The sequence below is a fragment of the Capricornis sumatraensis genome, chromosome 6, assembly GCF_032405125.1.
Source record: "Capricornis sumatraensis isolate serow.1 chromosome 6, serow.2, whole genome shotgun sequence".
Lineage (NCBI taxonomy): Eukaryota > Metazoa > Chordata > Mammalia > Artiodactyla > Bovidae > Capricornis > Capricornis sumatraensis.
Window position 1 is genome coordinate 95,982,849 of NC_091074.1, and position 144,179 is coordinate 96,127,027.

General features: G+C 44.4%; 1 protein-coding gene and 1 non-coding gene across 3 annotated transcripts; one reads left to right on the forward strand and one right to left on the reverse strand.

The window, feature by feature from the left end:
- Window positions 1-19,879: 19,879 nt before the first annotated feature.
- TRNAG-CCC (transfer RNA glycine (anticodon CCC)) lies at window positions 19,880-19,952 on the forward strand. The gene has a single exon. It is a non-coding gene; the product is annotated as a tRNA-Gly (tRNA).
- Window positions 19,953-39,593: 19,641 nt separating this feature from the next.
- SYK (spleen associated tyrosine kinase) lies at window positions 39,594-96,183 on the reverse strand. Of its 2 annotated transcripts, XM_068973948.1 has the most exons (13): window positions 95,782-96,183; window positions 93,319-93,479; window positions 77,509-77,644; window positions 74,203-74,284; window positions 73,790-73,833; window positions 72,054-72,122; window positions 62,942-63,029; window positions 61,196-61,373; window positions 57,506-57,715; window positions 56,476-56,665; window positions 46,851-46,991; window positions 45,595-45,707; window positions 39,594-42,117 (listed from the first exon to the last, which is right to left on the reverse strand). In XM_068973948.1, exons 1-13 carry the CDS (start codon window positions 96,181-96,183, stop codon window positions 42,045-42,047), a joined length of 1,887 nt encoding a protein of 628 aa, XP_068830049.1. In that variant the 3' UTR covers window positions 39,594-42,044. The 2 variants fall into 2 exon arrangements, with proteins under 2 accessions (XP_068830049.1, XP_068830050.1); XM_068973949.1 differs by lacking the exon at window positions 72,054-72,122.
- Window positions 96,184-144,179: the final 47,996 nt, after the last annotated feature.

Here is a 144,179-nt window from a genome sequence, read left to right on the forward strand (position 1 = left end):
TGGAGATGATGGAAACCCCAACAGCACTCATATGATTGAACTCAGGCAACCACTCATGCCTGACTAGAGGTCTGGCCCTTTCTGAGTGTGGCTTTGGGGGCTGGCTGAGCTTCCTGAGGTGTTGACTGACTCATCCTTTTGTCCTCTAGCTACTCTGGGCCCTCCCCAAGCATGATGGACTCTCCATCTTGGGAGCATGAGGTTCAGATGTAATTCTGGTTCAGAGGAGCCTTAACACAAATGGAGAGACATAGGCTGTAGCTTTGCTTTATTTGGAGTTGGGGGCAGACCTGGGTTGAACTGGTTCTTTGAGACTCTAGCTGACTGGACCAAGAAAAGTCATCATGTACATGCCTTCCAACCCAGAAATCAGTTTGGTCTCTATTCTATGCCGTTTGGTTAAGTCCACACACCCCAGGAGTGACCGGGTGACCTGGAGGTTAATAAGTCGCAGACACCTGTCTGCCACATCCCAAGACCTTCTTCAGAGACTGGTATTTGAGGGTGCAGAAGAGGGCCCAGCAAATGTTTCCTGTTAAGAGACAGAGAGTAAATAATTTAGTCCTTGAAGGCTGCATGGTCTACATTCCAACTATTCAACTCTGCTGAGTAGCATGAAAATGGCCATTGACAGATTACGAATGAGTGGGTGGGGCTGTCCACCCACAAAACTTAATTAACAGACAGGCAGCTTTAGATTTGGCCCACAGGCTATAGTTTACCAACTTCTGATTTAAATCAATAATGCTATTTTTCATGGATAAAAGAATTATGTAAAATTGTTTTCAACTGTCCTTTCATCTTAACTTGCTATTTGATTTAAACACTTGTTAATGACATTGTTAATTGCCATTCCATTTTAATGGCTTCATAATTGGCCAACAAAGGGGAAAGGCAGCCTGGAATCTTCCTTCTTACCATATAAGGCATCTGGTCTTTTGAGACTGATTTGCTGCCTAAGTAACTGCACTGGAAATTTCTAATGGAGTTACACAGTGGATGAGTCAGACTCTCACAGTTCTTTCTGTTCCTATTTGTACGATCTCTGGAGAGTGTGGACTTTCCTGTTTGTCACCCACTATCTTCATATCCACCTGGCCTTGCAGTTTTCACTGTCTCTGAGAGCCTGAACGCCCACACAGTTCTTAATGTACCACAGATGCCAAACAAGTGTCACCAAAGAAGAGCGCTTGTACCATCTGTGATGGAGAATTATGTTTGAGCCAGAAGCACAATACTGCTCATGTAACATCAATAGTTAATCGCAGCCAGGTGTTTTTACTCAACAAGAGACACTATCTTCCCCTCTGGCTTATGATCAATCCACATGTGAATGGATCCATAATCACAGCAGTCAGCCTGGGTTAGGAGGTACAGGGAAATATACTTGTTGATCAGCTGCTTGATAAAGAAAGAAAAGAGGAGAAGCATTTATGAGAACTTCCAGTGTGCTTAGAACCCAGAATTGAGCAGTGAGTTTGGGAGCAGAAAACCCACATTCAGCTCTCTGAGCCACTTGACCTCAGATAAATTATTGAATTTTCTCTGAGCCTCTCTTTTCTGTAAAAAAGGGACTATGGTGGATTGATGGCCCAAAAATGGCACTAATTCCACTGGCTCCCTTGTATCTGTATGCTTTCTGCTGTACCTTTTTCGGCCTTCCCATTGTTAGAATCCAATTACCCATGCCCCAACTGGGTTGCCTTTGGACTTGCTCAAGTACAAGATGCAGGGCTGGACAGGGAGCTACCTGGAGGCTAGTGCACTGCCCTGGCTCTTGCCCTTTTGCTTTTGCCTGGAAAAACCCTGGGCTGGCTTTCTGGGAGGAAAGACAGTAAGTTGAGAACCAAAGTGTCCCCATGAGCTGAGAACCAGGTGAACCAAGCTGACAGCTCCCTGGACCCCATGAGCACACCCAATGCCTAGAGACCCACAGTTTTCCAGGGAATGACCTGAGGAAGCATGGCCCAAATGCCATAATTCCCTAGCTGTTCCAGCCTTTGCTGCTAACTGAGTCATGAATTAAAGAAATGCTTGCTGTTTGAGGCTAGTGAAGTTTGGGGTGGCTTACTATGAGATAATAGCTGATTGCTGTTGCCCCAACTCACAGAGTATTGTGAAGTTCAAATGAGGCTGTGCTCATTAGAGTGCTCTGAATCATAAATAGCACACAAAAATAAGCTGGGTTTCCCAAGTTTTAATGAGTATTGAGACTAAACAGAAGATGGAAACTGATGTAAACTGTGCATTCACTCCTATCTCAGCCCATCACCACCCAACCCACCCACTCCCACTCTCTTCCTTGACACAGAAACAGGCTTGAGCTGGTTGTTATTCCTAATATCTCAGTCTGCTTTGGTCTCCCTAGGTTCACACACCAAACTCATGCACTTAACTGGCGCTTATTGGTCACCTACTATTTTCCAGGCACTGTTTTTGGCACAGAGGAGGCTGGGATGGCAGGAAAGGGAGGCAAACACCATCATCCTTCAGTGTCTGTTGGGGATTAGTTCCAGGAACCCCACAGATACTGCAATCCATGAATGCTCCAGTTCCTCATGTAACATGACATAGTATCCACAAGTTCTACATCCATGGATGTGGAGACCAACAGTAAACTCGTGAATAAGGCAAAGGAAAGTATCAGAAGTGAAAAGGCTGTACAGAAGATAAGTACAGAAAGAAGTGATGGGGTGATTGGGTGGCTACTTCACACTGGGTGATTTGGAAAGGAGGTAACAATTAAATGAGAGCCAATGAAGGGAAGAAGCCAACTGAAGATCCAGGGGAAGAATGAATTGAATGAACGTTCCAGAAAGGAAAGGTGATCATGCAAAGACCTTGAGGCCATAGCGGCAGGACCTGAGCTAGGGGAGAAGCAGGGTCAGGAGGGGTCAGCGGGGGATTCTATGTTCCATGTACTTACTCTTACAGGGAGTAAGTCCTAGGACTGGGTCTACATTAAAAACCCTCAGCTGCTGTGTAGAGAACTGCCTTTGGGAGACTGAAAGATGAAGCCTGGGTACTGTTTAGGGGTCCTCTGAGGATGTTGGAAGACTTTATTTATTTTTCCAAAATCACAGGAGATGGTGATTGCAGCCATGAAATTAAAAGACATTTACTCCTTGGAAGAAAAGTTATGACCAACCTAGGCAGCATATTCAAAAGCAGAGACATTACTTTGCCAACAAAGGTCCGTCTAGTAAAGGCTATGGTTTTTCCAGTAGTCATGTATAGAAGTGAGAGTTGGACTATAAAGAAAGCGAGGTGCCAAAGAATTGATGCTTTTGAACTGTGGTATTGGAAAAGACCCTTGAGAGTCCCTTGGACTGCAAGGAGATCCAACCAGTCGATCCTAAAGGAAATCAGTCCTGAATATTCATTGGAAGGACTGACGCTGAACCTGAAACTCCAATACTTTGGCCACCTGATGCGAAGAACTGACTCTTTTGAAAAGACCCTGATGCTGGGAAAGATTGAAGGCAGGAGGAGAAGGGGACGACAGAGGATGAGATGGTTGGATGGCATCACTGATGTGATGGACATGAATTTGAGCAGGCTCCGGGAGTTGGTGATGGACAGGGAAGCCTGGCATGCTGCAGTCTATGGGGTCGCAAAGAGTCAGACACAATTGAGCAACTGAACTGAGGATGTTTACATGAGCAGTGTGGGTGATTTTGCTGAACTGGCATCTGACCACCACATAATAATGGTATCTGTCATTTAAAAATTAATGCCCAGTCTAGAGAGAGCATCTCTTTCAGTTCATCATTTGTCAGCCCACACAATCTATTTGCTGTACTATCTGAGCAGGGCCTGCCCTGTGCACTGAAGAGCCATCTGGGCAGGAGCATGTGATGACATCTCATGACCTGTGGGCAGCAACCCTACAACGCACTGGGGATTCCGATCCTCATGGTGATGCACAGGGTTGTAGGGTCAAGGCCATTGGTTTTTGTCAAGTTTTCACAGGTTTTCACATCAGATGTCAGTTATATAACTTGGTTTAAATTATTTTAATTTTTCTGAAGATCAGCATGTGTTTCAGAAGCTGGGAGCCACTGATGCTCTTGGTCTTAGGTATTTTACAAATTGTTGGGCAGCATAGGATCACACAGTCAGTTGTTACTTCCTTGTATCAGGTGGTCACTGGATACATTTATTTATAGCAATGTCTTCACAGAACTCCTCATACAAGGGGTTACTTTTCACACTCTTTGGTTTGGCCTTTGGGGGTGGCATGGGGGAAAATGCATTCTCTTCCTCCAGTTGACAACACCAAAATGGGTCAGTTTCAATGAAATAGAACTCTTGAGCGGACAAAAAGTCACCCAGTCTTACAGGAAGTCAGCTGTTCTCTGTCTCCCCCTTCCCCACAGGCCCCTGCAACTCTCATCCTAACTGCAGCTTAGGACAGAAAAGGTCTGACAGGTGCTCGAGATTCCACAGTGAATTGGTTGTAGTAGACACGGCTTCAGACAGAAACACTCTAAAACCATCTTTATCAGGACTGAACACTCATGTAAAATATATTCATGAGTTTAAAGATAAGTATCTGATCCAGTGGACGTGCCTTTTTAATTTATTTAATTATGGAGTTGAACTCATCAAATCAGGTCCAATTATGTGAAAGTTGTCATGGAGTGATTCATGTTGCTCATGGATTGGGCAATAAGTGGACTCATGCTGTGTGGAACTAACATCTCATTGCAATGAGCAGGTGCCCTCATCTTACAAAGTAGTCAGTAACATGATGCTCCCTCTTTTCCTTAAAAATTGTTTAACTCAGAAGCTACCTCTTGATAGCCAGAGTATTTTGGACATGGGGCTTCAACGTTTTGTGACATGTAGATGTTCAGTCTGTGTAGCAGTTTGCTAGGAATGCTATGACAAAGCACCACACACCAAGTGGCTTAAACCACAGGAGCATATTCTTGCACAGTTCTGGAAACTGGAAGTTTAATATTGAGGTACTGGCAGAGTTAGTTTCCTCTAAGGGTTAATCCGTTCCAGGCCTCACTCCCTGGCTTGTAAATGGTCATCTTCTCCTTGTATCTTCACAAGCTAGTTCTTATCCACATTTTCTCTTCTTATAAGGACACCATCATGTTGGATTAAGGCCCATCCTAATGACCTCATTTTCATTTAATGACTTCTTTAAATACCCTATCTCCAAATACTATTACACTCTGAAGTCCTGGGAATTAGGACTTTTGAGGTAGGATTTTTGAGGTAGGGACACAATTCAGCCCTTAATACTCTGGTTAATGCAGCCCAACACCATTTTGATAACCATGGAGAATGACTTTCAGGATATATTATTTTAAGAAATAGTAAGATTATTCTCCCCACATGATTTGGTTTCTGATGGGTGCTATGATTGTTTTATCCTCAGGGTAGGTAGAGAAGGACTGCTTAGACCTGAGATAGGAATGCTCCTGGGAGAAATAGGGCAATCCTGTAGGTCATTGCTTGTCAAACACTAGCCATTCTAAGAATCACCAAAAAACTTGTAAAAGCAGAGAGTCCTGGGCTCACCTCAGAGCTTCTGAGTCAACAGATCTGGAAGGGCTCTAGAATTTTTATTTCTTGCAAGTTCTCAGGTCCTGCTGGTGCTTTAGTTTGAGCAATACTTGGATATCACCCCTGCCCATAGTCCTAACAATACCCAGCAGAGTAGCCGCAGTGAGGAGGGACTTAGCCAGTGGACAGCAAATATTCTTTCTTCTCCTTGGGGCATTGGGTTTATCATTAAAAGCCACATCATTAGACAGAGAAGACAAAAAAAAAAAAAAATGTGTCCTAAAAGATACATATCACTGAGTGATTTTTAGGCATTGGCCTAAAATGGAAATTGTGATTGGCCTGGACCATAAATTACTTATAAGGTGGAACTTAATTCAGCCCTGGCTGATAGTAAGCTTCATTTTCACTTCTCCAGTGTCTGTGACCTGAGCTGGGAGATTTGTGGTTTCCATACCCCACAATGGAAGGAACACAGAGTGAATCCTATTCAATGCTTTCCCTTGGATGTCTACTCAGTTCCACATTTGCTTAAGATAAGATTTTTTGGGGAATTCTCACCTCTACTGATTTATCTCCAGTAGCAGCAAATGTCACTCACAAAATTATTCAGAATATTCTATTGCTTACTAGCCCTGGAGGGGCTTAGTCAGAAGTGGTTAATGCCTTTTCTGTCTAATTTGACTAGAAGGTTGTTAAGCTGTAAATTAAAACAATATATGCTGCTCCTGCCAGTGGTGAAGCTGGTGGTGTCTGTGTAAATGTCATCACCATTGAGCATCAGGGGTTGGGGTTGCTCTTTTCTTTGTAGGGTCTTTGCTAATGCACTGAGCTGGACTTTGAAACAAGTCAAATGAACTCACTGCATTTATACTGTCCTTTCTGACAAGCTGACTTCCTGGGGTGTTAGGGAGTATCAGACATGCAGCGGACTCTGGAGGGACCCAGGACGACAGGCCCTTATGTAGAGCTAAGGAAAGAGAGTCATGCCAACGCTCCACAAGTCAGAGGTGACCCAGGCCTCCTGCCTCTCCCGAGCATGGAGAGGCCCCTGCCGCTGCCTCTACTATGACTTGTGGGTTGTGGCGGGAGGAGGACACCAAGGCCATGTCTGATTAGAGCAGAGCCATTCCCTCACCCCAAGTATTGTCACCAGGGAAAGGAGCTGACCCAGGGAGGTGGGACCTTCCTGCCTGTGACTGGGCAGTGAGGCTGCAGGGCTCCCGGCCAGCTCCTTCTCTCTTCACCTTCCCCAGGTGCACCTCAGGGAGCCTGCTGCCTGAAGTAAACCTGAAGTCACTCGGTCGTGTCCAACTCTGCGACTCCATGGACCAGGCTCTTCCATCCATGGAATTTTCCAGGCAAGAGTACTGGAGTGGGTTGCCATTTCCTTCTCCAGGGGATCTTCCCATCCCAGGGAAGGCCCAGCTTGTAGAAGTGCCCCCAGGCCACTTGACCCAGGATGACCTGGACTCTAGGGGGTAGAACCCCTGAGCTAGACACTTCTGTCCATCTAGCCCCATTTTCTGGGGTTGGGGGTGGACGTGAGTTCCAGCAGGTGTGGGAAGTTATTTCCTCAGAGACAAATGCCGTGGCCTAGTCTCAGGGCCTGGGTCCTCCTGCGGCATGTCGGTGAGGGAGCTCTGGTCAGGCTGTCTGCAGAGCCACGTGTTCCTTCATGCGTCTGTCCTTCACAACTAGGCTGCCCGGGCCTTGGCAAGCACTAGAATCCAAGAGGGTGGGGGGCTTATGAGAGCCCCCACTCCAGAGTTCCTGAGTCAGCTGGTCTAGAGGGAGGCCTGAAACCTCATTTTTAGCCAGCTTTCCGGGGATGCCGATGCTGTGGTTGAGATCACACCTGGAGAACCGCTGGATGACAAATCCCTCAGGTTGCTGCCCTTTCCTTGCCCCCCAGTTGGAGTGGTACCAGAAGCCTCTCCATTCTGTCAGTGGGTTCTGGTTTGTCTCAGGTTCCTCCCACTCCTGAACACAGATCCTTCTACACTCCCAGCTTGGGGCTGGTGGCCAAGCAAGCTCTGGCTGTCACCCTCCTGACTGGTGCCCCAGAAAATCCCACAGGGCAGCAAAATAGCTCCAGGCTAGTGTTGGTGGGCTTTTGTGTCCTCCTATAAAACAATGCAGGTGGGTTTGAGGGTCTGTGATGGTCTCTCCCACCCCATGCTGTAGCAAACACTGTTTCATATCCTCTTCATATCCCCTCAGCCCGTGTCTATTTATCCACTGCTACCAACAAGTTCCTCCAAAACAGCAGTTTGTTATTATTATATCTCTCGATTCTGTGGGTCAGAAATGTAGATGTGGTGGAGCTGGGCTGGCTCATTTCTGGTCCACATGTCTGGGATATCAGCTGGGAGAATCCAGACTGGGCACCTCTCTCTCTCTGTTATCACATACTTTTCTAATTGCTAATCTTGGGCTTCTTATAGCATGGCAGACCCAGGTTAGTCAAACTTCTCCATCACCACTCAAGGCTCCAGGAGTGGGTATGCCAAGAGGCCCGGGTGGGAGTGGTAAACCTGCATAGGAAGTTTCTGAAGTCCCCAAACATCACTTCTATCATATTCAATGGGTCAAGGAACTCAGGAAGGTAGGTACCCAGATTCTGTGTATCAGTGAAGAAGTAGAAAAAAATGTGTGGTCTGATTTAATCTACCATAATCTACCTGAGATAACAGGGAGTCAAGACAGATGGTAGTCCCTTATCCTACAACATCCCACTTGGAAGCCTGCTCTGCCCCAGTGTCCGAGGGCCTTCCCTGGTGCCCCAGGGGCTTGCTCAGGGCAGTGTAGGGCAACCAGAGTGCTGGCTATTTAACTTTCCAAGGAATTAACCCTAGCCAACAGGAGAAGGAGTAAGTATATGGCCCCCATGTCCCCATTCCATGGTAGAATGATTCAGAAGCATGGTCAAGGTTGTGACCTGGGGGGCCCTTGGGGCACTGAACCCAGTTGCCAAGCAGTGTCTGCTCATTGGTGCACCCTCAATGGCTTTCTTTCCACCTCCATCACATTCTGTCTCCCTCAGGGGGCCTTTTAGAACACTTCCAAGATAAACGGCCAGCTCTCTAGTCCCTGTCTCAGCATCTGCTTGCAGGGGCAACTGAACTAAGACAGACTCTTGGTGGGGTCTTGAAAAGGCACACAGCGAACATTCAGCTCATGTCAGCTTATTGTTATTGTATCCTTGCCTTCTAGAAATGCCTTATGTCACTGAATCATAGTAGGGTTAGTTTCCTAATTCAGAGTTAAAAAAAAAATCCATAGAAATGTAATGACCTGATTTATGGGCTGATTTCATGGTTAAATTATGTGTGTACCTGTCTAATCCTCAGCCTTTCAAGATCAGAGAAACCTTGCTCTGCTTGTATGAACCATCTGGGTCATGAGTCACTTCACCAGGCCTGTGTCAATGCAGGGGCAGCATGGCAACTGCACACCCCAGGCATGCTCAGCAGCAAGGCCTTGGACATGGGACCACGAGGAGGGGTCTCCATTAGCTGCCTCTATGGTTTTGTTCCCAGCACAAAGACATGGAGATGTCTTGGGTCTTGGAGTTACAGGGCTAGCAGTTCCTGAGCATGTTCCTTCAGGAGGGTTACTTTATTTCACTCTTACACCTCCTACCTTTCCGGTGCAATTATGGTCCCCGTTTAATAAAAGAGGAATCAAGGTCTCCAGATGTTATTGAATTCACATTTCCAATAACGGCTCCTCCTTCTGACCCCATCTTCACAGTCTTGGTTCTCCAGTGACACCTAACATGCGCGCGCACACACAGCACACACCCCTCACTAGACACTGGGAAAGAAGTTTTGGGTTTACAATGGTATGATTCTGAATCATTTCAGCTTTCATTCCTGAGACATGTTGCTCTGTTTTGGAGAGGTCAGGTCCACGTTTAGTGAAACTTTGGGGCAAAAACTTGTAAGGTTGATGGAAAGGGCCAGGCTGTTTTGGCATTCTATGTGGGAAGAAGCATCGTGGCAGCAGTGTACCAAGGGCATGGTGTGTGCAGGGGATGATTACCCTGCTGCTGACTTTGAGAGGTGGTCATTGACTGCAGAGACTCAAAACAATTTACTACATATTTTTATGGTCACCATGCACTAGGAATTCTAAACAAGGTCAGTGATGACACACCCTTTCCCCCCAAAATCTGTTGTCAGTGCAGGTCTGGAAACATTGCTGCAGTTCCCGGAGCCTTGGTGATGTGATGTCAGCTGCAGATGAGCATGTGGTCATTTCTGACCCTTTAATACATGGTCAGAGGACCCTGGGCAGCTCTTGGTCCTGGACACTCAGATACAGCTACCCTCTGGCTGTGAGAGCATGCTCTGACCATTCAAACTCACTTCAGGCATATTTGGGGTCTCCAGTTCTGGAGAGTTCCTGCATCAAAACAGCTGATGAAATGCACCATGACTGCTCAGTAATGGAAGAAATGATGAAGAAATAGAACTGAGTTCCTCAAAGTAAGTTAGAACTGAGTGCAGTGTTTTTGTTTGGTAAGTTCAAATTTTGGTTCCTATGTGGATGACATTTTGTTTCATGAGTATCATGGGCCATAGTTTCATCTTACTAAGAAATGAGTGTTAACAATGATCTGTCTTGGATGTAAATGTACCAGGCTTGTTCCACTGGACCTTGACTGGGGTGGACATCCAAGCCCTTTTTGATTTTTCTGCATGTGGTTGGCCTAAACCTGAAATATGTATGCTATATTACACAAACTGCTGCTTTTTCTATTGTTAAGTTGCAACGGTCACTGTGTTATTGAACTCTCACACTGCATGTCTTTATTTGCAAGCCCAGATCCTGGTTAACATCCACACAAACATTGCCAGTTGGCACTATTGGAATTTTCTGCCCCTGCGTTTCTAGACTTCTAGGAGAATTACTGCTCAAGGACCTCCAGTCACTGCCTATCAAGAACTCTGGCTGTTCCCACCAGTGCTAGAACCTGTGGCTCCACGTGGACCCCCACACAGACCCCCACACTGCTGCAGGACTCTGGCTGAAGCCACCTCAGTACAGCCTCAGCCAGGAGGAGCTGTCCCCATGAGAGACAGCCGTGCCCTGAGGTTGCTCCCATGCTCTTGGGGATCCCTGAAGCCCAGCTCCATTTCCTCCACTGGGGCAAGACTGAAGGGCCAGGATGATGCCCTTCCTTGGTGCTGCCTCCAGAGTCAAAATTCTCCCTCTGTCTGGTCCTGCTTCCTTACCCCCACAGGTACTGATCCTGAGGATGTTCCCCAAAGTACTGCCTCTGTACAAAGCAGGGTGTTTGGGGACCTCTGTTGTGTGTATGACACCACTCACCTCTCCAGACCCCCATCTTGCACTGGTCAGCACTCTGGCCTGTGCTCTCTTCCCCACATTCATGCATGGGCCCTCTTAGCCCCAGTAGCAATTAGTACCATGCACCAAATACTCTAGTCATTCAGCCTTCCGGGTTTACTTTCTTGGCCCTTTTTTTTCTTATAGGGGTCTCTGGGCCCCTTTGATAGCTTCTGGATGGGACTCCAGAGTGAAGGCTTAAGCTTGGCTATCCTGACCCTTGTCCCTTGAGTCTCTTGACTTAAGGACATCCACCCAGTCAATCCTAAAGGAAACCAACCTTGAATAGAAGGACTGTTGAAGCTGAAGCTCCAATCCTTTAGCCACCTCAACTCACTGGAAAAGACCCTGATATTGGGAAAGAGTGAAGGCAGGAGGAGAAAGGGGCGGCAGAGAATGAGATGGTTGGATAGCATTACCGATTCAATGAACATGAGTTTGAGCAAATACAAGAAGACAGTGAAGGACAGGGAATCCTGGTAGGCTGCAGTTCATGGGGTCACAAAAATTTGGACAGCACTTAGCAATTAAACAACAACAATAACCTTGACCTCAAAGAACTTAACCCCCCATGACAATGAGCTTAGTATTATTCCTTTGCTACAATTCCTTTCTGCACCTTCTCTCCAGGGGAGCAACAGGATGGAGGAATGGGGAGAGACGAGAAAACTGATTGTTCTCTTCAAAGAGGCAGTTAAATAATATCTTCTTTTTTCATTCAGCAGACAAACAATAGAGGCTCTGTTTGTCAGGGTTCTCCAGAGGAGAAAAACCAATAGGAGGAGATAGATAGATATTCATATAAAGGAATTTCTTATGAGGATTTGGTCCATATAATAATGGAGATTGAGAAGTCATACTCTCTACTTTCTGAAAGGGTTGAGAGTTGATAGAATAGTACAGTCTAAGTCTAAAAGCCTGAGAACCAGGGATGCTGAAGGCCACATACCAAGGGCAGAATAAGACTATGTCACAACTTCAAGACAGGCACATGTAGCAAATTCTCCCTTCCTCCACTTTTTTTTTGGCTCTATGCAGACCATCAACTGATTGGGTGAGGCCCACCACATTGAAGAGGGCAATCTGCTTCATTCAGTCCTCCAATTCAGATGCTAATTTCATCCAGAATTATACTCACAGACACAATGAGAATCACATTTAAGCTGATGCCTGGGCACCCCATGGCCCAGCCAAAGTGACACATAAAATTAACCTTTCTGTGCATAGTTATGATGTCTGGGTGCCTTGGGACTCACCATTGTTTTTTGGGGGGGACCTCAAGCATCTGGGATACATGGAATTATTGAGAAAAACTGAGACTTGTCCTTAGGCAAGCTTGAGAGTCACTCTTGTGGGACAGCCAACCTGAGGGGTACAGCTGAGGGGTGTAATGCTGGTCAACAGCCAGGAGGCTGCTAATGTCAGCCCTCTCCATGGAATACGTGCTCCAGGCTCACTGGACCAGAGGGAGGTTGGCAGGCATGAGCTCCTCTCCCTACCTCGGTTACTCTCAACCTTGTCCTTTCATGTCTCCCAGGGGCAATGGCCTCCTCCCTCTGATGCTGTGACCACAACCCTGGGTGATCCTCTTTCCTTCCACCTTTCCCCAGCCTTGGATAGGCCAGTTACATATTCAATCTATTATTCATGGATAACATGACGCCCTGCCCACCAGTCTTTGGTTTTATAAATCCTTTTAAATAATTAGTTTTTGTGTATCAAAATACTTTTCTCTTGCAGATTGAAAAGTTTGCCTTTTGATACTATTGTCTCAATAGAGACAGCCTCTGTTAGAGGCTAAATGTTGGATGTGGGGCTCTTTCTTTGATAAATTCCTCCCATAACATTCACCCTCCTTGAGAACACATCTAACAGGCAGAGGAAAGGAAAAGGAGGGGCTCTCAGATGTGCAGTCAGTCCTCTGCTTCCTCTTTCCCCTTATTTATTTTGTCTCCTTAATAAGTTCAAATCCTGGGGACAGTTAGAAGTTGTTGCTGTTGTTCAGTTGCCAAGTCGTGTCTGACTCTTTGCGACTCTACTTTGTTCTTAGTGTAACAATATATAAAGTGGTCGTGTTTTCCACAAAACCTGCAAGACTGAAGACCTTTGGAGTCCAGCATACAGTTGTTTCTAAAAAAAAGTTCCCTTTGAAAGAGGTCACCTGGTCCTCCTTTTTTTTGGCTCCTACCCACTCATCTTTCCTTCTCTGATGAGATCTTCCAGTGAATGAAGGGTGGGATTGGTGAGCAGCTTCCCAGGTTTCACCAGCTATCTAAGATCTTTATAAGCTTAGTCAACACTGCCTGTCCCAGAGAATGCAGGAAAGAGGCAGTGATCCAGGGGTCTAGAAGTAACTTCTCCCACCCCTCCCCCCGACACTTATGTACAGATAGAATTGTACATTTAGTGGGACTTGGATTGGTTTATTTCTCAATTCTTTAGACAATAGTGGCTGTTTCTACCTGAAAATACTCTTGAAAGTGCTGGCCCCTCATCCAAGCAAATGGGAGTAAGTGCTCAAGTGCCCATCAGCAAAGAAATGCATGAATGCATCACCTGACACCCCACTCTTCCCAGAGAGGGAATGCCACTGGAACTGGGACACAGTGACCTACAAGCTCACGAGACAACCCAGGGGAGGAGCTGGCAAGTGTAACATGAGCCAAAGAAGCTGAACAGGAAAGTACAAACTGCGATTCCATTTGTGCTGTTTGGTATTCAGTCACTAAGTCGTGTCTGACTCTTTGTGACCCTCATGGACTGCATCACACCAAGCTTCCCTGTCCTTCACTATCTCCCTGAGTTTGCTCAAAGTCATGTCCATTGAGTTAGTGATGCTATCTAATCATCTCATTCTCTGCTGCCCTGTTCTCCTTTTGCCTTCAATCTTTCCCAGCATCAGGGTCTTTTCCAATGAGGTGACTCTTCACATCAGTCAGTTCAGTCACTCAGTCATGTCCGACACTTTGCGACCCCATGGACTGCAGCATGCCAGGCTTCCTTGTCCATCACTAATTCCCAGAGCCTACTCAAACTCATGTCTATCACATCAGTGATGCCATCCAACCATCTCATTCTCTGCCGCCCTCTTCTCCTTTAGCCTTCAATCTTTCCCAGCATCAGGGTCTTTTCCAAGAAGTCAGTTCTTCATATCAAGTGGACAAAGTATTGGGGTTTCAGCTTCAAAATCAGTCCTTCCAATGAATATTCAGGACTGATTTCCTTTAGGATGGAGTGGTTAGATCTCCTCACAGCCCAAGGGACTCTCAAGAGTCTTCTGCAATACCACAGTTCAAAAGCATCAATTCTTCAGTGCTCAGCTTTCTTTATAGTCCAACTCTCACATCCAAACATGACTATTGGGAAAACCATAGCTTTGACTAGACAGACCCAATGTCTCTGATTTTTACTATGCTGTCTAAGTTGGTCATAGCTTTTCTTTCAAGGAGCAAGTGCCTTTTAATTTCATGGCTACAGTCACCATCCGCAGTGAATTTGGAGCCCCCCAAAATAAAATCTGTCACTGTTTTCAATGCTTCCCCATCTATTTGCCATGAAGTGATGGAACCAGATGCCATGATCCTTGTTTTTTAAATATTGAGTTTTAAGCCAATTTTTTCACTCTCCTCTTTCACTTTCATCAAGAGGCTCTTCAGTTCTTCACTTTCTGCCATGAGGGTGGTGTCATCTGTGTATCTGAGGTTACTGACATTCCTCCTGGCAATCTTGATTCCAGCTAATCCTTCATCCAGCCCGGCATTTCACATGATGTACTCTGCATATGTTAAATAAGCAGGGTGATAATATACAGCCTTGGCGTTCACATCAGGTGGCCAAAATATTGGAGTTTCAGTTTCAGTGTCAGTCCCTCTCATGAATTTTTAGGGTTGATTTTCTTTAGGATTGACTGGTGTGATCTCCTTGCAATCCAAGGGACTCTCAAGAATATTCTCCAGCACCACAATTTCCAAGTATCAATTCTTTGGCCCTCAGCTTTCTTTAAGGTCCAACTCTCATATCTATACATGACTACTGAAAAAATCATAGCTTTGACTAAACAGAGCTTTGTTGACAAAGTGATGTCTTTGCTTTTTAATATGTTGCCTAGGTTGGTCATAGCTTTTCTTCTAAAGGGCGAGCATCTTTTAATTTCATGGCTGTAGTCACTGTCCTCAGTCATTTTGGGGCACAAGTGAATAAAATCTGACACTGCTTCTACTTTTTCCTCATATAGATGTCATGAAGTGATAGGACCAGATTCCATGATCTTAGATATTTCAATGAGTTTCAAGCCAGATTTTTCACTCTCTTCTTTCATCAAGAGGCTCTTTAGTTCCTCTTTGCTTTCTGCCATTAGAGTGGTATCATCTGCATATCTGAGGTTGTTGCTATTTCTTCTGGCAATATTGCCTTCAGCTTGTGATTCATCCAGCCTGACATTTCACATGATGTACTCTGTATAGAAATTAAATAAACAGAGTAATACAGCTTTGTCATACTCCTTTCCCTATTTTGAACCAGTCTGTTATTCCATGTCTTATTCTAACTGTTGCTTCTTGATCCGCATAGAGGTTTTTCAGGAGACAGGTAAGATGGTCTGGTATTCCCATCTAATCAAGGAAACTAAGCTCTGCTGATGGAAGTCAGGGTAACAGTGGCCCTGGTCCCGCTCTAACCAGGTGATCCTTCCTTGGGGCTGCTGACATCTGCTCTTTTTCTGGGACTGGACATGTGGGTTTAGCAGTTAATGAGACTTCAATAAATCATGCACTTATGAAATGTGCTCTGTGTGTGTGTGTGTGTGTGTGTGTGTGTGTGTGTGTGTGTGTGTGTGTGTGTATCTCACATTTAAAAGTAAAAAAACTCAAGGGTCACATCTGTGTGGAGTGAGGACTTCGGAAGATCCATGTGGGTCTTTGGGAAGGAGAGGCCCACAGACACCACTTTCCTTGTCCATGGCACTTCCCTCCTGCTTGATGTTCTGGTCTATGTTTTCTCTCTGTGGGCTTTAAGTGACAAGCTGGGGTTATAGTAGGGGATGGCCAGTACAGACTGAAGTGGGATCCCCCAATGTCACCCACTGTGTGATCATGGCTTTGAGGTGGCTGACAAAAGGGAAAATAAATAAATATATGAATCATTATTGTTGCTTTTAACATTAAGACTCCAGATTATCCAGAACAGTGAAAACACTAAAGAGTGTTTTGATAATTGAAGTTGAAGATCCAGGTTTCTTCCAGAATGTTTGCAGAAGGACAAACAGATGAAAGTACAAGAAGAAACAAAGCTGTGAGGGGCAGCTCTTGGTCCTAGAGCTCTAGGAGGAGAAGCCTGGGAGAGGATGAGAGCTGAAAACCTCCCAGAGCCAAGGAAATGGGTTTCCAGTGGCAAACTTCTTTTGTGAATATAATCCAGAATTCATTATTATTGTTGTTGCTGTTATTTGTTTGATTCATGTAAAACTGACCTCTTAAGAGGAATAAATTCAGTTTTCCTCTTAGAAACCCTTAAAAACAGAACCATCCTCTTTGAGATAAAAGAGGACAAACCAATTTAAAACTTTCACTTCCTCATTTCTTTTGTTGAATCTCAAGGGAACTTAAGGAAAAAACAAAACACTGAGATACACAGGTCTATTTTAAGAACAGCAGGTATTTCCACATTGGTGCTTTGACTTATTTCTAGACCAGAAAACTGGATTGCAGGTCCTTTCACAGAGCCCTGTCCCACCTGGCATTTGCTCTTCATGGGGCATGGGAAAGAGCAGCATGGGGTCAAGCCAGAAAGGCAGTTTTGTCTTTTTCATGATCGATGCAAGAATGCACTGCTTTTAGCATCTACTCTGATATGACACACAGAGGTTGGGATTGGAGCTTAGTCTTTTCTGGAAATGATTCCTTTGAGTCAGGAGGACCACTTAAAGAAAAGAAACAGAATTGTGTGTTCCCTGGTAACTCACGTCACTGCTGCTATGTGCAGCTTTCCTTGTCAAGACTTTATCTGGAAGCTTCTCGTGGGAGGTTTGTTCCCATCTGAAGTGTGGTGGTATTCGAGTCACTGCAAGTGTACCTGCCGGAGGAGTTGCTTCTATTTCTAGAGCCCTGCCTGAATGAATATGTAGGAAGGGATTTCACAGATTTCAAGTATGAGTGTTTTCCATAAGGAATCCCACAACATTTGAATGCAGACTAGTACAGCCACTACGAAGAACAGTGTGGCAATTCCTTAAAAAACTGGAAACAGAACTGCCATATGACCCAGAAATCCCACTGCTGGGCATGCACACCGAGGAAACCAGAATTGAAAGAGACACGTGTACCCCAATGTTCATCACAGCACTGTTTATAATAGCCAGGACATGGAAGCAACCTAGACGTCCATTAGCAGATGACTGGAAAAGAAAGCTGTGGTACATGTACACAATGGAATATTACTCAGCCATTAAAAAGAATACATTTGAATCAGTTCTAAAGAGATGGATGAAATTGGAGCCGATTATACAGAGTGAAGTAACCCAGAAAGAAAAACACCAATACAGTATACTAACACATATATATGGAATTTAGAAAAATGGTAACAGTGACCCTATACGTGAGACAGCAAAAGAGACACAGATATATAGAACATCTTTTGGACTCTGTGGGAGAGGGAGAGGGTGGGATGATTTGAGAGAATAGTATTGAAACATGTATATTATTATATGTGAAACAGCTCGCCAGTCCAGGTTCGATGCATGAGACAGGGTGCTCAGGACTGGTGCACTGGGTTGACCCTGATGGATGGCATGGGGAGGGAGGTGGGAGGGGGGTTCAGGATGGGGAACACATGTATGCCCATGGCTGATTCATGCCAATGTATGGCAAAAACCACTACAATATTGTAAAGCAATCAGTCTCCAATCAAAATAAATAAATTTTTAAAAAGTTAAAATACAAAATAAAATGTATCAAGGAAAAGATGAAGTACTTAGAATGTCAATTTTTAAAATAAAGTCATTTTTACATGAAGTTTGAAAATTGTATGGAGAGTGTAGACATTGGGAAAGCCACCTTCTCATTTGTAATTTCTGTGGTAGGCAACTTCTGAAATGCGTCCCAATGGTCCTCACCCACTGATATTTATACTGTTCTGTACTACCCTCCATTTGAATCTAAGCAGGGACTAGTGACTTGTTTCTAATAAATATATAGTGGGAAAAGTTTTGAGATGGTATTTCCAATATTAAGTTGCAAAAGACTGTGATTTCCATCTTGCTCCCTTTTGCCTTCTCATTTGCTCAGTCTCATGAATCTAGTGGCCCTGTGTGAGTCTTCTAGGAAGATGCCCACATAGTGAGGAGTAAAAGGGAGAAGTATGGCCAATAGTGTGCAAAGAACTGAATCCTCCAGACATGAGTGAGCTTGGGAGTACTCTTTTACTAGTAGTCTTCAGACAATGCTGGTTCAGCTGGCACCTGGAAGGCAGCCTTGTGAGCGACCAGAGTCAGAAGACCCAGCTTAGCAGTGACTTAGATTCCTGACCCACCAAAAGTGAGATAATAAATATTGCTGTGAGCCACAAAAAAAAAAAAGGAATCCCACAACATTTGAGTTTGAAATGACCATCTGGATCATCAGGTCCAGGAGTCTCATGAAAGCCTTTCTTGAGGTGGGGCTGCCAGAGGGAGTTCCAAGTCGATGCCTCCACGCTTGCCACCTGCTGTGAGTATTGCCACACCATCTCCATTTATGCACTGTGCTTTCTCACAAACAAGATTTCATCCGACAACACTTACCAAAGTTAAAGAGTTGAAAACCACTCAGTTACTTGAGGCCTTTATTCCACAAACAGGAGAACCAGGCACAGAGAAGCATGCTGATCAAGGATTCCCAAACAGAAAGATCAGCAGATCACTGAGAACTCTCAAACATCAGAGAAAATGGAACATTATGAAAAGGCAACAATTCAACAAATGGAAGGAGCCCATTTGGCAAAGTCTTAAAGGTAATCACAATATAGTCAAGGAGATTAGAGAACATAAACTATTCATAAAACAAGAAGAGTTTGTTATGAAAAAGAACTAGGAAAGTTGGAAATTTTTTAAAAAAATGACTGCTAAAAAAAAACCCCTCAATAAGTAGGTTCAGTAGCAAATGACATGATTGAAGAATGATTTAGTGAACTAAAAGACCAGTCATTTCCTGCAGAATATTCCTGAGGACAAGAAAATCAGAATAGGAGAGAATAGTGAACACATAAAGGGGAGAGTCAGAAGCCTCATCACTTATTTTCCTAGAGTTAGAGGAGAACAGACAGAATCCAGGGAGGAAAATAGAAGAATCTCTATCAGATATTTTCAGTTCCAAGCAGGACTAGCCTTACCACTGTGTGGCCTTTGCAGTCTATGGGGCCCTATGCTTGAAAGGCTGTCGACTTAACTTAATACCTTGCTGTCACTGACTTGAAATTGTTAATAATTTAAGCTTTGCATTTATGTTTTGTAAGTGAGTCTGATGGGGATAATGGAGCATACATGTGACAGGGGAGACATTGTGCAGAACTGGCGTCTGCTGGTGTCCTGTTGCCTGATTAAAATCCACAGTGCCTCATAAAGAGAGTAATTGTGCACAGGATGCATGGAGTCCATTCAGCAAGACTCAGAGTGAGTACAGTAAGTGTGTAGCTTTATAGCCAAGGGAAGGGTTGGTGACAGCTCTGCAAAGCCACTCTTTACTTGAACCAGAACTTGCTTCAAATGCACAGGGAAGGCAGTGGCCATCTCAGCAACATGAAGCACCAAGGCACCCTGGCCTAGCCTCCCTTACCCATTTACATTTCTGTTTCAGCCAACCGCTACTCTAAAGTGCTAACACAGCAGGAGAGGGAAGCACATCCTTATTTAGTTCTTCCTTTCTCCTCGTCAGGCCAAAGTGTCAATAAGTGAACTAAAAATGCTTGAGTTAGTTTTGTGCAGTATTTCCACTGTTCAGGTAAGACTGAAATACACCTGCATGGGACTTCCCTAGTGGTCCAGTGGTTAAGATTCTGTACTCCCGATGCAGGGGACCCAGGTTCAATTCCTGATCAGGGAACTAGTTTTCTGATATGGCAACAAAGATCCTGTATGCTGCAATTAAGACCCAGCACAGCCAAATAATTTTTCTCTTTAAAGAAAGAAATACACCTGCATGAATTACACAAATAAACTATGCAATTTCAATGGTTCTTCACGGGGCTCAGATATTCTTGCATTTACATTTAAAGTGACATTGCACAGTATGAAGGTGAATGCTAAAATGTATGCTAATAATGAAAATTTTTAACTTTGATTTATTCAGAACAACATTAAAAACACCATGCACAGTGGAATATTAGTCAGCCATTTAAAAGAATGAAATAATGCCATTTTCAGCAACATGGATGGACCTAGAGATGGTCATACTGAGTGAAACAAGTCAGACAGAGAAGGAGAAATGTCATATGACATCCCTTTTATGTGAAATCTAAACCAAAATGGTATAAATGAACTTACAAAGCAGAAACAAACTCACAGCCTTAGAGAACAAACTTATGGTTGCTAGAAGGAAGGATGGGGGAAAGACAGATAGGCAGTTTGGGATGGACATGTACACACTGCTATATTTAAAAAGGATAACCAACAAGTATCTACTGTATAGCACATGGAACTCTGCTCTATATATATGGCAGCCTGAATGGGAAGGGAGTTTGGGGGAGAAGATACATGTATATATAGGGCTGGGTCCCTTCACTGTTCACCTGAAACTATCACAACATTGTTTGTTAATCAACTGTACTCTGATACAAAATAAAACGTTTAAAAAGCATAATGAAATGGAAATACTGGCACAAGTATGGGAAAATATCAGAATATTCTTAAGGGAAACATATAAATGAATTTTTACATCCAAAAAATAAACGAAAACCAAAACACCATTCAAGTCAAGAGAGTCTGTGACGGAAAGGAAAGCTTTATACTATGGTGTCTATAAGTATGCTGTCTTACAGGGCCCCGCATTAAAATTTTTCATGGGGTACTGCAAATGAGGTAACAGGCCCTCTTTAAAAGGCCTGATAGATTCACAGCAGAATATATTTTAAACATGTTTCTTTTGGAAATTCAAAGGTAAAGGGGAATTTTTTGAGCTTTTCAGAGACAGAAAGAGAGTTCAATGACAAGAAATGAGAGTGACCAGGACAAGCGATGTCTGAGCTGGGTAAGGATTTCATTGCTGATCAAGACTGTGCCACTTTGAATGTGAGCACTGTGGGGTGCCCCTCCAGGGCTCCCTACTCGGTGAGGCCATGTGGGCAAGGCCCACAGCCTCTCAACAATTGGGTGGCCCAGGCGGGACCTTGTCTTCATCTGGTCTAGAAAGCAAAGGAGGTGGTGAAGCCAGCGTCCCAGGGCAGTAAGGTGGCTGGTTGTGAAATCCCCAGGGCCGTCTTCTCGCAGAACCGGCAGGGCTGGCTCTGGATCTGGGCCAGGTTCCCGGACGTGCAGAGACGCAACCTACTGGGCTGTCCCCGCGGGGCTGTAGGCAGGTCTGTGGTTCAAGGACAGGTTGGAACAAAGCGCCCACTTCTCTGGCACTTGGACACTGAGGCCCAGCAGAAAGCCCAGGAGGCTGGTGTGGGTGGGGGAGGCTGCGACAGATGCAGCCGGGACTGAAGGACACTTGAGCCGCCTGAGAGACTGCTGTTACCCATGTCAGGATGGCCAGGACTAACTCTGAGTTCATGCCCTAAGTTCATGCACTTATAGACACATGCACACACAACTGCAAACAGACACAGGTAAAACATCTGCAGACAGACATACAGAGACACACACATTTACAGACATATACACACACACACCTAGACACACACACAACACACATATATTAAAATACACTCCACAGATATATATATAGACACACACACAAACTCATGGACACATGCAGACATATACTTAAGAATACACACAGACATGCACATATGCAGACACACATAGACATCTACACACACACACACATACACACACACACAGACGGTGAAAATTTCTCTTTTGGCTCTTTAAATACAGAAACCAGGGAAGGAAATATACAAACAATTCACTTTGGCCAAGCAAACTCCTGGGTAATTCTAGGAGCTGGTGAACTATACAGGGAGTCGGGGTTCTCTTTCATCCCTTCCCCTTCAACCCTTGGTAGAGGCACTAATGAACAAATGCAGCCAAGCCATCTAGGAGGAGTGATACAGGGCAAAAAAGTCCAGTCGGCTGGAGTGTTGGAAAAGCCCTAGGTGAGCACTCATTCTCATCCTTGCTGGGCTGGTCCAGGCTCAGAGAGGAATGAAATACAACTCCTGCTTCCAAGGACTTATAGCTGGACCTCCATAAAACACACCTCTCAGGTTGGATGGTACATTGTGTTACAGGGACCATGAGAGTGAGGGAATGCAAGGGAGTGGGTGCTTAGCAGTGGAAGAGGGGAAAGATTTATGGGGAAAGAGGCATGGGCTAAACTCTTTGGTTGGAAGGGCTCAGGACAGAGAGTGAGGCCAGGGCAGACATACAGGCACTCTCACTGGGCTAGTGTGAAGGGAAACTTCTGGCCAAGGACCCCAAGGACATATGGAATCATGTTAACAGGTTCTTATGCTGAGGAGTTCTATGCATTTTCTAAAAATTTATTTTATATTGGAAGATAATTGCTTTACAAAGTTGTGTTGGTTTCTGCCATACACCAACATGAATTAGCCATGGGTATACACATGTCCCCTCCCTCTTGAACCTCCTTCCCACTTGCTACCCCATCTCACCCCTTTAAGTCATCACAGGGCACCAGGCTGAGCTCACTGTGTTATACAGCAACTTTTCACTGGCTATGTATTTTACATATGGTAATGTATATATTTCAAGGCTATTCTCTCAATTCTCTCCTTCCTGTGCTGTGTCCACAGTCTGTTCTCTATGTCTGAGTCCCTATTCCTGCCCTGCAAATAGGTTCATCAGTACCACTTTTCTATATTCCATATATATATGGAATATATGATACTAGTTTAATATAAGAACATATATCGTTAATATACGATACTTGTTTTTCTCTTTCTGACTTACTTCACTCTGTATAACATGCTTTAGGTTCATCCACTTAGTTCTATGCATTTTAAATGTGCTGCCTGGATCTCTGAAAGGGGGCTATTATCTACACAGGTTTCTATAAGAATTCAACCACAGACTCTATTCTGCTCAGCAGGATGCAGCCTGTAAATCCTGATATGAGCAGATGGTGGAGGCTGTGGCGGTTATGAGGAGGTGACAGGTTGTAGCTGGAAGATAGGACAAGTGGGTCCTGACTCTAATGCACAGCGGAGTTAATCCAGTCTGCTAGATCAACAGCATGTGGAGCTGGAAAGTCGCTGTTGGCTAAAAAGGTCTGACCCTGGGTTGAGGGGCTGAATAAGAGGTGAGGGGATGGATCTTAGTTGATCGTTCTCTCTGTGGTTGGAAAGAGAAGGTGCACAGAGAAATCTCCAGGTCCAGTCATTTATAAACAGAGACAAGTCTATATTGATAATGGGGATTCTGGTGGGAGTGGGTGATGCAGGTCTGGTAGCAGCTACACTGTAGAAGCAGGCTCTGCGCTGGGGCTGAGGCCTGGAGACTCACTCTGGACCATCCAAGGGTGCCAAGTCCAAGTCTGGCCCTGGGTTTTAGCAGTCCCAGGCACAAAGAACTCTCCAGCCTTGGGGTCCACATGTGAACAGAGAGGCCTTTGGCCCTTGATCCTGGAAAGTCTGGACAAATGAAGACCATGCAGTGGCTGCCCTTGCTCTTATGAGTCCACTTTTGGCATCTGGTCCCAGAGTTGCTGCTTGGGTGCTGAGGATCTCTTGGACTCCTTGTGTAAGGCCAAGCTCTGTAGATGCCTGGGAGGCAAAGTTTAGGGAGATTTCCCCCCACTGCTGCCAAAGAATTCATGCTTTAGAACTTGGTGCTAGAGAAGACCCTTGAGAGCCTCTGGGACAGCAAGGAGATCAAACTAGTCTATCCTAAAGAGATCAACTCTGAATATTCATTAGAAGGATTGATGCTGAAGCTGAAGCTCTAATACTTTACCCACCTGATGTGAAAAGCCAACTCATTAGAAAAGACCCTGATTCTGGGAAAGACTAAAGGCAAGAGGAGAAGAGGATGAGATGGTTGGATGTCATCATCGACTCAATGGACATGAGTGTGAGCAAACTGTGAGATAATGAAGGACAGGAAGGCCTGGAGTGCTGCAGTCCATGGGGGCACAAAAAGTTGAACATGACTTAGTGCCTGAACAACAACAACTCCCCACTGCCCTCAAAGCCTGCCCTTCTTTCTCTAATCCATTCCTCATCCAGCACATAAGTTCCAACTCTAGCCTCACCCTCTCATGCTGCAGAAAGATATGATAAGGCGTGATGCACAGGTTGGAGCTTATTTCTCGAGCTGAATCTCCCCATGTGGGGACCAGGACTTTGCCTGGAGGTGCTGTGGTGGGAGGGCTGGGACTCAGCTCCCAAGTGGGTCACTTGAAATTCTTCATGGTGGTGTGCCCAAGTGCAGGGGAAACTGGACCACAAAGCACATTTGTTTAGGGTCTAAATCCCTGCCCTCTGTGTGAATGTTATCCGCAGATTAGGAGTCAGTGAACTAGAAGGAAGTAAGAGAAAATGTAGAAACACCAACCTAGAAGGGTGATCTGTCACTCTTGACATTTCTCAGATATTTGGGGGTGTGTCAAGGAGGCAGCTCATCCTTGGCTTTGCTCCATGTCTGGGAATCAGGAAACGACACTTCAGCCCTGCAGTGGGATTTCCTCCACTTGCTGACGATTGGTGACCTGGGTGGAATAGAAAGAGCTCCGAGTAAGTATTTATGAATTCCACAGGCTCTAACCACACCCATCTTAGGGACTTAGTTGCTCCCCTTGTAAAACAGGGTGGGTTAGACCTGGGACCCTTTGTGTTACCCCCTTAGAACCTGCATCCAAACCATGCTGACTACATAGCAAATGCATTGTTTATAGATTTCTTTTAATCAAAGGCTTGGACTATACAAGCCTGAATTAAGCAATCTGAGTATTTCTGAAGTCTGAGTGGCCTTCTCCAGGAATATGTGGTGAGTCCTTTAGTTCCCAAAATTCTAGACTGGGGAAGAACAGGCTTGAATGAGGGACCCTTCCACCTCAACCATTCAGCTTCCCACCTCAAAATGAGCTCATCTCAAGGTCAGGCCAGCAGGAATGAATGCGTGCCAGGCAGATCTTTACAAGAGGACTTAAAGAAGCCTTTCAAATTCCCTCTACTGGTCAGTATCTAACGGCAGATTAGAAATTGCTTCCCTGAATAGAGTGGCCAGCTGCTAACCACTTACATTTGAAGTAAATCACTCACTGCATCTTTTTACCAGCCAAAATGTGATTTCCAATACTGCAACCTGTTGCTGACTTTCAGGCTTTTGTGGAAATACTGCTGCTAAGTCATTTCAGTCCTGTCCGACTCTGTGCGACCCCATAGACGGCAGCCCACCAGGCTCCGCCGTCCCTGGGATTCTCCAGGCAAAAACACTGGAGTGGGTTGCCATTTCCTTCCCCAATGCATGAAAGTGAAAAGTGAAAGTGAAGTCGCTCAGTCGTGCCCGACTCTTAGCGACCCCATGGACTGCAGCCCACCAGGCTCCTCCGTCCATGGGATTTTCCAGGCAAGAGTACTGGAGTGGGGTGCCATTGCCTTCTCAGTTGTGGAAATAGGCGGAACCTAAATCACTGCCTCCGGGGCTTCCCAGGTGGCGCTAGTGGTAAAGAACCCAGTAGGCCTAAGAGAGACGGGTTCGATCCCTAGGTCAGGCAGATCCCCTGGTGGAGGGCACGGCAACCCACTCCATTATTCTTGCCTGGAGAATTCCATGGACAAAGGAGCCTGGCAGGTTGCAGTCCACAGCGTCGCAAAGAGTCAAGAGAGGACTGGAGTCACTTCGCCAGCAGGCTTGCCAATTGCTGCCTCCAGGACTGGTGAACTCTCTCCCAGGTGTTGCGCTGCCACCTAGTGGCCGCTGGGGGAGCGGCCCCGCTGGGTGTCCTGCAGCCAAGGGCTCCCCTGTCAGCCATGCTTCTGGGAGGGAGCCAGGGAGCCTGCTGCCTTTCTGCCGTGGTCTAGTCAGACTGCCTATGTTGACTCGATGGGAGGGTCATCCCGCCCATCTTTGTCTTTCCCTTCTTTTCCTCACCTCCCATCTCTTCAAAGGGGTTCAATCCAATGAAATAACCCCCCACAGCCTCCCGCCCCACCCCCTGCAGCACATGGCAAGGTTTTTGCTTGGAGAGGAGGCTTCTAAGTCTCAGAAATTACCCTGGATTTGGCCCTGGCACAGGTTGACTGAGCCCCACCAGGTTAGGACTACACCATTAGATTCAGGAGGACCAGACCCCTAATGTTCAGTTTCAGGTTTATGGCTTACTTGGGGATCTTTGTTCTGCCCTGGCACCCCTAGTTCACTAGGTCATTATAATAGGGTGCCTAGCAGCCCAGAACGACCTCACCAGGTTGTCACTTGGTGGCTTCAGAGCAGCTAACACTTGTGGGATGTGGGTGCTTCCCTGAACATGAACTGCACAGAGATGCTACCCCATTCCTGGGTGGCCCCGGGGCTGGCGCCTGTGGGCTTCTCAGACGGCTTGAGAAACAGGCCACAGACAGGCTTGTGGACCAAGGGGTGGTGGACTCTGGGTGGGGGGAACCCCGGGTCCCACACCCGGTTCCCTTCCTGCTTCCTGCCCTGATCAGAATTCCCATCACCTCCTCCCCAAGAAGCCCTCTGTACAGGTAGGATGATTATCACTGATTTAGCAGCTAAAGCAGCACCAGGGAGGAGGTGGCTTTCTCCAGGCATCTGTGAGAGAGGCAGAGGGAACTGGGGCCCGGTCCAATTTCACAATTTCCTTGAGCTCTTTCACTTGGGAGGGGGCTGGAGAGCAGAGGGGCTCCACCCTGAGGCCCTACAGTTCCGGGTTAGAATGATGACCTTGGGGTTGTGATGACCAAGGCTCTGTGGGGTCATAGGGCAAAGCCAGAACACAGTGGCTGGACTGGGCACAATCCCTCCTCAGATCTGGCTGAAGAAACCCACACAGAGAGGCCCTGATGAGAGCCAGGAAGCCACAGCTTGTGGGGGCATGGCCCTGGGCAGACCTGCCTGTCTACCCTGTCACTGTGCCCTTGTCCAGGTGGGTGAGGGTCTTGGGAAACCCCTTTCTGTGCCTTTACCTGCCTGCTGCCCACCTGGGCAGCCCATGCCCAGCACCAGGTAAACACAGCAGCTGTTTGACACCAACTATCAATACCTGGGCACTTTCTCCAGGTGAGCCTGACCTCCCCCAGCTCCCAGTAATTCTGTGTCTCCCTGTGGCTGGCTCTGTCTGTGAAAAGCTTTTGGGACCGTATGGGATGGGCTAGACATAGGGAAGCAGGGGGCAAGGAATTCTGGATTCTAGCAGAGCCCCCTTTTGTCCAGATGACTTCTGACATCTGTCTCCCCACCACCACCACTGCCATGCCCACTGTCTGGCCAGAATTGGGGTGAATGCTGGGGGCAGATAAAGGATCTGTGGCCATGAACATGGGCAGGGTCTCTAGGCTGTTAAACACAGCTGTTCAGAGATCATAGTGGGGTACCTCAGATGGTTCCCATTTCTCTGCCTGACCTGGAAGCAGGGGGGCCTAGGTTGGGGGTAGCAGTGCCCAGCCAGGCTATTGGAAGCATGGGCCCATGGTAAAAGTATTTCTTTATGCAAATATAATCATGTCTGAAACAAAGTGTTAGTTGTTCAGTTGTGCCCAACTCTTTGCTACCCCCATGGGCTCTGGCCTGCCAGGCTCCTTTGTCCATGGGATTCTCCAGGCAAGAATACTGGAGTGGGGTGCTGTGCCCTCCTCCAAGGGATCTTCCTGACCCTGGGATCAAACCTGGGTCTCCCACATTGCAGGCAGATTCTTTACTATCTGAGCCACGAGTCAGCTGAATCACAGATTCTCTGAGTGAGAATATTCCTCTAAGGTCAGCATTTCTGAGCCCATGGGCCTTGAAGGGACACAGAAGCAGACACACGGGAACACAGCGATGGCACCTGGCTTCTCAAAGGACTCTCAGGACCCTGCACTTTTGCTGGGCTGACATGGCCAGACCTGGTCTGTTTCAGGTGGGCAAGCCCATGTTACAGAAAGAGAGAGAGCCTCAGGGCAGGGATAACCATCCTGGTCAGCTACCTGCCCACAGATGTCCTCAGCTACACAGCACTGTGTTCTGACCCTGTGCTGGTCTGGGTGCTGGGACCCAGGGTGAGCAGGACCCGGTGGATTGGTACTGCCCTCCTGCCTGTGACCCTGACCCCAACCCCTGCAGACTTGTGGACTCTGTGGGGACAGAGTCCGGTCTCCTCTGGCTCAGGGATCAGGAATCTGCCTAGTGCTGCAGGGAGCAGGAGGGGTCAGGCCAAGCACCCTCACTGAGAAAATGGTGGAGTCCTGGAGACAGTTGGGCCACAGCTGTCAGCATCTGAAGTGCAGTGCCCTCTGACCCCCAGCAGTTCACATGCCCACAGCTCCCGGGGGCACTGGGTTATTTGGAAAGAGCCTGGAAGCAGGTGATCCTCTGAGAAGCTGACTCTAAGGAAACATCAGGGCAAGCATTTATCAGCTAGAGCGTGGGTTCCACATGAGGAGTGGAGAGAGGCAGGGCCACAGCCGCCTTCCCATGGGGCTCATGTGGCCCAGCAGAGCTGTCCCAGGAGGGCCAAACGCCAGACCTGCACAGACCTGGACAGCCCACCTAGACGAGGTGATATCCCTCGTCCCTCAGGATGTCTGCCTGTGCCAGGAAGCTTCGTGGGTCTTAAACTACCCTCTGGCTGAAATGGGGCCCCTGGGAATTCAAGATATGCCTCCAGTCCCTGGGCTTCCCTCTGGGACAGCTTCAGGCTCAGTCCTGGGAGCTCCTCCCTGTGGCTCCACTTGTGACCAGAGAGGGGGTCACTGTACAGCTGAAAATGGTCAGGATGGGCCTCGCTCTCTGCCCCACCCACCCCAGCACAAGGAGGCGATGACTTGGGGTCCTGGCACCCCAGGACCTCAATGACTTGCTCATGTAACCTTGTGTTCTAGTGAAGTGAAAGTGAACACGTCAGTCGCTCAGTCGTGTCCGACTCTCTGCGACCCCATGGACTATAGCTTGCCAGGCTCCTCTGTCCATGGAATTCTCCAGGCAAGAATACTGGGATGGGTTGCCATTTCCTTCTCCAGGGGATCTTTCCAATCCAGGGACCGTAGCTGGGTCTCCCGCATTGTGGGCAGATTCTTTACCGTCTGAGCCACCAGGGAAGTGAAAGTTACACATTTTGACCCCAGTGCATGAGACTGTGGTCTCCCTTCTGGACCTTCTCAGTGTATCCATACTTACCTGTTCTTACAAGTGGTTCCCAGGCTGCACTGGATTCAGGCCCCACAGAACTAGAAGTGCTTCTGCTCTGACCACCCCGCCCCAAACACCCTGGGAGCCTGTTCCTCCCAGAGACCACACATCAGACTCACCTACCGGCCTTTAAACATTGTCAACACCCAGGCCACAGCCCAGACCCAAGGAGACCAGCACTGCATACCCCTGCAGGCAAGACTGGAGGGCAGCAGGTCAACCGCCAGAGCCGGGGCCTCTTGTTATTCCACTTGGGGCCACATGAGCCTCACCTGGGAGCTGGGAGGCATGAAGTGTGCTTTCCCAGTCCCATTGCCTCAGAATCTGCTTTTCAGCCAGATCTGTGTGATCCATGAGCCCAGGAAGGCATTGAGAAAGGTGACTGGGAGCCACTTGCCCCCCTCCCAGGTCTCCCTGGCACGCATTTAGCTCCACAGAGAGAAAGGGCACCTAGTGCGGGCAGGTCCGCCGGACCCTGGGTTTCCCTTAGGATGCTCGTGGTCGTTTCCTGGAACCGTTGCAACAAAGCACTGCAAACTGAGCAACTTAACAACAGAAACGTGTTGCCTCACAGCCCTGGTGGCTGGATGTTCAAGGTCAAACCGTGGGCCTGCATGGTTCATTCTAAGATTGTGAGGGAAGGATCTGCTCCAGGCCTCTCTCCTTGGTCTGTAAAAGACCGTCTTCGGGTTCACAAGTCATCTCCTGGCGTGCATGTCTCTCTGTCCAAATTCCTGTTTTTATAAGGACAAATGTTGGATCAGGGCCCACCCACATGACCTCATCTTACCTGAAAGTGAAAAATAAAGTGAAAGTGTTAGTTGCTCAGTTATGTCCAACTCTGACTCAGAGAGCCCGCCAGGCTCCTCTGGCCCATGGGATTCTCCAAGCAAGAATACTGGAGTGGGTAGCCATTCTCTTCTCCAGAGGGTTTTCCTGACCCAGGAATCGAACTCCAGTATTCTGCATTGCAGGTGGATTCTTTACTGTCTGAGCCATCAGGAAAGCCCCATCTTACCTAAATCATGTGCAAAGACCCTCATCTGTCAGTAAGATCATGCTCACAGGTGCTGGGCTGGTATTTTAGCATCTTGTTGGGGACACAGCTCAACCACACCTTTCCCAGAGTGTCTCAGGGCAAGGTCGGTGCTGCAGCCCCCTCCTAACTGGCTAGAGCCATCCTCGGCCAAAGGAAACACTGCAGGTCCCTTAGAAGGCACAGCCTGGCTTCAGCTGCCCCTGTCATCTTCAGAAAGACACAGCATGGGCTTGGGGCCCATCTCTGAAGGAACTATGGGGTTGGTCAGCTAGAATCTCTCTGTGCTGGGAGTGAGGTTCTGGTTGGACTCCGGTGGGGACCCAGCTATTTCCAGGCTCTTGAGATGAACAAGTGGGCACAGGGACAGAAGAGTCCATCTGCCCAGTGTTATGGGCTGAGTCATGTTCCCCAAACCCATGTTAAAATCCTAAAGATGAGAACATTTCGTCTCAAAGACAGATGTTCACAGAAGGACTAACTCGTTTTTCAGGGAGAAAACAGCTGTCTGCAAGCCAAAGAGAGAGGCCTCAGGAGAAACCAACCCTGCTGATGCCTTGACCTTGCCCTTCCAGCCTCTAGGACTGTGAGGCGAGAGATGTCTGCTATATAAGTTGCCCTGTGTTTGGTGCTTTGTTATGGCAGCTCTGGGACACTGCCGCACCCAGGGATGCTGACCCGGGGAGGACTCAGTGACGCTGGCTTCAGGCAATGGATGGGCACAGGGAAGAGCATGTAAAACATGCTTTTGGGGGAAGGGCCTGATGGCCACACGCAGCTCCAGACATACACCCAGGTGTGCAGGCAGATGCGGCAGGCATAGTCTGAAGAACCCAACTTTGTTCTTGTCCTGTGAGACATGGGCCAAGAACAGTCCCGCTGGGCCTTGGTCTCTGCATCAATTCAGGGCAGGCTGCCCTGCCAGGGATCACAAAGCCTGTTGGAGCCACATGTGAGACCCCAGGATGCTCAACAGTAAGGTGGGGCATTCACAGATGCCGGGGATCAGGAACATTTCCATCTTCCTTATGAATCTAGCCTTGGTTTCATCCACAGATGGTGTGACCTGGGGAAGAGGAAGCAGGGAACGTGGGTGCCAGGGGGACCCTGATGATGTCCCAAAGGGGCTGAGCTCCAGGGGACCCAGCTTGAGGGTGCAGAACAGGTGGTAAGCATCCAGGCAGAACCCACAGTAGAATGTGGTCCTAGAAGGTGACTTCTCTCCTCTTTTTAGGCACTGTCCATCCACCCCCACTCATACCATCTACACCCTCCAGGATAAACTTAAAAGATATTTAGTCCCCCTGTTCGAGGGAGTTATTCAACCAAGCCTCCAGGCTGTTGGTCTCCACCAGGATGTGTGTAAGGGAATGGCTCAGACTGACAACACCATGGATTTTGCTCGTTGCTGGGCATCCTGCAAGTCATCTGGGACACAGGTGCTGGCTGTGCTTTTGAGGCTGAGGTCCCCAGATTCTTTTCCTGGATGAGCCCTGAACCTCACAGTTTCCTCCAAGTCACCCTCTGCTGATTGATGATAGCTCCTGACACCGTCTCAGGCCCCCTGACACATATCGTCCTATTTGTGAGACTCTACAGACAGAGAGGGAGTGACGGAGGCAGCTCAGTTGCTAGGCTGTTTCCCAATTTGTTGGCCAACACCGACAAGCTGATCATGACACTGACTTCTTCATGCCACAGATTTCTCAGTTCTTTCGTGAAAAGTTGGAACCCAAATCACAGGGATGTGATGAGGTTTAACAGTCAAAACCACCAAGTCAGATTTTTATCAGCCAAGAGAATTCAGGACCTTCACCTTTCACTGAGATGCTTTGCAATTGCTGGGACCCCTTAGAGAACTGTCCTGGTGGGTGTTCAATGACCCATCATAGAGAACATTGGTCAATGCCACTTGGCTTTCATTGAAGAAACCCAACCTCCTGGAACTCAGGTGGGGCTCTGACTTGAACTTCCTGCCCCAGGACGCCAAATGGTTCCAAGTTGCCCAAGTTAGAGCTCTGATACAGAGGAGCACCAGTGATGGGCCACACAAGGGGGATGGGTGGCACTGTTCAGTATTATCAATGCCTTGGCCCCCGAGGCTCCACTCCAGATGAATGGAGTATTGCTGTGGGAACACTGTAGAGAATGCAGCCTGGACACCAGCATTTTTAAGGTTCCAGCTGACTCTACTGTGCAGTCAGTCCTCGGAACCAGTGGTATTAGATGAAGACATCTGGGTTGGCTTCTTTCGGGCAGCTCTTTTCTGAGTCAGGAAATTTCCATTTGTAAAATGAAGAATCAGTGACCATAATCATCTCAAAAGTTGATTGTTTTTTAGACTAAAGATAGAAAATGTACCTGAAAAGGCTTTGCAAGCTACATTATTCAGATGCAACTTCTATTACAGAGTGCTCAAAAATGACACCACACACACCTAGTCTACCAAAGCGAGCTGAACCATGTGTGTGTGAGCAATGTTCTGGGCATTCATACTTTGCTTGATTTTTTTAAATCGATTTTACAGCCCTGTGCATGCCGGTTGTCCCAGTAGTCAGAGGTGCAGGCCATGGGTCGCCAGAAGGCATCACGTGGAAGTTCTTTCCTCTGACCTGTGTGTGTTCACCGGGCACAATCCAAAAGCTGCATGTCACTTTCAAGTGACATGGATGAGTGGTCTAAGTTTGTTTTCTCTCCTGGTAAAGTCTCTAAGAATCAACAGTGGCTTGGGGCTTCAACCAAGGCCGAGGAAGGATCCTTGCCCCTGTTAGCCATGCAGGGAGTTGTCTTTGAGACAACCTGGGCCATGGCTAGCTTCCAAGTGTCATGCACGCCCACTCTGCCAGTGGGCTGGTTCCTCAGGGGCAGGGGAACAAGGAGTCACAGCAAAAGCCTAAGTTCCACTGAGGATGCACCTGCAGGTGAAAGGATGCCACCTGCTCTCAGTAGACCTGCCTCTCTCCTGACATGGGGCTCCCCAGCACCCACACAACCCTCTCACTGCAGAGCAGCAGGCGAGTCTCTGCAGTTCAGGCAAAGCAACTTTTCTTGGGCACTGAGACATTAGGCTCTTAGAAAGATATCAATAACAGTGCCCTTGGTCCATGCTGCTAAGTGGGGGAAACCAGTTCTGCACACTGAGAACTGAAGTGGGGAAAGCAGTGACCAGGTTGTTAACAATGAACAGTTATTTTTATGTTGAGAAGAGTATTAAAAGTACAAGAAATTCTGCATATGACCCTGCAATCCCACTCCTGGACACATATCCAGACAAAAACACGATCTGAAAGGATACATACATCTCAGCGTTCATTTCAGCACGATTTATAATAGCCCAAACATGGAAGCAACCTAAATGTTCATCAACAGAGGAATGGATAAAGTAGATGTGGTACATACATTCAATGAAATATTACTCAGCCACTAAAAAGAATGAAATAATGCCATTTTCAGCAACATGGATGGACCTAGAGATTGTCAAACTGAGTGAAGAAAGTCAGAGAAGGAGAAATAGCGTATGTCATCCCTTATATGTAGAATCTAAAAAGAAATGATACAAACAAATTTATTTACAAAGCAAAAACAGACTCATAGACTTAGAGAACAAACTTACAATTGCCAGGGGGAAGGATGTGGGGAAGGGATAGTTAGGGAGTCTGGGATCCATGCATATACACTGCTATATTAAAATGGATAACCAGCAAGGACCTACTATATACCACAGGGAACTCTGCTCAATGTTATATAGCAGCCTGGATGAGAGGAGTGTTTGGGAGAGAATGAATACATATATGTGTATAGCTGAGTCCCTTTGCTGTCCACCGAAACAATCACAACATTGTTATTCAGCTATATTCCAATAAAAAGTGAAAAGTTCTTTTTTTTTTTAAGTACGAACAGATCTGAAAAAGAATAAAAAACATGAACACCTGTTTGACACAGCTTCACACACACACACACACACACACACAGAATCCCTGGGGAACATTACAACAGAATACAGGCCTCATGAGCCAATTTTCGACCCTGTGTTTTCAGATTATGACATACAGAAGCAGGGTTTTGGAGTAGCAGGAACTCACTGGCACTTTAAGGCAAACCCTCACCTTAAATGAGAAAGCAGACAGGGGACATGATAACTTCGGTTCACTGCAGTCACTCAGTCGTGTCTGACTCTTTGCAACCCCATGAATTGCAGCACGCCAGGCCTCCCTGTCCATCACCAACTCCCAGAGTTCACTCAGACTCACATCCACCGAGTCAGTGATGCCATCCAGCCATCTCATCCTCTGTTGTCCCCTTCTCATCCTGCCCCCAATCCCTCCCAGTGCCTAAGAATGAGGCATAGGAAAGATACAGAAAAATCTCATTGCAGGACATTCAGGAATGGACATCATACTGACTTGAAGAGAAGGAATGTTCCAGACTGAACAAATGTCTAAATGCTCTGATTGCAGAGTAAATCATTTGCCATGGCTGTCTGCGCTGTGCTGTGCTTTAGCTGGGCAGCCCTTTTCTTTGGAGTGATCACCTCCACTCAGTTCTGTCTGTCTTGGAAGCTTGGCTTCATCTCTGAGCCGAGTGGAGTCTGCTCAGGTTCTGATGTCCTGATACAGATTGTGTATTTAGGTTACCTTCTTTCTGTCTGGTTTTCCTACCGTGTACATACTCGCTTGAGGTAAAAGGTAGAGATAAGTGGGTTTGGCTTCATCAAGCATCCTGTTTTTTTTCTTCAGGGTTGAATGTTGACAGAAGCAAGAAGAGGAGGGGTGAGATGGTGGGCTGGGGGCTTATTGGGCAGCTCATGTGCCTCAGTTCTTGCGGGTGCTTTGGGGGGCAGCACACTGCTATGTAAGGTTGCTCACTTGGGCACCTGGGCAGGCAGAAAGCTCCCAGGCCTCCCTGGGAACACATCCAGTGCCCAGAGGTCATGCTCTCCAGGGTGCCTTCAGGATGAGAGGAGATGCCACTCCTGATGTTCTCTAAGCATCACCGGGTACATCACGGAATCAAAAACCCACTTCCTGCGCAGAGAATGCAGGTAACTCGCCTACTTTGGTGAAAATCATTTTTTTTCTGGCCCAAGTCCCCTTACCAAAATGGTTTTCTTGATCAATGATCTTTCCTTCCTTTCCTTACCTGCTCGCTGCCTACGAGGCTGATGCCTCTACCCTGCCCCCATGTCAGGGAAGAAGGGACTTGAGCAGCTGTTCACAGGCCATGAGTATTTACAGCGTCGTCTTCCAAACAGCTTTGACAGCCTTGGTGGTTTATAGAAAATTCATGATGTCATTGCTTCATATGTGCCGCGGAGAATAAACAGCAACTAGACACTGGCTCTTTACTTTTATGAATGAGGAAGAGTTGTTTGTGAACAATGTTCATTTTCCACTCACTGTTCCACAGCTGAATGGTAGTCATGGAAAACTGAGTCATTCAAAGACCTCAAAGATTGCAAAGGCATCAAGTCTCATGACTCATGGCTTTGGTGAAATAACGCCTCGCTGAAAAAATAGCTCCTGGAAATGGCCTCAGTTGAGTGGCATGTGGGCTGAGAGCATCGCTTGGTCAGCGAATATCCCATAGAAGGGTGGTGACTGGCAGTGCCAGGCTGGTGAGATCACGAATTCAAACAGGCTCAGACGGTCCGAATCACAGCTCAGGATGTGCTGGCTATCCAGGTGGATGCTTGCTGGACTTGGTGGTAGTGGCTCTGGGACTATGTTCTTTCTTTCTTTCATTTTGTGGCCACACTGTGTGGCACGTGGAATCTTAGTTCCCTGACCAGGGGTTGAACCTGTTTCTCCTGCAGTGCAAGTGAGGAGTCTTAATCCCTGGACTGCTAGGAAAGTCCATGTTCTTTCTTAATGTAGGTTAATGTTGTAAAACTAAAAAATAATAAGTGGTCTTAAAAAGAGTCCTATGTGATGAAACAGCAAGTTATATCCCCTGTGCCCTCCTTCTGTATGAAAATGCCATTGTTTGATTTCTTTTTCTTCGAAGGAAAGAGTGATTATATGTGTCCTGGCATTGTGTGTGTGTGAATGAGAGAGAGAGAGAATATGGTGTGTAAATAACCCACATTTGAAAACAGGATGGGGCTAGTTTTTCAGCAATAAATACATAGTAACTGCTTCCTTGAGCTTCCCTGGTGGTCAGTGGTAAAGAATCCGCCTGCCAATGCAGTAGACATGGGTTCAGTCCTTGGGTCAGGAAGATCCCCTGGAGGAAGTCACGGCAACCCACTCCAGTATTCTTGCCTGGAGAAACCCATGGACAGAGGCGTCGAGGGGGCTACAGTTCATAGGGTCACACAAGAGTAGGACATGCCTTAACGATTAGACAACAGCTCCCTTGGCTGATTTCAGGGACAGAATCACCTTCCCACAAACACACTGCATCTGCTGTTGAGACCCCTCCCTCCTGCGTGTTAACTGTGATGTTTCTCAGACTGTGAGGAGCACCAGCTCCATCTTGCTAGTAGTCTTGAGCACAATGGTGGCTCTATGGTCAAAGAAGTCAGAAAAATGATGAGCTAGAAAAAATGTGTGAAAAGGTCTTTGCTGCACTATTCCTTGAACCTTGGGCTAAGGGGACACTGGGATTCTTATGTGGAAATGCTCTCAGCCATGCTATTTCACCAGGGAACTGCTGGGTGCACAGCACGGCTCTGTCTCCAGACTCACATTTGGAGGGAAGACACTTGTGAGCTGTTTATCGGGCTTCTCTTTGGGTGATGGCAGGGAGAAGGAGGAGGGGTAGGGCTAAGGTGCTTGAGTGCACTTTGTCTTTGGTGGGCTTCCAATGCCTGAGAAAGGTCATGATTCAAGAGGACTGGCTTTCCCTGAGGGTGGGGATGAAGTCCATACTGAGGCCACAAGCCAATGTCCAGAAGGAAGCAATTACTGCCTAAAGTGGGAAATGCTGGCATCGTTTGTCCTGAATTAAGATCTCATTCTGGCTCTTTCAGTTATTTTTATTTTTCTGAAAATCAGCTGTATGTTTCAGAAGCTGGGAGCCACTGCCACTCCTGGTCTTGAATGAAATGAAGTTGCTCAGTTGTGTCTGACTCTTTGCAACCCCTTGGACAGTAGCTTACCAGGCTCTGCCGTCCATGGGATTTTTCAGGCAAGAATACTGGAGTGGGCTGCCATTTCCTTCTCCAGGGGATCTTTCCAACACAGGGATCGAACCCGGGTCTCCTGCATTGCAGACAGACGCTTTACCATCTGAGCTTAGGTGTCTACAAATTGGTGGGCAGTTCAGGATCACATGAGGAGTTGTCATTTCCTTGTATTAGGTGGTCACTGGGTATGTTTCTTTATAGTAATCACAGGACTTTCCATAAAGGGGGTTACTTCTCAGGCTCCTCAGTTTGGCCTGTGTGGGCGCAATGGGGAAAATGCCTTCTCTTTCTCAAGTAGACAATTTCAATGGAACTACTGAGTGGACAAGAAGTCACCCCAGCTTACAGGAAGGCGGCTGTTCTCTGCTAACCCCTTTCCCTTGGGCCCCAGCAACTCTCATCCTAAATGCAGCTCGGGACAGACAAAGTCTAACAGGTGCTTTTTTTAAAGTGAGAAAGTGTTTATTAACTGGTTTTGAAGTCCCTTCCTGCCTTTGGAAAGTCAAGCCACGGGTCTTAAAATCTCTCTCAGCCCAAGCTCAGTTTGGTGGGAAAGCCACTTCACGTCACCGTTTCCAGTGGTCACAAACATGTGATTGCTTGGGTTCTGCTCCCTCCCAGTGATCACAAATGGGACTGCTAGTTATCTGCTCTCTCCCTGAGGTTGAAGAAGTCATTTCCTGTGCCATCACTCAGCGCCACCTGCTGGCCTGCAGAATTCCCACAGGTCAGGTGGTGACCGGGGCATTTTTAGAACATGTAGCCCCGCCCCCCCATCCCGCCTCTGCGCCTGGCATTTACGTGTGCCGGGGCAGTCAGTGGGTAACCCTCAGCTGCACTTTTGCATATCAGGAGGCTGAGTTTGTATGACTCCCCCAAGGTTAGTGCTGGAGACCACCTGTTATGTTCTGCTTCGGGGGCAACCCGCCAAGAGGCTGTTGGGCGGTCTGTGTTGTTCCTGTCCTGGGGCCGTCCTGATCTCAGGGCCCACCAAGGGAGAGTGAGGCCAGTCAACCCAGGTCTCTTTCAAACCTCTGCCTGCCAGGAGCCGGGGAAGTTCTAGTGGAGCTGGAGGGAGGCTGGCAGCCAGGAGAGACTCTGGTACTTGACCCTGGCATAGAGCAGGTAGGAGAAAGATGACAGGGCCACCACTATATATCCCACGGCAGGACGTCTGCCTTACACTTGTGCTGAATTCCAATGAAGTGGTCGTTTGCAATAAGGTTCAGTATATATGTGTGGCACGTGTGTTTATGAGGTATGTTACGTGCAAGGTATGTGTCTATGTGATGTCCATGCGTGTGTGTCTAACCTCCTTTAAAACAGGGAATGGGGGCTCTGGCTTTCTTTCCTTGTCGCCTCCAGTGCTCCCTAAGCTATGTGTACAGAGAAAGGGAAAGTTCGAACCCACAGCCCTGCTCTGGCCCCTTTTGGGATTTCTGTCTTGTCGGCCCACATCCCATTAGGGTACATTGTGAACTGCAAGGCTCTTGCTGGGCAAACCCCTGCCCGTGAACAGAGGAGCTCCATGGCTCAGGGCCCTCATCAATAGGCCTTTACCTTCTGTGCATGGCAGAAACTTCCAGATCCATTCCCACCAGCTGCAGACATCTACCATTTTAGACCGTGGCTGGGGACTGATTGTTTTTAAACACACTGCACACTGGACATGCTGTTTGACATAATGTATTTGACAGTATACCTATCCTATTTTGGGCTTCCCAGGTGGTGCTAGTGGTAAAGAACCCACCGTTCAATGCAGGAGGTGTAAGAGACACCTTCCCTGGATTGGGAAGATCCCCAGAGGAGGAAATGGCAATCCACTCCAGTATTCTTGCCTGGGGAATCCCACTGACAGAGAAGCCTGGGTCACAAAGAGTTGGACATGACTGAGTGACCGAGCACACCTATCATATTTTAATTACATCCATGCAACTCATCACAAAGCTCATTTAAATGTTTTATTAAAAATTACAGTTGAAAAAAAGTCCAGTGACAAAAGATTGCTCTTCCGAAATGAATGGAGAATACAACACCAGATTAACTGGTCAACTGTGCTCCTTGGGAGGCTGGAGGCCTGACAACCCAGCAGTCTGCCCCACATGTGAAAACCCGGGTGGGGTTCTGCAGTCATCGGGTGGGGGTAAATGTGAAGTCACCATCCAGTGGCAAAGGCAGGGCTGATACCAGCAATTGCAGGGAAAGAACAGGTTCAAACAAAAAGCTTTTATTATTTTAACCACAGAATGAATTATGTTTCTGTTACAAAAACTTTTGGTCCCACTGAGGAACAAGGTGTTTGTGGCATCATCAGACAACTGATGCTGGCCAGGGCAATGTATCCATCATACTGTCCTTTTGTTCCTGTTAAACGTGGACTGAAAGGCACATGGAACTGAAGGCACACGGAATGAGCCCAGATCAGGTTAAAGACGCGCTTAGAACCATCAGAAGGGCAGCATGCATGTGAAAGCCCAGCCCAGGCCAGTCGCCCCAGAGGAAGCCCTAACCTTCCAAATTTTGCTCATTTACATCACAAATCCCTCTTCTACAAGGTTGCCTTTCCCTGTGTCCCTTCCTCTGTGACCCCTAGGGGAAAGGAGAGTTATCCATAACACAGGACACAGTTTTCCCTAGATAAGACGTGGACACTGGCCACAGGGGGAATTCTACACTCAGGTCTCCCTCCACTGGGGGTGAAGCCGAGGACAGCGTGGGAGGGGGAAGCACTGGCTGCCTCCCAGGCTGGGTTTCTCTTGCCCACTAGCATTCTAGATGTTCCTCCTCCCCTGACTCCGGGGAGGGGTGAGGAGATGCTAGGCAGCGGACAATCCCACCGGAAGGAAGGAAAGAGCTCTGCACACTCACTACATGCACGCCCCTTATTCCTGTATGCCTGCGGCCTCAGCTACAGACACACTTTAGGGCTGAAGAAGGACCCTGGGAGTCCAGCAGTGTGTATGGATGGCCTCTTTCTTAGATGCCATCCTCGCTTTATCCAGATCTTCCTCTGATAACTCTACACAGCCTGACCACAGAGATGGAGTCACTAATCTTTATCATTTCAATGTGCTGTGCACTGAGTATCTGCTCAGCACACAGGGATCCTCTCTTTAACACAGGGAATAAACCACGAGGGGGCACGATTCCAAAAAGCAGGGGTAGGTTCTGAAAGTTTCTTAACACAAGTTCCACCAGGGGACTCAAGTCTTTGCCTGGCTAAGCTGGGGTGCTGACCGCTGCCTTTCTCTGTTCCCAGCTCCCCTGTCAGGAGGGGGGCCTCCTCCTCTGGCCATCAGCTGGATGTAGACGCAACTGATGATGAGACGCTCTGAGTTTATGTGTCTTGACAGACCTAACTAAGAAGGATGGCCAATTAACACCTACCTTCAAGGGCTACAGCAATCCTGATATCAATGAGCTGATGCCCTACAAATGATCAAACAACAGTCAGGATTAACTAAGAAGTAGGGGACTAGAAAAGATTTCGTAGCTTCAGCTCAAAATCATACTCAGTGAGGCCTACTTGTGGGCAGGGCAGGGTCTTTGGCTTTATTTTGAATTAATACTTGCCTCGGAAACTTATCTTTAGATGGCCTTGGCCAACAGGTTGTCCCTTACCATGAATACATCCAGCTGCAGCAGAGGAAGCTTGGCTAAGCAGACAGCAGCCCGCAGCACCCTGCTGCTTGTCCTTGGTCAGACCTGAGATGATGGGCACCTTCTCCCCTACTGGATCTTCACAAAAATCCTTCTTTATTAGTCTTCAGTCAAGTACAGCCTTCAGAGAGTCTGAAGGAGAGAGGCTGTTGTGGGGAGAGTAGGCCTAGCCAATTCATTCTAACAGGCCCCATTTTCCATGTAGACCTGAACTTTCTGCCTCAGAACACACAGAGCAAAAGCAGGATCCAAACTTTCTATTTTCCCTGAACTGGGCTACAGGCTTAGAGACTGCACAGATGCAGCCTGATTTGTTTGTTTGTTTTTAAGCCTCAAAGCACTTTTATTGGGGAAAGTTTCTCAGTGGCAGGGCTCAGTCTCAGGACCTGTCGGAGCCATGTTCCAGAAGCAAATCAAACCCCTTCTCCTCTCCTTTCCCTCCCTGGCAGGTGTCACAAGCCAAAGGCATCCTCCAGAAATTGCAGCCAAGGTGGGCAAGAGGGCTGAGCACGCCATGGTGATGCTGGGTGTTCAAATGCAACCCAGGAGCCTGAAAACTGGAAAATGAGAAAGGAATTTGCAAACAAATTCTGCAAACAACGTGCCACATGGACAAGAAACACGCACGAATCCATAGGCTCCTTAGTCCTGCTGTCTGTCTGTCTTCCCACCGCTCCTCTGGGGCGGGTTTACTTTGTGGAGGGTGTGTTCCAGGACAGGCCTTGGGGGAACCACAGTCACAGACACAGTCCGCATGAGCTGTCTCTCCCAGTGGGCAGAGGGAGGGAGATGAAGGCTCAAAATCAACGCACTAGAGAAGTCTTCCTGCGCCGCTCATCTGCTGAAAGACGGCGTGGGAGCCTTTAGTTAACCACGTCGTAGTAGTAATTGCGCAGCCGCAGTTCCACAGCTACGAATCCAGGCCTGTTCTCCACGCTGCAAAGGGAGGAGAGGCATTACTGTTATCAACGCTAGAGAAAAAGCTCTGATCACAGCTGGGGCCTTTGCAGGCCAAGTGCGAGTGGAGTGACAGCGCCCTCTGCTGGCTTTCTCAGGAACCCATGGTCACAGCACACCTCTGCTCTGGGCTCAGGACAACCAGAAGCCTCTGGGGAACACAGTGTCAGGCCCATCCCAGACCCACAGAACCAACCTGCATACAACAGGGTACCCAGGTGACTTTAAACCCCACTTTTAGATCTATAAACCCCACTTTCAGAGACGGTCTGTTTATGATCTAGCAAAACAGAATGTGTCTGAAAATACTTAGTTGATCAGTGTGCTGTCGATAAACACTTAGCTCCTAATCTTTTTAAGAAAAAAATGGGGGCACAATTTAAGGTTGTGCCCGAGTAGATGGCTCTAGATTTTCTGAAAACACGCTGCTATTACACACCTTAATGCGGCAAAGTCTTACTTTTGTCACTGTTAGCAGGTGAGGCAATGGTGTATACAAACCACGGGTAAAAGTCTTTAACAATGTGCAACCTCTAAACAAACATCTACAGGCATCTCTGTTTCATCTAACATGGGCATACTGAACAGGATCAGCTGAAAGCAAGTATTTCTTAAAACTCTGAGAATATGTCCTTGTTTGGAAGTTATTTTATTTTGCAAGATTTTTGGCAATATTGCAAGTGGGTAAAATCACCCAGTAAGTGACATAGAACTTGAGGTTAAACTGCATACACTGTCCACATTCAACCTTTTTGACCAACAGCAGCTGCAATTTCACATGGTTCAGCCTAGGTATGAAAGAATAGCCAGGCACCACACATGGGGACAAAAAATCACTCACTCACTGTGCAGTGGTTGCGACAGAACCAAAATGGGCTGTTCTAGCAAATGGCATCAAAATAAATGGTTGCATTTATGGTTTTCATTTGCACTCATGGTTTTCAAGAGCAAGCAATAAAGCTGCTTGAAGTATGTCATCTGCAGTCATGGTTAGGGACAAAAGCTTCCTCTAGCCACCAAGATGTGTCTCCAGCCACCAAGGTGTGTGCAGGAGTGGACGTGATGGCCAAGCCTGGGATGCAGAACCGCAAGTGGAAATGTGTCCACACAGAGGGAAACCTTCCCTCCTGCTGCTAAGCTTCTACAACTAAAGTGCACAACCTCATCATCTTTGCCAAATGGGTGTTCTCTGACCGAATACACAAAAAGTCCCTTAAGAGTCTTACTGTGAGGGTTTCATCCACCAAATAGACTGTACTGTGTGCCGTGCTTAGTCGCTCAGTCATGTCCGACTCTGTGACCCCATGGACCGTAGCTCGCCAGGCTCCTCTATCCATGAGGATTCTCCAGGCAGGAATACTGGAGTGGATTGCTATTTCCTCCTCCAGGGAATATTCCCGACTCAGGGATCAAACCCAGGTCTCCTGCATTGCAGGCAGATTCTTTACCATCTGAGCCACCACGGAAGCCCATGAATACTGGACTGGGTAGCCTATCCTTTCTCCAGGGATCCCCTTACGTGACAAGCGAACTAGTGTGGGGAAATAGGAATATAGAAGGACCCTCAGCAAAGATGCCTGGTCAGGTTTCCCATAGAATCTCTCCTTTACATTACGGGTCAGGCTGCTGCCAGGAAGCCAGGGAAACTCTGAGCTTCTGCAGAGGAGCGTGGCCAAGGGTCCTGTGTACTTGACAGTGTCCCGCCCACTTCTGTGTACCCGGGTCTGGGGTGCTTTTGCTGCTCTGACCCTGGTGCCCAGCAGCCTCCTTCTCATTTCCTGCACTCAAGTTCCTCACCCTGCAGTTCTCAGTTGGAACACCCCTTCCTAAAAGAGGCCAATATGGACTTGTCAATGGAAGTAAAATCCCGACCCCTCGCAGATTCTCTGTGCGTGTGCTGTACTGTACTCAGTTGCTTAGTAGAGTTCGACTCTTTGCGACTCTATGGTAGGAGGGTCCGACTACTACCAGTTGGAGTAGTGTCCAACCCTGCGTGCCTGTAACCCTCCAGGCTCCTCTGTCAATGGAATTCTCCAGGCAAGAATATTGGAGTGGGTTGCTGTTTCCTCCTCCAGGGGGTCTTCCCCACCCAGGGATTGAAATTCTCTACTCTCACTCAAAGATCCCTGTGGTTTGCTCTATAGCACCATCACAATATGTAATCATGTGTTTAAGTGCTTAGTTAATTTGTTTCCTGTTCGCCCAGCCCAGAATTGTTAACTTCCATGAGGAAAGTTGGAAAAGGCAACGGCACCCCACTCCAGTACTCTTGCCTGGAAAATCCCATGGATGGAGGAGCCTGGTAGGCTGCAGTCCATGGGGTCGCGAAGTCGGACATGACTGAGCGACTTCACTTTCACTTTTCACTTTCATGCATTGGAGAAGGAAATGGCAACCCACTCCAGTGTTCTCGCCTGGAGAATCCCAGGGACGGGGGACCCTGGTGGGCTGCCGTCTATGGGATCTCACAGAGTCGAACACGACTGAAGTGACTTAGCAGCTGCAGCAGCATGAGGAAAGTTGCTCTTCCCCTTGGCTCACCCCGGGTCACTTTTAGATAATAAAGAGATTCTTAACTTCCATTCCCAGCTACAGTCACAGAAGATGCTTCCTGGGATGTTGCAGAATTCCAGGTTGCATCTGAAAGCACTTAGAATATCTATCATCTTGGAGATGCTTCTGTAGCATCAGATGTCATACCTGAGAAGAAACCTGATCCTCAAAATATTAAATCTATTGGCAGATATATGAGTTCCTCTTGATTACAGACCTGCATCTTTTCCAAGCTACAAGGGTTCTGCAGCACACTTTAGTGTCAGAGGGACGGAGACCCTGGCCCTGGGTTTCTCCACAATACACATCCAGGCAGCCAAACCCAGGCAAGGTCAAAGGCCATGTCCCTTATTCTCAGGGGCAATGCATTTCCCTTGTCAGCTGAGCTCCCCTGCATATCACCTGCCTACAATGTCACATGTGCTCTACCTGGCAGGCCACTGGGGCAGACTCTAGGGCCACTGTTTCAAGTTCTGAGTCACTTTTGGGGAGTGCAACCTGAACCAATCCATCCGTATCATGCCTCAGGCTGAAAGGTGATCAGGAATTAGGACAGTATGACATCTCTCTGCTAAGTACTTCCATCATCTTCTCTTAAAACATGGCATGCATCCCCAGACCAGACACTTAAGAAATTTGTTTTTATTTTGAACACCCCTTAATCCTGACTGATATCATCCACATTTAAATTTTCATACCTGGAATTAGAGTCATTGTATACTCTTTAGACTAAAGAACAGAAGTGTATGGTCCAGGAAGCGAGACCTGTCCCCGATTGTTTGTTTAGAAGGGAGCCGATCCCTGATTCATGAAAAGATAGCATTTATGCTCCTTATTAGTGCCTGGCAATTCCATCTGCCTCCAGAGGATTGGGCTACATGGCAGGAAGGGCTAGGTACTCACTCATAGGTCCAGCACAGGGTCATCAGCTCGTACATCTCTCTCGGACACCCTGGTGGGCACCCCATCCTCTCTCCTTTCTCCAGCATAGCAGAAACTTCACTGCCTTTCATTCCCTAAACCATGCAAAACCAAGCACAGCATTCAGCAAAACAAAACAAATAGAACCTATCCCTGAAAAGAGACGAAAGAGTAGATACTGTGTGACTTCAATTATATAAAGTGCAAGAAACAGAAGCACCTAACCTATGATGCCAGGAATCAGGTGGGGTGACCCTTGGGGTAAGTCTTGTGCATGTAGGGGGAAAAGGGAGCTTCTGTTTCTGCTTTGAGGGGCTGGCTTTATGGGCAGGTCCCAGTTATGAAATTCCATCAAGCTGTAGCCTAGGATTTGTGCACTTTTCTGTATATATATTTTGATGTGAAAAAAAAAAATCTTAGAGAAGATTACTGGACTGCACATTTGCAAATGAGAGTAGCCATTATTTTTATTTCAACTCTAATGAATGTCGATTTGGGTAAATGTTTAAGTAAAATTTGTATTTTAAGGCAGGACAAAAAAATTAAATATAAAATCCTCTCTGTGTGTTTTGACCTCCTCTCTCCCTCACTAATGGGCAGCGTGTATCTGCACTACACATTAACCCGAGCTCCTCAAAGACAGGAGTACCTGCTTGACCACAGAGATCAATTTTCTTTCTCTCTTCTGACACTGGCGATGTCACTTCTTTAAAAAATAGTGCTCTTTCTTAGCTCTGAGGGGGTCGTGCTGACTTGCTGCTCCCTCTGTACATGCTTACCTGGACTGTGTATCCTTGGTGAACGAGTATGTCATTTTGATGTATAATCTTTTGTCGCAAAAGATCTTGTCTCTAAGACTGTGCCTTCGACTTTTAACAAGTGGAATAACTCTCAATGCCTTCTAAGAATTTGCTTCCTGGGTTATGAGCCTCAGTTTGGCTCAAATAAAATCCCCTTTTTTCCTTCTGAACTCGATAGTTAACGGAATTTTTGTTGACATATGAATGCATATTTATGTGTATAATACACAATGAAAAAAAAACCACATATTGTCCAGATAGTTTCAAATATTTCTTTCAGTTTAGAATAAACTGAGATCACATTAACTCTGCACTCTCAAAAAAACAGACTCAGGAAGGGTGACCAAATTTGAAGTTTTTCAGGGTCCTGTAAAGATAATCTGGTGCTTATCTGTTCTGATGGCCTGATAATTAGGAAATGAAGCACAAGTAACTCACCCGATACGGCTTCTGCCCATAGGAAAACGCTTCCCACATTAACACTCCGAAGCTCCAAACATCACTTTTGCTGGAGAACTTGTAGTAGTTGATGCATTCCGGAGCGTACCACTTCACAGGCCACTTTCCATGGGTCTGGGCCTGAAAACCAGGCAAATGGAGATGTTCCATTAAGAATAAAATGATGGACACCATGTCTGTTCATAGCAGCACTATTTACAACAACCAAAGGTGTGAGCTCCCCAAGTGTCCATTGACAAATAAACAGATACACACAATGGGGTATATTGACGTAGCGGATGCACATTTAAGAAGGAAGGGGGTTCTGATAGATGCATGACACGGATGAACCATGCAGTTGCCTTTTATTAAGCTCAGTGAAATAAGCTGGTCAAGTCACTAAAGGACTAATATACGATTCCACACAACTGAGACCTCTGTGGAGTCACAGAGACAGCAAGTAGAATAACTGTTGCCTGGGACCAGAGGAGGGGGAGAGATGGAGAGCAGCTGTTTAATGGGTACAGAGTTTCAGTTTGGGAAGATGAAAAGAATTCTGGAGACTAGTTGTGAGCAACGTGAATGAACATTACTGAACTGTACTCTTGAAATGGTTAAGATGGTAAAATTTATGTTATGTATCTCGTGCTAAGTTGCTTCAGTTGTGTCCGAGTCTTTGTACCCCTTGGACTGTAGCCTGCCAGGCTTCTCTGTCCATGGGATTCTCCAGGCAAGGATACTGAAGTAGGTTGCCATTTCTTCCTCCAGACATTATGTATATATTTACTGCAATTTTAAAAATCAATAAAATCACGACTCACAAAATGCCTATGTATATATATTGTCTGAATCTTAAAATACGATTAAATCTTAAATTTTTAAGATTTAAATATGCATGTTTAAGATTCGGACTGAAGTTTTTGTATCCTCTAAGTCTCTTTCTCTTACCTCTTTGGTTGCTCACAACTTCTTGGAGTTTGGCATGACAATACAAAAGTCAGGCCTGAGTATTACTTAATGGTTTTGTTTCAAGAAATACTGGGCTGTTTACAATATATTTAACTATTATTGTACATTTGTCCACAGTTTTAAGTCAGCCCTGATTATTTTGGGGGAGATGGTTTCCTAGCATCATTTAAAACAAAGTTGCAAACTTTCTAATTTAAAAAAGCAAGTGGTGGTAAAAAGATCAAAATTTTGCCCAGAAAAACCCATTCTGAGGGACATGAGTTTCAGTGTGACATGGATAAGTCTTACTACCTCCCCTGGAAGTCACTATAACCCTGGTGGCATCTCTTGGGTGGACAGAGGGAGGCCAGCTGCCCTATGGTGGCCAGAGGGGGACAGCTCAGGGATTTTAATCTGAGACATAGCTGCCAGCACACTTCTTTAAATGGCACATTGCTTATACTTCTGTCTCATTCATTTTATGTATTATTTTTAGATTTTGATTTCAGATTTTTTTGAACAAGCTAGTCATGTATGTTATTTCAAGTTTATTCTGAATTTTGATTATAAGATAAAACTTTGACAAATCCTAAATATGAGGGAAAGTGAGTCTCTTTCCACTACAAACTCCAAGTCCTCATGAACAGAGACAGCACGTTTGATTATTTTTCTTGAGTCCTTCCAGAAAAATCTATATACGAGTATAAATAAGTAATACATGCTTTTTTTTGAGAGGTAATCAAGCTACAGGCATATACTTTTACACTTTACTTTTTAATTTTTCTACTTAGCCATGTGTCATAGATATATTTCTGTCAGCACTTGCAAAGGAAGTCACTTTTAGAAGAGTTAATTGCATGCTTTCCATAAATCTGCTATGATTCATCTAGCCAGCCTCCTGCTGAGAGGTCATTCAGTTTTTTTCCCAATTTTCACTCTTACACATCATGCTAGAGTGAACATTACTGACAGTGTGTATTTGCCCTGTGTGCGGAGTACTTGTAAGGAGTTGCTGGATCAAAGGGCATCTGTGTTTACGGTCCTGGTGCTACCCAAGTCCATCCTGCCATGCACAGTTCTCCAGGAGCCCAGCTAATTTGCTTTGGCCACTATCATCTCTCTTTAATCTCTCTTAACTTTTTAAAGTTTTTCATTTCACTTTGTTTTCTTAAAGAAATTCATCACGTTCCCATCTTTTCACGTGTGTTCAGTTTCTTTTGGCTGCTTCTAACATGGCTTTTTTTGGATACAGTTTGATGACTGAGACGTGTATATACTGCAAAATATTTACAACAGTAAGATTAGTTAACACACCCTTCACCTGACAAGATTACCATATTATTTGTTGTTGAAATGGTGAGAACGTTTAAGATCTACTTTCTTAGTAACTTCCAAGCTTACAATGTGGTGGACTTCCCAGGTGGCTTAGTGGTAAAGAATCCAGCTGCCAATGCAGGAGACCCAGGTGATGTGGGTCCTATTCCGGGGTCAGGAAGATCCCCTGAAGGAAATGGCAACCCATTCCAGTATTCTTGGCTAGAGAACCCCATGGACAGAGGAGCCTGGTGGGCTACAGTCCATGGGGTCACAAAGAGTTGGACACAACTGAGTATGAGCACACCCAATGTAGTACTCTTAACTCTGGGCTCCATACTGTAGGTTAGAGCCCCAGAATTGATTTTATAACTAGAAGTTTGTGCCCTTTGACCAACATCTTCTCATTTCCCCCACCTCCCAGCTCCTGGCAACCACAATCTACTCTCTGTTTCTATGACTTTAGCGTTTTTTAGATTCTACCATGTAAGTGAGGTCATATAGTATTTATCTTTTGCTGACTTGTTTCACTTAGCGTAATGTCCTCAAGGTATGTCTGTGTGCTGTGCTCTGCTGTGCTTAGCCGCTTGGGTGTGTCTGACTCTTTGCAACTCCATGGACTTTAGCTAGTTAGGCTCCTCTGTCCATGAGTATTCTCCAGGCAAGGATACTGGAGTGGGTTGCCATGCCCTCCTCCAGGAGATCTTCCCAACCCAGGGATTGAACTCAGGTCTCCCTGGGTTCATTGCAGATAGATTTTTTACCATCTGAGCCACCAGGGAAGCCCAAGAATACTGGACTGGGTAGCCTATCCCTTCTCCAGGGGATCTTCCCAACCCAGGAATTAAACCAGAGTCTCCTGCATTGCAGGTGGATTCTTTACCAGCTGAGCTACTAGGAAAGCCCCCAAGGGATGTTGATGTTGTTTCAAATGGCAGGATTTCCTCCTTTTCTATGGCTGGATATTCCCCATGTATTTGTCTATAGTTTTAAGCCAACACACACATACACACACATGGACACACTCACATACACATCACATTTTCTTTATCCATTCATCTATTGATGGATATTAGATTGTTCCCATGTCTTGGCCATTGTGAATAATGCCACAATGAACATGAGAGCTATCTTTACCAGATAGTGATTTCATTGTCTTGAATATATACTTGGAAGTGGGACTGCTGAATGATAACAGTAGTTCTGTTTTTATTTTTTGAGGAAACTCTGCATTGCTTTCCATAGTGACTGTACAAATTTATATTCTTACCAATAGTGCACAAGGGTTCCTCTTTCTCCACATCCTCAATAACATTATCTATCTCTTATCTTTTTGGTGACAGCCATTTTAACAGGTATGAGGAGACATATGGTGGTTCTGATTTGCATTTCTCTGTTGCTTAGTGATGTTGAATACCCTTACACATACTTGTTGGCTATTTATATGTCTTCTTTTATTATAGAAATATAGGAAAAATAGAATCTTTCCATTATGGTCCTTTGCCTATTTAAAAATTGGATTATTTGGATTTTTTGCTACTGAGTTGTATTGAGTTGTATGAGTTCCTTATATATTTTTGATAATTACCAATTATCAGATAGATAGTTTTTCAGATATTTTCTCTCATTCTCTAGGCTGACCTTTAATTCTGTTGATTGTTTCTTTTGCTATACAGAAAACTTTTTAGTTTGATGTAGTCCTGCTTTTTGCTTTCTGCTTTTGTTGCTTGTACTTTGGATGTCATAGCCAAAAAAAATCATTGCCAAGACCAATGCTGAGGAGCTTTTTCCATATGTTTTCTTCTAGGAGTTTTATAGTTTCAAGTCTTACATTTAAATTCATTAATCCACTTTGAGTTAGTTTTTGTGAGTGTTATAGTCCAGGAGTCCAATTTCATTCTTTTGAATGTGAACATCCAGTTTTTGAAGAGTATTTTTCCCCGCTGGATATCCTTGACTCCCTTATCAAATATTACTTGACTATATATGCATAGGTTTATGGGCTCTTGCTTCTGTTCTATTGGTTTTCATGTTTGTTTTTATGTCAGTACCACACTGTTTTGTTTACTATAGTTTCATAGTATAGTTTGAAGTCAGGAAGCATAATGCATCCAGCTTCATTATTTTGGAGGATTGCTTTGTCTATTCAGGGTCTTTGGGGGTTCCATATGAGTTTTAGGATTATTTCTTCTATTTTTGTGAAAAATGGAATTCTTGTAGGGATTTGTATTGAATCTGAGGATGGCTTTGTGTAGTATGGTAATTTTAACAATATTAACTCTTTGTATCCATGAACACAGGATATCTTTCCATTTATTTGTGTATTCTTCAATTTTTCATCAATGTCTTATTTTCAGTCTGCAGATCTTTTAACTTTCTTGGCTAAATTTATTCCTAAATATCTATTATTATGCAATTGTAAATGAAAGCTTTTCCTTCATGTCTTTTTCAGATAGTTCACTGTTAGTGTATAGACATGCAATTGATTTTTGTATGTTGATTTTGTGTTTTGCTATTTTATTGAATTTGTTTACTTGTTTTTACAGCTTTTTGATGCAGTTTTTGGGTTTTCTATATACAATGTGGGGGTTAAACAGTGTGGAGGTTCAGGGTGCCAACACTTCATATACTCAAAAATCCATGTATAACCTTACAGTTGGCTCTCCATCTTCATGGTTCTGCATCTATGGATTCAACCAATAAGGAAATATGTAGTGCTATAGTACATACTTAGTGAAAGAAATCCATGTGTAAGCAGACCTGCACAATCCAAATCTGTGTTGTTCAAGGGTCAACTGTATAAGATTATGTCATCTGTAAATAAAGACAACTTTATTCTACCTTTCAGGTATGGATGTCTTTTATTTCTTTTTTTAACTTGAGGTAACTTTGATACATAAGCCCTTTTTTCCCCTAATTGCTCTTGCTAGGACTTCCAGTACTGTTTAATAAGCACTCATCTTATTCCTGATCTTAGATAAAAAGCTTTCAACCATTTTCCACTGAGTTTGACATCAGTTGTGGGCTTGCATACATGCCCTTTATTGTGTTGAGGTATCCTTTTATACCAACCTTTATGAGACTGTTTATCATGAAATAATGTGGATTCTGTCAAATGCCTTTTATGCATCTAATGAGATGACCATATGATTTTTATCTTTCATTCTATTAATATGGGGTATCACATTTACTGATTTGCATATATTGAACTAGCCTTGCATTCAAAAATTAACCCACTTGACCATGATGTGTGATCTTTGTAACGTGCTGCTAAATTTGCTAGTATTTTGTTGAGAATTTTTGCATCTAAGTTCATCAGGGATATTGGTCTCTAGTTTTCTTTCCTTGTATCTGGCTTTGGTATCAGGATAACATTGGCCGTGTAAAATGAATTTGAGAGTATTTCCTCCTCTTCTATTTTGGGCATTAATTCTTCTTGGTATGTTTGATAGAATTCTCTTATGAATTCTGTGAGGTCGATTTGGTCTAAAGTATAGGTCAAGTCCAATGTTTCCTTACTGACTTTCTGTTTGTATGACCTATCTATTGTTAAAAGTGGGGTATTGAAAGCTCCCACAATTATTATATTGTTATCTATTTCTCCCTTCATATATGTTAGCATTTTCTTAATATATTTAGGTTCTCCAATGTTGGGGCATGTATATTTACAATTATTATATCTTCTTTATGAATTGACCCCTTTATCATTATATGATGACTGACCTCCTTTGTCTCTGGCTAAGGTTTTTAGATTGAAGTCTATTTGTATGATATAAACCTAGGTACATTTGCTACTTTTTGGTTTCCATTTGTAAGGTATATATTTTTCATCTCTTCACTTGGAGATTTTGTGTGTCCTTAAAGTTGAAATGAGTCTCTTCTAGGCAGCATATTAGCTGGGTCTTTTTTTTTTTTTTGCCCTTTTAGTCAGTCTATGGTTTTTGATTGACAGATTTAATCCATTTACAATTACAGTAATTATTAATGTTACTCATGGGTAAAGATTTACTAATATCATATTATTGTTTTCTGGGTATTTTAGATTTCCTTTGTTCATTTCTTCCTCTCTTGTCTTCCTTTGTGATTTGATGATTTTCCATAGTGGTATACTTAGTTTCTTTTGCTCTATCTTTTGTACATCTACTGCAAGTTTTTTCCTTGTGATTACCCTAAGGCCTACATAAATATCTTACAAATATAAATCTATTTTAAGGTGATAACAACTTAACTTTGATTGTATGAAAATACTCTTACCCTTTCACTCTTCCTCATATATGCTATGTTTTTGATATCACAATTAAAGTCTTTTTATATCATATATCCATTAATAAATTATTGTAGCCATAGCTATTTTTAATATTTTTGTCCTTTAGCCCTTATGCCAGCATTAAGTGATTAACACAACACCATATTATAGTAATGGGGAATGCTAAATTTGATTATATACTTACCTTTATCAGTATGCTTTATATTTTCATATTTTTAATGTTATTAATTAGCTTCTTTTTATTTTAGCTTGAAGAATTCAGAATTTCGTATAACATAGGTCTAGTGGTAATATCTTCCCCCAGCTTTTTTGGCTGGGAAAGTCTTTATTGCATTTTCATTTCTGAAGGACATAAAGCGTTCTTTGGGATTATAGTATTCTTGGTTGGCTTTTTTTTTTTTCTTTCAGTACATTGACTGTATCATTCCACTCTCTTCTGGCTTACAGATATGTGCTGAGAAATCTGTTGGTAGCCTTAGGGGGAGCTCCCTTGTAAGTGACAAGATATTTTTTTCTCTTGCTGCATTTATGATTCTTTTTCTGATTTTTGACAGTTTTATTATTGTGTGTCTTGGAGAAGATCTATTTCAACTGAATTTATCTGGGACCTATGAGCTTCATGAACTTGGATGCCCAAATCTCAGATTTGGGAAGTCTCAGTCATTATTTCTAAAACAAGCTTTCTGCCCCTTTCATTCTCTCTTCTTGGACTTCAATAATGCATAACTCATTTCGCTTTATGGTGTCCCGTGAGTCCCATAGGCTTTCCTCATTCCTTTCTTTAAAACAGTGTTTTGGTTGTGTTGAGCCTTTGTTGTGGTGTGCAAGCTGTGGTGCATAGGCTTAGCTACCCTGAAGTATGAGGGATCTTAGTTCTCTGACCAGGGATTGAACCCATGTTCCCAGTATTGGAAGGTGGATTCTTAGCCACTGGACCCCCGGGGAAGTCCTGAGAGAATCAATTCCTAGGCAGGTTGATAAGAAGTCTGGGGTCCCTGAGGAGAGGACGAAGGGGTCGGGGGCTCTTGAAGCAGAGATAGGGGTCTGGAATTCTTGAGGCTTTCCTTTCCTGGTGAAGAGAACTCTTTCTAGCTGCGTTCTCGCCTGGCACTGAGTGGTACTGACCTGAAGGACGGGATGATGCAGGAAAAATGAAGCTAGTGTTCTTTCCTTTTAGTGCAGTTATTCTCATGGCTTTCATTCTGCTGTGTTGCTAACGCTTTTTAAGTGGACTCCAGAGTTCTCTCTGGAGCTCTGCGAGATAGTGAAGGACAGGAAAGCCTGGCGTGCTGTAGTCCATGGAGTTGCAAAGAGTCAGACATAACTGAGTGAATGAACAAGAGTTCTCTCAAAGCTGTTTTATTCATGGATAGCTATCTGACCATTGATCATTTTTGGAGGACAGAATCTGGATCTCCTACCCCACTGTCTTGTTCCTGATCCTTTGCCTTTTATTTCTACACTGTCTTCTATATTTTCTTCCCTTCTTTATAGATTTTTAGAGATCTGCTTGTTCCCTTTTCAAAATATGCTGTTTAATATCTGTGGCAGTTGAAAAAATTGACCCTCATGGTCTTCGATATTCCTCCCTTCTGCCTTGAATATGGGTGATTTGGGGTTGCTCTGACCAGCAGAATAAGTGGACAAGACTGTAAGCCAGTTCCTAGGCCCTGAAGTTAAGAGTGTGACAATCTCTACTTCCTGCCTCTTGAGTAACTTGGTCTCAGGACCCAGTCGCCATGCTGTGAGGAAGCCTGGGGTACATGGAGAGGCCACATGTAGATAAGTTATTGTTAAATGGATACAGACCAGTGAAAGTCCCAGATCATGGCCCATGTCAAATGAGTCATTAGTGGTGTGAGTGAGCAGAGTGGAAATAAATCCTCCTGACCGCTTGGAACCACCCCCATGACACTGTATGGAGCAGAGATGCACCATTTCCACCAAGCCCTGCCCACACCGCAGAACTGTGAGTAAGTAAGTGCTTGGTGTTGTTTTAATGCAACAAGTTTTGGGACCATTTGTTATCTCAACTTCTCCGTCTCCTCTTTAAGCCCTTGCTTTAGAGTCTGTATTTCCTTCTTCCTACTTCTCATAAAGTGCATGTTCCAAAGTGTCTCTAACTTTAAAATCTATTTTTTTTTCTAGTGTGTATGTGTGGTTATTATTTGAAGTCCATTGTTTCTTTTGCTCCATCTCCTAGCAGTCCCATCAAAAGGATCATTTGATGCTTTACACATTCTGGGTCATTTCTGAAGTGGCTTCTCTGGGGCCAGCTTGTCTATGAAGAATGGAGTGAGGAGCTGTGATGGGAGCTCTGCTTCTGTTGCTCAGCCTTTGCGCTGACCCTTCACTGACTGAGATCTGCTATCCATCACCATCTGCCATACCCACTCAGAGAAAGCATGAGTGGGTGTATGTGGTCACTTAGGTGTCTTCTCCAGCCACTTTGTGGTGTGGCACTCAGGGAAAGTCCACAACTCTCACCCTGCCATTCACTAGTTAGATCATCAGGGTATGTCATCTATTTCTGAGACTGTTAGACATTCCCAGGGACATGAAGAGTTGAGAATATGTTCTTGACACCCTTTTCTGCTATCTCGTCTCTGTTACATTTTCCAATGGGTCAGGGTAGACTCTACATACACTCTGTGACTGAGTTCATATGAAGATGGGGCTGTTTACTTTTTTCCCTTCTTTTACTTGCTATTAGTTCATTTGAGGGTTCATAGAGGAGCTTTGAAAAATCCTACTAGAGTCAACCTGTCCAATATGTATTTTCCAAAGTAATTTAACAAATGAATTCTATTCTTGTTTTTTTCCAGATGAATCATCATTAATACCTTGATTCCCTATTGTTCTAAGGAACATAGTTTGGAAGATACTATTCAGAGTAAATCTCAAGTTGTGACATATTAGAGTATTTCCATCTTTTTAACAATAGAATCAAAGCTTAAGAAGAACATTTCTTACACAGTTATTTTTCTATAGGGAAACTGCTTCTTGAAATCTTACCAAAATAAAATAAAGAACCATATTTTTGCATTTCAGATTTTTACTACCAGCTGCTCTCAATGGTGGGTGAGTTGTTCATACCTTGTAGTAGCTTTCATCAGCACGAAGTGCTTTGGAAAGTCCAAAATCACTGATCTTGGCATAATGTTGAGTAACCAGCAATACATTCCTTGCAGCCAGATCTCTGTGCACAAAATTGCACTCTTCCAAATATTTCATTCCCATAGACACCTGATGAACCAGCTCTATGATGTTTTTATCCTTGACATGCCTGAAAGCCACACATATGTCATTAATGATAGTGAACAGGAGTCCATTTCAGAACAACCAACCATGCTTCTCACACAGGGAGAATATGAACCTACTTATTTCCTATTCTTCTAAAGCAAGAGTCACAAGTGGCAGTGACTGGTATTCAGCTGCTAGAATTACCTGAAAAGCAGTATAACAGGGTGGTCAGACCTGGCTCATGGAGAATCAGGGTTCAGTTAGAACCCTCATTCCAATATTGAAAAGGTAAGAACACCAACCTTGAGTCCCACTGAAGTACAAGCATAGGTACAAATGGGATAAAGTAATCAGTGGCCATTGTTATGATTTATTCCTCATGATTCTCTATCTCAACCATGACTAGAGATGAGCATAGCATGATTACTCCATTGATGGTTGCCATGAATTAACAGCAATGGATATTTTCAAAAATAATTACTTATGGGAATGCAGTAGGTAGCCAGATATGTAAAATATCATTGTTTTCCCATATAAAATGTTTATTTAATTGTTTCTTTTAAAAGAGCACATTCTTTCTGCCTGGTGAGAGGAGAATGCTTGCTAAGATAGTCTAGGGCTGACTTTATCACCAGGCCAGTATGACATGAGCAAAGGAGACCAAATTGTTGAATTAGAGTTTTTCTTTATACATTAAGAGGTAAAGAACACTTGATCCAAAGACTACAGCTTTCAAACCTCCCCACTCAAGGTCCTTGAGTGTGGGCCAACTCTTGGAAGGCACCGGAGGAGACAAGGGTTCTGGAAGAAATCAGGCTATGATGTGCATTGGGCAGGCAGGCCCTGCCCCTCACATATGAGCTGCTGGGGCACCTAAGGATACCTGTTCTGTTGTAAATATTTGTTGAGTGGACCAAGTTCTGCCATCTCCATGACCAGCATCCAGGACTCAGCTTCACATATCCCTATCATGCGCACAATGTAAGGGTTGTCAAGCTGCTGCATGACATTCGCTTCTGCTAATAACTCATCCTTAAGAGCAGGGTCATTGGCCTCATTTTTCAGGATTTTCACAGCCACTGTTTTCACAACTCTGCAAAAGAAATCAAAACACATAAGAAACTTTTCAAAGTGGTTCACGTATGGATAATTATCTTCCATGACACATAATTCCTGTGCTGGAAATGAAGTAATGGAAATATCTGCCACAGAGTGGAAATGTGTCTGAAGAAGCCATGTTGTACATGGCTAATTCTTCAATCATGTTCTCTCATTTTATAGACAAGGAGTAATACGTAATTAGTTGAAAATAATGGGAGAGTGCCAAAGAATGCCCCAACCAACCAGAAAGCTGACACACTGTAGAATATTTAAATAACTTTCAAACAAACTTTAAAAACTGACATGCATGGATTCCAGTAACGTCTTGAGATTTATCACATCATTATGTGTAATGTATGTAATTACAGCATGCCTTTAATATATGTTACAATGAATTTCTAGATGCAGAATTAAAAAGCATGCACTGTTGAAGCTTATAATTTACAAAACACTTCTAAAAACTGAGTTTTGTTCATTTTAAGCATGCTTCAAAAAGCTTGAAAAAAAACTAATTTTTTTCCATTTTCGAATAAAAGCATCATCTAAGTCATGTGTGAACTCTTGAAAATACCCTGACATGGTGGGGGCTTAAAGAAATAAATAGCATTTAACTATATACAATTTGAAAAGCTGCATCTTTTCATGATACAGTTCCTACAAATGCAGGAAGTATAACTCTTTTGTTGAACTTCAAAAGTAGAAAATAAAAACAGGTGTATCAAATAAAATAGGTGAAATAACATAATAACAGAGTAAGTCTGACATACATTCAGAAAAGAACATATAGCTGCAGTGTAGAACTCAAGAGTATTTACACATTGCACACAAGATGTAGTTCCTACACAGATGGAAGTATAGAACATATCCAGTACCCAAGAAGCTTCTGCATCCTCCTCCTGAGATCAGGGAAATATAATATTATGCCATCTCTAGATAGCTTATTGTTTTACCTTTCACATTTCGGTCTACCATCCATCTGGAATTAGTTTCACGTATGGTGTGAGGTAGGGGTCAAAAATAACAAGCACAAATCTCTTGATTCTTCCAATGTTTAAGGAAGAAAGAACATTCACAAATTTTTCCAGAAACAAAAAGAGGAAGGGAACTTCCCAACTCATTTTATGATGTTATTAGCCTGATGCTAAAACCAGACAAAAAAATTACAGGAAAATAATTTACTGATATTTCCCATCAATGTAGATGCAAAAATCCAAAGGGAAATATTAGAAAATTTAATTCAGTGCTTTATGAGAAAGATATAATGAATATATAATTCATGAGTAAGATAGGTTTATTCCAGGAATGCAAGGTGGGTTTAACATCTGAAAATCAATCAGTGTAATTCATCCATAAACACAACAAAGGAGAAAAAGACTATCAGCAGAGGAGAAAAAGTAAACAAAAAAATGTAACACACATTTACAATTAAAAACAAATCTCTCAGAAAAGTAGAAATAAAAGGAAACTTCCGTAATCTGATAAAGAGCAGCTATGAACCTACTGGTGAAATATTGAAAGTTTTCCCCCTGAAATCAGGAATGAGGAATGTGACCACTGGCACTTTTATTTAACATTGAACCACAGTATCTAGTTAATACAATAAGGCAAGGAAGAAGTGTAAAAATATAAGAATTGGACAGGATAAAATCAAACTGTTGTTATTTATAGATGATATATTTCTGGGTCAAACAATACACAAATAAACTACTGGAAATAATGAGTGAAAAATAATAGAAGACTTTAAGAAAAGTTGTTGGACATCAGGCAAACAGACAAAATCATATTCTTGCATTCAAGCAATGCCAAGGAATAGCAAGAAAAAATTTTAAAATTATACCACATATAAAACCAAAAATATTAAATACCTATGAATGAATCCAGCAAAGAAGCTGTGCAAGACCTGTACACAAAACACTAAATAATTTTGCTCAGAGAAATTAAAGACCCAAGTAAATGGAAAAATGGGTCATGCTTATTGATATGAAGACTCACTACTGTAAAGACATCATTTTGCCCCCAGTTAACCTATGTGGCCTTTCCTCTCCCCACATCTCTAGTTGAAATTATGTATCTATAGTCATGTCCCTGTCAATTTGTATATTTAATTAAGCAAGGAATCGAGTATCACAAACAAGTTGAGAAAATTTATACCTTAATACAGGATAATTTATATTCATTTACAAAATAATGGACATATATTAATTTATTTAAAAGTAAGCATAGCAGTCATATATCTATATATATGACTTAATATACCTGTCATATGTCATATATAGATATATATATATACACACACAAAGTCAGACATAACTTAGTGACTGAACAACAACATATATATATATATATATACTTGTATAAACACATATGGTGAAAGGGGTATGATTAAAAGCATGTTTCTGTGAATACTCTTGCTTGTATTTCTGACCCTTGAGCCACATAAATTATCTACTCAAGAAAAAAAACTGTATACAAATTCCTTAAATTTAAAATAGCATCAAACAACCAAACCCAATTATATTCATATCAGTAACTTCCTAGCTTGAACATAGATTTTCAGAGGATTTGTTTCAAAGGATTTTAGAAACCAATAATTTTACTGAAAATTCCATGACAGATGCCTTGTAAGCACCAAATAAAATACAAAGAGATTTTTAGTAATCTAGCAATTTTAATTGTTAAATAATACATACTAGGGTTTCCAAGGTGGTGCTAATGGTAAAGAACCCTCCTACGAATGCAGGAGACATGAGACATGGGTTCAGTCCTTGGGTTGGGAAGAGCCTCAGGAGAAGGAAATGGCAACCCACTCCAGTATTCTTGCCTGAAGAACCCAATGGACAGGGAAGTCTGGTGGGCTACAGTCCATAGGGTTGCAAAGAGTCGGACCCAACTGGAGCAACTTAACACGCACGTGCACACACATAATACATACATACTGTTCTTTGAATTATAGACTAGAGCAAATAAATAATTATACTAATGATACTTGTCATCAAGAATTTTCTGGTTAAGAGAAATGAGACACAATTTTTAAAAATCAAAGAAAATAAGTGAAAACACTGTTATCAATGAATGATTGCATCTTAAATAATACATATTGTTTATGCAAGTGCATAAAAGATCTAAAAATTAAAGACACTCAGGTTTGTTAACGGTCGCAGTGTTTGAGCGGTAAAATATGATGTTTTTATTTTCTTATATTTTCATTGACTCTATTTCTTAATTTGCTATAAGGGACACACAATACATCTAAACTATTACATACACAGTTAATATTTGTAATAGATGCTTTCATTGTAATTGTACCAGAAATGAACAAAAATTGTACAGTCAATCATAAAGGATTTAGCCATGCTACATGACATTTTGTGTCTGGGATTAAAAGAACATGATACATGTATATGTGGTAGTTTCTAGAATGTAAGCTCACATGAGAATAAGTGCAGGGAAATGGTGCAAACTTTTGACTTACTTTTTCATCTGGTAATAGCCCTTCTTCACAGTCCCAAAGTTCCCAGAGCCTAGTTCCTTGTCCTCCAGGGTCAGCAGCTTCCGGTCCAGGTAGACCTCCTTAGGCCGGATCTCCTCGGGGTCTGCATAGGGGCTTTCGTAGACCTCAGTGTCCATGGGCAAGGCTTCTCTCTGAGCTTCTGAAAAGGAGTTAAGAAACTTACAGCCCGTGAACTTGATCCCATGTGAAACTGCCATTGTCCCCTGCTCTTGTCTCCTGGGGTCATGCCTTGCATTTCATGACCTTGGTTATCTTGGGCATTTATAGTGCCTGTGAGCACTTCAGACACAGCTATGGCAGGGTAGGAAAAAGGCCCTCATCTTTGTTGTACTTGACCCCTGTTCTTGCACTGAAGTACATCAAGAAAGAGATTTCCTGTCAGCAGCAGAGATGGATGTGCTCAGTTGTGTCCAAATCTTTGGCGTCCCATGGATTGTAGCCTGCCAGGCTCCTCTGGAATTTTCCAGGCAAGCATATTGGAGTGGGTTGCCACTCCCTACTCCAGAGGATCCTCCCAACCCAGGGGCTGAGCCTGTATCTCTTGCCTCGCCTGCACTGGCAGGTGAATTCTTTACCATTAGCACCTCCTGGGATGTGGCCCTCCTAGTGGACTGTGGTGCCTTTAAACTGTCTGAAAATCCTGGCCCTCCTTCACTGAGAGGCAGGGTCTACGTCACCTCCCCTCCGTGGCTTCTGTAATCATGTCCACCGATAGAGTACATCAGTAGTGATGTTTGTGATATACTCAGGCCAGGTCCTAAAGGCCATGCCCCTTCTGTCTGGGTTGCTGGGACTCTTGAAGCTTCAGACTCTGGGCAGTTGTTCAACTTCCCTGGCTCCTTCTATGCTGTGAGAATGCCCCAGCCAGCCCAGGTGGAGAGATCAGATGAAGAGTCTCTGAGGCTCCATATCCTGGAGATGAAAGATGCTGGCTGGCCTCCAGTGCCTTGGTTCTAGTCCCACCACGGTCTCCACTCCTGCTGGCCCAGCTCCACCCCCGATCTGCCTGTAAGAGGCCCCATGCCACCACAGCCCAGTTCAGCCTTGCCCAGATTCCTGATCTGCATAACTGTCGCTGATTTAAGCTACTAACTTTGGGGTTGATTTTTTTTGTAGCATTAAATAGATCAAGTTTACCAACTAAAACAAAAACCTGGGGCCACCTAGAAAACCTAAGAAGCTGATCCAGAGGCCCCATTTCTGACCAGTCTAATAGAGGCCTTGTGAGTTTGAAGGGGTGCTTCCTCTTCTGCCCTCACAGAATCACTGCAGTTCCCTGAACATGTCTAGAATCCCAAAACTTGGACGTTTCTTCAGTTTTTACCAGCTACCTATTGTTGGACCTCCATCTGAATTTACTCCTGGATACAGACATCTTTCCAAGAACAGATCTTAGAAATGGAAACTTTAAGTAGCATTAGTTATTACTGGAAAAGGTGAAATATTCTGAAGCAGGGGGTTTGGAAGATATTTTCAATATGGCTCATTTATTGTGAGGGAGGCTGTACAGACCATTTCATCCAACAGACACCACCATTCGCAGACACATGGCATCTTCCACCTGCCCCCAGATGACAGGATCACTCACTGCTAAGCAGTGCCTGTAACAGCTGCTGACAGCAGGGTGAGCCTGCCCTGCCATTTGCAAGGGACTGTGGGAGGCATCCTTGCGCTGTGAATGCCCAGGACTAAAGGGGCAGCTCTTACCTCTCTCGTTGGCCCACGGTCCTCGGTCTGGCTCATATGGGTTGAATGTTGTAGAACTATCCACCTGGTTCCCTGAGGATGTGCGGGCCTGAGGCACACAAATGATAACAGCTCATTTTTCTTCATGAATAACACTGTTGAGTTGGCCTGCATACTAATTTTTATTTTCAAATAATCACATCTTAACTTAAGCAGGGAAGACAAAGGAAGGAACCAGGAAAAGAGACAGGAAAACAACAACAACAGCATGGCTTATCTCATTCTCCGGGCAACTGATGGGATGCTGTGACGGCTAAATTAAGCTCATGCTTCTATAACAGAAGGGACCTGCAGGGATCCCAGGGGGTGTTGTGAGAGAATTAACCAGAACTGTTTTGGTGGAATTCCCGCCTACTCACTTGCCCTTTCAAATCCTACTTCCACTTGCTAAAAGATGCTGAGTATTTTCATTATCCCCTTGGATTCATTCTCCTCCATTAATTTTTTCTAATATTACAGAGAAGTTATTGAAAAAGAGACATTAAGTATCCACCAGCTGCTTCAACCCACTTCCCAACTCTAAAGCATCCATAAATTCCCAGTATCCACATGTATCTTTACAATCTGTGGAGATCTAGCAACATTTGGGTAGATCCCAGAGGGTAGTGTTGGTCTGGTCAGTAAGCTAGAGGTACCAAGATGAAGCGGCTGCTAGCATCCCAGGGTCTAGTGCCCCACCTGTTAATTGTCACAATCGTCATTATCATCATCTATCAACCCTTTGAGACAGGGAAGCCTGTTTTTGCTAACCTGAAGGCAGGTATTTCTTCCCTGTACCCAGAGCAGGTAACTGACGCAGATAAAAAGCCTTGCTGGCCATTATTAATGGCAACTTTCCTTATTATTTATTTGATTTGCATCAGTTTGCAGCAGGAAATAATGGGGGGAAATCCACTGTTATATTCCTATATCTTTTCCCTTCCAAAAGTCTCCATCTCAGTGGAAATCCACCTTTATCCTCAACTAAAAATAAAGGTGTGTGCTTAGTTACTCACTCATGTGCGGCTCTTTGTGACCCCATGGACTGTAGCCCACCAGGTTCCTCGGTTCATGGGGATTCTCCAGCAAGAATACTGGAATGGGTTGCCATGCCCTCTTCCAGGGGATCTTCCCAACCCAGGGACTGAACCTAGGTCTTCCACATGGCAGGTGGATTATTTACTGTCTGAGCCACCAGGGAGCCCAAGAATACTGGAGTGGGTAGCCTATCCCTTCTCCAGGGATCTTCCTGACTCAGGAATCGAACCAGGGTCATCCTGCATTACAACTGGATTCTTTACCAGCTAAGCTAACCGGGAAGCCCCCAAACAAAGATAATGCTACTAAATTTGGTTCACAGAAAAACCATGGTTCAAATTATCTTTGTGGCATAAGTTGAGTAGATAGAAATTTTATATACCCGTTTTTTTTTTTTTTTTTTTTCAGCAGTGCCCAAACACTGGCCATGAAGAAATGAGATACTGCCATATTTTGGAGAAATTTAAAGAAACAGACAGTAAGCTGAATTTTACACAGTCGCTTATCTACTGGCACACACAGAATGTTCACCTGTCTTCCTGATATCCCCAGCTTGGGATCCAAAGTACAGTAATGAAGTCACAGTGCATCACTTCTGCGACATGGTCACCTGTGCCTGAAACTGCCTTCTTGCTGCTTACCGAGCTCTATAGAACCCTGGCTCACCATGGCAAAGGCCCTTCTGACAAGCTAAAGGACATCTGCTCTTATGTGTCAATGGAATGCCATTGTATCCATTTTCTGATCCACTTTCTCAGCATTCTTATCAAACTGTTTAATAGAAACAGCTGTGATGTGTCAAGAATGAAAATAGAATATAAGTTACAGGGGATATAATCATTGATTTACTGCATCAGAGCTTTGTTGCTAAATTGTTCACTCAACCACTGCTAAATAAAACTGAGTTCAACAAACATAACATGAAGGAATGAGTGAACGGAGATAAACTTCAAACTGGGAGGTGTGAAATGTAAACACTTTTAGTGTGATTTAAAAATGAATTCTCTCTCAAGTTCTTCTATTAATAGGTGTGGATAATTCCAAATAACAATATACCACTTTAAAAAGTTAACATGATTATAAGACTCTTGGATATACAGCTAGTTCACGTTTTATTTATAATTACCCTGTCTCAACGGATCTGTCCTAGGAGAAACTAGGTAATTCCCAAAGCTTGCCATACTCCTGCTCTGCTTAGTCCCCTCCGGTAATCAAACTACAAGGTTGAAATAGTTTCCAAATTAAAAAATAAATTCTCTTTTAGGTTCTCATTGACTGTCATTTCAACTTCTCTGATTTTTGCCCTTGAGGTAGGAAGGTTCTGAACTCAAAAGCTAAACCATAACCCCAGGACCAGCCATCATGGACAAGGAAAAGGCACCGATACCCCTTCTCTGCACCGGAAGGCCTCCCACTCTTTTCCCACTTAGGGATGTATTCCAGGACTGCAGCCCCTCCACCCTGGTGGGATGTTCTCTGGAGCAGAAAGACTTCATGAAGACTGTTACATTTGAAGCCAGAATGCAATGATCTGCGATATGAATCCTGCCAGGAAGAATTTAAAAACAGAGGTGGGGATGTTAAAAGTACTGAAAAAGACACTAGGGCATGAGGAGTAGGAATCAGTGGTGATGGCCACAGTTTGCCTACAGCCCTGGACAGACTGATGCATACTTTGATTGGCTGTGTGGTGTCCATCCCTTGTCTGTCTTGTCTATGGATAAGAAAATGGGTTGTGGGTCTCCTTTTGAGAAGGTTGAGCCCCATCTTTTAAGCCGAGGTGGTTCAAGGGCTTCATTTCAACACTGCCCAATTAGACCGCCAGCCTTTGCAGCCTAAATCTAGAGTTTCCCTCAATAACCACATCAGCTCCCTGCCTGGACCCCTTGGCCCTCCCTGCCCTGACTGGGACAAAAAATGGAAATACACTCCACAGAGAATGCACTTTGGAAGAAATGGGAGGTTTTTCTACTGTGTCTGTTAAAAAGGCCGTATTGACTTTATTTGAAGATGAAGCTACAAATGCAAGTTTCATCTTTCCCAAAGCACTTGGTGATTCTACCATTCAGTAGAACAACAACAAAACCCTATGGAATCAAATGCTTGATTGAAAAGAAGATTTGAGGACTTTGTAAACAATGAACTCTAAGGCAAAATGATAAACTAGGAAAATATTGTTAATATTTAGAATTGAAATGCCTTTTAATTTAATGAAAAATGTATTGCTGATCCATTATATCATCTGTAGTTATTATTTCTGCTCTGTATTTTATCATTTATTCTGCCCTAATCAATAACATCTCCTTTTCTGCATAGAGAACAAGGTATCAATGAAATGTTGACTGTTGCTTTCCCCCTACTTTTGCTGACATTTGAAACCAAAGTTAAACCTGCAGGACACCACTAGATGTCACTAGCTACCTTAGCTTCCCACCTTCCAAAGAGCAATTTGCGAGTTTTACATTTTGTAAATTCAAGTAAAAACAGATCACTCCACAATAATAAAAATAGTATTTGTTTAGGTTGGGAAGATCCCCTGGAGGAGGGCATGGCAACCTACTCCGGTATTCTTGCCTGGAAAATCCCCATGGACAGAGGAGCCTGGCGCGCTACAGTCCATGGGCTTGAAAAGTGTCAGGCACAACTGAGTGACTAAGCACAGCACTGCACAGGTTATAAATTATGATCCTTGATCTCTTGTTGGCTACTTAGCTGCAAGTAGAGAATATATTTGACAAATATCCTTTGAGTGCCTATTTTTAAGAAGTATAGACTCAGAAGTGAACAAAAGAGAAAAATACATTGCTTTTATGGAGCTAATTGAGAGTGTCCTGACAGGTATTCTGATTTTCATTTCTAGACTTTAATTTTTAGACTTAAAACACATTTTCAAGTCAGGTAACAGCAGTAATAATGATGACAATATATTCAATGCTTGTCACCACTGCAATGACAAAAAGAGCCAGCAGGCTTCAGAAATTTTAGCTGCCCAAACCAGACCCAGTTCTGGTCTTCAGCGGAATGACTGGTCCCAGTCCAGGGTTCCAGAGCTAAAGACAGACACTCCTTGGTCAGGGCATGAAATAATCTTCCGTTTGCTTCAGATCCATAAAAATAAGCACCTGGCTGTCATAATTAATTTTCCTTCACCTTAGAAGCAAAGATCTAAACCTGGTCCTTTATAATGATGTGGAAACATTTTCTCAAGGGTGTGGCCCACCGCTTCCACATTACCAAGTACATGGGTATGATTTAAGAACTCCTTTCTTTCTCCTAGCTGATTCTTCGTGAATCGTGTTAAAACTTCTAGAAGTATTCCAATCAGCAATGTAGGTGCTGGAATAAAACATGAAAAATGGATTTGAACTTGAAATTCTGGAACATTTTTCCACAACGAAGACAATTGTGAACGCTATGTTTCATCTTAGAGAACGTGCCTTTGAACTCTGAAACAGAAGCACAGTCTTTAAGGCTGCTGTTTTTCAAACTGACAGTGATCCTCAATAGAAAGATTGGTTTACATACTTAAAGCAGCAAAGAAAAATATTCCAATGCTAACAATAGGTGGAATTTTATCCATGTAAGGATTAACAGTCCTTAGAGTAAGTGATGGCAGGAAGCAAGGATAGGGTAGGTTATACTTGAATTATTCTTCAGTTAAATTCATTCATAATTTCAAGTGTTAAAATGTTACTAATCTCTAAAGAAAAATACTCCTGCCCTTAAGTTTTTGTCATAATATTTCAAATTATCTGATTAATAATATTCTGTAAATCATAATACATTTGTCATTAACTATCTGCATGCTAGAGTTAATTCAGGTTCTAGCATGTCCATTTTGTGCCTGAATTATTTAAAAAACAACTATTCATACTGAACAAATAAACAAAGTCAAGAAAGTTATTTATACCTCAACAGATGGGATATTTGACATAATTCCCACAAGTCTTTTTCATGACTGGTTAAATAATGGAAAATTCCTCTTTTATTTTTTAAGACCTAAGTATTAGTTCTCCTAAAATATTTCTGGTGAGCAATTAAAATATTTTTAATTCATTGCTTAAATCATACAATGTTTCTCTTTATTAATGAACTACTGATATTTTTGGCTTTTATGAAAGTTCAATGCATACTTCAAAGCTGTTATAAATTTAAATAGACAGCAGCCCTCTTTTAGCCAGAAAAGTATTTCCACAGTATTAACCAGATTAATTAGCTTCTAATATTTAATTGTCTTTTAAAAGTGATTAAGTAATTTAAGAGGAGCAAATTTTAAAAAGCACAACAGGGTTTCAATGAAAAAATGGGTCTCCTTGACATACCATTTCCTACTCCCAAGGCAACTAGTGCTATCAGTATTTGCTATATTCTTCTAGAACATTCTACACTGTATCAGCACATATATATGTGCCCAATTTTGTCATATTCAATTAACATTGCATTTTGGAAATGACTCTATATCTCAGCTACCCATCATGGTATGAATTTTATCATAACTGATTTCATTTATTTCTCATTGATTTTTAGATTATTTCCAGTATTTGTCAATGATACAATGTTAGACATGTACCATTTCACACGTCTCCAATAAAGTACAGCTTACTTAACCACACACTTGTTGTGTGGTGTCACCAAGCTTATTTATTTGGGCTAGTTTTACAGCTGGACATAACAGAGCACCATAGGTTTAACTCACATTTCTCTTATTATGAAATGCAACAGCTTTTCCTATGCTTAAGAACTGTTTGTATTTTCTTTCCTATAAACTATCCTATGCCCACTAACCTATTAGATAGTTAAAACTTTTATTGATTCATATAATTTCTTTATATAGTAAAGATATTGACCTTACATACAGATATGTGTATATATATATATATATGATCACTGCTAATATTTATTTCAAGTTTATTATGTTTCTTTGGAAGACGTTTTGGTTCTTATCCACACATCTTTTATTTTTTGGTAGTCTTGCTGATGTTTTCTTCAATTTCTTTAGACATTCTTCTTTCATCTAAAGGCCTACTGAATCTTATTTTCTGGATACTTCTGTATCACTGTGGGTGGGTGGGCTTCGGGCTGCTGGGGAGGACCACGGGGCAGGAGAGGGGCTTAGTTCTTCACAGGCTGGGTTACTGTTTCCTGGGGTGATGGCGCCTTAATGTGTCACCCTGACTGGCCTGAATGATAGTGCTGTGTTACTGACTCAAACTATGATCATGGTACTGCTGTGAAGGGATTTTGGAGAGGTAATTAAAATTCTTAATTAGTTGCTTTTATTTAGGGAGATTATCCTGGGTGGGTGTGACTGAATAAGTCAAGAGTTCTTAGAAGAGGTTGAGACTTTTCTAAGAGGGGTGGGGCAGGGGGAGTGACTGACCCTTGGCTGTTAATGACAGTTCTACCTTGCTTATCCACCCTTCCTGATGACTTGCCCTATGGACATTGAACTTGTCCCAACAGTTGTGTAAGGCAAGTCCTAGTGATAAGTCAATATATATATGTGTGTGTGTGTACATGTATACAGATGTTTATATAAATATGTACTTATGTGTGTTAAAAATGTACCTATGTGTGTGTATGTGTGTGAGTGCACTGTGGGCGTTTCATGCATAAACCTCTGACTGATCACATTCTGCTGGGTGAACCCTGAATGATGCCCTTGGACACTACAGAATTAAGGTAAACGTGGAAAGCTGTGTCTTCTCTGCAGTCAAACTGCTTATGTCTGGGACTGCCCATGGAGGACTGTGCATCAGCACTCAAGCCTTGGGCCGTCAGAAAGGGAAGGATGAATAAACAAGTGGTGGGAGTGAGGAGTGTGGTCCAAGTCCACAGAGACTCCTCCACGGCTGCCGCACAGACTCCATGCATGGAGGGCCGAGGAAGCCAGGTGAGTGAAAGTTTCTAAGCCTGCCGATGGGGCTCCATGGATGGGCAACGCAGTGTCCTTCCCCAGGTTGTACTATAATATGAAGTTTTGTCAATGCAGTGTTTGATTAAGGACTCAGAGATGACTCATGGTTGAAAAGCACCCTGAACCAGAGCATATTTTGAATCACCTCAGTTGATGGGGCACCATCTGGCCTATTTTCCCCAGAATATGGCCCTATGAGATGCCATCTTGACAACCAGGTGTGCCTTGCCCAAGGAGAAGGGGTGAATGCTGACAGGGGTTGAGGGCCAGGAGGGCCAGAAGGTGCAGCCGCGGATAGTTCACCTTGGACCATGGGGAATGTTGCCCTCTTCAAGGCCAAAGCCCCAATCACCTATTGGCCCTGGTGGCTTGAAACAAACACCAAATCATGGGGCAAACGGGGTACTGGCCTAGCATGCATTCCCTTGACAACTCCCCAGCCTTCCAGCTCCTAACATGCCACCCTGGCATGGACAGCCCTCAGGGTCACCCCTGTAAGAGCAATGCCCCAACATAACTGACGTTTCCCATGAGCTGATCCACCCTGACTGGGAATGTGGCCACAAAACAGATAGTTACTCCATTCAGGTTTATCACCTAACTTTCCCCCTCAAACACTACATTAAACTCACTTCTCTTTTTTGTAGTCAACAAGATTGAAAATATCTAGAATATAACAGCCCACTTGGAAAGAAAATCTTGGGGCTTTTATGCTTTTCATTTACGTTGTTTCTGCTAAGTACTTCAGGCAATCTGCTTCATGAACTGATGCTTGATTGTATGCTGACATGTCTAGAAAAGGGGCTTCTCAGGGAGCTCAGCTGATAAAAAATCTGCCTGCAATACAGGAGAGCCTGGTTCACTTGCTGGGTTGGGAAGTTCCCCTGAAAAAGGGATAGGCTATCCAATCCATTATTCCTGGGCTTCCCTGGTGGTTCAGATGGTAAAGAATCCACCTGTGGGAGACCTGGGTTAGATCCCTGGGTTGGGAAGATGCCCTGGGAGAAGGCATGGCAACCCACTCCAGTATTCTACCCTGGAGAATCCCCATGGACAGAGGAGCCTGGTGGGCTACCATACATGGGGCCACAAAGAGTTGGACACGACTGAGCAACTAAAGCACACATGCCTGGAAAAGTACTAACTGGATATAAAAATGGAAAGAATTATTAATAAAATAATTTTATACCACAATGATAAAACTAAAAAATAAGAAATCCATATACATGTTATAAATATTTCCTGAGGGAGGTGATTCATTATAACTGAGTCATTAAAAAACCTTTTTATTTACCTCATAATTCAATCATACAGCAAAATATGAATATGCACTATATGTCAGCTTTTGTTGCTGTTGTTTAGTCACTAAGTCGTGTCTTTTGCAACCCTGTAGACTGTAGCCCACTAGGCTCCACTGTCCATGAGATTTCTCAGGCAAGAATACTGGAGTAGATTGCCATTTCCTTCTCCAGGGGATTTTCCTGAGCCAGAGATCAAACCTAGGTATCCTCTATTGGCAGGTGGGTTCTTTGCCATTGAGCCATCAGGAAAGCCCATATTATGTCAGCTTTACTGACTCATAAGTAAAAATGATGTTCTAATCTTCAAATTCCACCTTGTCTTTATATATGTTATACCTCAGGTTCTGTGTTGGAACTCTACAGCCACAATGAAGTTACTATGGCACTTGATATTTATAAAATCAATGACCTTGTGTAGCCACTGGGCAGGGCCCACTCTACTTTGGCTATTCCTTCCACCAACGTGCAATTTATCTAGTCAATTACCATAACACTGCAGCATGTGATTCTGGTTTCCTTTGAAAAGACTTTCCCATATGAGAATTCCCTCACTTATTACACTGACGGAGACAACTTCCAAGTGCACACTGTAGCAGAGAGAGCGTGCTCACGGTGATGGACTTTGCAGCAAAGGGACTTGGACCCACATGGAAAGCACAATGAGTACTGGGCACGGGCTGCCCATGAGGGCTACACATGGCAGGGACATGAGACCAGAGCAGCAGGAGGGTCGCCAGCAGTGCACACGGAGGGGCAGCCACAGGGCAGAGCGTGGGTGCTGAGTGCGGGTCTGTCCTACCACTTAGTCAGGGACAGCAAGCAGGGGACTCTTTAGCACCTTTCTGTGGTCACGCTTTGGGAAGGAGTATGATTTGATTCTTGAGATTATTCCACCCGCTGACCAAGTCTAGAAACCATAATGGCAAAGAGGAATAGTAAATGTTTCAGAAAACAAATACAGGCTACCTTACATGACATGTTATTTTAGCTGTTCTATAATTACAGTAACCCCCTCCAGATTCTGTTGATGAAATGCACTAGAGGCAACATGTGATCACCAGAAAGGCTTCAAGAAAAGCCTACTATTTGAGTAGAAGGATCTGGAAAAATATTTTGGCAATATTTTCCATGAAAGGCTATAAGATTCAAGTTTTCATATTAAATAGTCCACTTTTCATATATAATTATTGTCAAACTTCAGACAAATCATCCTAAAGAAACTAACTCTGAGAGCTCAGTTTTGTTACTTCTGGATGCTGGTTCCATGATATTTGTGGAAATTCACTGAGTTGGACCCTTAGGGAACATGCATATTTTTATATAGTCAGTAAAATGTTTTCCAAAATGTCTAACTCCTTGAAGCCATTACGTGATGCACAACTAAAGAGAAGCCATGATATTCTTTTAAAGTTCTCACCCCTAAGCCCACATGCCTCTTAGAGCAAAATGGACCTGTCCCATGGTGGATAAAATCCTTAAGTTGACTCGCCAGGCCCATGAGTCATGTAAAGGGTAAAACAAAATGATGACTCCGTAACGGTGCTTTACTTTAGAAGTTGATCCCAAAGTTCACTGGCATTTCAGTTCCCTTGATTCGGAGACAAGAGCTGCCTCAGAAAGACTGCTTGGTTTAGCATAGGTGCAGCTTCTGAACAAGTCAATAGCCCCTACCATGGGTGGAGGGTTCATTTCATCTTCTGCAGATTTTAAGGGTTAATGGGCAGAAAGTGAGGTATAGAGCACATAGCTCATGTTGAGGGAATTTTTAAACCTCACAAATGTCATTAAAGGGCATCAAAAGTCCACAGTGAGGTCCCCTTCAAAGTAGCAGGACATAATTCCTGCTTGGAGTATAAATCTATGTGTCAGCTCCTAATAGTTTGGAGAGAAGAGAGAGCTGGAATTCTCTCTCTTCAGGAGCATCAGGCATGTGTTGGCCAAACCCACATGTAGAAGTGTGGAGAGATCACATTCTTACCACCCACTGATGTGGAGGGGGTGGTGGGTTCTTGCCAAGCCTTCAACTCCATCTTTATTTAGAGGCTTCTTCTCTCAAGTGATAGCACCAAGCACCCCCATTCCAAGCCTTCCTCCACCAAGCTATGGCCAAAGCAGCTCTCCTGGAAAGGGTGAGTTTTCTGATAACAATGTCTTATCTGATTTAACCAAAAGAGTTTGGCAGTCAACCTCACTGAGACAACTTATATACCCAGCTTCCTACCCATCATGCATGTGGTCACAGGGATCATAAACATGACTCCTCATGGATGGGTCAGGGCTGAGCCTGAATAATATGTTACCATTTCCAAAATCTACCAGGAGGTATATTTCTGATTTAACATTGGGTTACATGGATATTTCATATACTTTTAGAAAACGGAGGGATTTTAACCTACCAAAGAAGCTAACTTAGCTAGTTCAGAACTGAAAATAGGCTGATTCTAGCTGCACCAGCAATCCCAGTTTATCAAGTGTAATAAAAGCAATGACCATAAATCCTTTGTCTAAAAATACTTTTCATTGTGCTGATATACAACTGCTTCATCATTAATGGCCTGGCTAAGTAACACTTACCCCAGGATGAGAACTTGGAAGTTGTGGACGGAAGTTAATATTTCCTGGTTAGAAAGAACATGCGCAATTAGTGCTGTGTCAGAGAAAACCATCTATTTATCCCCTCCCCCACTGCAGATCAATCAACACGACTGTAAAATATTACTGCTTGAGAAGCAGATATATTTTCTGCATACATTTCTTGTTATCCTCTTTCATTCAATTTTCTCATATAAGCAATAAAAACAAATCCATTTTTAAATTGACTAGCTTTTGATGAATGATAAATATACAGTTGGAGTAATCATTTTAATCAATCAGTAAAACCAAAGTCTCATCCCATCTGGTTTGACTTTGCAACAGATCAAATTTAAAATGAGGCTGATTATTATCAGCATCTGAAAGAGTGAAACTCCAATGTCTTGGCTACTCACCTGATTGCCCACCAATTTTTTGACATGGAACTGTAAGAACTCTTAACAAACCATCTGATTTATAAGAATAATGCTCGACCAGCTGAAAAAGAAAAAAGTAAGAAAGTATCATAAATAATGGGGGCAGGAAATGCTCCTTACCTGGAGCAGCTGACTCCCCTTTTGGATTTTAAAAGTGATTCAAGGACAGCCCTAAACAACAGGTGGTCTTCCTAATTCCTCCCTACACCTCTTTTCTGCCACCCTCAGACTTCTGGCAGAATTCCACACACCACCTTTCCTTTTTAACCTTATTCTACTCCTTGCTCCCTTCCCTCCTTCCTTCCTTTCCTTTCTTCTTCCTTTCTTTGGTGGTAAGTTGCGTGTCTTTGTTTATATTCTTCTATATCCATGTGATACTATAACAATGAATTCATTTATTCGGTCTTTCAACAAACATTCTGTTGGTTGGTAGGCCCTGAGATAGGACAAAAGGTAAACTATGGTGAAGGAGACACATTTCCTACTGTTGAGGTGCTTACTTCCTTGGTGGAGAAGGCTATAAATGAATTATAATGTAGAGTAATGGATTCTGTATTAGTGCTGTGGGCAAAGGCTTTGGAGGGACCAAATAACTCAGCCCAAAAGTTTCAGAGAGAAGATATCACTGCATGAGTGACATAAGATCCAGGGCATGGAGAAAGCTGGCCCTTTGGAGATTGGCCTTATGTTCACAGAACATGGACACCCTTGGCTAATGGTGCCCAGGAAACTATGAATCATGATGTCTGATTCCTATATGAAAAAGGAAATGAATGGCAAGTAGATTTATTTATACCTAATCAAAATTATGCAACAGGAAGACAGCCTTAGTTTTCACATTTTCTTTTCTCAAACAGACATTTCCTCTTCAGACAAACTAAAATACTTCTATCTGATATTTCTTTCTTATCTATTTATTGATTCCTTTTCCAGTTATGGACTCTTGGCTCCTAAACCTGTTTTTTCTCTTTTTCACATTTTCTTTTCTCAAATAGACATTTCCTCTTCAGACAAACTAAAATCCTTCTATCTGATATTTCTTTCTTATCTATTTATTGATTCCTTTTCCAGTTATGGACTCTTGGCTCCTAAACCTGTTTTTTCTCTCAAAACTTACCTATTTGGGTAAATGTTCATTGAATGAATGTATTTTATCCTTCCAGGGAGCATTCTTCTTTAAAATCTTATTTTATTGTGGAAAGAACACAACATGAGATCCACCCTCTTTATAGATATTCCAGTATGACCAGCCCTAACACACTACTGAAATGGACTGCAAAGCTCTCTCTGTTCTGTTAAATGCAACGGTGTGTTCTCAGACATAGTATTGAGATCCCTACAACAGCTGAAATATCCCATGCATCTCTCCAGTATCATTCAAATATCTCCTTACATGCTTATGGTTTCAGACAATCTACTCCAAAAGGATGGGTGGGAGGTGGGCATGTACATAAAGATTTCCCTCTTGGGCAAGGGTACGCAAACATTTTCTGTAAAGGGCCAGATACTGATATTTTAGGTCTTTTCATTCCACATATCATCTCTGTCACATAGTTCTTTATTTAAAAAAAAAAATCACCCTTTGAAATATAGAAAGCATTTTTCTTCAGGGACTACACAAAAGCAGCTCAGGGCCAGACGTGATCCTTAAGTGTGTTGATTCGTTCTCTACAGAAAGGGAAACTAGAGTAGTGAAGCGATTACCAACTTTCAGAAAAACAGCACCAGATTCCTGGGTAGGGGAAGGGTACCATGGAACCTTATTGTTGTCAAGAAAGAACAATGAAATCACACTCATGAAAATGGAAGGTCCTGCTGGCACTTTCGAGGCTCTTTCTTAAACAAACATACAGGGGAAAGATTTAATTAAGGCTGACTACTACGATATGGTAGCAGAATCAGTAAATACCGGAAAAAGTCTTGGAAGGGAATTTTCCAGCAATTAAAGATGTTTAACATTAAAGTCAGCATGCAGACTTGGAGACTGTGAGTGGACTCACTCAGGGAAAATGGTCATTCAGGAGAAATCCAATGGCTGTGTGGCAGTGATGGAGCCCAGGACCTTCAAGCATCAGACTGACGGATGGAGGCCAGTGCCTTTCAATGCACACCATCAGCGATTCTTGTAGGAGGTGAGAGTCTCTGATGGGAAATTAATTCCAGAAGGCAACATTCCCTACTCATCTCTCTGATTTGCATTGAGCAAACACTCTTTCAAAACAATACCATTAAAATAAAGCAAAGACTGTGGTCAATAATGAGCTACACGGCAATGAGCTACAAACCAAAAGATAATGTCAACATTATGACTAATGTGCATGAATATTAAAATACCCAGCATGCAAAGAAAAAGATTTTCTTCCAGTTACAGTTAAGAGCCAAAATGCATCATGTGGTGGTTACTCTGAGTGCTTTAAAGGTAATAGGGATCCCTGATCTCAGGTTTTAAAAAGACAAGATTTTTTGAGCCTGGTACTTTCCTGCTGTTGCCACCCATGAAGTTCCGGGTGGGGCCTCCATTTGAACCCTTCCCCAGTGACATCCTGCACCTATAAAAACTCAATGTAGCTGTCGTTCTTGGTGTGGCAGAGTCCTTTGGTTTTCTCTGCCTCTGGGCCCACTACAGTTTATAGGATGTTCTGCCATTTCCTCATGGAGCTGTGATTTAGAATGAAGCCAAGTCGTTCGTACCTGGTGGAAAGCAGCGGTGAACATCGGGTTAGAGCTCACTAGTGCCTAAGTAACTCTCATATTACACATTGCTTCGGGCTTTACTATCTGGGTTAAGACGAACTCCTTTTTAGGCCAGGGGTGGATAATCCTATACAAGTGGTGGCCTGACACGCAGGAAATGATGACCACTAGGTTGCCTTAATTTTGCAGCGATTCATTTTGCAGCAAGAATGGCACTTGACATTTTATATTAAATTTGGCCCCTCACAATTCAAAGAATAGTCTGATTAGCCACCTTTAAGACTCCCTTCCCAGCCATCTACACCTTTCTTTACTGTGTATTTGCCTGAAAGGCTGCTCTGGGCTCCAGGTAGAACGTCTCTAGTGCCTTAAGGCAGGATCTCCTGTTAAACCACGTGTAGTCCTGGTTAGGTACCACTGCCTGGTGCCAAGAGCCAAGGGGCCCTGAACGAGCTATGGGAGCCTCAGTCACCTAATGTGGTAACCCTAGACCAACGCATCCAGGAACCTGGAGGGTGCAATGTGGAACTCTGATTGGGCAGGTCTCAGCAAGGACCCAGGTCTTCTATAAAGGTCCAGGAGGACATGTACCTGCCAGAGAGTGTCGAAATTTTTCCCGCCAGGGATGGAGAGCTTCCCCGTTTTGTCCTTGTCGATGCGGTAGTGCAGCACCTTGCCCTCGTGCAGCAGGCACAGGGCGTAGGACCCATTGTCCTTGGCCCTGATCCTGGAAGAGAGAAGACAGTGCGTCACCATCACTCCTACTGCCTGCTAGGGGTGGGGAGGAGCGCCCCGGGCAGGCAGCCTGCAGCAGCGTCTTGACCTTGGGGTCAAGGGCTTGGTACCCAGGGAGGCCCAGCTCACAGCTCGATGACACCTCGAGTCCCAGACAAGGAACACCCAGCAGGCTTGGGAGCACTGAGGGGATGTCAGGAGAGGCCCAGGCTCTGGGGGTGAGTCCTCCATTCACCTGGAGCACAGCTTGGCTCAGGGCACAGGCACATGAATCCCACAGCACCCCAGAACAGTGGAGTCTGTGCAGCCCTCTGCACTCAGCCCCTCTCTTCCATGAGGTCTGCTTTTGGGTTAGATTCCAGACAGTGCAGTTCCCCCACCCAACCCAGGGTGTGTCACTGGAGGGGGTGTTTGGTGGGCATTTTAACTAGGAATATTCTTGAGCCCAGATGGAGGCCAGGAAAGGCTCCCACGTCCTAGGACCCTCTTCATTCTGTCAAGCTCACTCTCCCTTTTACAGGGAGGAGAAAGCAGGACTGGGACTTAAAATGTCCCATGGTAAAGAATCTGCCTACAATGCAGGAGACTTGGGTTTGATTCCTGGGTCAGGAAGATCCCCTGGAGAAGGAAATAACAACACACTCCAGTATTGTTGCCTGGAGAATGCCATGGACAGAGGAGCCTGCTGGGCTACAGTCCATGGGGTCGGACATGACTTAGTTACTAAACCACCATGCGATAGCGTCGGATGATGTCACCAGGAGAAGAAAATATCCGCCACTGGGGGCTGGGGACCAATGAGCAGAAGCAGGGCTGTGCTGGTTGCCCTGGCTCTGCCTCCTGGTCCCCGAGGGGCCTCCTGGTCCCCTCCTTGATGCCACTCCCTTCCCTTATCCAGGGATGAGACTTGTGAGCCTGATGCCAAACAGAGACACCCATTGCCCTGTAGGGAGAGGTCTTCTGCCCTGCCCAGGAAGACCCGTGGGACTGTGGGAGGGTGCAGTCTAGGTGAGGGCTGCAAAGGCAGAAGAATGGAGGTGAATCCCCTCCCCCAACTGAACTCCTTAGTCATCACCATCCTCAGCCTATCTTCCCCTCTCAGCAACTCAAACCTTTGGGATCACAAGATGTGAGAGGGTGAGTCGCTGAGATCTCAGAAGGTCCCAGAAAGCATTGCCGGCCTTGTCATTTTCTAAAATGAGGGAACTGAGGCCCCCAAATGTTAAGCAATGTGTCCAGTCTACTGTACTTTGGGAAGAGGCCCAAATGTGCCAAAACTGTCATGGGATTTCCCCATTGTGGGGAAATTTCTGATGCCTTCCCTTGGCTGTAAGAGACCACATCCACAGGACCAGCTTTGGAAGCTGACGCAGTCACTTTTGGCCTTGTAGATTCATCTCAAAAAGTGAGCCCAGGACATGAGAGCTCAGCTGTGTCACATGGGGTTGGAACTTTGTTTTAAAAATAAGTTTCTTTTAAGTTGTGCTTGGCTGTGCGCGGCGAACAGGTTCCTTCCATGCCTCAGTGCTCAGGGCAGCTGGTGTGGGTGGCGGGACACACCCAGACTCCCCTCGACCTCTGCAGGACTGCTTCTGAAACCTTCCACACTGTGAAAACAGCCCTTCCCCCAAACCCAAGCAGGTCGCCTGCACCCCAAAGTGTAAGCTCCCTTTCATGGTCACATGGCCCATGAAGGCCAGTTGGCTGCTGTCAAATCGAAAAACAACCACACAGAAAAGGAAAAACAGTTTTATACAAGGAAGAACTGAGTTTATCTCTTAGGGAAGCTATTTTATAAGGCAGGATTACTCACCCCTGCTTTGCTTAGTTTATAAGCATCAGTGGCAAACAAATTGGATAGTTTGAAGATTCAGAGAATTATACAAATTCTAAATATGAAGCATTAAGAATTTATGCAAATACACACAAAAGGTTAACTTAGGATAACGATGTCCATAGGCCATTCCAAAATAACATTCTCTTTGATTTCAAGTCTTTTGTGTCTTGGGCTTCCCTGCTGGCTTAGAGTCTGCCTGCAATGCTAGAGACGTGGGTTCAGTCCCTGGGTTGGGAAGATCCCCTGGAGAAGGAAACGGCAGCCCACTCTGGTATTCTTGGCTGGAAAATCCCATAGATGGAGGAGGCTGGCGGGCTACAGTCCATGGGGTCACAAAGAGTAGGACACGAGTGACAACTAACTTTACTTTCACCTTTGTATCTTGGACCTTTGGGTCCTGGAGACTATTAAATTGATCTGAACTCTGACTTTCTGAATCCATGTCCAATGCCCATCACTCTATCTTGCCTTAAGTCTTGATTGACCTTTTATTGTTAAAACAGACAGAGGATTGCAGAATGACAGGGAAATGGTGCAATCACCTCATTAGAAATGGGGAAATGGAAATGAAGCCCACAGTGGAAATAACACTATGCCCCTTCCAGACTGGCAAAAGATAAAAAGACGGAAAATAATAAAATGCTGAGAATGAGGGCAAAAGGCGTCTTCATTTACCGCCAGCAGGTGCATGAATTGGTTCAATCATTTTGGAAAACAATTTGGAATTCTCTGCTGACTTCACTCACTCACTGAAACTGAACCTATTTATTCCCTGTGTCAGCGATACACTCCAAGATATACAAAATGCATGCATTCTGCACCCGTAACGTGTGTGGGGATGTTTATATCAGCTTTATCTGTCATTATCAAAAATTGTAAACAAGCTAAGTATCTGCTGAGTACAGAGTAAGTCAGTCTTGGGGTATTCATACCACAGAATGTCATGAATAAAATGAACAAACGACAGTGATACAAAGCACAAGTGACTCTCATAAGTATAAATGGATGCTGTGATTCTACCTGTAAGAAGTTCCCAGATAGGTAAATCTGAACGATTTCACTGAGAAATGTATACCGAGGTGGTAAAGAGTGAAAGAAAAAAAGAGCTCTGGCTCTAGAAAAGGTACACTAAGATACACGTATAGAGTGAGGCACTCTTGTGTGTGTTGAATATTTCATAAGAAAAATGGCATTAAAAGAGCTGGTGTGAGACAAAAATCGATCAGTGATTTCTGTAAAGGCACACACTTCCTTGAGGATCCCCCCGAGAAGAGGCCCTGGAGGAGTCTCTCTCACAGAGCTCCAGACAGGCAGCCTGTGCCAGCTCCTGGGATACCAGTGGCAACAGCTACCTGGTGAGCACAGTCTAAGGAGCAGCAGGCACAGGGACAGACCATGGACATGCAGCCTGAGCGGCCCCCAAGGCAGCTGGCAGGAAACGAGGCAAAGAAGGGAAACCCACAGGCCCAGCATCTGTAGGTGGCAAAGACCAGAGGCTTGGTGACACTAACGGCCAGCAACCGTGAGGTGTCTGCTGGCTGGCTGCAGGCAGATCCTGGGCTGGGTTATTTTTAATCTAACATATGGAAAACACTTGTTTGGAAGCTGAAGTAGCCCCTCCTCCTCCTGGCCCCTTCCTGTTCCTCAGAAAGACCCCCACTGTCTTGGGACACCCACCGGGTTTGTCACGTGGATGCCCAAAGTGGAAAGAGAAAACGCTAGTCTTGCAGCCTCTCTTGAGGTTGACCACCTTCCAGGTCAACTATCTTCAGCATGTTCCCAGAAGCCCCAGAAGAATTTCTTTCCAGGGAGTCTCTTGGAAGAAGCAGACAGATGAAGCCAAGACAAATCATGGCTCACGACAGATTTGTGTTTTGCTGTTACAAGGTGAGGGACTTCAGTGCTATCAAACTGTAAGATTGACTTGAGGTCCCTGGTGAGACAGCAGGAGATTCACCTTGTCTCCAAGGATAGACTGTCTCAGGCTCTGCCACGAGCAGGTTTTGCACATCACAGACATGAGGCACAAGGCAAAACTGAGGTCAGGAGAGTGTTCATTCTGCCAGATGCAGCCTGGAGGGGCTCCCCCTTCCAATGACTTCCTGGATCAGAGAAAACATGTGGTAAAGATGCCCAGACATTCACAGGGAAGCAAGGACCCAAGCGGTGGTAGGACCGTCAAGACAACCCTCACCCACCGAGGTCTGGGGTCATGGCATTGTGTCTGCTGCAGACAGAACAGAACAGCCAGGGCAGAGCCTGGCCTACCAAGCATTCTCACTGTCTGCGTATTTTTTTTTTCCCCATAGCAGAGCAGAGCATGGCTGGCTGAGGGGAAAGGAGGGCGCGGGGGATGAGCTGTATATCTGCGGCCTGGAGGGGAGGTTCAGAGAGACATGGGGGGGCTCCCTTCCAGAGCTGACGCTGTATCAGGTAGCCAGCCAGGCTCCTCCGTCTATGGGATTTTCCACATAAAAATACTGGAGTGGGTTGTCATTTCCTACTCCAGAGGATCTTCTTGACCCAGGGACTGAACTCATGTCTCCTGTATTTCCTGCATTGGGCAGATGGATTTGATACTACTGCACCACCTGGGAAGCCTGCTCAGTAGTGTGCTTGCCAGCATAATGCCAGGAGCATCCTTGGACTCAGGAGAGGTACCAGCCTTAATGATCCACAGAACGGAAAAGAAAATGCAACTTCTGGGTGCTTCTGTCTTCCACTTCAGTAAAATTTAGACATGTGGGACTTCCACACACAGTGAAAGCAGGATCAGTATGGAACACAGGTCCAGATATGGGGCCATGCCAAGCTCTTCTTTCATACATCTGCCTTTTCAAGTTTTATCACAGACTCCCCTCTCTCTCCCTCTGCTCTAATTCATGAGATGAAACCAGGCCACACTGCTTCTCCTCCAGCTTCATGGGGACCTTGATCAGACCAACGAAGAGATACTCACATCAGTCCACAACCCCCTTCAAACTTTTCACTTCAGACAGGCTGTGACTCTTTTTGCTGACCTATAGCTGCAGAGCCACATGTGTCAAATGAAATGGCACACTTTGATCCCTGATGGCAGCACCTGAGAGCACTCAAAGAACTCAGCTTTTACTGTGGGCATATGAGGGTCATGCAGTCTCATTCATCAGTGAACAAAAGTAAGGTTTTTTTTTTTTTTTTCCCTAAACCCACAGATTGCTTTTGAAATGTAGGTATATAAGAAAAAGTGAGCTATAACTTGAGCAGGGAAAAGTGAGTGACAAATAAGAAAAAAAAAGTGTATTTCACCTAATGACAAATACCAATATCAGTACTGGCGTGGACACAGGGAGAACATCCCATTCTTGGGGTTAGCAGCTAGGTGAGCAACTGAACCTAGGATTCCCACAATGAAGCAAGGACCATGAAGAAGAAAACCTCTTCAACCCCGAAGGACAGTGTCCCTGGCACAGAACACTCGGGAGTCCCACAGATGAATATCAATCAAATACAAGCTCAAAAGATCACCCCAAACCAAAGGAAACAGGAGTTATGAGGAAGCAGGCAGGAAGAGAAAGAGAGCAGGAGAGACATAGATTTATACACTAAGGACTTTCTGTATTGAAATCATTAGATTGAGAATGTAAGCTAATTGAAATGTTCAAAAAACAAATGAGGGACTCACAAAAACTAGCAAGCAATAAGATGCTCTCAAAAATGTACAGGACTATTTGAGAAACAACCAGAACAAACACGACTGCTAGAAAATTTTAAAAAATATAACTGATGGAAAAAAGCAGTGGATGAGTTTAAAGTAGATTAGATACAGATGAAGTGAAAATTGATGAACAAAAAGACAATTCAAGGACATTTAATAGTGCAGCACATAGAGAAAAGGCAACAGAAAATAAGAAAGAATGGAGGATGGAGTAAGGCCTAAAATATGTTTAATAGCAAGCTATGAAGGAAGAAATGATAAGAAAGAAGGATAGTAATATTTGAAAAAAAAATAGATGAGTATTTTCCAGAACTGATGAAAGAAAAAGATTCATAGTTGCAGGAAACACAACTATAGGACAACCACAAGGTGAACTTTAAACACATTACCTTGTTCATCTCGATTAACAAGCCAGATAGCACACTAGTTTTCCCTTTTTATCATTCAGTAAACTGAGGTCAGAGAGATTAATTAGGCTGTCTAAATCACAGAGCTATTAAATGGTTGTGCTTGTCTGAACTTAAGTTTCCACAAACAGAAGCAGTTTCAAGGTTAACTATGTCTCAATCAATCAAATAAAACAGAAAAACTACTGCACATATACTTAAAGATCCTCCAATGAACTTGGAACATCTCAAATTATCACTATTCTTAGTTTTGCTAAGGTAGGCACTGGGCATCTTGAACAGGCTCAAATGTGGTCCCCAGACCAGCATCACTTGGGAACTTGGCAGAAATCCAAATTTCTGAGTCATAACCCAAACTTGGTGAGTTAAAAACTGGGTGGGGGGTTGTGGTTTGACCCAGCAATCTGTGCTTTAACCAGCCTCCAGGTGATTTGCACACAAACAGAAGGCTGAGAACCACTGCTTACATCATCTGCTCTGGACTTTGTATCCATCCTGTGGAACCTCCTTCTTCATCCTTTCTCCTAACTTACATTTGTTCCTTGTTCGTAGGGGAATACAAGTGTATATTCTTACAAGCTATCTCACTGTCTCTGAAAAATGTGTCACATTCTGAATACATTTTTTTTTTTCCTGGCTACCTTATACTGAATTGCACTTACAGTGAAAAAGATGCCTCATAGCTCTTTCCAAAGAGAGGCATCCACCTGCCTCCCAGTCCACCTGGTGGGATGGGGGCAGGGGAGGGGAGAGGGCATTGTTCTAAGATTCACGGGTGACAGGTAATATGTTGTCTGGTGTCCCCAAGCCAGGTCCATCCTGGACAAGGACCACAAGGTTTTGCAGACCTCTGATTCTGGGTGGTCACAACGTTTTCCCTTAGAAAGGCATTGTCACCAAATCTTCCAGTATCCAGCTGTGTACAGAATGGGGTACACCCTCATCAGACCATCTATACATGCTGCTCATTTCTTTACCTGTAAGTTCTCCTGGAGGGCTTCCCACAGGGCCCCGACACATAAGAGGGATGAATAAGTGAATGTGTGTGTGTGTGCATAATTTGTGCACCCATGTGTGCAAAGGAGGTGAGGGTGTGAGGGGCATGGGGCTATAATGAAAATCAATACAGGGGGCAATGGAAGGGAGGGAGGGAGGAAATGATGAGAGGGCAACACTCCTGGAAAATGGCTAATGAGGAAGGGATGACGCAAAGACCAAAAGGCTTATTTCTCCTCGAAAGTCATGAAGAAGGAAGGTCTGGGGCACCTGGATTTCAGATGCAGAAAACATAAGAGGACTCAGTTGTTCCACTGGGCTGGGTGGGAAGATAATTGTGGAGGGCCTGAGAAAGGCAAATGGCACCACTACTTGGTACCTGCTCAGAGGCCTCTGCACTCTCTTTTTCCTTGGCATACAGGGCTCTGGGGTACCTGAAATGATTTTTGACATATTAAAAAGCTGACATGGGAAAGGAGCAGGCGGAGGAGTCCCACCCATCACATGCAACAACCACAGGCCGGCGCAGGGTGCTGGGGCCCACCCCAAGTGCAGGAGCTGTAACGCTCTATGACCTCAGGACTGGGGAAGCCCACAGGCCACAACTCTCGCCCTCCTCACACGCTCCCCAGCACAGGTGCCTCTCAGACCCTTGGACTCCAGCTCCCCTGGGCTTCCTCTTGGCCTCAGTCTTCACCTTCCTGCCCCTGCCCGCCCAACCCAGCTACCACATAGGCCACACTCGCTCTTGACTTCTGCAAACTACGGTGCCTGGTCCAAGACCTGACTCTGCCATCTCTCTCCCCACAGAAGCCTCATCCCCCTCTCTTTACACTCGGGGAGGGGCAAGCCCAGAGGTCAGGGTTTCCCTCAGGACCTCACAAATCTCACAGACCCGACAGCCCCACTGGTTTGGCCCTGGAGACTCAGCCTGGCAGCGCCTCAAACCCACCACTCTCCTAGGATCTCTATTTCAATCCCCTCCACCTCCCAGCCCCGTGGCAATGCTGGCCTGGCATTCACCAGGCATTTCCAAAAATAAGACCTGCAGTCAGCACAAGCAACCTACCCCTTTCCTTCCACTGTTCTCGCCCAGCGGCTCTGGGTACAGTTGCCCAGCACTCATCCCACTGTGACTTTACCTCCCTCCTGATGGAGGAGGTCAGGCCTCCTGATGGTCAGGCCTGCCTTTTCACCATCTCGTGTGTGCGTGCATGCTAAGTCGCTTCAGTCATGTCTGACACTTTTCGACCCTGTGGACTGTAGCTGCCAGACTCCTTTGTCCACGGGATTCTCCAGGCAAGAATACCGGTGTGGGTTGCCATACCCTCTTCTAGGGAATCTTATCAACCTTGGGATCAAACTTGCATCTCTCATGTCTCCTGTACTCGCAGGTGGGTTCTTTACCACTAGTGCCCCCTGAGAAGCCTCAGCTAAATCTAATCAGCCAGTTTAAGGATCATTTGGCAAATCCTACAGTTAGTGCAAAAAAGGATGACCCTCTGGCCTAAGACAGTCCTGTTATCCTCTGCTGTACCCCTTTCCATCTTGTCATTGGCCCCTTTTTACTCTCAAAGTGTCCTTGAGTGGACAATCCATTCTCTGGCCCACCCCTTAGGATCTGGAGGGACTTCCAGTCTGGCCTGATGACCTCCCTGTCACTCTTGCTTTGCTCCTGGCCAAGTCACACTCAGGTCACAATGTTGACCCCTAAGACTCTGCACTGACACTTTCTCCTGCCCAGGACCACTTTCTTTTATTTTTCAAAACACTATATGCTGTTTAAACTAACATTTGGCTCTGTTGGGTCTTAGTTGAGGTGAGCAGACTTCTCTCTAGTGGTGGTGTGCAGGCAGTTGTCCTGCAGCATATGGGATTTTAGTACCTCAACCAGGGATTGAACCAATAGCCCCTGCATTGGAGGGCAGATTCTTAACCACTGGGTCACCAAGGAAGTCCCCAATTTCTTTTCTTTTCTTTCTCCACTAATTTTCTTCTCATTGCTCAGAGCACAGCTTAAACGTCCTTTTCCCCAGAAAGAGTCTTACCACTGAGCCTCTGTTCTGAGCACTGGGGCTCCAGCTGAGAAGATGGTGGCCAGTCCCTGCCTTAGGCATTCATAATAAGTGGACTGATAGACAATAGACACATGAAAAGAAATGCAATAAAGATAATGCTTGAGAGGCAGTGTCCCTGGTAGCATTAGATAGGAAGACCGTGATGATGGGTGGGACACATGACACGCTTTGCAGCATGTCTTTCTAAATTTGACATCTTCCCCTAGGCGGTAAGGGCCTGCCTGACGGCTCAGCAGTAAAGAATCCACCTGCGATGCAGGAGATGCTGGAGACTCAGGTTCAATTCCTGGGTCAGGAAGATCCCCTGGAGGAGAAAATGGCAATCCGCTCCAGTATTCTTGCCTGGAGAATCCCATGAACAGAGGAGGCAGGGGGACTACAGTCCATGGGGCTGCAAAGAACTGGACGTGACTGAAGCACCAACATGCACTCAGGCTTTAAGCATGGTATGGGCAGGGATCAAAGTCTCTCTCGCTTGTCACGGTGCTGTCACGATGCCTGGTACATATCTGGTGGAATTTATTATTTTGTGGAATGAAAGGATATTTTTTTTAAACAGCATACTTCTGTTTAAAGTCAGACAATAATAGATGACAGAAAAAAAAAAAAAAAAGAACCATAGTGAAAATGGCATTGGCGACTTACTGGTGTGATGATTCCTTTGATAGATCTAAACTACTAAAGCCACCATCTGTGTGTTTTAAAGGTCACCTTGAACTCACTGCTGACTCTTTAAGACTTGAAAGAATCTTTAGCCAAAAACAATAATATGCTTACCTGGAGACTAAATACAAAGAAAGTGACAATTCCATTGTTTTATATTTGCAGAACATGGCATGTGTAGAGCATTCTTGTTCTGAGATAGCTTCCATGGTGACATGAAGGGGCCAGCACATTACATTTCAACAGACATGATGTGCTCTTGGGGGCAGCCTGTGTGAATGAGAGCTCTGAGCTGCCCTGCATGAACCACATGGTGAGATATTTATACATGAGATGGTCAGAGGTCTGTTGACCACAGCCCATCCCCATAGGCTCATCTGGCCCAAGCAGGGTCCAGCAGTGTGATCATATGGCCTTAGAGTTTTATATAATTTGTAAAAGTTATTTCATCATAGCCAGAGAAGACCACTCTCTCCTCCACTCCAACTTCCTTTCCCAGAGTTGACAGTAATCCTAAAAATGGATATGCATTACTCAGAATGAGTTGTGACCCAAGAGGAAGGACCAAGTTTTCTTTTTTCAATATTCAGGAAATATTCCCAAATTATTGTCAAATGAAGAGGCAACCAAACACTGTGTAGTCAAAAGATGCAGAAAACAAAAAGTGCTATAGACATGTGTCAGGCACTTAACTAAGAAAATGATATTACTTTTCAAAATTTTGTATGTCTGAAGTATTTATCAGTTTTTTAGAAGCATGCAATTCATTGTGATTTTTCTCTGACTCTAAAATACTGTATTTTGTACCTAATTTTGTGTTCTTTTTAAAGAAGATCTCCAAATTATACAGGCTTTGAACCCCACCAATTCTGGATCTTTCCTTTTGGGGAGAGGAAACACATTTTTCATAAAGTAAGCTTTGTTTCCCTTTCCTAACAAACTCATTTTGTAGTCACACCTGAGCTGGGTTAATTTCTCAAAATCGCAAACCATGCTGTCAAATGAGGCCTCAGAGAGCCGAGGGGATACATTCTCAACATAGCCTGTCCACTCTGCCTCTGTCCCTGGGGTCACGAAAAAGGCAGAGCTCTGGCCTCCATTCACAGGACCTGGGCTGGGGGGTCCCTGTCTGGTGTTCCCACCTGGCCATCTAGACCCAAGACATGGATAGGTATCTTAGAACACCCCAACCTGGAGAGCTTAAACAACAGGCACTTCTTTCTCATCGTGCTGGAGGCTAGAATTCTCAGATCACAATGATGGTCCTAACTACATAACACAAGAACTGTGTTCAATGTTATGGGGCAGCCTGAGGAGGGGTGGGGAGAATGGATACATGTGTATGTACAGCTGAGTCCCTTTGCTGTCCACCTGAAACTATCACAACATTGCTAATCAACTATACTTCAACACCAAATACAATGTTTCTTAAAAAGATACTGATAGAGCCCATGTCTCGTGGCAGCCTGTTTCCTGGCTTGCATCATCTGGCTGTGCACTCACATACATGACCTTGCCTCGGTGTGAGCAGGCAGAGAAAGTCTTGTCTCCTCCTTTTCATATGCAATCCCATCATGGGGACCCATCTTCGTGGCTTTGTCTAAACTTAATCATCTCCCAAAGGCCCTACCTCCAAATCTCTTACACTGGGGGCTTGGGCTTCGACATATGAATCTGTGGGGACACAGCATTCTGCCCATTATAGCAGGTGATGAAAAGCCACCTCTAGAAATGGTGCAGATGACTGTGAGGGTGGGGGGGTTCTATAGACCACACTGTCCATCCCCTCTGTAAAGAGCCTTTACACTTACATCCTTTGTTACCCAAGGACAGTATAATGTCTCTCTTGGCCACTCTTCATAAAGCCACTCCTGAACAGTCGAGCAGTGCTGTGTGGACAGGAGACAAGGCAGAGAGTGGGCATTCTGAGTGACATGTTCTGGTACCATGCCCTACATGGGGAGAGCAGTGGAGCTTGGGGCCAGGGGGAGGCTCTGGACATGGATTTTTCTGCTGCTTCCTCTCAGGCTATGGTTTTTCCAGTAGTCATGTATGGATATAAGAGTTGGACCATAAAGAAGGCTGAGTGCCAAAGAACTGATGCTTTTGAACTGTGGTTCAAAAGAGAAGACTCTTAAGAGTCCCTTGGACAGCAAGGAGATCAAACCAGTCCATCCTAAAGGAAATCAACCCTGAATATTCATTGGAAGGACTGATGCTAAAGCTCCAATACTTTAGCCACCTGATGCAAAGAGCCAACTCACTGGAAAAGATCCTAATTCTGGGAAAGACTGAAGGCAGGAGGAGAAGGGGGTGACAGAGGATGAGATGGTTGGATGGCATCATTGACTTAATGGACATGAGTTTGAGCAAACTCTGGGAGATAGTAAGGACAGGGAAGCCTGGAGTGCTATAGTCCATGGGGTTGCAGAGAGTCAGACATGACTGAGCAACTGAACGATAGCAATCTCTCCGTCCAAACACATCAGAGACCCTAAATTCCAGCCCTCATCTCCTCCTTGCCTGACAGTCCTGGGCAAGTCCCTTGTGCCTAAGTCCTTGCTGCTGCTGCTGCTGCTGCTGCTGCTAAGTCGCTTCAGTTGTGTCTGACTCTGTGAGACCCCATAGACGGCAGCCCCATCCCTGGGATTCTCCAGGCAAGAACATTGGAGTGGGTTGCCATTTCCTTCTCCAATACATGAAAGTGAAAAGTGGAAGTGAAGTCGCTCAGTTGTGTCTGATTCTTAGCAACCCCATGGACTGCAGCCTACCAGGCTCCTCTGTCCCTTGGATTCTCCAGGTAAAAATACTGGAGTGGATAGCCATTCCTTTCTCCATGGGGTCTTCCTGACCCAGGGATTGAACCCACATCCCTGTATTGCAGGCAGATTCTTTACTGTCTGAGCCACACGAAGCCCATGATTATGAAGCACAGAGGATAGGTTCTATTTCTGAATCTGAAAGCCTCCTACATTCTCAACATCTTCCAGGTGCTGTGGGCGTGTTCCAGGTGAGATCTGCTAGTCTTGGCAAGTCTTAGACGGGGTGGCACAGGAAGCAAACACCTCTGAGCTGGTGTGAAGAGGTTGGTGGGGGTATAAGAAGCACATGGTGGTCATGGGCAGCCAACTGGAGCCAAACCATGTCCAGAGGGCTGGGAATGGACCTGCATAAGAACTGCAAGTAATGATGAGCTGGATCATCAGCCCTCAGTGATAAAATCAAGCAGCAAGATGAGATTTGACAAGGAACTGTGAACATCAGGATAAGAGAGGGTTGGTGCTGAAATTGGTCTCTTCCCTGGGGTCACTGGGGACAAGAGAGAAAACAAATGAACTGCTGCTCCCAACAATAAGGGCCCGTCTGCACAGGAGAGACAGAGCCCAGCCACGCTGGTGCAGCCACACTAAAGGCAGTTCTTGTGCTCAGACATGAGAAGGTGAAGGCCTTGAAATCTCTGCAGGAAAATGGACATCACACTTTGGTTTAAATGTATATAAACGCACACAACTGTGGCTGGTGAGCCTGCTCACTTTTGTTCCTCGGCACTGGCTCTTTCTACACCCAGCCAGATGGGTCCCCATGAACTTCAATTGTATCTGCCCTAACATCTTCCCAAAAGTAGATGCACTGATTTGCCCAAAGAAAAGTCTTAATACTGGAGAGCCTGCAGTGGCCTGGCTCCTATCCTCCATCCGTACCCCCCACACTCTGTACCATCCACAGTGGCCTCATGGTGGCCTGACCCTCTGAGCACACTCCTGCCTCTGGGAACCCACACAGGCTTTTCCCTCAATCAGGATGGCTCCTGGCTGCCCTCAGGTTTCTGCTCAAATGCCTCCTTCATGGTAAGGCCCCTCCTGATCACCCAGCATAAAACAGAATCCCAGACTGCCTATCACAGCAAGTTGTAGTCCCTTCTTTAAATGCTCCAATGCACTGGGCAGCTCTTGTTCAATTGTTCAGTATCTGCTTCTGCCAGTGAGATGTGGACTTCACAAGGCAGAGATCTCCATCTCCAAAGTCCAAGTTGGAGTCAGCATCTAGCACCTCACACAACTCTGAAAGTGTTAGTCACTCTGACTCTTTGTGACCCCATGGACTATAGCCCACCAGGCTCCTCTGTCCATGGATTCTTCAGGCAAGAATATTGGAGTGGGTAGCCATTCCCTCCTCCAGTGGATCATCCTGATCCAGGGATCGAACCTGGGTCTCCTGCATTTCAGGCAGATTCTTTACCATCTGAACCAGGAGGGAAGCCCAAGAACACACACAGCTGTGGACACTGGTAAATGCTGGTCCACAGATGGACAAGTTCATTTAAATGATGGGAAAGTGTGGAGGAGACACATTCTTTAGGGAAACCTGAATGAGGCCCAAGAAGCCTCAGTAGGAAGGACTCCATAGCTGTGGGGCTGTTCCACAGTGGGTGCCCCCTGCAGCACCCCCTTGTCTAGGTCGGAAGAAGGCAGCCTCCTTGAGCGCAGCTGTTCCCCTGCAAGCCTGAGAGCAGGTTTCTGAACTGGCAAGAAGGCAGGAGGCCTTGCTGTCTGGATAATACAACTTAGGGCTGACTTAACCCACAGGTGGCCATAGGCCCAGTCCCGTGACATGTGTGTTGGAAATTAGTCTTAAAAAGGTGATAAAAGTCCAAACCTCATGGGAAATGAGCCAAGAGGTGCCACACTGAGTGGAAAACATCTTCCTGCTCCAGGATCTCTGTCAGTGGTTGTTATTACATCCACTAAGCATCATCCCAGTCACCTTGTGTGCCTACTCAGGCTGCTCTATGCTTGTTTTTAGGATCACTTTTTAAAAAAAAAAGTATTATGTTTAAGATCACCTCACCTCTTAAATAAACGGGATTATGGTAAAGTCGGGCTTCCCTGGTGGCTCAGATGGTAAAGAATCTGCCTGCAGTGCAGGAGATTGGGGTTTGATTCCTGGATGGGGAAGATCCCCTGCAGAAGGGAATGGCTACCCACTCCAGTATTCTTGCCTGGAGAATTTCATGGATGGAGGAGCCTGGTGGACTATAGTCCATAGGGTTGCAAAGAGTTGGACACAACCGAGCAACTAAATTTACTTTTATGGTAAAGTCTGACGAAGATTCTTTAAATCGATGGATACTCAGAGAAAACACTTTTATTTCTAGGAAAAATTTAAAACACCAACTGGGTGTGTCTCCACATTCTTGGTTACAGGGCTAACACTGCTATGTAACTGTCCAAGGCCAGGATGGGGCACCCAGTCGGCACGGCCAGGGGTGATCACTGAGTAGTGACAAGCACAGCTCCGTCCCCTTGGTCACAACATCTCAGGGGAATGAGGTCAACACCTGTCTGAAACAGCTCCTTGCCTTCTCTGGACCGCCAACCCTGCTCCAAGGTGGCCTGCATCTCCAGCAGCTCCAGGATTGAGGTGCGCTGACCATTGAGAATAATAGCGAGCAGGGCTTGGGATGCACACCTCATTTCTGAGATTATGAGGCCAGAGTTCACATACCTGCTTGTGATCAAGTTCCTGCGCGAACCTTTCATATGAGTGACTATCAGAAAATTTTCTTTTCTATCTGCCCCATTGGCATGTCTCTCCAAGTAAAAAGAGAAGCAAAGGCTGAGATTTTGGGGAAAATGTGAGCAAACATATTGCACTGTTTTTTAACATGGGTGGATGCATACTATTACACATCCCATATTTGTCATTGAAAGCAGAATATGTGGCTGAAAAGACTTTCTTAAATGATGTCTCTCAGTGCTCAAAAAGAGGGTTCACTTTGAGGCCAGACTGAGCAAAACAAATGCTGAGTTACATGAGATGGCTTCAATTTGAGATGTCTATGAGGCCAACCAACATGCGTGTCTCAGTTGATAGCACATGGTCCCTCTCCGAGGTCACCAGGAGTTCAGGGGTGGGAGGGCTGAGTGACCCCTAACTGTCCAAGCAGGCCTGGTGCTAGTGGTTGAAGGGAAAAGACACAATACTTACAAAAACTTTCCATTTGTCTTTGATCCTATCAGGACAATCTGCTCAGATTCATCCCGAGAGATTTTTCCATGGAACCAGGGCATTTTTTCATGGGCTGTGGTGGCGATCAGTTTCTCCAGCTGAGGTTTCTGGCTGATGATGGCCTGCTCGAGAGCTTGACCCTGTCACGAGGAGAGGAGATGGAGCCATAATAAGTGAAAGTGACAAGAAAGACGCATGAAGCAGGTCCAATCTGTCCTAAGTCCTGATAACGGTAAAATGAAATCACATCTGTTTGTTTGTTCATTCAATAAAGAAAGTTAATAGACCTCGTATGTTAAAGTATCTTCAAGTGCGTGACTAACAAAATAGATTTTAGAATACAGAGGCTGGCCTTTGCAAAGACACATTGGGCTTTAGAAACCATCAGGAATAATCCATGAGGTCTAGAGAATGGGCCTCCTGACCTCTCCCAATCAATCACCTCCTAGAACTGATGGTTTTATATTAGACCCTGATCGTTTAATGGCAATCTGGAAGACTTAAGATGTGTGCAAGCAAAGAGCCATGCTTTTTTTTCTGTCTTCCCCTAAAAGGCTTCACTCTAAGTGTTTACATATGCTGCTGCCTGTAACTGCAGATGTGGTCACAGAAAAAAGAGAAATCTTGACAATGCAGAAAGGACAACATGGAAAAGAAGAATGAGAAGGAGGCTGACAGCTGAGTGAATTAACTTCCTAATCACACTTAGTGGGAGAGAAATAGATACCTATTACAGTAGTAAATGAAGAACACAAGTCGCTGATTCAAAGTTATAAAAAGAACCAGAAGAAGTGAAAATAAAAACATAACCAACCCCTGAGGAGCAGGAAGAGAGGAGGGGAGGTAGAAGGGAAGGTGAACCTGAACATTTTGTCATGCTTCATAGATGGGACGAAAAACAAAGGCAGTAATAGTTACATACCAAGGAGGCAACCGGTGCAGAGTTAGCAAAGGGCAAAAGCAACAGAGTGTGGAATACTACTCAGCCACAATAAAGAAGGGACCACTGACACGTAACTGGCTCACAAATGTGTTATACTGGGTGTAAGGAACCAGTCTGAGAAGGCCACATGCTGCGTGAGTCCATTTATATGACATTATGGACAAGGCAAAACTATAGGGACAGAAATCAGGTAAGGGGTTGCCAGGGGCTGGAGTGGGGGGTGACCTGAGGTTGCTTGATGGGTGATGGACCTGTTGTGTATCTTGATTGGGGCTGGGGGTGGGGCTACATGATGTCACCTGTTTGTTAAAAAAACATGATAGAACTGTACACTCAAAAGGGATGAATTTTCATAGTGTGTAAATTATACCTCAGTAAATCTGATTAAAAGAGTAAAAGGATGGTCTAAGTCTTGGCACCAGGGACCAGTTTCGTGGAGCATAATTTTTCCACTGACCTCGTGGAGGATGGTTTCTGGATGATTCAAGCACATTACATTTATGGTGAGCTTTATTTCTATTATTGCTACAATAGCTCCACCTCAGATCATCAGGCATTAGATCCTGGAGGACCCCGGGTATAAATCATATCCAATAAATACTAATGAAGAATACAGAATCCATAATATTGGTCTGCAAGACTGAACGCAGTCAGCACAGAGCGTATCATAGGAGTGAAGGAGTGAGTGGATGGAATCCTCCAAAAGCCTCTACTGTTATCCACACGTACATATAAAAGGCATACATCCACAAAGTGCAAGGAAATGGTTCAACATGTGAGTCCGACCAGAAGACTGTCAACCAGCCTGGTGCCTCCTGATACCAAGTGCTATGGAGAGTGTGGCGGGAATGTAAGTTGTCACAACCTTTGGGACCTTTCTGGATGACAACCTGTCATCACATCCAAATCCTTCACTGTGTTCAATCCAACCAGTTTGGGGTTACCCTGCTGATATTGATAAAAGGTTATGAGAATGGTAGGGGGCATTGTTTAAAAACAATGAAGGTGTCTACCAACATGTGCTAGTAAAATGAATTATGGTCCACAGGTGGGACTATCAGATGGCCAGGAAAGGGCTGATGCAGCTGTGTGCTTGTTGACATGGAAAATTCTGGAAGAGATGTTAGGAAGGGGTAAAATCAAGTGCCAATCAGTGTGTTCAGTATGATCCTCTTAGGTAAATAAATACAAATATTTGCCCAGTGATCCTGCTTTGAAAGGACCCACCATGAATTGGGTGACAGTGGTTTCCTGTGGTGGAGAAACCCACATTGCTGGCACAAAGGGGCCCACCCTCTCAAGCATGACCACAAAAGAGGAAAGGCTCCCTTCTTGGAGTGAGGCATTTGGAGGCCCATGTTGATGACTAAGGAGAAGGTTGCTTATCTGAAGCACCACTGCATAGCTCTCATGCAACTGGGTGCCTGTGTGGAATTCCAGGGCCCCTGTGAGCAATAAGACCCTTCATCACACCTGCCAGAGGACTGCCCACCACCCACCTGTAGGTTCCACGTCTGTTTCACATATTCTCGGATGAGGTTCTCCTTCAAGTCCTCAAAGGGGCCAGTCTTGGGCTGCACCCCTGGTGGCCGGTTGAAGGGCTTCTGGAGGAGGCAGATGAGGCCATCCAGCTCCTGGGTGTGGTAGTGGCAGAGCTCTGCTGGACTGCCATGGGCCCGGCCACCCGTGATGGCATAGGTGCCATTCAGCTCCCTCTCGATGGTGTAGTGATGTGCCTTTCTGTCATGTGCCACTGACAGGGCGAAGCCACCCAGGTAGTTGCGGCTCTGGCGCAGCAGGTAGAGCCCATCGCTCATGCCCCCCTGGACCAGGTAGTCTTCTGCCTCCTCCCGAGTGATGTTGCCGAAGAAGAAGGGCAGGTGATTGGCGCCGTCACCCATGCCTGTGCCTTTCCTTCAGGTGTCCACCTGGCAAAACAAAGACCAGGCAGTGGTCAAGACCCGAATGGCAAGACATTGTTAGAGGACCCACCCTCCAGCTCTGGAGGAAAGTCCTCCAGTCAGCAGGATGCTCTTCCTTCTGGGACTCAGGGCTAGAGCCTGAGCTAATCTGCCCTTTTCCTTTCTGCCCACATAACCATTATATTTCAATCCACGCACCTATGGACACCTTATCTTTGACAAAGGAGGCAAGAATATACAATGGATTAAAGACAATCTCTTTAACAAGTGGTGCTGGGAAAACTGGTCAACCACTTGTAAAAGAACGAAACTAGAACACTTTCTAACACCATACACAAAAATAAACTCAAAATGGATTAAAGATCTAAACGTAAGACCAGAAACTATAAAACTCCTAGAGGAGAACATAGGCAAAACATTCTCCGACATAAATCACAGCAGGATCCTCTATGACCCACCTCCCAGAATATTGGAAATAAAAGCAAAAATAAACAAATGGGACCTAATTAAACTTAAAAGCTTCTGCACAACAAAAGAAACTATAAGCAAGGTGAAAAGGCAGCCTTCATAATGGGAGGAAATAATAGCAAATGAAGCAACTAACAAACAGCTAATCTCAAAAATATACAAGTAACTCCTACAGCTCAATTCCAGAAAAATAAATGACCCAATCAAAAAATGGGCCAAAGAACTAAATAGGCATTTCTCCAAAGAAGACATATGGATGGCTAACAAATGCATGAAAAGATGCTCAACATCACTCATTATCAGAGAAATGCAAATCAAGACCACAATGAGGTACCATTTCATGCCAGTCAGAATGGCTGCGATCCAAAAGTCTACAAGCGATAAATGCTGGAGAGGGTGTGGAGGAAAGGGAACCCTCTTACACTGTTGGTGGGAATGCAAACTAGTACAGCCACTTTGGAGAACAGTGTGGAGATTCCTTAAAAAAACTGGAAATAGAACTGCCTTATGACCCAGCAATCCCACTGCTGGGCATACACACTGAGGAAACCAGAATTGAAAGAGACACGTGTACCCCCAATGTTCATCGCAGCACTGTTTATAATAGCCAGGATGTGGAAGCAACCTAGATGTCCATCAGCAGACAAATGGATAAGAAAGCTAGGGTACATGTACACAGTGGAATATTACTTAACCATTAAAAAGAATATATTTGAATCAATTCTAATGAGGTGGATGAAACTGGGGCCTATTATATAGAGTGAAGTAAGCCAGAAAGAAAAACACCAATACAGTATACTAACACATATATATGGAATTTAGAAAGATGTTAATGATAACCCTGTATGCGAGACAGCAAAAGAGACACAGATGTATAGAACAGTCTTTTGGATTCTGTGGGATAGGGAGAGGGTGGGATGATTTGGGAGAATGGCATTGAAACATGTATAATATTATATATGAAATGAATCGCCAGTCCAGGTTTGATGCAGGATACAGGATGCTCAGGGCTGGTGCACTGGGATGACCCAGAGGGATGGTATGGGGAGGAAGTGGGAGGGGTGTTCAGGATGGGGAACACGTGTACACCCGTGGCGGATTCATGTTGATGTATGGCAAAACCAATACAATATTGTAAAGTAATTAGCCTCCAATTAAAATAAATAAATTTAAATTAAAAAAAAAAAGATTTTCAAACACACCCTCTCAATATTGAACCAAAAAACAGAGCATTGGACCAATGGGCCAAACCAACCTTTCTGTTTCTCTTTTGTTGTTGTTGTTGTTGGAGACAAAGAATTATGAGACAAACTGAAAAGAGAAGTCCTCCTGCAAAATAAGACTTAGGAGCTCTCACTCTGTCCCTATGTCTGGTTACCGGGACATAAGGACAGAACCCAGAGGAGTCCATTGCTCTCTGGAGATGGAGATGGCTGTCAAGACCACTCATGTTCATCAGTTACCTGCTGTGAAGATGTTACGGGACTCCTTTTATATAGACACTGAGGGACTACTGTGTCACATACTGTAGTTGGACCCCAGAGAGTTGAGTACTGGCCACGTTTATATATCACATCAAACCTTTGGCTGAGAGGTAGGACAGGCAAGCAGTTGCCCTGAGGCATGAAAAGTGTCATCCTCCCGAAACCCCAGGCCTCAGTAACATGCAGACCCCTCCCTGCTCTCCTCCACACCACTTCCTGGCACCCACCTTGTACCAAACACATGGCTGATAGTGAACACACCGTGTAGGTTCCACATTTGATAAAGACATCTGTCACAAAAAAGCTACCTCTTGCGCTAAACAGACACACACTTCAGAAGGGAAATGTGAAGACAATTTGACAGGAAGATTGTTTGATCGGTTGTGGTTGTAGATGAGAAGAATCTAAATTACCAGTCTAAAAAGCATACAAAAGGGTAAACCAAAAGTGGCTTGTCATCAATGGAAAAGTATCTAGATGATTGCATCTGTACACTGAGAGAGCAAAGCAACACCCCTTCATGTTACACACACAGACACACACAGACACACACACACAGACACACACACACACACAACACATTCAGAGACGCAGATACAGAAACACCTGTACGCACACTTGATTACATGAAACAGTTTCTTCTCAATAGGAATTACCCTAAAAGGATCACAGAACATAATACCTGCCTCGTAGAGGTAAAAATTTCCTCCAGGTAATATTGCCAAACCAGTATTTCTCAGTGAGCACCTCCCCCCCCCGCGCCAAAAAAAAAGACATAGGTTTTATTATAATTTGGTTGTACAGATAATTTTCTTGCTTACTTCTCTTAACTGACTATCTATCATTACTTTTTCCTTGTGGAAGTTTCTAAACATTCATCACTCAGTGAGGTTTTGTTTTCTCCTAAAAGTACGGTTCATATTTTCTCTTAAGGCAAAGACATCTGCTATTAACCAAAAAGTCCTCTCTGGAAAGACAGTGAGTAGACATGTCTTTTCAGAACAATATTTCTCTTCTGCTTCTTTTCCTTCTCAGGATAATAACCCCTGTGTGCCGTCCGTGTTACAAGTTCAGCCCCCTCTCCACAGGGATGGCCCTAGCGTTCCTTTCTCATGCTCCGCTCTGTTCTTGCAATGGGGCTTTCAGGTCCTCACCTGCCACGTGCTGTGAGCCCAGCTGCCTTTCCAACTCCTGTCCCCTGCAGCCCATCAGTTTTCCAACTTCCATGTGCCTGCACATCCCCTGAACTCTGTTAAGAGCAGGGACCAGCCTCGCTGCAGTGCCAACAATCTGGGTGATGTCGGAGCTGGCATTGACTGCATCTGAGGCTGAGATCCTCATGTACTACTTGCCTACCTTCCAAAGCCCAGGCGTTGCCCCAGCCAGGAACCCACAGTTCTTTCAGAATACTTGTTTTTTCTTGGGCTTGTTTTTAAAATGGCTTTGGCATGTGTTCTGTTTCTCTGTATCCCTTATACATGTATGTAAAATTGCTTCCGTCGTGTCCAATTCTTTGTGACCCTCTGGATTGTAGCCCTCCAGGTTCCTCTGTCCATGGGATTCTCCAGGCAAGAATACTGGAGTGGGTTGCCATGCCCTCCTCCAGGGGATCTTCTTGACCCAGGGATCGAACCTACACCTCTTATATTTCCAGCATTACCATGGACGGAGGAGCCCGGTAGGCTACAGTCCATGGGGTCACAAAGAGTCGGACACGACTGAGCAACTTCACTTCACTTCACTTCTTTACCACTAGCGCCACCTGGGAAGCCTCTTGTATCTCTTCCTACTGGCTCTTTAAGGCGCCACCCCCAGCTGCACAGCTGCCCTCCCTTTCCCCTCGAGGCTCTCCCCTCTTATTCCTGCTTTATCTGCTCCATGTCCACACAGTTCCCTACAGCTCACCCTATCCCTCTCTTGGTCAGCTTCATTCCTAGCAGGCTCAGTCCATAGGCCATGGCTGCCCCCTCGTGTTTCCTGGCTCACACACTCCCTCTGCTTGGCTCACACACCATCTTGCGCACCTGCCTCAGATGCACCCTCACTCTCGGCTGTTCCTACTTCTTGGGACTTTTACAGAGCTGCCACCCAGCATTAGGCTCAACGAAAACCGTTACGTCTTCAAAAACAATATTGTAAGTGTTAATAAATATTTTTAATTTATATAAACCCTTAACCACTATCATTTTTAAAATTCATCAGTTTGCCACTAATATTTACATCGGTGCTGGCCCTCTGCTGTGAATCCCACACTGAAGTGAATGAATGTGACAAGACAGGAGACAGGCAGAAAGGCAGCCTGCCGGGCCCATCCTCCAGGCCCCTAGCGGGAGGCTCCTGAGGCATGGCAGGCTCAGCCCCAGCAGGTGGCACCTCTCTGGCTTCCCTGGGAGAGCAAAGCCTGGCTGCCCTCGGCGTGAGCAGTGCCTGGCCGAGTAGCCCTTTTCTGATGGTGTGATTTCCTGTGCTGGAGGTGACACTGCGCCGGGGCCTGACAAAGACGCACTGGGCCATTGCTCTTGGTGGCGGTTTTGACAGCAGAGACGGTTTGTTGCAAGGACAGCTAAAGGAAGATTCTCGGGCTGTTTAATTTGGAGGGTGAACAACATCTGTGATGCTCTTCTTATGCCTTGTTCAGACAGCTCCCACCAGCACCCACCTGACACCTTCTCCATAACACAGGCCGTGGTGATGGGCGGTGGTCCCCTCTGCTGTAGCCACCGTGCCCAGGAGCTGCATCCCCGCCCTGCTGTTCTCAGCCCTGCTTCTCAGACAGTAGCTCTCGCTCACTTTGCTAAAGCGGTACAGGCAGCGCCTTCCCCGCTGCGATGCTCCCCTCTCTGCCTGCACTCTCTCACAAGCACTGCTTGAATCTTCCATTTCCCTGGACCCCAGGGGAGATCTGTAGCTCAAATTCCGTTTAACACCCACTAGGATAATATGCCTTCCAGGGTAATAGGATAATATTCCACCTGTGGCTTCCCAGGTGGTGCAGTGGTAAAGAATCCGTCTTCCAATGCAGAAGATGCAAGAGATATGGGTTCTACCCCAGGGTCAGGAAGATCCCCTTGAAGGAGAAAATGGCAACCAACATCAGTCTTCTTGCCTGGGAAATTCCATGGACAGAAGAGCCTGGTGTGTTACAGCCCATGGGACCACAAAGAGTCAAATAAGACTGAGTGACTAAACAACAACAAGGGTAATATTCTCCTTGACAGTGCCTAGAACTTGCTACCTGTTTTTTTGTCTATTTCAACTTTCCCAGTTATTTTTTGCCATGTGTGAAACCACTTTATTCTAAAGTTCAAAAATTGAGAAACAAAAAAGGCCATTGGTCTCCATGGACCAGGCCCTTCAACTCCTCCCAAACACCCCCAGCACCTCAGCTGGGGCACACCTGCATAGCTAGCTCTTGAGTAAGGTGAGGCTTCATGCTATTGCCAGATGAGAGCCTCAAAACCTTGCAGCACTGGGGAGAGTTGGATTGGGAGCTTGGGACTAGCGGATGCAAACTATTCTACATAGAATGGATAAGCAACAAGGCCCTATTGTATAGAACAGGGAACTGTATTCAGTGTCCTGTAGTAAACTACAATGAAAAAGAAGATGAAAAAGAATGTGTACATAAGTATAGCTGAATCACTTTGCTGTATACCTGAGGTTAATACGACATTGTAAATCAGCTACACTTCAACTTAAAAGCAAAACCAAAAAACAACGCAGCCAGTGACTGGCTCTTTGGGGCCTTTTTATGACACAGGTTCAAGGTGGATTTCACACCAAGAAAATGTTTTATAACATGAAATAGTGTTTTGTGATTCCTGGGAAGCCCATTCCTCTTCCCAGCTTAGTTTGCTCTCCAGAGCACATCTCCATGGATGACGACCTTTCAATATGTGGTAATTTGCTATTGAAGACAGATTCTTGTCTTGGTCCTCCCACCAGAGTGGCAGCTCTGGGAGGTGAGAAGAGAAAGATTTTGTTCACTGCCCTGTCCTGATGCCTGGAGCAGCTCTTGGTATATGGCAGGTGGCCAAACTATTTGTTGACTAATAGGCATTGTGATGTTGCTGTTGTTGTTCAGTTGCTAAGTCATGTTTGACTCTTTGTGACCCCATGGATTGTAGCCCACCAGGCTCCTCTGTCTATGGGATTTCCCAAGCAAAAGTACTGGAGTGAGTTGCCATTTCCTTCCCCAAGGGATCTTCCCAACCCAGGGATCAAACCCATGTCTCCTGCATTGGCAGGTGGATTCTTTACTGCTGAGCCACTAGGGAAGCCCCAGGTATTATAACGGGAAGAACAAGTCTGACTCCATATTGGATCTATTTCTCTTTAACCTTTGTATTCTGTTGATTTGGCTTTGAGCAGTCTCTAAAGGATGCTGCCTAAAGCTTAAGTAAAAGTCGTGTCTGACTCTTTTTGACCCCATGGTCTATACAGTCCATGGAATTCTCCAGGCTAGAGTACTTGACTGGGTAGCCATTCCCTTCTCCAGGAGATCTTCCCAACCCAGGGACTGAATCCAAGTCTCCCTCATTGCAGGCAGATTCTTTACCAGCTGAGCCACAAGGGAAGCCCAACAGCTTAAAGTACGATAATAACCCACCTCTGGGAACCCTACCTCCCATGTCTGAGCATTAAGCTAAAATATCTTTGGTTAGCTCACAGGAAATATCCTGACCTGGTCAACCTGTGAATGATTACAGGAAAGAAGAAATTAGCACATGCCCTGCAGAGTCTGACCGGAACCAGGAAATATTTGCAACAACTTAGCGCCAACTTCTTTTTATCTTCTCACCTCCCCGCTTTGCTCTAGAAGAGAAACTAGCATCCAAACCCCAGCAAGATGGGGACACTACTCCACCATCTTCTCGGTCTGAATAAAGCTGCTATTCCTTGTCCCTACACCTCGTGCTCAACTTATTGGCCTGCGGTATGGCGATCTCGGGCTTGGTAACCATATGATTAAGTGAAAGGAGCTTTCAAAATAATGTGTCCAGAGTAATCCAGTTTTGCTTTTAAAAGGGTGTATATATGAAAGCATATAATAATATACAGCTAGAGAGTGGGAAAGGAGAGAGAAGGTCTGAGGGGACGGTGGGGATGGAGGAAGGGCTGCGGCTGGTTTTACTGGCCTCTTTTGTATTTTCTGTCAAAGCGTCCACTCTGCCCCCTTCTCTTTTGTCTACCATCCTCTGCCTGGCCTTTACTCCATGCTCCATGAATCTGCTCTCACCAGTGTCATCAATCTTTACAAGGCCAAACTCAAGGTCATACCGAGGGCCCTGTCCTGCCTGATCTCCCGTTAGCAGTGGACGCTGCCCAGTGCCCACACTTTAGTGGGTCAGTCCCTCTGCTTGGCCACCTCCTCCCCCAACCACGGCTCCTTCCTGTGCTTACTCTGCAGCCCAGTGTGGGGTCTTCACCTGCATCTTCTCCCTGCACATGGCCCCCGTGTGCCCATGGATCCCACATCCACCTCTCCTGGCTGAGCTTCTGAACTAAACGCTGCTTATCTGATGCTTCCACTGAAAATCTAAAAGGCAACTCAACCTTCCGGTGCCCAAAACGGGCTTTCAATTGCTCATGTATGGTCTCCCTGAGCCCCTCTTAATTGAGGAAATGACATTAACTCTAACCAGTTGCTCAGGACAAGACCCTAAAGACTCAGGATCCCTCCCTTTCACTCATCATGCATGCTTAATCCACTCACTTGTTGCTTCTGTTTAGTTGCTAAATCATGTCCAGCTCTTTTGAAACTGCTTAGACTGTACCCTGCCAGGCTCCTCTGTCCATGGGATTCTCTAGGTAGGAATACTAGAGTGGGTTGTCATGCCCTCATCCAGGGATCTTCCCAACCCAGGGATGGAACCTGTGTCTCCTGCTTTGGCAGATTCTTTACCACTGAGCCACCTGGGAAACCCAATCTGCTAAAGCAGATGATCTTATTTGCAAAGCAGAAATAGAGACACAGATACAGATAAAAAAAAATATGGATACAAAGGAGAAAAGAGAAGGCAAGATGAACTAGGGGATTGAGATTAACATATATATGGCACAATGTTGGACACAACTGAGCAACTTCACTTTCACTTTTCACTTTCATGCATTGGAGAAGGAAACGGCAACCCACTCCAGTATTCTTGCCTGGAGAATCCCAGGGACAGAGGAGCCTGGTGGGCTGCTGTCTATGGGGTCGCACAGAGTTGGGCACGACTGAAGTGACTTAGCAGCAGCAGCAGCAGCCACAGTGTATAAAACAGATAAGTAACGAAAGCCTCCTGTATAGCTCAGGGAACTCTAGTCAATGTCCTGTGGTCACCTAATCGGGGAGGAAATCCAAAAAAGAAGAGATACATGAATACATATAGTTGATTCACTCTGCTGTACAGTAGAAACTAACACAACACTGTAAATCAACTATACTTCAGTAAAAATTAATTAGGAAAAAGAACATGTTTTCTTTCACGTGGGTCCAGCCCACCTAGTAATGTGTCCCCTTGGGAAACAGTGAGCTTCATTCAAAGACCAAAGGGGCTCCATCAAGGGCTGGGGACTCCATCAAAGACTCTTGAAGGAAGTTGGACCAGCTGATCTCCAGGAAGCTCTCGTCAGTTTTCCTCTAAAAGGTATTCCAAAGTCATGGCTTCTCTTTGTTCCCCTTGAGATTACCTGGGTGGAATGTTCATCAGCTCTCGCTCATGTGAATGGAAGTCTTACCTCGTTAGTTCCCCCTTCCGCCCGACCCTTCTTCTGGTCCACCCCCACCATGCCCCCAGCAGGCAGAAGCATCACCCTCTCTCAGACACATCCCAAACCCTCCTCCCCTGACCTTCAAAGCCTACTTGATTTGGCCCAAGCCCCTTCCTCCTCTTGCCCATTTGCCCATCTCGCCTGTGCTCACCACATTCAGCCACGCCACCCTTCTTCCTGTCCTGGCCATGGCACTTTCCCCTCCACACCCGCCCACCCCCTCCCACCACTGGCTGGTTTCCTCCTTCTCAAGCCTGTGGTCTCAGCTCATGTCACCTCCTCAGAGAGGTGATGCTGATGGCCGAGTCTAAGGTGGCTTCTTGACCCCCTTTATCTTCATCTCCTGAAAAGGTTTATTTCCTAAATCCATTCGCTACAAGCAGGCCCATGTATAATGTAAGGTCTGAGGTCTACAAATTGACTTGCAACCCCAACAGTTCACCTGCATCCCAAACACTTAGGGGCTTCCCAGGTGCTCACAAAATACCTAATAAATGGAAATGTGCTGATCACTCCTTTTTAGAGTTTCCACAGTGAATACATATTACTTTAGTAATACGAACTCTCACTGTGCGGCTGCTGCTCTACCCAGGTGGACAGCTTAGTGCCAGAGTGAGAGAACTTTGGAGAACACGTGTCCAGCCTCTTTCAAGATCCACACAATTCTATTCTGCCCAAGACCCTCTTAAGGTGTAGCTGGCTTTGTGCCACCACCACCGAGATCTAAACACACAAATGCACAGGTCCCTCTGGAGCTGCTGTCAGTGGCCCATAGACGTGGCCTTGGCTGGCCTCAGCTCCTGGTAGCCATACTGGGCTACTGACAAGTGAAAAGCTGCCCTATCGCATGTGATCAAAGCACGCCCTCCACCCTCTATTTACATATTAAGAAGGCTGCATGTGCCCAACTCACACTCTTTTGATTGGTATCACCCATTTCCATCTGTCACCTCTCATTGCATCAGCACCATGCTTCTCAACTTCATACACTTGACAACTGGGCCAGACCATTCTCTGCTCTGGGGCTTCTTATCAACTATAGGCCAGGTAACAGCAATCCTGGCCTCCACCAGTAATGCCAACAGCTTCCTCCCATCCCCCAATCATGAAAACCATCTCCAGACACTGCCAAAAGCTCCCTGGACACAGTCCCCAAATGTCCCCTGACTGGGAGTCATTGTGTTAATCATTAGGTCTGCCCACAAATCTGTGTGTTCTTTCCATTGCTAGAGCATCTTCACCAATAAATTAGATAAATGAATATCCCACTCTCGCATTTATTACCATCGTCATTCTGAGCACAGGACAGGGAGGGGTGGAAAGGAGAAGAGCCCTGTGGAGGTAAGTGTGCCTTGACTCTGAAGGTAGCAGAGCCAGGGGTGCGGAGCAGAGCCTGAGCGCCATACAGGCTGGCATCACATCCCAGTTCCTGATTCCCAGACCCATTAGAGCCACAGTTCTGTACCTGTGAAAGTGGTGGCAGTAGCACCAAAGTCACTGTAACTCACTACAGTCACGATGGGTAGTGTGGGGGCTGCCCATGGTAACTGGGACTTCACTCACGGAGGCTCTGAATGAAAGACAAAAGGAATGGTTCATGGTAGGGTGGTGGAGGGGGAGGTATGGTCAGCCTGCACTTGAAAGAAGTGTGTGTCTGCGAGTGTGGATCTGAGTGCATGTGCACACACCACCCCCAACAGACATTCTCACACAAGGATGGTGGAAGCTCGAATTGAACCACAGACAATGATTCCCTACTTTAAATCCTGCCTAATCAGGTAAGGCTTCATCCTGCATTCAACGCCCTCTGAGGAGTTATCTCTAGAATAGAGACTATTTCATCACTGGCCTTTGATTCTGGCTGCCCCCCACAAGAAACCCCATCAGCAGCCCTCCTTGAGCCTACAGAAACGGATTCCTGGGACAGATGATGAACCCCTGGAATCCGAGGAGCATCCTCCTGACTTCCTTGTTCCATCTAAGCAGCACTGTGTTCTGCACTTCTGACATGTTACAATCTTCTCTTCCAACTAGCCTCTCAAAGTCCATTTTCCCCAATCCCAGGGCCAAGGCTGCCAGCACAACCTTTGCCCTTTGCAATGCATTTAGCTTGGAAGATATCACTTGTGTAGTTCTAGCTTATCATACAGCAGTTTCATAGATTAAGGGGAATAGCCCATGCTTGCCATCATAAACACAATGTCTCAGATAAGATTAGCTAAGTTAAAAGAAAAAGTCACCCTTCTGGGGGCAGCCTGCGTGCAAGGTTAAGTACAGCTGCTCACACCCGGGATAGCAGCTACAAAAGCTGTTTGGAACCCACAACTCAGGTGGAAGGGAATTTTTTTCTCTAGCAGAGAACAATCAGAGTGAATTCAGCATGAGGTGGGTGGGATCTGCACGCCCACCCACCTCAGCTTTTAAAACCTTCTATTTTTTCCTTGTCTGCATCCTGAAAGCCATTAGAATAGATACTTCATAAGGATCAGTGTGTTTCTGTATTATTTCCTGTTGCCTAGAACAGAAAGTGTTAGTCACTCAGTTGTGTCTGACTCTTTGTGATCCCATGGACTGTAGCCCACCAGGATCCTTTGTCCATGGAATTCTCCATACAAGAATACTAGAGTGGGTTTGCTTGCCCTTCTCCAGGGATCTTTCCAACCCAGGGATCAAACCCTGAGTTGTCCACATTGCAGGCAGATTCTTTACCATCTGAGGCACCAGGGAAGCCCCGTCTAGAACAGAGGCACCCCTAAAAATGGGCTTCCATCCTGCAAAGCTTGGTGGAGAATTAGAATGTATACATGGTAGCCAGTCTCCATGATGGCTCCACAGATACTTTCCAGCCCTCCTACCTTGACTGAGGGCTGACTGCACAGTGATAATGTGTGATGCCTGAGGCTAGTCTATAATGGCCTTTACAGTTTTCCCCTATCTCTGGATCACTCACCGTGGGGAAAAAGAAGTGAATATGTTAGTCGCTCAGTCGTGTCTGACTCTTTAGAACTCCATGGACTATAGCCTGCCAGGCTCCTCTGTCCATGGAATTCTCCAGGCAAAAATATTTGAGTGGGTTGCCACTCCCTTCTCCAGGGGATCTTCCTGGCCCAGGGACTGAGCCCACACAGATTCTTTACCATCTGAGCCACCAGGGAAGTCCCAATCTGGGGAAAGCCAGATACCAAGTCATGAGGATGCTCAAGCAGCTCTTTGGGGAACTGAGACCTCCAGTCAACAGCCAGCATGGACGTGCCAGGAGGAAAGCCACCTCAGAAGAGGGTCCTCCAGGCCCCGATGGGCTTTCAGACAATGCAGCACTTGTGACTGCAGCCTCACAGAAGACCGTGAGCCAGGCCAGGCCACCTCAAGACTGACCCACAGACACTGTGAGGGGTACCGCATGATTATTTTAAGCTACTAAGCTGAGGGAAATCTGTTGTAGAACAACAGATAACTAATACAGCACATGGAATAGGGTCAGATGAGAGGAACAAAGCTGCTTCATACATATTTGAATGACTTGTTGACGAACAAGGCCCCCAGATCTTGGACTGAGTGAGGGAAGTACCTAGAGGCTAGGTTCTGGCAGAGTCAGAATAAAACTTCCAGGTACTGAGGACGGAAGAGATGAACTCCTAAGGTCAGGAGGGAGGGAACTGAGGTACATGTACCTAGTGAGTGCCCCTAGGAACTGCCACCCCAGTCTGTCTTCCTCTTCCCCGCTTCTACACACTGAAGACCATCAGAGGCACTGACCTCAAGCCCTGCAAAGGCCTTGGTATCCAAGCCTGGAAACCGGGATCAGAGGCAGAGCCCAAAGTTCGGAGTAAGTTACTGTCTCTGACAACATTGTAACTCACCCACTTTCATAGCATCCTTTCCTTCCCTTTTTCCTCCTCTCTCTATCATGTCAATATCGCTACCCTTGGCTCTATTTTCTTTTCATCCAATGCACGAAACAAACCATAGCTGGCTGTCATTATTTGTGACTAGTTATCTTCTATGCTGGTGCTAGTGGTAAAGAACCCATCTGCCAATGCAGGAAATGTATGAGACAGGAGTTTGATTCCTGGGTTGGGAAGATCCTCTGGAGAAGGGAATGGCAACCCACTCCAGTATTTTTGCCTGGAGAATCCCATGGACAGAGGAGACTGGCAGGCTACAGTCCATAGAGTTGCAAAGAGTCAGACTCAACTGAAGCAACTTAGCATGCACATATATGTTCTATATAAGTGCTGTGAACAATAAATTTTCAAATGCTGAACTATTGCTCATAGAGAAAAATTGGGTTGGGTTCTTTCGAGCCTCTGATCCACGATATTTTTGTCAACAGACCAATATATAATTTCATTTTCTATGTGTTCCTGTTTAAATAAACTCATTTCATGTATATCATTGACATCAACAGCTCACTCATGGCCAACAACCCTATAATTTATGCCTGAGAGAAGCTTATCTAGTGTGTGTTTTCTCCATAAGTCACTTCATAGCCTTCTTGCCCTTAGAAACACCAGACAGCACTTCAGCACTATGCTTGGGGCCCTTTTAAACAACAACAACAAAAACACACAAAAATATACAAAAAACATGGCACTAAAGAGACTATGGAAAGGCTACCTGTTTGCAGGATGAGCTGAGACAGGAGGACAGAGTGACTCTTCATTCAACCTCAGCTGAGAACGACTTGAGTGACTCACATTCTTCCCTGTCCTGTGCATGTAGACGAATGACCACACAAGCGAGGGGAGTATTGATGTGGGGGTTGCAAATCCATTTTAGCAAGAAGGTGAATTTGTAAAAATGGAATCCATGAATAATGAGGATTGGCTATATGTGACTCTCCTCCACTCTCTCCTACTTTCCTGAAGAGCCTCCACTTCATGGGTAGAAACACAATGATGTCTTGGTATAAGGGATTTGCTGGTAGCTCAGTGGTAAAGAGTCTGCATGCAACGCGGTAGACTCAGGTTTGATCCCTGGGTCAGGAAGATCCCCTGGAGTAGGAAATGGCAACTCATTCCAATATTCTTGTCTAGGAAATCACATGGACAGAGGAGCCTGGTGGGTTGCAGTCCATGGGATCACAAGAGTGAGATATGACTTAGTGCATAAACAACAGCAACATAAGATTGTGTACTTACGTGTATTATTCTTGTTTTCTAATCTGTGTTCATTTCAGTGCTTTTAAACTTGGTGTAGAACTAGAAGAGGTAGCTTATGTCTTTGTAATTAAAAAATTAATTTTATCTTTTAGAGTGTGGAATATTTTTATTGATCATAATGTTTATCTTAATCAAAGATTCCATAAAAATTCCAATATTTTAATGCTAAAAATTTCAGCTACAAAATGATCATTTGCTTATTTGTATTTTTTTCTTTTTTCCCTCATATTTTAAAATTTTTTATTGTATATTTTAGTATTGTTGATGAACAATATTATATTAGTTTCAGGTGTGCAGCAAAGTAATTCAGTTATACATATACACGTGTCTATTCTTTTTCAAGTTCTTTTTTAAAAACCCCATCTGCCCTGGTTATCACCAGCCCTGACCTGCGCTTCAAGGCTTTTCTTAAGACCCATCAAACCATGGCTACTGCAGGTGCTGCCCCTGACTAAGCGTTCAGCCCTTTCTACTTCCTGTGGAGGATGTTTCAACAGCACTTAGCACGTTAAAGGTAGGCTGATTTCTCATCACAGGCTCAGTTTCCCCTTCTAATATGGACGGAGGTGACAGTGGCGAGAGTAAGTGCTACTCTGGGGGAACACCATCTGGGGACAATTTCTGTCACAGCCCTACCACAGAGGGGAACAAAATCAGGAAGACAGAAAAAGATATCTTGCTCAAAGCCGCACAGCAAATGCAAAGCAACCCTGATACAATTTGCCTGGGAATTCCCTCTGCAGCTTCAAGCTGAGAAAATTAAGTACTTGGACTTGGGTAAAAGGCAAAACTGCCTCTGTAGGTTTGATTAATTTTCATAAGTAAGAGGACAGAGCTTGGCCCGGGGGGGCGGGAGAAGTTCTGGGCGAGTCAGGTTCTGGCTGATGACTTATGAGAAATGACCAGGCAAAGGGAGACACAGGGGGACCATCCCAAACAACACCAGCAGATGACTGCCCTCCATCAGTCAGCAAAGGGCCCTGGGCGCTGCCCTCTGCAATGGGGTTTGGCTGCAATTAAAAAAAAAAAAACAGGTGAACAGACCTGCGGCTGTAACATGGAGAAGCAGACCCAAGTCCCCAGCCTGAGATGGCCCCATATCAGCCCCCATATCGGCCTCATATTGGCCCCATATCTGGACCGATATGGGAGACCACCTTGCAGGGCCTTCTGAGAGACCACCCTACAGGGCTGTCCCCGGGCCCTCTGAGGCCTGCTGGGCTGGTCACACTGCCTCAGACCGGGTCTCCAAGGCAGCGGCATACTTCACAACTTCTGCGGAATGGTCCCTGTTCTGCACTTGTGGTAAAGCACAGAGATTCTTAGATACAGAGGCACACATTTACGAAACAGAAAGTAAGTCTGAGACTGGAGAGAACACGATGTTACACTGATATTTAGAAGAGATGAGATGTTCCAATACTTGAGAATGTTATCCAAACCTTCAAAACCAAGTTCTTCTGCCTTGCCTTCAAAACCCCAAAGGTGCTGAAAATGCATCAAGGAAATACTGATGTATCTCAGCCAACATCTGGATTTTCAGGCTCCACAAAGATATTCAAGAACTTCACTATATCCACCTAATACTCCCTCAACGTGATTAGCACAAATCACAGATACAATGCCTAGAGAAACATTAACACTTAACATAAACATTAACTCTCAATACATTCGGTTACAAATAAGCAACCAGCCCACCATCGTGAATTTAATTTCAAATTATGAATCATTTATTTATTTAGGATGTTTGTTGGGCATCTTCTATGTGCAGTTCATTTTGTTGAGGACCTCATGGAATAGGAAGGGGACTTCCCTGCCTCCAGACAACGAGCAAGCAGAAGTGGCTCATGGGTGGTGAATCTTCTCCAGGGGCCCTGCTTCCATCCCCAGGACTGTGAAGACCCCGATTCTCTACTGTCTACACCTCTTCTTGCTTCCCAGTGTGACTGGCCAGAGCCACCGCAGATGTAACTTCTTGGCGGAAATTCTGTGCACTTGAGGCTCAGCGCTGGAAATGGGGTCCCTGACCCAGCTTGGGCCAGAGATACAGTAACATACAGAAGACAAGTCTGAATTTTAAATAACTTCCTGGCAATTTTCAAGCACTTTCCTACTTGAGAACCTCTGCCATAATCCAATATTTCATTCCCCAAGTGGGGCTGGTAGAGAGAAAAGGGAATTGAGCTATCTCCCTCCAGGATGTAGGGAAGAAGGGAGTCTGGAGATGGGGTGAAACTGGGCTGCCTGGGAAGGGAACCAGAGAAGAAGATTAAAGTCCTCCACACTGTGCCTGCTGACCTCAAGGCAGGAAAATCCATCTCCAACTCCCTTAGGGAGGAAAGGTTATCCAGACACTCCTCTGCCAGGGCACCGGGTCAGAGGCATGCCTGTCATGAAGCTGGATTTATGCACAAGGACGCTGTTATTAAAAGTGAGCTAGACTTAGTGAAGAAACAGCGAGCATAGGAACGCATCCAAGTGGTCGCTAGTGATGCCCTCTCATGCTCTCTTGGGGTTGTTGACTGTGGGCTGAAGCCTGGGTCAACCCAGAGTGGTTCCTAGGACATCTCCCCACCTCTAACCCCCACCATGAACTTCACTCAACCACTGTGTCCTGAAAACCACCTCGTCACCCACTCTGCTCTGGGAAATTTAAAAACAACAGATAAAGTCACAGACGAGAGAATTCACATTGTTGGCTAATACCTTACCCCACTGCCCTTCTCTTCCTTTGGGCATATCTCTCAGGAAATTTGAACAGGCAGCAAAATTACTGAGTTTTCCCTGGTCCTGATCCAGATGACTCTCCAAGACCCCTTCCCACTCAGAGAACGTCTGGACCTGTTGGCAAACCCATGGTCACCTCACAGTGACTTGGCCTCTCCTGTCCCCTCTGGCGGTGCCTGGAGAAGGTTTTTAGCTTCTGAGCACGATTTTACTTTCTTGTACCCCCACCCATCCACACGATATTCACAGGGACCTGCAGCTGCTGGAGAAACCACACAACATTTAAATTGAGGGGCACAGTGGTAAAGAATTCACTTGCCAATGCAGGAGACTCAAGAGACATGGGTTCAATCCCTGGGTCAGGAAGATCCCCTGGAGGAGGAAGTGGCAACCCATTCCAGTATTTTTGCTTGGAAAATCCCATGGACAGAAGAGCCTGGAGGGCTACAGTCCATGGGGTTGCAAAGATTCAGACATGACTGAGCACACACACATAGACACACAAATGAAAGGATTACAATAAAAGTTTTACTAGGCATACCTGAAAAATTGCCATCACTTTTTTTCTGGTCAGTGAAAGAATAATTATGGGTGATTCATGATGGCAAAATACTATAGAAATGTATGACGGTATCCTTAGATTTCATAAACCTGTGACATAAATATATCCAGTACTTACATAGCTGGCAGTGTTCTATGAAAGAGAGAGAGATGGTCTGACTACACAGTAACTATAGGCAAGAAGTAGGATGGCAAAGACCTGAGTCCCGGTCTTCTGGGCATGCGTTCAGAGGGAGAAGCCTGTGCACAGGGCAGAGAGCACACAGCACACGAGCACAGACATGAACTCCCTGAAATATGAGTGCACTACCCTTCCTCTGGGCAGTCACAGAGGGGAGGGCTCCAAGGTTACCTTTCTGGATTTACTTGATTCCCACACATCTGACCTACCTTCCTTTTCTGGATTCAAGTGCAGGTCTGCAGTTAGAAGCCCAGAACAGCATGGAGTGTGGGAAGTGAAAAAGCCCAGGACAGAGAGAAGTATTTAAAGGGAGAACAGCAGATATGGAGAGAAAGCAGAAGACAAGCCTTAACAACTGGAGTACTTCCTGTCTGCGCTGTGTCTGCAATTAGGGAAGTGGGCCTTCTCCTCCCATTTCAGCGAACTAGCCAGAAAGCAGAAGTGCAGATCTCCACGCAACTGGCCTCGTTCACTTGCACATACCAATGGACACCCCAGGGACATGGAACCCACCAGGACAGAGCGTGCCAGTGGCTGAGCCTGCTTGTGTTGAGCCAGTCAGGAAATTCACTCTCCCAAGAGTTCTTACTGAAGGAACTGTGTCCTGAAGTCCTAGGTGTGTGTTAGTGTTAGTCACTCAGTCGTGTCTGACTCTTTGTGACCCCAAGAGCTGTAGCCTTGCAGGCTCATCTGTCCATGGGGATTCTCCAGGCAAGAATACTGGAGTAGATGCTGCTGCTGATTAATCATGTCAGTCGTGTCCAACTCCATGTGACCCTATGGAGGCAGCCTGCCAGGCTCTTCTGTCCATGGGATTCTCCAGGTAAGGGTAGTAGAGTGGGTTGCCATGCCTTCCTCCAGGGGATCTTCCAGACCCAGGGATTGAAGCTGGGTCTGCTGCATTACAGGCAGATTCTTTATGCTGAGCCACCAGGGAAGCCCACTGGGGTGGATAGCCAGTCCCTTATCCAGGGGATCTTCCTGACTCAGGGATTAAACCTGGGCTTCCTGCATTGCAGGAAGATTCTTCACCATCTGAGCCACCAGGGAAGCCCCGAAGTGCTAGCTGGGGTATACCAAAGTCATCTTGGTTATTTTATACTTTAAACAGCCCTTACATGCATGCATATGTGATAAGTCATTTTAGTCATGTCTGACTCCTTGAGAACCTATGGACTGCAGCCCACCAGGCCCCTCTGTCCATGTGATTCTCCAGGCAAGAATGCTGGAGTAGGTTGCCATGTTCTCCTGCAGGAGATCTTACTGACCCAGGAATTGAACCTGCAATTCTTAGGTCTCCTGCCTTGGCAGGCAGGTTCTTTAACCAGTTGTGCCACCTGGGAAATCCCTTAAACAGCCCTAGGACATTGTAAATATCAAATTCCACCTGAACTCCGGATCAAATAAGAGAGAAATCCTAGGAAAGGACTTATCAGCAACCTCAGGATGCTAATTTCTGTCTGGAGATTGGAGAGGTAAGCAAATATGGTCTTTACAGCAGGAAGGCCAGAGTTCAGGGTCAGAGTACCTGTGCCAGCCATCTCTGACTGCTCTCAGACCTCCTGGCAGACAGCCACCTGTAGTACCAGCAGGAGACACAACTTCACAAAGGGCCTTTTGTGAGGTCCTTCAAGTTGAGACAGGAGGTGCTTTCCAAGGATCTACCAAACATCTACACACTCTGCAGGAAGCACAAATTTGAATGTCTCACTCCAGGCTGTGCCATTCCCTTCACCTGGAAAACAGCTGGGAGGAGCCTAGCCAGGCTTCACCCAGAAGCAGGTGAGGAAATATCCTTGAAAAGGCAAGATGGAGAAACACCCTCTCCAGACACTTGAAGCTGGAAGCAATTTGGTGGGTGGTTTACTTGGGTGAGGCCAGGACACTCGCAAGGATGTGTTCAGAAAAGTAACAATAGCCAATCTGTACCTAAAGCCAGCAAAAATGATAGCTCAATGCAAAAAAGCATTACCATTTTACGAGTGATAAACCCAAGGCACAAACAAGCTTAGTGCTGACATCTGATGACTGTGAGATGGATGATGACAAGGATGGCAACCAGAAGCAGCTCCCCTGCAGGGCGTGAGCTGACCTGCACAATATCCCTAAAGGTAGTGGCTGCTGTAATCCCCAACTCACACATCTGGGTACTGGGCTTGGAAAAGTCAGTTACTTCTCAAAACAGGCACAGGTATTAGTGGGAGAGCCAGTGTGGGAAGCCAGCCCTTCTCTTAGCTACTGCCTTTAGGTCCTCAGCTGAGTGTGAAAAGACGCTTCTATCAGCACATCCAAATGCAAGCTCAGGCCTTTGCAACACCAGCATCACCAGGAACTTACAAGAATTTTGGCTTAAGAACTCCATCCATGTAACTGCTAAGGATGAAAAAACTAAGCCCTCTCAGACAGTTCTCTCCCCTCCTCATTCCTGAAAATAATGCATCACCAATCTCACACATCTTATCTTCTAACCTTCCAAACATGTCCACTCTTCAGTCAAAACCTAATCACACCACTTTTCTGCTAAAGATTCATCACTGTCTGCTCTCTGATCTCAGGATGAACACCAATTTCTTAGCATCCACATCAGTTACCCTCAGATCTCACTACCCTGGGCTCTCTCTGTACAGTATCCTGGATGCACTCAGACCATCCACCTCCCCTCAAGGTACCATGTGGCTTTCTGTTGTAATACTGACCACAGTTCTGACTTAACTTTAATTTACCTTTACTTAGATGTATGTGATTATTTGATGAATTCCTATCTTGAAAAATGCAGGCTGAGATATCTATTCATCCCTCTCTCTCTTTTTCACTTTTTAAATGAACTTTTAATTTTATGATATATTTAAATTTACAGAAAAGTTGCAAAGATTGTACAGGGAGCTTTCCTATACCCCTACGTCCAGCTTCCCTTATTATTAACATCTTACATGATTATGGTACATTTCTCACCATTAGTGAACCAACAGTGACAAATTATTGTGTTATACTTTATTATTTTCTTTGGGTTTCCTTAGTCTTTACCTACTGTCCTTTTTTTACTTTTCCAGGAACCCAGCCAACATATCATATTATACTTAGTTGTTATATCTCCTTAGGCAATTGTTTGGCTACAACATGCTCTCAGACTTTCCTTGTTTTTTATAATCTTGACAGTTTTGAGAAGTACTGGTCAAGTGGTTCGCAGAATGTGCTTCAACTGAGGTTTATCTGATGTTTTACTCATGGTTACACTGGGGCTTTATGTGTTTGGGGGAGGAAGAACACAGAAGTAAGATGCGTGCTATCAACATGACTTGTCACCACTGATGTTAATCTTTAATCCTTGGCAGAGGTGGTGGTTGTCAGGTTTCTCCACCGCAAATTTGCTCTCCCACCCCATCCCCTTTCCATATCACCCTCCTTGGAAGGAAGAATTTCTGCATGACTTGCACTTAAGGATAGCTGAGATACTTCCTTGAGGGGAGAGTATCTATATTAATTGTTTGAAATTCTCCTGCAGAGTAAATTTGTCTATTCTCTCCATTTATTCATTTATTTAATAATTTATTTAGGTAAGTATGGATTCGTGGATATTTATTTTTTTATCCACTAGGTTGTAATCTAATGCTACTTTATTTTGTAGCTTAAATTACTCCAGCCTGGTTATGGGAACACTTATGACTGGCTCCTGTGTCCCTCTGACACACCTCCATCACTGTGGGGTTTTGGGGGCAGTTTTTTTTTTTTTTAATTTTTTACCTTTGGCATGACAAGATACCCCAAGCTTATCTTTATGTTTCTTGTTCCTATCCCAGAATCTATGGTTTGTATTCCTTTTTATTGAGGATCTGGGCACTCAAGATCTGGGCACTAGGCATGCTTGCTGCTACCAGGATGTCACTATTCTAGACCTTGTTACATGACAGAGCAAATAAATACATGTGTCTACTTAACCTGTATATGTAATATATGTATTTCTGTATATATCCCTCTGTATCTGTATGAATCCTCATGAGAGTTTCTGCTGATGTCTCTCCATCCCTCTGTTTTCTGGAAGAGAAAATTGTTGAAAATTGATATAGTCTCTTCCTTAAGTAATTCACCAATGAAACCGTCTTTTCTGGGTGCTTTTTTGGAAGGGAAGTTACAAATTATTGATTTAAATTGAAAAGACATGGATATTCAAGCTAGTTTTCTTTCTATGAATTTCAACAGTTTGTGTCTTTCAAGACAGTCTTTTTCACTTAATTTACCACATTAGTGAGAACCGAACTGTGTTATAGTATTTCATTATTGTTCACTTGTCCACTGAATCAGTGGCACTGATCTCTTTTATTTCTGATGTTGCTAATTTGTGTCTTGTCTCTTTTTTCCTGTTTACCTTAACTAAAAGTTTCTTAAGTTTATTGATATTTTTCAAAGAACCCATTTTGAGTTTTGTCAACTCTCTCTATTGTCTTCCTGTTTTCAATGTCAGTTATTTCTATTCCAATTTTATTTTTTTTATTTTTATTTTTTTATTTTTATTTATTTTTTTAATTTTAAAATCTTTAATTCTTACATGTGTTCCCAAACATGAACCCCTCTCCAACCTCCCTCCCCATAACATCTCTGTGGGTCATCCCCATGCACCAGCCCCAAGCATGCTGTATCCTGCGTCAGACATAGACTGGTGATTCAATTCTTACATGATAGTATACATGATAGAATGGCATTCTCCCAAATCATCCCACCCTCTCCCTCTCCCTCTGAGTCCAAAAGTCCATTATACACAGCTGTGTCTTTTTTCCTGTCTTGCATACAGGGTCGTCATTGCCATCTTTCTAAATTCCATATATATGTGTTAGTATACTGTATTGGTGTTTTTCTTTCTGGCTTACTTCACTCTGTATAATCGGCTCCAGTTTCATCCATCTCATCAGAACTGATTCAAATGAATTCTTTTTAACAGCTGAGTAATACTCCATTGTGTATATGTACCACAGCTTTCTTATCCATTCATCTGCTGATGGACATCTAGGTTGTTTCCATGTCCTGGCTATTATAAACAGTGCTGCGATGAACATTGAGGTACATGTGTCTCTTTCAATTCTGGTTTCCTCAGTGTGTATGCCCAGCAGTGGGATTGCTGGGTCATAAGGTAGTTCTATTTGCAATTTTTTAAGGAATCTCCACACTGTTCTCCATAGTGGCTGTACTAGTCTGCATTCCCACCAACAGTGTAGGAGGGTTCCCTTTTCTCCACACCCTCTCCAGCATTTATTGCTTGCAGATTTTTGGATTGCAGCCATTCTGACTAATTATTTATTTTCTTCTTTTTGCTTGAGGGAAATGTGCTTTTTTCTGTAGTTTTCTCAGGTTGAAAAACAGGTTGCTGATTTTATATTTTCTTTTTATCTGATGTATGCACTTAATGCTCTAACGTATGTACTGGTTTTGATGCATCCCATGAATTTTGGTAAGTTGTATTTTCATTTTTATTCAGTTCAAAGTATTTTAAAATCTATCTTCAGACTTGTTTCTGAACCCACATTGTATTTCAAAGTTAGTTGTTCAATTTCCGAACATTTGGGGATTTTATAACTTTCTGTTACTGATTTCTGGTTTAATTCCATTGTGTTCGGAGAACATAATTTGCATATTTTTTCATTTAAATTTGTTCACATGTTTTTCAAGAATTTGTTCTGTCTTGGTGAATGTTCCATGTGTGTTTGAGAAGAACGGGTACTGGCACACAAGCAAATATCAATGAAACTAATCACATGAATTTTTTTGTTTCTCAAGAAGTGTATGCATATATTAATAAATATTATGTATATACTATACTGGTGAGCAGTAGCATTGTTTGCTACTATCTTCATTTAAAATACTTTATTACTAAAAAATATTAACCATCAACCATCAGTGAGTCATAAAGTTTTTGCAATAGTAACACCCAAAGATCACTGATCATAGATCACCATATCAAATATAATAATGAAAAAGTTTGAAATATTGTGAGAATTACCAAAATGTGATGTAGAAACATCAAGTGAGCAAATGCTGTTGCAAACACTGCACTGATAGAATCGCTTGACATAGTGTTGCGACAAACCTTCAGTTTGTAAAAACCATCAATACCCATGAAGCACAATAAAGCAAAGTGTAACAAAATAAGGTCAGCTTGATTTTTTCCATTGTCGAATTGGATATCTTATAAGTATCAAGTCGATGAAACAGTGCTGCTCAGGTCATATATATCCTTTCTAATTTTCTATCTACTTCATATATCAATTACTGACAGAGGTGATGGAAATTTTCAGTTGTAATAGTGGATTTGTCTAATCTCCTTTCAGTTCTGTGTTTGGCTTGTGTATTCTGATGCTTAAACATGTGCACACATGTTTAAGGCTGTTGTGTCTCCTTAGATGGTTGACCCATTTATTATTATGTAACATGCCTCTTTATCTCTGATACTCTTCCACTTTCTGAAGTCTGCTTTGTCTAAAACTGATATAGCTACTCTGATATCCTTTTGATTAGTGTTAGCATGGAATATCTTTCTCCATCACTTTACTTTTACTTTGTATGTGTTTTTACATTTAAAATGGGTTCTTTGTAGAGAGTAGATAGTTGTGTCTTGTTTTTTAAACCATTCTGACAATCTCTGTGCTTTAATTTGTATGCTTATACCATGTGCATTTAAGTTGATTATTGACTTAATTGGATTAATATCTACAACGCTTGTATCTTTTTTTTTTTAACTCACTGCTGTTTGTTCTTTCTTTTTTCCTCCTGTTTAAGCTTTATGTGATTTTAATCAGGCATTTTATATCTTCTTAGCATATCCTTTAAAAATTTTAGTGATTGTCCTGTAGCTTACACTATACATTTTAAAACTTAAATTCCATCTTTAAATAACACTATACTGCTTTACACATACAAGGACCTCATAACAGGGTATTCTCAATTCCTCCATCCTATCTTTAAGACAATGTTGTCATTCATTTTGTGTATCCATGTTATAATAGTCCAATATGCTGTTACTTCTATTGCTTTAAACAGTTACTTTTTGACTAATTACGATTATTAAAAACAAAATAACCTTTTTTTTTCTTTTTCACATAGATCCAAGCTTTGGACCTATATCATTTGCCTTCTACTATTAAACAATAAGAACTTCTTTTAATATTTGCTGTTGGGGCAGTCAGCTAGTGGTGAATTTTTTTTTTTAAGTCTTTATTGAGTTCGTTACAATAGTATTTCAGTTTTATGTTTTGTTCTTTTGGCCATGAGGCATGTGGGATCTTAGCTCTCTTACCAGAAACTGAACCTGTATCCTCTGCATTTGGAAGGTGAAGTCTTAACCATTGGACTACCAGGGAAGTCCCAGAATTTTCTGTTTTTGAAAAGTCCTTATTTATCCTTCACTTTTGAAGGGTAAATTTGATGGATATTCTAGGTTGTTGCTTTTTTTTCTCTTTCAACACTTCATATCTTTCACCACACCATTTCTCGTTTGTATTGTTTTTGATGAGAAGTATGCTACGATTCTTATCCTTATTCCTCTGTAGGTAAGAGTTTCAGTTTTATTTTTTCAACTGGACTCTCCTACAAGTGTATCCTTCATATTTGAAACAAGCAGTCCCCCACCCACCTCATTTACATGCCAAGTCAGTATTCCTCAGTCATCCCAGGGTCAGATACCAGGCAACTAGGAACAGCCTGTATGCACTAGAGTCCACTGAAATTATTCAGACTAGCCAATTCCAAGCTTACGTACTCTATCTCATTTGTTCTTTCCCACAGAAACCACAACAAAGTCTCTTGTAAGTGTTTTCTTCTCTCCCTCTGCATCCTGGCAAAACCTGGTGCTTCCTAACGTAGCCCTGCATGGTGTGCCATCCCTCCTATTTCTAGGGATCTATGGGTATAAAAACTTCCATCTTCATGACAGTTATATCTGTGTCTGTGTGTCTTACCATACCCCAGGTACCCTTAAAACAAGGTTTCTAGAGATAAAGCCAGAGAAAGTGGAGACCTTCCTGAGACTGTGACTCACTGAAATTTCTCCCTTTCAACCCAGTCCACAATCGTCCTCACCAATATGATCATTTAAGAATTCTGTCTCTTTAGGGCTCCAATAGCTTCTGCTCTAGGTAAGCAGGATTTGGTGTTTCTGGAAGCACCAAACATAACATTTGGTCCATAAACATTTCTCAAATGAATAATGAATGAATGAGTGAGATGTAACTGCAGTTTTATCCAGATGGGTGCCCTAATTGTTCATCTCAAATCTAAAATTTCTAGGTGCCAATATGTCCTAAGACCTCCGTTTCCTAAGTCCAAAAAAGTATCACTGATTCTCAATTAGTCCAGCTTTGTAATAGTCTAAGAATAACAGTGACAACACCTATTTTAAGTTCTACTTGTTGGAGCTGAAACTGGAAGATGCTGTCTCTTTTCTTTCACCCTTACCAGGTGTCTGTCCTATTAGAGATGGCCCAAAAATATTTGTCAGATAAATAAATAAATGAATAAGTAATAAGATGTGATTACTCCTTAACAGATGATCCATGTGCATTTGTCAAACGAAAGAATGAATGATCAGATATGATTATTCTATAGTAGATGGTCTATAACTACATCACACCTATGAATTTATAAATGAAAGACTAAATGATTCAGATGTGATTATCTGATCCATAAACATTTGTCAAATGAATAATGAATGAGTGAGTGAATGAGATGTGATTGCAGTTTTTTCCAGACAGGCGACCCATCTCAAATCTAAGGCAACTCACAGGTACTTCAGGGTCCTAAGTCTGGTCCACCCGATTTCACTCTAAATAACTAGAGAACCCAACATCCTCTGACATACAGAGCATACCCTTTCTCTACTTTCTCCCCAGGAACTCTGAGACCAGTCCTAAACTACTTCTGCCTTAACTGACTGGATCTCTTTTTTTTTTTCATGCAGATCTGGAATGCAGAAGGAAAAAAAAAAAATACTCTTCCCCAAATACAATACAGTTAGCAAATCTTCGTATGTCCCATTTAGATACTGTCCAGTGTTACTTGCATGCATGTGTGCTAAGTCACTTCAGTCATGTCTGACTCTTTGCAACCCTATGGACTGTAGCTCACCAGGCTCCTCTGTCAATGGGATTTTCCAGGTAAGAATACTGGAGTGGGTTGCCATTTCCTCCTCCAGCAGATCTTCCCAACCCAGGGATTGAACTCACGTCTCTTAAGTCTCCTGCATTGGCAGGTAGATTCTTAACCACTAGCACTACCTGGGAAGCCCTGGTTAATTAATAAATCATAATCTTGTCCCAAATTACAGGGACATTGTGAACCTTATTGTCTTAATTCCCTTCTTATCCTTCTGCATAGCCATTAAAAACATTTGAGGCTTAAACCAAGAAAATTACAATAACTCTGCAAAGTTAAGGGCCTTGTGCTTTGAAAGCAATGTTCACATTTCCCTTTTACCCGAATAGTAAGATCAAGCTGCATTTTCCATGCCTTATTTTAGGCAGAACCTTCTTGTAGAGTCACAGAAAGCCTTGCATTCTTGGGGTGGAGAGGTGGTCTGTGACATGGTCACGGGACCCAGCTTAAGACGAGTCCCTGAGTCCAAACACTGACTCCACTGCTTTTAAACCAGGCAGCTGAGCCTCAGCTTTCTTCATTAGCAAAATAAGGATCATGCTGGAACCCACTTCCAATAGTGGTTTGGGGATTCCATTGTCAATCTGTATGAAGGGCTCACAGTGCATGGCCTGGCACGTGGGACATGCCCCACCCAGGTTGATAATGAGGGTGGCCTAGTGGCAGTCAGGGTAACAACAGTGCGCACCTTCACTATTGGTGGAAATGACTTCCTTGGGTAGATTTTCTCATCCTTTCACTCCTAGGATGGCATGTTCACCTGTCTCCATGGTTCTGTGGCTGTCAGCAGGCTCAGATGACACCATAATTACAAGTATTCCCCTAATGCTAAATGTGGTGGGAGGGGGATAACTATTATTATCATGCCTTTTTTAAGAAAGGACCATTGAAGGTGTTTAGGGGTGAAATTTCATAACATCTGTAGTTTACTTGGAATGCACTTTGGAAAAAAATATGACAAAATAGTACCACAACTAAGCTTTGAGTATATGCATGATACACTGGTTGGCATATTAGAAAATATTCAAGATAAAAATGTAAGTTTTTTCATGCAAAAAATATTTTTTAAAATGAGCATATCCTACCCATCTTGCATAATATGGGCTTTAAAGACAAATCTTAAGCCTGTCCCTGTCAACCACCACTTTGACTGCATGAGGGTCCATGATTATCCACAGGGACATCTCTGGGCTTTATGGATCTTACTGGAAAAAGTGTGGATTTACGGGTCTTACTAGGGCTAACCAGGTGGCTCAGATGGCAGAGAATCCGCCTGCAATGTGGGAGATCTTGGTTCTATCCGTGGGTTGGGAAGATCCCCTGGAGGAGGGCATGGCAACCCATTCCAGCATTCTTGTCTGGAGAACCCCATGCACAGAGGAGTCTGTTGGGCTACAGTCTATGGGGTCGCAAAGAGCTGGACATGACTAAGTGACTAAGCACAGTACATGGGTCTTACTGGAAAAGGTGGGGATGACCACAGCCTGCTAGACCCAAACACCCCCCCTCCAAGCACATAAAGGGATGGAGCGTATCAAAGAATAAGGCACAAGAAACTCTGAAAACAGAGCCTGAAGCAAAATATTCTCTATTATGATGTTACCTAAAATATTTTGTTCTCAGAAACCTCCAACTGCTAAAATGACTACCATTGTACCCTCCAAAGAACATATGACCTTTATCACAAGAATTGCTTAGGTTCAACATTTCCCACCTAAAAAATAAGCTCTGCTCCCCCTAGAAGATGCCCTTCTCCTATTGGCTGGGTGGTGCCCACCTATTTAGGCAGCACTGCTTATACTCATGCTAATTAGCATTTTATTTTATAATTTGCATCTGGACTGGGGGAACTATAAATTTCTGACAAAAACCAAAGCTTTGGCCTGTTTCCAGTGGGACCCTGAAGCTGTCTTGAGTATTGTACAAACAGAGTGCTGGCTCCCCAGCCATGCTGCAGGTGTGGACCTGTCTTTTTACACCTGAGCTGTATGATGCAGTAAAGACCTCACTGGAGGAAAAGGCTTGTTGGCATCCTGCTGTGCAGAGGGGTTTCTGTCTGATAGCCTCTGACTCAGCCTAGGCCAAATATGACCTGTGATGACTGAGGGGTCTGAATACAGTGAGCCACGAGGACCTTCTGGTGGGTTCATATTACTGTATATTATTACCAGCTTTCCACTGTGCACCTAGCTGGGAGGGAACTTGACATAAAATCAGTCCCTGGTTATGATAAAGATATTTACTTAAAAATACTGGCTATGAAAAATTAATCTCTCATAAGAAAAAACACTAATGTAAGAATCTGATTCTTATTTTGAGAAATCACTATGTTTGCTACCAAATTTAAACAGAAATGACCTTGGTGAAACATCAGGACGTTTTCTGTTTTTAAGATTTTTTTGATGTGGACCATTTTAAAAATCTTTAAAGAATTTGTTACAATAATGCTTCAGCTTTTTGGCTGCACAGCATGTGGGATCTTAGCTCCCCCACCAAGGATCGAACCTGCACCCCCTATACTCGAAGGCTAAGACTTAATCACTGGACTGCCAGGGAAGTCCTACTATTAGCACTTTAAATTCTGATGAATTAAAAGGATTCATTTGACCTCTGAACCTGTTCACCAATGTCCTCCTGGTACCAGAGTAGTGACAGGCACACGGTAGGAACTCAAGAAAAAACCTGCTAATTTAATAACTACGCAATGCAAGGCTAAGGAGATGTTCACTGGATTATAAAATAGTCCATTTGTTTCAAACCCATGTCTCATAAAAACAGTCAAATTTAACTGGGTTTTAAAAATTATTTCCCTGATTTGTACAAAAATGAAATAAAACAGTCATTCCTAGTTATTTGTGGTAATTATGTTTTATAAAGTTGCCACTAACACTGAATTAGCAAATATTGAACCCATTGTTGCTAGGGGCAATACATGGCTAAGTTCCTAAGAGTCTCAGGTCATCTTTTCATTATCCAAATAATACATAACCTTGTTTTACAGATGTTCTTGTTTAAAGAAATCTTAGTATATATATAATTATATATAAAATCTTATTATATATATAATATTATATATATATAGTTGATTTGTTAATATTGAACTCACAGAAACAGCCCTATGGCCCATGCCGAAAGGAAACGTATCCTACACATGTGTTTTCCCTGTTTAGGTACATCACAGCCTTCCTGTGCACAGCACATTAGACAGCACTTCAGCACTGTGTTTGGGGATCAATTTAATCATCAACAAAAAGCACAGAAAATACACTACTCAATTGATGTCAAAAAGAACACCATTCTTAGGGTGAGCTGAGACTAGAAGGCAGAATGTCACCTCATTCAGCCTAAGCTAGGAACAAGCACATCAGATGACTCAAGTATTCTGCCGCTCTGCACATGTCCACAAAGGGCCACAGAAGCACCATGGGTATTGACTCAGGGGTCACAGAAAAATTTTGGTGAGCAAGCAAATTTACAAATATGGAATCTGTGGAAAGCTAAATATAAGTCTTAGATTCATTTTTTATTCACAAGGGGGCTCAGTGGTCACAAACTAGATGGGAAAGTACAGGCTATCGTAAAACATCAATACAAGGGTTAAGAGATACTAATATTTGGAAATTTATATCTCAATTCATCTCAGCTCCCTCCTGATAACCATGTTTTCCTTTATTTGCTGGCTCTCGGATAAGATGTGTCTTGGAAATGTAAGCAGTAATTACATTTACTAAAAGTCAGTCTACTGTGTAAAAAAAAAAATCTGTCTGGTTTAGTATCGTAGGTGTTGATGTTAGCTGTAGATGAGCTGTACAGCTCACATGTCATAATCAATGCCATATACACAAGGCAATGCAGCAAATAAGTAAGAGAATAAACAGACTTTGCACCCAGAGGGGCCTGCTGCTCACCAGCTCTCCAGCCTTAGGAAGTTACTCTCCTCAAAAATGGTACAACTTCTACTTTATTTGGGATGCTCTTCTTTTAGAGGAAAGAAAGGGAAAAAATGGTAAATAGTGTTTGTTAATTGTGAGTGATGTTGCACTTTTCTGAAATTTTTAAATGGTTGCAGTGAAGAATAAATGAGATTATATCTGATCAAGTCCTGGTGCTGGGCCTGCTCTTTCTTTCAACTTGGCTGTAAACAGCTTAAGTGCAGAGAGGGATCTTGGCTACTGCAATAGCCCCAGCACCTAGCACCATTTCTGGCTGGTGAGAGGTATTCAGTGAATCAATATGATGAACAGATCAAGAAACCACCAACAAAATAGCCTCAGTTGGACAGGTAGATTGGAGAGGCTGGCAGAAGCAAAGAGTGTCACATGAACTTTTTTTGGTCATTCTGAAGTTGTTTTCTGTGTGTTTGTTCTTAACTGTTCCTGGAGAAATGTAGTTGTTCCATAAAAATGCCAAACATGCTAGGTTGTCATATATGATAAATATCAAAATATCAGATAACTTGGATGTTGACAGAGTAAAGATGTCACAATTCCCTTCATTCTAAAATCACCCTCTAGAAAAAACAAGAGAAATGCCATGGAACTAATAGACCCCACTCACTCTGAACAACAATCTGAGGGGATCAGCAAAATGCAGCAAAGGCTTGTCCTGGGAGCATGAACACCTTTAAGGAAGATGGTCAAGGAAGCAGAGGTGCTTCTGCAGACCCCAAAGCCTGCAGAGCTGGGGCTTCTACTGAGCAGGTGGAAGGAAGCCAGCCATCCCCTGGGGGTAGAGAGGAGATTCCGAATGGCTGGCAGCCTCCCTGAAAGAAATAAAGGTTTAGCCAATTCTCTCCCTTCCTTCCTTCCTTTCTTTCCTTCTTCCTTCCTTTTTCCTTCCTCCTTGTCTCTCCTCCCTCTCACACACACATACACACACAGAGACACACACAGCATTACTGAAAATGAGGAACAGATTCTGTTAGGCTGGAATACATCCTAGGCCTCTCCCTGACATGATTCACTTCCAAGATGAGGAACTTACCCTGCATCTGGACAGTGACACTACGAGGAAAAAAAGGAGAGAAGCATCAAGAGAAACAAACAGCACGCAAAGAACACTGGCTGGAAAATCGTCCCAGGGGGCAGATGAAATCACAGCCACACATACAGCCACGGAGCCGAAGGACGTAACAGAACAGCCACTGTTCGGAACAGTAGCTCTAAATGGAGACACAAAGGGCAGAGGAGGAGGCGGGGAGGCAAGGAAAGTCATGGGAAATAGGCCGGCAATCAGGGGGACACAGGAAAGAAATGTCTGTTATTTCCAACAGAAAAGAAGAGAACAGACACTAACACTGTGAATAAGTGGACAGGATGGAGTAGCTTGAGAAAAATGAAATGAACAAAGAGTGGAAGAATTCAACAGAAGAAGACTAGAAGGACAAAGGAGATCCAAAGTATGTAAGACTGACATTCCTGAAGTAGAGAATTTAAATAAAAGGGTGGTACAGACGTTTAGAGCTTCAATTAAATGTCAGCTTCCCCTGGATTCTCTTATCCAGGATCTTACAAAAGGAAGGAAAGTTCTGGGCTTCAGACTTCTTCTCAGCCACGCTCCAAGCCAGCAGGCAAAGGCTGGGTGTTCCCAGAGGGGTCAGGCATGTCTAGACCAGAAACAAAAGGTTCAGCTGGGCTAAGGGCTGGCTGCAAACATCACAATTTCAGGACAGGGACTAAAAGTACTGTGGGTGGTAGAAAGGTTCGAATGCTTCTGCCAAGAGTCCAAAGGCCAAGCAGGCCCATTACACCTCCAAGACTGCTTCCAAATCACTCCAGATGCTTCTTATTTGTGCAGATAGGGTGGGAGGACAGAGGTCGGTACAGCAGCCTACAGAGTCTAAGTCTGAGGGCCTGTGCTTCTGCTCCCAGAGTTGGATGAGCACATAAAATCACAGAAGAATGTTTTCAACAGTAAGTTCAATAGCAAAGCTCTAGGCCAGAACAGTGATTCTTCACGTGGACCCAGGTAACAACCACCCAGGTACCTTAAGTACTGGTGACTGTGCTTTAACCCAAACTCAGTAGTTCCAAAGGTGGGGCCCAGATAGCACTGTCTCTTTGTTCAATTTTCCAAGTGGTTCTCGTGAGCAGCGGGGACAGAAAACCACTGTTCTAGAAGTACTGCCTCTGTACCGAAGGTTCAAAACTGGCCCAAACAGAGCTGGCTGACGATGTGAGCAACAGCGTGGGCTACAGAACGGAAGAAAAATGGAAAGAGTAGGAAATTCAAAGTTTTACATAGAATTCTAAAGAAGAAATAAGAAAGATATTCAGGAAACCATGTTTAGTTCAGTAAAGCCTCCTCACACACTGATTTTTAGACATACTGATTTTGCTAACTCAGCGATTCAGGTAAAAGTGTCTTGTCCCCCAGTCCTCCTTGCCCATCGCGCGTGCGTAACGGCCGGGGGGTGGGGTGGGGCATGAAGTCCGCTTGGGAATCCACACGTTTTGCTCCACTTCCTGATGTCGGGCTGAATCATGAAAGGAAGTTCTATAATTCGCAAACCCGTCCAACTGCTTCACTTGTGGTATTTTATCTCTCCCGAAACTGAGCAGCACAGGAATTTCAGAGACAGGCAAATGTCACATCTCTCTTACGCCGCCCAGAATGAGGATGAGGCAAAGATGGAGCCTGGGGACGGGGCAGGTGTCCCGCTGGGGTGGGTCCCCCGCACAGGGTGGGTCCCTCTGCCCGTCTCCTCCCCATCACAGGCTCCACGGGTGCTGCCTGCCACAGGATGCACCTGCCTCTCAGCCCGCTTTGCCCTTTCCACTGCCCTCGGAGCTCTCAGATGCACGTGGTCACGTTCCGTTCCCAGGAGTGAGAGTCTTGTTTTCTTGTACTGGCAGGAACAGAACAAGGTCATGTGACCAGCATTGTGTATTCCTCATTTTGAGGAAGAATACACTCCCTCTTCAAATCTTCCTTTTAAAATGGACAGATTTTGGATTACAGATATTTTGAGGAAATGGCATTGGATTTTCTATTATACTGCAGAGAAGTTAATCAGTACTCAAAATTTCCCCATTAACTCTAAATCCTCTTGAACAAAAAACTAGCCTATTCTTTCAGAAACTATACCGAACCAAGCGTGCTTAATTCCAGGATATATTACTTATTATTCTCCAAGACGGGGTTCTCATTAGACTGCTCCAAGAGCACAACTGGGAACCATTTCAGGCCCTATGTGAGAAAACTGTCACTAAACTAGATTTTCATGGTGTGTGCACTTGTGCATGTGTGTGTATGCGCATGTATGTGTGCTGGGTGTGTATCTGTGTTGATGGAGGTTGCTGTGTTGAGAATGAAAGGGCCAGACCTGTTTCTTGTGGTCTTATCTCAGGGATGTGGGCATCCTGCTGACACCATCATCTCTGAGGCTAGAGTCCTTTAAAGAAACAGGAGGCACCCAGGATCCACACGTGGGAAAGAGTGCAGCAATGCACTGTTGACACACAGCAGTATCAAGAATGAGGAACAGTGTGCAAGGGATAGAAACTTGTGTCTCCTCACTCCCCAGGAAGGACCCCATAGGGCTCAGGTATAACGCAGAGTGGTTAATCTGTCCCCAAGCTATATTGTAGTGATGGAGATACTAGTTCTACTCTGCCCCACACAGAGCCACCTGCCACACGAGGCTAGTGAGCCCTGAAATGTGGCCACTGTGACCAAGAACTGATTTTTACATTTTATTTCATTTTAAGTATTTGCAGTAGAAACAGCCATATGTGGCTGGTAGCAAAGCTCTGAGCAGCACAGTTCTAGATCCTTTCCAGGGAAGCTGGAGAGAGGCCACGTGTCCTCAACTGGGCAAGGTGTCAGAGGTGAGCAGCAGGCAGTTCCTGCATTGGACCAATGTGATAGGACTGCAGGTCAGCAAAGGGAATCTCATAAATTCACCCCAAGGAACACGCTGTGTGGTCCAGACACCTCTGCCTTCCAGATGTTTTTTCTACTTGGGCCAAGCTTGGGACTCTAGGTTTTCTCTTAATTAACAAGAGACACACTTTATTCCAAATACCTAGCTTACTGTATTCAAACTCTACGTGACATATTGAAATGTAAGGAGGGGACATTAAAAGTCTCTACAAATGTGCAGAGGGCCGCATGCTGGAAGCATAGAGCTCACAACAATGTCCTCAGCATGGTCTCCAAACCAATGTAAAAGTACACGACTGGGGTCCAAAATAATGTCATACTGTGTTTTAGAGCTTCAGGGTTAGAGTGCTGTTAGGACCCCCTGAGCTGGCTGTCCTTGTCCAGTCACTTGGGGACAGGAGAGAACACTCCATAAGAGCTGCATGTTAAAACCCAGAAGGGTTCCCCAGGGCACCACCAAAGAAGAGACACACACTTGCTTCAGAGTCAAGTGACACTCGGGCGAGAGCCACTCTTTCTGTGTTGTTCAGTAGCTCAGTCACATCTGACTCTTTGCAACCCCACGAACCACAGCATGCCAGGCTTCTCTCTCCTTTACTATCTCCCAAAGTTTGCTCAAACTCATGTCCACTGAGCTGGTGATGCCATCCAACCAGCTCATCCTCTGCCGTCCCCTTCTCCTCCTGCCCTCAATCTTTCCCAGCATCAGGGTGTTTTCCACTGAGTAGGCCCTTCACATCAGGTGGTGACCAAAGGACTGAAGCTTCAGCTTCAGCATCAGTCCTTCCAATGAATATTCAGGGTTGATCTCCTTTAGGACTAACTGGTTTGATCTTCTTTCAGTCCAAGGGACTGTCAAGAGTCTTCTCCAGCACCACACTTCAAAAGGATCAATTCTTAGGTGTTCAGCCTTCTTTATGGTTCAACTGTCACATCCGTATATGACTAGTGGAAAACCATAGGTTTGACTATACAGGCCTTTGTTGGCAAAGTGATGTCTCCACTTTTTACTGTTTTCTAGGTTTGTCACTTTCTGTGACCTTCCCATAAAATCTTTTAATATCATTTTGCCCCTGGAAGACCCTCCTTTTCAATCCCCAGGTGACCAGAGGCTACGTAGCTCCTTGACTACCTTTACACAACCATGACTGCTCTGCAGAGCACCTACCTGTCTGCAAACCAGTCTGCTGAGCACTCTGCAGAGTGTCTCTGGAGCCACAGTCACTCTGGGGCAGGTCTTTTCAGCCTTGTTTTGGTGATGAGGTGGCCAGAGCTGAAGAAGTTTCAAGGAATGACGGAATTGGGCACTGCCTGCCGCTCGCCTCTGACACCTAGCCCAGGTGAGGACATCTAGCTCAGGTGAGGACACCTAGCCCAGGTTGGGTCCTGGGACCCTTTGCTGCAGTGTTTGTACCTGGACAAAGATCTCCTTAACCAAAAAATTACAGAGAAGCTGTAAGGGACTAAAATAACTGTGTGCATGTGCAATTGGGGCAAATTACGGATGAGATACAAAAAATACCTAAAAGCCTCAACCATCACTTCTGAAGAGCCAGGAACAAAAGCTATGGATTGAAAGCAAAAGTGGGGTACTGTGCATGCCCCCTGCACTCAACACCACTAAGGGAATGGGCAACCCACCCAAGCCACCCCTACAGTCTGACCCCTGGACCCACCCCTACCCCCACTTCATATAAGGAACTAAAGCACTTTCACTAGGGCAGCAAGCAAGGAAAACTGTTCCTTGTTTTTGCTCCCCACTGCTGTGGGTGCCCCAATAAAGTTTCGTTTGAATTTCTTGTCTGGCCTCTGACCAGTTTCCATTGATTAAGGAGGCCACAAACCCTGGTCGGTAACAGAATCAGAGCCATGGGCTTGGTTTGCTGCCATCACCCACACCGCCTCCCAGAGAGACTTTCAGAGCTGGACATTTATAGGTCACAGTCATGGTCCTAGAAGTTTCATTACAGAATATAAATGTGAGTGCACGTGATGAGCCCCTGGGGCTTCCCATGTGGGTGCTGCTCAGTGCTCCCACGTGTATGCCTGGATGGACACAGTCAGTACCAGGAAGCCCAGAACCTGGGAAGCCAGCCCCAGGGAAGTCCCCAAATGGTCCACACAGAGAGTGGCCCCTCCGTCAACATCTGCTGCAGCCTTCAAAGCCCAGCAACCACAGTCACCAGAAAACCCAGGCCCCAGCTCTCCACCCAAAGCAAGACTGTTCATTTACATCCTCCTCATGAGAAAAAAACCATCTCACATGAAACAGGCAGACGACACACTGTCTGAGAGTAAATAAGGCCAGTGGACTTGGAGTAACGCTAAAAACTAGTCTGAAAGATGGACTAATCATTCACATTATCTTGGGTAAAAAAAAAAAAAAATGGTATGCATGGTTTGTCTAATCAGACCAGTGCACGCATTCTTTCTTGGACAATCATTTCAGATGTGCTCACCTCCTTCAAGTCTCACAGCAGGGTGCTAAGAACACACTCACATTCTCACTCATGCTTCCAAAACTTCCGCAGGCCTCCAGATGTTATGAGTGCAAGTTTCCAAAGAGTAGAGTGCTTGAAGCATAAAAATATGTGAGTTTTCTCTATTTCAATCACTTCTCTCAATCAATCTCTCTCTCTCATCCCCCGCCCCTCTGTCACACACACAAAGTGAGGATGTACCACCTCATATGCCCAGAGTCTCTTCAATCAGAGGCACACATAGCTGCCACCATACCCAGTAAAATCACATTTGGTGGAACTGTGTCCGGCTGTGCTTGTGTGCTATACAATCCCATAAATTAATTCTAAACCAGTGGTTCTCAACCTTGGCTGCTGCACTTGGTGCAAGAGGAATGAGGAGACCTTAACAATAAATATCCAAGGCAGGTCACATGCCAAACCACATCAGAAACTTTGGAGGCAGCCTGGGCATCAGTGAGTGAGACAAGCTCAGATGATGGCTGTGTACAGGCATGTTGCAAACCTTGGCTGTACATCTTTGGGCAAACTACCCAACCTCTCCAAACCTAACACCTTGGAGACAGTACGGTCCCAACAGCCATAACTGATGCTTTGGTTTTGAATTAATTCTTTTCCTGGTCCCTTCCTACTTAGCCTCCAGCCCCATAAGCAAACCTCATCATTTCATTACAATCACTAAAACATCTGTATGCAAAGTAAAAATGCACATTTCACTTTTTTTTCCTCCAAACCAATTCCCCTGCTGCCCTCACTAGATAACTGCTGCTCATAGTTTGGTGCCTTTGCTTTAGAATCTCTCCACATATTTACACACACACACACGCACACACACACACACTGGTATAAGCAGACCTGCATCTTTATATAGCAAATAACATTCCAACGTAGCCTACATTGTCATGTTCATGTGTTTTCAAAAATATAGTGACATACTACATCTTGCTTTTAACTTGAACATCTTTATATTTTACTTTGTAAGATTCCACATTTAAGAAAAACACCACATATGATTTGAGTGCATGGATAGACCACAGTTCATTTAATCAAGCCTGATACAAATTTCTTTCTTCCTTCCTTCTTTCCTATTACAAAATAAAATGTTGCAATGAGTTACAGTATGTATATATATATATATTTCCCCAGTTTTATCAATTTATGCGTGTAATAAGTTCCTAAAAGTGAAATTGTTGAGTCAAAACACGTGTGTGTTTTATATTTCCAAAGACATTACCCAACCGCCTTGCAGGCGCTGACCTGTGGGGGCGTCCCTTTTCCCCACATCTCACCATACAGTAAACCCTTAAATCAACGTGAGTTTCCAGAGAGGCAAAGCATATTCTTGTGCTTTTGGTTCATTTGCATTTTGGGCTGCTTGTTTGTGTCCTTGACTGCTCTTTCTATTGGAATGTGTTTATTTTTCTCATTGATTTGAAAGAACTCACTGCATATGAGGGCTTCCCTGGTAACTCAGATGGTAAAGAATCTGCCCGCAATGTGGGAGACCGGGGTTCAATCCCTGGGTTGGGACGATCCCTTAGAGAAGGGTATGGCAACCAACTTCAGTATTCTTGCCTAGAGAATCCCATGAACAGAGGAGCCTGCAGGCTACAGTTCACGGGGTTGAAAAGAGCTGGACATGCCTGAGCAACTGCACAGTCTTTCACAGCACTGCATGTGAAAGCTACTAATCCTTTACCACAGACCTTGAAAATAAACGTATCTTTTGTGTTTTTTCCCCCTCACTTATTTATATTTTCCCTTTGTATAAGGACTTGTTTGCAATTTTAGAAAATCATACTCAACCTTCTCCTATTATGGTTTCATATTTTCTACCATATTTAGAGAGGTCTTCACTCCAGTTATTTTATAACTCAACTCTTTTCCTCTAGCACTTTATATTTTATTCAATATTTTTGTTCAATCCAGAACTTATTTTTGTACACAGAGCAAAGCTTTATTTTTCTCAAATCATCAGTCAAAATTCTCATGACCAATGATTAATAACCTATGCTCCCTTTCCTGACTGATGGGAAAGGCCACCCTTGTTTTGCACCAAATTCCATGTGGAGTTTGGGTCTGTTGTCCCACGTTCCTTTGCAGTTTTCCCTTAAGATCTTGTAGAATTTGTCTCTCTCCACCATTCTTACTTTTTTTTTCCCCTATGGGTCTCATAGGTTTCATTAAAAAAAATAAAATAAAATTGCCAGTCTAAGGTGGAAGGAAGATTGTATCATGAGCATTTTAACTTGCTTAGTTTTGTGTGTGATGGACATCTTGTTTCATAACCTTCTGTGCACAGAGCTCACTTCGGCTGGCTTAAGAAATCTCTCCATCATGATAATGGAGAGCTCCTTCATGCTCCTGTGGCTACATAGCAAGTCCACAGTGGGGGTGGGGGTGGGGGTGGGGGAGGTGGCAGGCTCCACTTAACTACCTGTTGTGGTGATGGACAGGGAGGCCTGGCGTGCTGCAATTCATGGGGTCGCAAAGAGTCGGACACAACTGAGCGACTGAACTGAACTGTGGGAGGAACCACTTCCCTTCGCAAATACATATGTTGAAGCCCAGACCCCCAGTACCTCAGAATGGGATGTTGGAAATCAGGCCTTTACAGAGGTTAAGTTAAAATGAGGTCATTAGCATGTGACCTAATTCCCTATGACTGATGTCCTTATAAAAAGAGGAAATTACAGATACATGAACAGAGAGAAGAAGACGTAAAGATACAGAGAGAAGACGCCATCCATAAGCCAGGGAAAGAGGCCTCAGAAGAAACCAACTCTGCCCACACCTTAATCTCAGACTTCCAGCCTTCAGGACTGTGATGCAATAAATGTCTGTGGTACTGTGCTCCAGGGACCCTAGAAAATGAATACACTGTTCCTCTATTAATGAATGCTGATAGTTTCCAGAGTCTTCTGTGGAAAAGGGATAAGCTAGAAGGAATATCTTGCACATATTTTTGCAGGTATTGGCTTCTTGGGGAAACATACATGACTTTTCTACCTTCTTTCTAGAAGGCATCCTTCCCCTGGAGTTGTCAACCTGCCTTCCTTTGACTGAAACCATTGAAATCCCAGCTGCATCAGAAATATTTCCACCATGCAACAGAACTTCACTTGAAATTTTCCTTTATCTCCTGCTTCTTTCTAATCTTCAGGACACCATGTATGCCCCCTCCCAACCCTCTCAACAATAACATGTGCAGAGAGCAGTGATTCTATCCTGTGTGGGGACAGTGGCAGAGATATCAGCCTGATATCTGAGCAGACAAAAGCTCGGAGTATCCTTTTGAACCTTACTTAAAGCGTCTCACATTACTTTAGTTCACTCTGGGTGGTAGATTTGAAAGTCAGCTCAATCTCAGTTGGATAGTAACATGTGCAAAAGCATCAGACATTCCCATGTTAACCTCTCATGGATTCAGGAATTTTTGGCCCTATTCCTACTGAATTTGCTTAATTTCTCAACACAAACTTATGAAGATAACAAATTTTCTAAACTGCTGGTAAAAGAGTGAAATCAACATGTCAAACTGGGCTTCTGCCCTCTGGCTGCCTCCACTGATAGGACTTTAAATCTTAGCACCAGGCATGACAGCAGGTCCCTTTAGGCTCCTCATTAGAGAACTGGATACAGAGTCTAATTCTGGATTAGAAACACCTGGGTCGTAGGTTTCAACTCACAGCAGCATTGCTTAGGCGCTGGACAAGTCCAAGTGACATCATCTTTCTGGGACTCACTGCTTCTCAGGGGGTTGAGTTAGATGGTGCCTAAGATCCCTCCCTGCCTCTACCATCCCAGGCATCCTTACACACACTTCTGAGAAACATGATTCAGGACTAGCAATTGCCTAATGATCAGTAGAGACTTAACAATGCAGCCCTCTCTCTAGAAACAATTCCTGCCTAAGCTGTAGAAGGGCTAGCCCAGCTCCCAGGGTAATAGGGAAGATGAAAGAAGCCCCAAGTCTGCCTTTCATGGCTGCTGTAGGGAGCTCCCCTTCCTCCTCCTCCCTGTCACTTCCTTCACAGCTATGACCATCAGCTGATTGGTGTGGCTGAAAAAAAAGGAAGTGTTGGACTTCCCCTTCAAGTATAAACAGCAGCTAAAAATGCAGAGAAAGAAAAGAAACAGCATCAAAAACAATAATATAGAATATAAATCCATAACCATGCTGGGAGCAAAGGAAGCAGATTGTTAGCGGAATGGAAGCTCTCACTACTCTTGAAGGACTCAAAGAAAGATGGGCTCAAACTTAGGAAACCACAGCCTCAGTGCAGGCAGTTGGGGATGGCTACAAAGAGTCAAGGGCGTGGTGCCTTGGAAATGACAAAGCCTGGGTGGGATGGGGTGGGTGAGGTGGGGGAGAAGCAGAGTGGGAAGCAGGCAGGCAGCCAAACCCTCTCCAACTCCTCAGCTGCTGGCACCCCTAAGAGCAGCAGAAGGCCCTCTGCAGGAAAGACGTGCATTTGGAGAGGCAGAGTATGGCCACATCTGCAAAGAACAGAGAGTGCCTGCACCCCACACAGTGGTTACTGGCTCATCCTGTCCTGCTCACATCTCACGCTCCTCCCATCTCGTGTGTGTGTGTGTGTGTGTGTGTGTATGTGTGTGTGTGCGTTAATCGCTCAGTCGTGTCCAACTCTTTGCTTCCCCACGAACTGTAGCCTGCCAGGCTCCTCTGTCTTTGGGATTCTCCAGGCAAGAATACTGGAGTGGATTGCCATTCCCTTTTCCAGACCCATCTCATGGGTGACAGGTAAAAAGAGGGCCATGCAACATACACAGCCTTAAAAACTAACTCCGAGGGCATCTCTGAAACAAGACCAGCACACATCCTAGCACAACAAGAAAGCTAACCCCATAAAGGTAAGGAACCAAATGGGCAAACAAATGAGTAAGTGTCAAAGGAGATAGAGCTCATGAAGCAGAAAGAGAATGTCCACGCTGGAAGCAGTCACAAAAACAAGTATCTGGAAGAGCCTCAAGTATCACTTAGAAAATAAAGAATTAACTACCTTCCTTCCTTGCTTGCCCACCTGTTTGCTAAAACACAAATGACTCAGATAGATGGACTGAAAAACAGGATGGACAGGGCTGAAGATCTTTCTTGAGCAAATGATCAACTTGTCAATTCCATGAAATGCAATGAAAAGGGTAAAAGAGAGGGAACGAATGAAAGAAAAAGTGCATTCCCTGCAGCTTTGTATATAATATCAGAAATTAGAGAAAAATCCTAAATAAGTAATCATATTTTCTGCTCTGGAATAAAACACAAGGATCACTGATAGGAAGGGCTCCCCTAAACCTGTTGATTAAAAAAGTTAGTTGCAGGATGACACTGGTTTTAAGAAGACACACACTGTATCTTCTAAAAATACACACATATATATACACACATGAATGCACAGAATGATAGATTAGAACACTATACATTAAGCTGCCCTCCCTCAGCTGGGGTGGGCTGGGGCTAAGGGTGGAGGTCAACGAGGGTTCCAGTGTTACCTGTCATATCTGAATTCTTCACCAATGGGTATGTACTCAGACATCAGTTATGCAAGTCAACACTTTTCAAAAAGAAAATGAGAGACAGTTCCCCCATCTTGGAGGTCAGAGAAAAAAACTTCAGAGCCAGTACTTACTCATCTGTGACTGCTCATTTGGGACTACTATTATTAGTCTCCAGCCAAGACTACAGGGCAGACTCCCAGAGCTACCCACCTGGGAAAGACTGTGACCGTTATGCCAGTTCTAACCACAGGCCAGGTACGATTACTACATATGTTGTCTCCACCATGCACCACAAGGAAATCCCCTATAATCCTTCCATCTACAAAGACTGAAAGAGTAGCTTGAAAACAGTGGGATTTGAACCCAATGAGACTTCAGACCCCTACTCTCAACCACTGTTGATAAAAAATATTCAGTGACTGAAGCATTAGGGCAATCAAGTGATTCAAATACTCTCAGTGTTTGAGATGAAAATAAACCTAGCATTCTGCCTCTGTCTAAGCAAAGCCTGAGGATTTTGTAAAGGGGTAGCAGGTTACCCGCTTTTTCCCAAAGTAGACCTGGGGAGCCCCACTATACAAGATGCCCCAAGAACCAGTGTATCCCATGATCACAGGGGTGTGAGAGTTCAGCGACATGCGCCTTCACCATGCACACCACCTGCACAACCGCCATGAGCAAGCCCAGGACAATGATCCTGCTTACTCAACTTTATTCTGCCTAAGAATAAGGAAACAAGGAAAGGTTAAACAAGCAAAGCTTCCTAGGAAATACCATTTAAAATTGCATAGCACCTGCTTCAGAAATCAAGAGAATTGAGGCCAGTCATATGATTTTTAAAATTTGTGGAGCCCCCATTCCCAGGAAAGTATGTATTCCCATTAATCAAATAATAAAACATCAGTGTCAGAGCAAATACAGAGGTGACACTGAGATTCATTTAAAATATAGATGCTAACTGCTAAATTTGAGCTAAGAATAATCTTTCACTAAGCATGATTCAGAATACACCCCTGAGGAAGTATAAAAGTTTCAAAAACTACAAAAAGTAATAAATTATACAAATAACCATAGAAATCAAAAGTTTGGGGGAAATGTTTTCAACAATTATGACAATGGATTTACAATGGATTTAAAAAGTACACGAATGTTGATAAGAGTTATGTTAAGACTCCAAAATGCGTACAGGACAGCAACTTGCAGAAAATATATTTAGCTAACCAACACCCCCAAATATGCTTCAGTTATTAATAGGTGCGTAGCAAGACTGAAAAGAAACTGTTAGACTGATGCAAAGAGGCAGGGGTTTCCAGAAAAAGAAAGAAATGGAACTCATAGAGTGCTTGATATATTTGACTCAGTTAGGAAATTGAGTCCGAATTGCCGGGGTTGGGGGGGGGTGGCGTGCGGTTTAGCTTCTTGTCAGAGAATTGGGGAGCAAACCACTACAGGCACAGGACCAACTGAGAAAACACAAAAATGAAACAAGAATTTACCCCATGAAAAACAGTTTGAGGTACAAGAAAGAAAATGGAACTGTACTATACAACATGCTCTATTAGTAAACAAAATCACAAGGTAAATACCAAGTAGCATCTTAACCCTAGGTTAAGGTTCCAGCCATCCATTCATCCTGTGTTCAGCAGGATCTGAGTCTTTGTGACCCCTCGGACTGTAGCCTGCCAGGCTCCTCTATTTATGGAATTTTCCAGGCAAGAATACTGGAGTGGGTTGCCATTTCCCCCTCCAGGGGATCTTCCCGACCCAGGGATTGAACCCATGTCTCCTGTGTCTCCTGATTGCAGGCGGATCTTTACCCCTTGAGCCATCAATCGGGAAAGCACACAGAAAGATCATCTTGGATAATAATAATTATCCTAGGACTGCCATGTCCTTACTTCTCAGAATAGGAAGTCAGCATTGTCTAAACTGATATATATATAAAAAGCAAGTGAACATAGCATCAGGAAATAAGAAGGAAAATTCTAGAAGAAATAGCTAAAAATATTAAAAGATTGCTTTTGGGGAACAGTACTAGAGGATGGGAAGGTATTGTTATAAATTGAAATTAAATAAAAAGATTAACTCTGGTTGCACCAAAACGTTTCCATGATAACTGAACAGAAATGGACAGATTTAATAAATTGTCAGACTGACCAGAACAGCATGAAGATTTAGCATTTAAGACAGAAGATGGAGTGGGAAAGTAGAAGGTTAATTGGTGCACATTCAAATGCTCTTTGTAGCCTCACTGAGTATAACTAAAGAAACCAACGTTTAAATTGTGACTTTTTCTACAATTTGGTGCTCAGCCCTCTTCCATCCTTTAACACTGCCCCACTGACTGTATCCAGGCCTAAGCCTCACTTACGTGACATCAGCCCTACACTCTCCTTGTCAATCCTGCTGTCTGCCCAGCCTCTGCTCAGATCAAATATCTCACACACAGTATGCCAATCTGGAAGCCCAATGTCCTCTCAAATCTGTGCTCCCCTCCAGGGCTCCAGCACAGCACTGAGAGGTACTGCCTTCTCCAGCAACAGGAGCTAGGATTCCAGTATCAGAGCCAGGTACCCTCAGGACAGAGGATGCTACTTACCAGAAACTGTCCATCATAAGTTTTCAGTACATTACCCTTGGTAATTGAGGTGTTACATCATCCTCACCTTTCTCTTCCTATCTTCAGCCTTTGGCAGCCACCAAAAATAGATACATAATTTTCCAGAAACAAAAGAATCAAGAGAGAGTCCTTTTTGATTTGTTAAACCTACTGTGAAGTGAAATGAAGTTGCTCAGTCGTGTCCGACTCTTTGCGACCTTCCAGGCAAGAATACTGGAGTGGGTTGTCATTTCCTTCTCCATTTTGATTTGTCAAACCTACTGTAATAGAAACTAAATATTCTTCCTTCTATTGGTGTCTTTGGCAGTGGCTACATTTGACTATATTTAAGATTTCAATTTAACCACCTTTCAGGATTCATAGGGCAAAACTTACATAATTAATTCTTAAAAAAAAAAACAACTAAGTTGATACAAGCTAACATTTTGCCAGAAAAAACTCTAAGCTAATAGAAAATATTCCTGCTGATGCAAAGCCACAATGAATGAATAAAGCTTTCCCTTTAAAATCCAATCAGCTGAGTTTTTAAAATCTTCCCACAATTCCTCTCTTTTTCACAAACTTTTAAAGAGAAAGAAAAAAAAAAATCTCTTTTTTTCCTGAATGAAAAAAGCAAACCCAACCTGTTCAGTTACAAAGTAGACGGTAAGATGGTGAGACATAATTAAGTCAAGCAATTTAATTCCGGTCTCTCTTTAAGACTCTGCTTTTTGATTTCAGTTGCTTTAAAAGAAAAGCAATGTTCAGCGTATATATATATATTTTTAAATTTCACTCACTGGTCTAAGTTCCTAATTTTCTCTCCATTCATTTGCTGCTAAACAGTCCAGAAATGGAAGAAATTGTGGGGCGGGGCAGGGGGTGACTTAGAGAATCAGAAAAAAACTATATGGTGGAAAGCTGAGAAAGAAACAGGAGCTTAGATTGTACAAAATACTGGGCCATTCCTTAGGCACAGATAACGGAGACAGATAGAACAAAGTGAACAGGAAGCAGTATTTCTTCCAAGGACAGGCTGTAGTTGTGAAGGGTGATAATACCTCTTCTTTAAGTAGCTACTGCATTCTTTTTTTAGAATCAGAGTGGCAGAAACTTTGCTGTTGAAAAGTCCATAAGTAAGGATGAAACATCCTATTCTCACTCGGAGTGTCTGTATTTTGATTATCATTGAGAATTCAGGGAAGTCTTGCTATTTCAAACTTTCTGTAAAGGCAGGGGAACTATTTGTCTAATTACTGGAAAGTGTGACTTGTTGGGCAACGGAAATGCAAGTTGCTTTCAAAACCTAACAGTAGCTCCATGAAGTCTAACACAGACTCAGTTCCTTAGCCCTAATTCCACAAAGCTCTGAAAAACAAGGTTTTTGGTGAGTTTTGTAGGGAACCTCATAAGTGACAACACTTGCCCTGAACTGGCACACAGTTATTTGTAGCCTCTCTTTATTCCACTTAGTGAGACTTTTCACACTATTGGTGCAGAAATATTAACACGTGGGATTATAGGAGGCTGCCCAGGCTGTGTTGGAGTGGTGTGCAATATATGGCGTCAGTTTGCATGCACACCTTACTAAATTCTGAGAAATGGATTTCTCAAGGCTGAAACTCATATTCTAAATTTGAATTCTAAATTCTGAGAAATATTGAATTCCAAAACATTATCTTGGCACAGGGTTTTGGATAATGACTTTGGATATGCTATGTGCTGCATAAGTTACATTCTGTTAAGAAGTCTTTAATTTAAAAACAGAGAAATCAGACCTGCAATTAGAACAAGAAATATGAACCTAAAGAAGGCTAAGGTGAATGGTTTCTGAAACGCAAATCTAGCGATAAAATGAGCTTTCTGACAATTTTAGCCTCAGGAAAGGTAAAGAGCTAAAATAAATACCTCATTTTAATTCCTGGATTAAAACATTAAGAACATGATAGTTATTGAGATGATTCCTAAAATCCTACATATTGAAGCACTCTAAATACAAAGAATGAATTTTTTATTTATATAAAAGTAAAATAAAGAAATATGAAGTTTCTATCTTACTGCAACATTTCTCTAAACAGATCAAAGCAAAAGTTCAGTGTAGATAAAACAAAACAATTTGATAAAATAATTTTAGTAGACAAGATTTTTCACTTGAAACATCTAATACTTTACATGTATTTAAACCTTTTAGGTCAAAGATAAACCTATCTGGGGATAGGAGAGAGGTGTGCACATCAACGAATTTAGTTGCATCTAATGAAAATATTGCCTGAGTCACAGCAATGAATTTGTTCTTACTACAACAAAGAAAACAGATGTTAGAATCAATTCCATTTCTTTCAGGAATTCTCCATCATCTCCCCCCCCCCTCTTTTTTTTTAACACAAAGATTCAGATGTGAGATATCTCCAAGTCTTTTAACTACATACTGAACTACCTCTAAGGAAATGGCAACCCACTCCAGCGTTCTTGCCTGGAGAATTCCAGGGACGGGGGAGCCTGGGCTGACGTCTATGGGGTCACACAGAGTCAGACACAAATGAAGTGACTTACCAGCAGCGGAACTACCTCTAGGGTTTAGGAAAAAGAACAACTCCAGCCAACAGTTTTATTTGGGTCAATGGGAATCTTTAATGGAGTCAGGCAAATTCATTAAAATAATCTGCAATCTGGTTTCCAAAAGCCACCTGGCAAGATGGCAAGGGCTGGCTGGTCACCAGTCAACAGGAGTGTCTTGGGTTGGTTCCCGTGAATATACTGCACCATGAAGGAGAGTCTCTTTGCCAAGCGACTGCACCGCAAACGGCCAAAGATTCAAACTCTAACTTTTCCAGTGGTTGTCTTTTAGTTCTTGATATTCAAACAAACCAAAAAATGAATCGCCTTTGTATCATTATGTAGGTTAGGTTTAAAGTTTTGAAGCCGTGCATGCATGTGTGAAATCGCTTCAGTCCTGTCTGACTCTTTGCGACCCCATGAGATGTAGCCCGTCAGGCTCCTCTGTCCATGGGGAGTCTTCGG

What these genes read in the sequence shown, in the direction of transcription:
- SYK (XM_068973948.1), bottom strand. Translation starts at nt 96,183, where the DNA reads ATGGGTGACGGCGCCAATCACCTGCCCTTCTTCTTCGGCAACATCACT. An exon ending in AAAAATTGGTGGGCAATCAG is followed by an intron (nt 73,834 to 74,202) that starts GTGAGTAGCCAA and finishes CTTTCTAACCAG; the next exon opens with GAAATATTAACTTCCGTCCA. An exon ending in ATGGGCAGAAGCCGTATCGG is followed by an intron (nt 45,708 to 46,850) that starts GTGAGTTACTTG and finishes TGCATGGTTTAG; the next exon opens with GGAATGAAAGGCAGTGAAGT.